The sequence below is a fragment of the Cenococcum geophilum genome (assembly GCF_001692895.1).
Source record: "Cenococcum geophilum 1.58 unplaced genomic scaffold K441scaffold_14, whole genome shotgun sequence".
In the NCBI taxonomy this organism is placed as follows: domain Eukaryota; kingdom Fungi; phylum Ascomycota; class Dothideomycetes; order Gloniales; family Gloniaceae; genus Cenococcum; species Cenococcum geophilum.
The window spans coordinates 934,863-1,073,815 of NW_027137572.1; the positions used below are offsets into that span (position 1 = coordinate 934,863).

The 138,953-nt window shown below is 41.2% G+C and overlaps 26 protein-coding genes across 26 annotated transcripts; 18 read left to right on the forward strand and 8 right to left on the reverse strand.

Moving 5' to 3' along the window:
• The first annotated feature begins 16,265 nt into the window (after nt 1-16,265).
• Nucleotides 16,266-17,001, forward strand: K441DRAFT_657484 (uncharacterized protein). Its single transcript, XM_067648184.1, has 3 exons — nt 16,266-16,610; nt 16,667-16,847; nt 16,954-17,001. Exons 1-2 carry the CDS (start codon nt 16,510-16,512, stop codon nt 16,830-16,832), a joined length of 267 nt encoding a protein of 88 aa, XP_067505645.1. The 5' UTR covers nt 16,266-16,509; the 3' UTR covers nt 16,833-16,847; nt 16,954-17,001.
• Nucleotides 17,002-53,697: 36,696 nt separating this feature from the next.
• Nucleotides 53,698-54,162, forward strand: K441DRAFT_657487 (uncharacterized protein). The gene is made up of 2 exons (XM_067648185.1): nt 53,698-53,765; nt 53,821-54,162. The coding sequence occupies exons 1-2, from the start codon at nt 53,709-53,711 to the stop codon at nt 54,151-54,153; spliced, it is 390 nt and encodes a 129-aa protein (XP_067505646.1). The 5' UTR covers nt 53,698-53,708; the 3' UTR covers nt 54,154-54,162.
• Nucleotides 54,163-54,985: 823 nt separating this feature from the next.
• Nucleotides 54,986-56,344, forward strand: K441DRAFT_633248 (60S ribosome subunit biogenesis protein NIP7). Its single transcript, XM_067646370.1, has 2 exons — nt 54,986-55,615; nt 55,665-56,344. The coding sequence occupies exons 1-2, from the start codon at nt 55,393-55,395 to the stop codon at nt 56,000-56,002; spliced, it is 561 nt and encodes a 186-aa protein (XP_067505647.1). The 5' UTR covers nt 54,986-55,392; the 3' UTR covers nt 56,003-56,344.
• A 1,238-nt stretch (nt 56,345-57,582) lies between these two features.
• Nucleotides 57,583-58,720, forward strand: K441DRAFT_657489 (uncharacterized protein). Its single transcript, XM_067648186.1, has 3 exons — nt 57,583-57,728; nt 57,798-58,466; nt 58,562-58,720. The coding sequence occupies exons 1-3, from the start codon at nt 57,604-57,606 to the stop codon at nt 58,587-58,589; spliced, it is 822 nt and encodes a 273-aa protein (XP_067505648.1). The 5' UTR covers nt 57,583-57,603; the 3' UTR covers nt 58,590-58,720.
• Nucleotides 58,721-61,375: 2,655 nt separating this feature from the next.
• On the reverse strand, nt 61,376-63,233 carry K441DRAFT_686112 (HSF-type DNA-binding domain-containing protein; the record flags this gene model as incomplete). Its single annotated transcript, XM_067651956.1, has 6 exons — nt 61,376-62,181; nt 62,232-62,301; nt 62,352-62,704; nt 62,759-62,826; nt 62,880-62,978; nt 63,031-63,233. 6 exons carry the CDS (start codon nt 63,231-63,233, stop codon nt 61,376-61,378), a joined length of 1,599 nt encoding a protein of 532 aa, XP_067505649.1.
• Nucleotides 63,234-64,532: 1,299 nt separating this feature from the next.
• On the forward strand, nt 64,533-67,233 carry K441DRAFT_657493 (uncharacterized protein). Its single transcript, XM_067648187.1, has 4 exons — nt 64,533-65,113; nt 65,224-65,894; nt 66,090-66,485; nt 66,644-67,233. Exons 1-4 carry the CDS (start codon nt 64,883-64,885, stop codon nt 66,852-66,854), a joined length of 1,509 nt encoding a protein of 502 aa, XP_067505650.1. The 5' UTR covers nt 64,533-64,882; the 3' UTR covers nt 66,855-67,233.
• A 97-nt stretch (nt 67,234-67,330) lies between these two features.
• On the forward strand, nt 67,331-68,380 carry K441DRAFT_552720 (xanthine-guanine phosphoribosyl transferase; the record flags this gene model as incomplete). The annotated part of the gene is made up of 4 exons (XM_067643162.1): nt 67,331-67,363; nt 67,653-67,759; nt 67,820-68,242; nt 68,344-68,380. The coding sequence occupies 4 exons, from the start codon at nt 67,331-67,333 to the stop codon at nt 68,378-68,380; spliced, it is 600 nt and encodes a 199-aa protein (XP_067505651.1).
• Nucleotides 68,381-68,597: 217 nt separating this feature from the next.
• On the reverse strand, nt 68,598-70,757 carry K441DRAFT_54915 (uncharacterized protein). Its single transcript, XM_067642992.1, has one exon. It carries the CDS (start codon nt 70,635-70,637, stop codon nt 68,814-68,816), a length of 1,824 nt encoding a protein of 607 aa, XP_067505652.1. The 5' UTR covers nt 70,638-70,757; the 3' UTR covers nt 68,598-68,813.
• Nucleotides 70,758-71,980: 1,223 nt separating this feature from the next.
• On the forward strand, nt 71,981-72,893 carry K441DRAFT_553595 (uncharacterized protein; the record flags this gene model as incomplete). Its single annotated transcript, XM_067643189.1, has 3 exons — nt 71,981-72,181; nt 72,235-72,444; nt 72,519-72,893. Coding segments are annotated over 3 exons (786 nt in total), but the record flags the coding sequence as incomplete, so codon positions are not given.
• Nucleotides 72,894-74,284: 1,391 nt separating this feature from the next.
• On the forward strand, nt 74,285-75,129 carry K441DRAFT_552821 (uncharacterized protein; the record flags this gene model as incomplete). Its single annotated transcript, XM_067643164.1, has 2 exons — nt 74,285-74,587; nt 74,641-75,129. 2 exons carry the CDS (start codon nt 74,285-74,287, stop codon nt 75,127-75,129), a joined length of 792 nt encoding a protein of 263 aa, XP_067505654.1.
• A 1,701-nt stretch (nt 75,130-76,830) lies between these two features.
• On the forward strand, nt 76,831-77,314 carry K441DRAFT_657496 (uncharacterized protein). Its single transcript, XM_067648188.1, has 2 exons — nt 76,831-77,020; nt 77,075-77,314. Exons 1-2 carry the CDS (start codon nt 76,847-76,849, stop codon nt 77,138-77,140), a joined length of 240 nt encoding a protein of 79 aa, XP_067505655.1. The 5' UTR covers nt 76,831-76,846; the 3' UTR covers nt 77,141-77,314.
• Nucleotides 77,315-78,227: 913 nt separating this feature from the next.
• K441DRAFT_704584 (HET-domain-containing protein) lies at nt 78,228-80,056 on the reverse strand (the record flags this gene model as incomplete). The annotated part of the gene is made up of 3 exons (XM_067653541.1): nt 78,228-78,707; nt 78,760-78,844; nt 78,995-80,056. 3 exons carry the CDS (start codon nt 80,054-80,056, stop codon nt 78,334-78,336), a joined length of 1,521 nt encoding a protein of 506 aa, XP_067505656.1. The 3' UTR covers nt 78,228-78,333.
• Nucleotides 80,057-80,977: 921 nt separating this feature from the next.
• Nucleotides 80,978-82,486, forward strand: K441DRAFT_657498 (uncharacterized protein). Its single transcript, XM_067648189.1, has 3 exons — nt 80,978-81,116; nt 81,225-81,457; nt 81,535-82,486. The coding sequence occupies exons 1-3, from the start codon at nt 81,093-81,095 to the stop codon at nt 82,463-82,465; spliced, it is 1,188 nt and encodes a 395-aa protein (XP_067505657.1). The 5' UTR covers nt 80,978-81,092; the 3' UTR covers nt 82,466-82,486.
• Nucleotides 82,487-85,315: 2,829 nt separating this feature from the next.
• Nucleotides 85,316-86,324, forward strand: K441DRAFT_657502 (uncharacterized protein). The gene has a single exon (XM_067648190.1). It carries the CDS (start codon nt 85,396-85,398, stop codon nt 86,131-86,133), a length of 738 nt encoding a protein of 245 aa, XP_067505658.1. The 5' UTR covers nt 85,316-85,395; the 3' UTR covers nt 86,134-86,324.
• A 698-nt stretch (nt 86,325-87,022) lies between these two features.
• K441DRAFT_676078 (uncharacterized protein) lies at nt 87,023-88,038 on the reverse strand (the record flags this gene model as incomplete). The annotated part of the gene is made up of 3 exons (XM_067650915.1): nt 87,023-87,223; nt 87,295-87,393; nt 87,463-88,038. 3 exons carry the CDS (start codon nt 88,036-88,038, stop codon nt 87,023-87,025), a joined length of 876 nt encoding a protein of 291 aa, XP_067505659.1.
• Nucleotides 88,039-88,583: 545 nt separating this feature from the next.
• K441DRAFT_686117 (uncharacterized protein) lies at nt 88,584-89,450 on the forward strand (the record flags this gene model as incomplete). Its single annotated transcript, XM_067651957.1, has 2 exons — nt 88,584-88,628; nt 88,719-89,450. 2 exons carry the CDS (start codon nt 88,584-88,586, stop codon nt 89,448-89,450), a joined length of 777 nt encoding a protein of 258 aa, XP_067505660.1.
• Nucleotides 89,451-89,785: 335 nt separating this feature from the next.
• Nucleotides 89,786-90,745, reverse strand: K441DRAFT_676080 (60S ribosomal protein eL13; the record flags this gene model as incomplete). Its single annotated transcript, XM_067650916.1, has 5 exons — nt 89,786-90,184; nt 90,249-90,407; nt 90,507-90,553; nt 90,609-90,642; nt 90,743-90,745. The coding sequence occupies 5 exons, from the start codon at nt 90,743-90,745 to the stop codon at nt 89,786-89,788; spliced, it is 642 nt and encodes a 213-aa protein (XP_067505661.1).
• A 158-nt stretch (nt 90,746-90,903) lies between these two features.
• On the reverse strand, nt 90,904-93,099 carry K441DRAFT_657506 (uncharacterized protein). The gene has a single exon (XM_067648191.1). It carries the CDS (start codon nt 92,748-92,750, stop codon nt 91,170-91,172), a length of 1,581 nt encoding a protein of 526 aa, XP_067505662.1. The 5' UTR covers nt 92,751-93,099; the 3' UTR covers nt 90,904-91,169.
• A 185-nt stretch (nt 93,100-93,284) lies between these two features.
• On the forward strand, nt 93,285-97,126 carry K441DRAFT_704588 (L domain-like protein). The gene is made up of 2 exons (XM_067653542.1): nt 93,285-95,208; nt 95,266-97,126. Exons 1-2 carry the CDS (start codon nt 93,412-93,414, stop codon nt 96,703-96,705), a joined length of 3,237 nt encoding a protein of 1,078 aa, XP_067505663.1. The 5' UTR covers nt 93,285-93,411; the 3' UTR covers nt 96,706-97,126.
• A 67-nt stretch (nt 97,127-97,193) lies between these two features.
• Nucleotides 97,194-99,092, forward strand: K441DRAFT_704589 (voltage-gated potassium channel subunit beta-3; the record flags this gene model as incomplete). The annotated part of the gene is made up of 8 exons (XM_067653543.1): nt 97,194-97,671; nt 97,704-97,737; nt 97,783-97,854; nt 97,963-98,201; nt 98,264-98,387; nt 98,501-98,555; nt 98,696-98,892; nt 98,952-99,092. Exons 1-8 carry the CDS (start codon nt 97,619-97,621, stop codon nt 99,090-99,092), a joined length of 915 nt encoding a protein of 304 aa, XP_067505664.1. The 5' UTR covers nt 97,194-97,618.
• A 1,471-nt stretch (nt 99,093-100,563) lies between these two features.
• K441DRAFT_55213 (kinase-like protein) lies at nt 100,564-102,799 on the reverse strand. The gene is made up of 2 exons (XM_067643129.1): nt 100,822-102,799; nt 100,564-100,717 (listed from the first exon to the last, which is right to left on the reverse strand). The coding sequence occupies exons 1-2, from the start codon at nt 102,655-102,657 to the stop codon at nt 100,685-100,687; spliced, it is 1,869 nt and encodes a 622-aa protein (XP_067505665.1). The 5' UTR covers nt 102,658-102,799; the 3' UTR covers nt 100,564-100,684.
• A 997-nt stretch (nt 102,800-103,796) lies between these two features.
• Nucleotides 103,797-103,952, forward strand: K441DRAFT_552644 (uncharacterized protein; the record flags this gene model as incomplete). Its single annotated transcript, XM_067643159.1, has 1 exon — nt 103,797-103,952. A coding segment is annotated over one exon (156 nt), but the record flags the coding sequence as incomplete, so codon positions are not given.
• Nucleotides 103,953-104,696: 744 nt separating this feature from the next.
• Nucleotides 104,697-106,146, forward strand: K441DRAFT_686122 (ERG25, C-4 methyl sterol oxidase; the record flags this gene model as incomplete). Its single annotated transcript, XM_067651958.1, has 4 exons — nt 104,697-104,701; nt 105,138-105,390; nt 105,446-105,531; nt 105,585-106,146. The coding sequence occupies 4 exons, from the start codon at nt 104,697-104,699 to the stop codon at nt 106,144-106,146; spliced, it is 906 nt and encodes a 301-aa protein (XP_067505667.1).
• A 1,226-nt stretch (nt 106,147-107,372) lies between these two features.
• Nucleotides 107,373-107,681, reverse strand: K441DRAFT_527967 (transcriptional coactivator/pterin dehydratase; the record flags this gene model as incomplete). Its single annotated transcript, XM_067642164.1, has 1 exon — nt 107,373-107,681. A coding segment is annotated over one exon (309 nt), but the record flags the coding sequence as incomplete, so codon positions are not given.
• A 2,074-nt stretch (nt 107,682-109,755) lies between these two features.
• On the forward strand, nt 109,756-110,274 carry K441DRAFT_520928 (uncharacterized protein; the record flags this gene model as incomplete). The annotated part of the gene is made up of 2 exons (XM_067642141.1): nt 109,756-109,938; nt 110,071-110,274. Coding segments are annotated over 2 exons (387 nt in total), but the record flags the coding sequence as incomplete, so codon positions are not given.
• Nucleotides 110,275-116,032: 5,758 nt separating this feature from the next.
• On the forward strand, nt 116,033-118,215 carry K441DRAFT_657515 (HET-domain-containing protein). The gene has a single exon (XM_067648192.1). The coding sequence runs from the start codon at nt 116,108-116,110 to the stop codon at nt 117,992-117,994; it is 1,887 nt and encodes a 628-aa protein (XP_067505670.1). The 5' UTR covers nt 116,033-116,107; the 3' UTR covers nt 117,995-118,215.
• The last annotated feature ends 20,738 nt before the right edge of the window (nt 118,216-138,953 follow it).

Genomic DNA, 138,953 nt, shown 5'->3' on the forward strand with positions numbered 1-138,953 from the left:
GCTACTCGTGCTAGAGGAAGCTGTTTTTTAAGGTTAGAACTGGTCCTAAACCTTAAATAGAACTCTTTTATGAATCTAAGGATCTAAAGGCCAGAACTGGTCCTAAGCCTTTCTAAGATTATGGATTCTTGCGTCTATTACGCAGAATAATACGCTTTATAAGTCTTTGCGATTTAAGGCTAGAACTAGTCCTAAGCCCTATAACTGCAAATATATATTACAAACGCATACTAAACGATAAATGCGTACTAAACGATAAATATATATCACAAACGCGTACTAAATAATAATCCCTATACTAATAACACTTCCCTCCCTCCGAAAACATAGCTACGCCTACCTTAAATAACTAGAAAGACTTCTTACTACTAGGGGTAGCTAAGCACGTAAAACTTATTAATAAAGATTGGGACAAATTCGCCTTTAATATAACAACTTATACCATAAAATAAGTTAACGGCTTTCTCCTATACTATATTATATTCTACCAAAATAAATGCTACGCTAACTTACAACTATAGGAGTATTTTAAGGAGGATTTTATGGAATGGACTACTAATACTTAGGCACTTGGCAACGTTAATATTATTTAAAACTTTTAAGACTTTCTTTGTAGGAATAGGGTATACGTTACTAAGAACAGTAACCTAATTACTAGTAATATTTAGGCCGTTATTACTAGTGTAGAAGAACTAATATAGACGGAAGCTAAGATTATATATTAACTATAGAAACCTAAAAACAACCTATATTCTTTAGAAGGCAACTTTAATTTATATTAAAACCCCTAGAACGCTAACCCCCTACCTAAAGCTACTCTCCTACCTAGAGGTACTCTCCTACTTAGAGTTGCTTCGCCTCTACCTCCTCCACTCTAGCTAACCGGTAAGCCTTTACTATAAGAAGTTACAAATTTAATAAAGGTATATTTGGACGAAGAGAAGAAGTTTAGAGGAGAACTGTATAATATACTTAGAGCAAAACTATAGGTCTTTTATAACTGTTGCAATAAAGTTGGAATTTAACGCTACTAGTACTATCACACTTTCTCTGTTATATTAAAGGGACGGGCGGCAATATTCTATTACGACTATATTGCGGGTAAAAATTATAACTTTAATACAATGCTTCAGCTTATTAGAGCCCACTTTAAGACTAATAAGAATCGCCAACTTTATATATCTAAATGGTGGGAGACTACGTTCTAAAGAGTTATTGCTTCTAACCTAATAAAGACTTATTTAGAGTGCCTTTAACTACTCTTTAATAAACTCTAGAAAATCTAATATAGCCTTACCGAAACTTACTAAAATAAGAACAGCCTAAGGGACTAGGTTATCTTAGTATGCTATAGCATTCCTAAGTGCAACTTAGCGCTATATAAACCTATAGATATATTTAAAGGAGTATATACTAAGCTACGCTCTGCTATAGGTACTATAATACGAATATAAGAATCTTAATAGTTCTATACTAAAAACCCTACCTAACTAAGTATTCCTAACCAATATAATTATAACTAGACTAATTAAATATATAGTAGCCGCGGTAGGGAATACGGAAGAGGGTATAATTAATGTTAACTATAAGGTAATTATNGAGGTCCTTATAGAGGTTCATTTNAAAGTAATCGCTAGAAGAAATACTATATTTATAAGAAGCCAAATTACTAGTTAACTAGACACTCCCTTAATAAGCGAAAAGAGGCATATAATAAGTTCTATTAAAGTATAAGAAATATTAGAAATTGTAAGGTTATTATAGCCTATTTTTAAAGCTTCCTAATTTAATATAAAGGCGTAAAAGACCTTAAGGGTAAGGTTAATGAGACTGAATAGCTCCTTATAGATATGGAAATTAAGAACTACTTACCTAACCAATACTTTACTAAGTATAGTAAGGTAAATAGCATATAAACCATCGCTATCCTTAATAACTAATCTACGCTCCATTCTATTATAAAGTTAGATATCTTTAATAAGCTAAAGGAGAGCTCCGCGTTTTCCTTTAATAATAGATACTTGGCGAACATCTTTTATAGTATTATACTGGATACTAGAGCTATAGGAGTATCTATAGTAGGAGAACCTTAAGTTTGAGCCCTTTAGCAGCTTAATAGCTCTATTTAGATTAACTATTTAACGGCAGGCTAGCATACAATTCGTTTTAATAAAGGTACTATAATCTCTCTCAGCATAATTAGGGTTTAAACCCCCTTAGGGTATATTAGTTTTTATATTATTCCTATAAACACTCCGTTTTTATTTTACATTAAAGATATAAATAAGTTAGGCGTTAGGCTTAACAATCTTAAGAATATACTTATTTAGGGAGATAATTAGGTGCCTATTATACGCAAGTAGGGTTACCCCTAATTACTCCTTTATTAATTAGAAAAGAGTATTGCTTAAAGCCACTTAACTAAGTTAGAATTACGCTAACTGCACCGTTGTTTTGGCTACCTATCTATTCATTAATTACTTAGGGTTCTTTAGCGAGTAGGCTATGAAATTAAGGTTAAGGCAATTAAGCATCTTATAAAGTATTACTATTACTGCTAAATAAACCAGAAGTCCCCTAGCCGATTTAAGTTTACCCTTAAGGATAACTACGACTTTAACTTCTATATTATTATTAACGTTATATATCTTAGCGGCAAGCTAATGCTCTAAGTTATTAACTTCTTAACCTTTTTCTAAGCCGCGCGTTTTTTAAAAGATATATTAGCTAGAAACGTATAGGAGACCCTTTAGTTATACTAGATTAATATCTATTTAGGACCCCCTAATTAAATTATCTATAATGTAGGAAAGAACTTCTTATCTATAGAGTTTTAATAATAGATAAAGGCAATAGCAATTAAAGTTAAGGAAGTCCCTATTAAGGCATATAATAGTATTAGAAAAGTAGAAAGTAGAATAATATTATACGCTATTATGCCGCGTATATAAGATTATCTCTTTAGAACTAAAGAATGCTAGCAAAAAACTTACCTTATAAATAGCTGTTAAAGCTATTAATAATTCCGCTGGCCCAGATAGACTTATACCTACGTTACTAGTCTTTAGCGCCTACCCTTAAATAACTAATAATTCTTTACTATCTCCCTCTATTATATAATAAGCCGAGGCTATTTATAAGGCAATAAAGGAGGTATAACGTCTCTACGCTATATGCTAGGTTAACAACGCACTAGGAATAAGAAATGGCCTAAATACCTTAACTATACTTAATCTACTACTCTAGTCTAAGGTACGCGTATGGCGTAAAAAGGGAAAATAGTTAGGCCCATACTAACTTATTATAATTAATAGTTAAACTTATACTATTTAGATGCCTTACAGACCTACTTAATTCTATTTAATTATTATTAAGCCTTACTATAAAGATAACAATTCTAAGCCTTTATAGGATGCCCTAGAAAATACCCTAGAAGAGAACCACAATTAATATGCTTTAGAAGGCGACTACAATCCTGATATAATTATAGTAGATATGCTATAACTATAACGCGGCAGAGGTCGCCCAAAGGGATCACAAAATCGCCAATATTTTGTTAATTTTAAAAAACAATTTATTGCTGCCATTAAGAATAGAGTTAAGTTATTAATGGCCTTTATAACAGCTAAGGAGAAGACTAACTTTAAACTCGCAAAATAGCTCTAAAAGGAAGGTTATATTATAACTCTAGGAGCTCCTTTCTAAGTATCCAATAAGTAGGAGATCGATAGTCTTATTATAAGAGGAGTCTTTAAATTTAAGAAGTATAACCCTACTAAGTTTAATAAAGTTCGTATCTTTAAGTTAAGAATGGTTAACGAGATTAAGGGCAAAGCTACTAACGCCCTATTTAAGAAATTAAGGCTTATTATCTAAGGCTATAATAATAATGGTAAGAAGGTAATTCTTATATAGTCTCCTATAATTTAACGAGCTAGTTAGCGAGTTATTATTGCGCTAGCTCCCTCCTTAATAAAGAATAAAATGGCGGTTTATTTACGAGATATTACTTAAGCCTACACCTAATTAGAGACGCACCTTTAGCGCTTAATATTAGCATACCTTTTAGAGTAAATTCGCCACTAGTATCCTAAAGATACGATTATAGTTGTGCTTAAGCCATTATATAGAATTGCAGAGGCAGGAATTTACTAGTGGGCTACCTATAGTAAGTACTATAAAGAGAAGCTTTTAATGACTACTTTTATATTTAATCCTTGCTTTCTTATTATAACCATAGGAACTCCATTTAGAATTATTGGCATATAAACTAATAATATAATTATTTTAGGGGACGACTAATTCTTAGCTCTTAAAGAAGATAAGCTAGTAAAGGCAAATCTTATAGTAAAGCTAAAAGAAAAGCTTAATTTAATAACACTATTACTCTTTAATAGATGCATCCTCTCCCTAAATAAGGATTCTATTACTTTACGCCAGAAGGGTTAAGGTAAGAAGATTAATGTTATTAACGTTAATTCCCTAAAGTAAGGATATATAGAGCAACGCGCTTACGGAGCTTATATTACTTCTATCTGTTAACCTAAGGCTTTATTTAATTTCTCTATTACTGCCTAATACTAGAAACTAACTAAAGATAATATTCTTGCCCTAAATAAACGTCTTTTCTAGCAAATAAACTATCTTAATTAGGGACTACTCTATATACCTATTAATCTTCCTACCGCTAAGCTCTTTGTATTTATTAATAGATCGTTTATAAATAATAAAGATTTTAGCTCCTAGCTAGGATATAAGATTATTATTGCAAATGAATCTACTAGAGAGAATAACTTTATAATCTACGGCAATCTTATTTATTAGAGCTTAACTAAAAGTAAGCGCGTTACTTAAAGCGTTTTAGCGTTAGAGATATATAGAATAGTTAGCGGAGTTAATATGGCAATTGCAATTAGAACTACCCTTAAGATAATTATAAACCAACTTAAACTTTCTGCTATCCCTATAATCGTGTACACTAACTTATATTCCCTTTATAAGTATTTAGTTAAGCTTAATACTATAAAGGAGAAACGCCTTATAATTAATATTATAGCACTTCGGCAGTCCTATAAGCGTTAAAAACTCTTTAAGATCTAATGGATTAATAGCTAAGATAACCTAGTAAATGCGATAACGAAGGCAAACCCAAATAAGGCACTAGAGACGTTTATTAATATAAATACTCTATATATATAAGTTAAAGGTTAGGTTAAGAGGGAAATTTAAAGAAGTTAAAATCTTATAGAACTTTAACCGCCGGTTAAAGTTATTTAATTAGTTAGATTTGTGCCAAGAGCGCTACGCCTAATTAATTCGGGTAGCGGTATGGAGTTCTACCGACACTAATTGTTAAGCTAGCTAATTAGAATTTTCCATCCCCGGGATAAAAAATCGCCATTAACTCGCTTACTACTAGCGCCTTAGCGGCCCCTATATCTTCGCGTTATCCGCCAAATCCTACCAACTGCCGTATTGTCGCATATTGTCACATATTGTTTAGTGTTGTTATATACTATCTAGTATTATTATATACTGTTGGGTATTGTTATATCCTATCTGTTTATATATATATAGATAGCAACCATAAAAAGAAGAGTTGCCAGTATCGGGAATAAGGCAAGTTACCGTCACGTGTTAACATGGCCCTAGCGCGGTAAGGAACCCTAGGTTCCTTACCCCTTTCCTTATTCCTATTAAGAATTAAGAACAATAATTATTATACTATCTATAAACCGTAGCTACGTAATATCCCCTTGTGATCTAATATATATTAAGGAATATATAAGTTAGTTAACTGCGTGTTATTTAACTTTTAAATATATAAGTTAGTTAACTGCGTGTTATTTAACTTTTAAATATATTAAGTTGGTTAATTGCAGGTTAATTATAGGTTAATTACGTGTTATTTAACTTTTAAATATATTAAGTTAGTTAACTGCATGTCATTTGACTTTTAAATGTGTTAAGTTAGTTAACTGTATATTAATTACGCGAAACGCGCTTAATAAAGTCGACTTAAAACCTAGCCTACGAATATTTTCCCGATGCGCCACCGTTTTTAAAAGCGTTACTTTAAATAGTATTATATACACGCTAACTCCTACCCTACTATTACGCACTAATATATTAATGTATATATTAACCTACCCTAGCTTATAGTCTTTAATAATAGCTTAAGTATACTTTTTATCCTTATATATTACCACATTAGGCTTAGCTACCTATAGTAGGTATATATATAGTTTAACCTCTAGCACCCCATTTACTTAGACATCCTTATATATCTCTACTATCCTTTAAAGCGGCAACCGGTACCGTCTATAGAGCCTTTATCTTTAAATTATCTAATAAGGATATAATTTGTCTAGTTTATAGATTAATACCTAAAACGCGATAGCCTAGTTACGCAGCCTTTACTTAAGAGGGAGCAAGCCTATTTTTACCTCTGCTATTAGCAGAGCAATAGTGCGGAACCCCCTAATAATAGCTTATGCTATAATCCTCTGCGCCTACTAAAGGAGCTACTTTAACTTTTATATTATAAGCGGGTACCATATTAGCGACATATAGTCTACTACTAGTAGGACTAAGCTCTTAGCTAGCTGCTTAACGCTTTTAAACTATAGTTCCTTTAATCTGCGCAACACTAGCGCTACTTTAGTAGCTTTACCTACCTTATTTATTAGGTGTGCCTTAAACCATAGCTCCTTATTAAAAATTATCTTAAGGATTTTAACTTCCTATATCGGGGGAATTCCTTTTCCTTTAAATTAAAGCGGCGTAGTAGCATCCCTACCCGCTTCTTTATATCTAGTAAGGTAAATAAATAATATTTTCTTCGCTTTAAATTAAGCTCCACTAGTCCTCTCCTATTTCTTAAGCATTAGTATAATCTCGCCCTAAATAATCCGCGTGTTTTCCTTTGCTATAGGGCTTATAACCTATACTAAGTAGTTGTTAATAAAGGCTATAAAGCTACTATTTTTAGATGCGCTTTATATAAGATCCGCGTTAAAAAATAGAAAAAGTATTAGGGCTAGTATTAATTCCTACGGGAGATCTACCTATAGGAGCGCCTATACCTCTAATATATATCTATTAACTAGGATATAGGCTTAACGGTTTATATAAAAGTCCTATACCTATTATATAATCGTTTAAGGTATTTATCGCTGCTATAATCTCCTAATTTCTAGCTCTATAGCTATATTATTATACGCGCCTTTAATATTAAATAATACTAAAGATAGCGTCTTCTTTTCTCTTTATATTCTAAATACGTCCTTATAGAGATATAATAGCGTATATATTATTAACCTTTACTTCCTAACTCTAAAGTATGTCTTAGGTAATAGGCTGTATTTCTCTACTAGGTATACTATCCTCTCTACTACTAGCGATTTAAGTGCTTTTTCTAGCGTTAGGAGGAGGGAGATTAGCCTATAGTTATTTACTACCGTATAGTCTCCCTGCTTCGGCTTTTATAGCAGTATAATCTTTATTACCTTCTATTCCTATAGTACTTTCCCTATCTTAAGTAATTTAGTAAAAAGAGTAGTAATTTTACCGCTTAGTATAGGCTATAGCTCTTACTATAACCTAGCTAGTAGGCCGTCCCTTTTTAAAGCTTTATTTAGGCTAGCCCTAAATATAGCTGCCTTAACCTTATATTTAGCGATAGACTCCTATAGTAATTAGTTATAGCTAGTTATAGCTTCCTCTTCTTATTCGCACGGTAGCGGGACCAGAAAAAATGCCTAGAGTAGTTCTCTTATAATATTATAGTTCTCCGTAATAACCTCTTCCTATTCTCTAGCCTTTTTAATTAGTGGTATTCTAGCGAATGTAGATATAGCCTATAGATTAAGGTATTTTAACGCTTTCTATATATTATTACTATTACTAAGGAATTTGTCCTAATAAAGCTTCCTATATCGCCAAATAGTCCTATAGAAAAGCTTTTTTGCTCTTACTACGATATTATATAACTTAGAGTCGTTCCTTTCTTACCTCTATATTGCACTATTCCTATTCCTCTAGTATATATATAACTTTCTTAGCGTTATAAGGTCTTCGCTCCACTATCTTTTTATATATAGCGATAGCTTAACCCTCTAGCAGTATGCTTTAAGGGCTTTATTAACCTACCTATTAAGGTAATTAACTATTTTATCTATATCTTTTATAGGGAATCCTATCTCTTTTTATTACTCTATGTCTTCTTAAATCTTGTCCTAGTTTATATTTTTAATAAATAGCCTCTTCTAGCTCTTCTGTATACCTATATTAACCTAAAAGCTAGTATAAATAGCTTTATAGTCTAACCCGTACTTATACTCCTAAATAGCGTACTTTATTAGTTTACTTACTAGGCCTAGGGTTGCAAGTATAAGGTTAATTATTAATATTCGCCCTACGTCGCTCTTAAATATAGGTACTTCTACTAGAAGTAGGCTCTAGAGTAACCGGTCCGCTATAAAGTTAATAATTAGCGCGCTTTCTTCCTACGTTAATATAGTACTAATATAACTTCCTTCCTATAGCGGATTATACCGATTAAAGTTGCCTATAATTACTACCTTAGTGTATAGGTCGCGTAATAGTTTACCCTAGATTAGCCTATTAATTATCTCTAGCCTACTAAAGAGCTTTTTTAGATTCTCCTCCTTAGTTCTCTTTAAGTATCTATCTGGAATATATACTAACATAATTATAAGTCTCCTTTAGCCGATATACGCTACTACCGCTATAATATTTGCTAAATCTACCTATAGCTATATAGCTGCCAGCTCTTTAGATGCCTAGATATATAACCTAACTAGGGGATACCGCTACTTTCTGCCTATTAGGATAAACCTTATCTACTAGGGGTTTAAGCCAGCTAGTACTACTTCCCTATCTAAAAGAAAGTAGTAAGGCTCTTATTCTAAAATAAAGTAGAAGTCTGCTAGCGTTTTATCGTTATATAGCATATACTATACTTCCCTATACTTCCTTAAATTCGCCTAGATAATCTAGAGTTCTCTATTTATAGCGCTATTATATAAGAATCCTATCTATCTCTTTTTTATATATTAGGCATTTACGGTATAAGGCTTAGTAAGGACTCTAATAGTTTATACAGTATAAATTAACCGTCTTATACTAGAAATAGCCTTTCCGCCTATATATTTTATATATATTAGGTTATATATAGTCTTTAGCCTTATATCTAAACCTTTTATATTTATAGTATGCTATAGGGGTACATTGCTTCTTAAATAGTGATATAATAATTGCGCCTCCCCTAAATAATACGTTATCTAATGTAAGCAGCTTTTTAGCATCCTCCTTTATTACTACTTTAATAATTACTAATATATGCTAGCCGCGCGGCTTTAGTTGCCTAAGCTATCTTATTATATATACCTCTATACTATTCTCTATCCTAAAGCACTTTATAGCTAACTTACTTACTTTCCCGCTATTAATATCTATTACTAAAGGTACTTTAACCTAGTCTACTTTAACCGTATACTACTTAGGTCTAATAAGCCTTACCCTAAGGATATACGGTTTAAGCTATTAAGTAGTTATCTGCCTAAATATAGCTTTTTTTATCTTTTTCCACTAAGAATCTAATAATGCTTGCGCTATTGCTTATTTACTATATACGGAAGTTTTTAAATATAGCTTCCGTAAGCCTGTTAATATCCTTTATACCTTATATAATAGTTTATTTTACTACTTTAATAGTAGCTACCTTCTCTATTACCTCTAAACCTATATAGCTAATGTTTATTACTAGCTGCCGGTTAGGTTTTTTAGAGTTCCTAACGCTCGTTATTTATAATAAAGTTATCTCTAACCCTACTATACCTCTACTTACTGTACTTTTACTAGCCGCTACTAACGCCTATAATTATATTGGAGCTAAGGGAGTATTTAGTTATGCTTATAAGGACTAGATAGCCTTTTAGAGTTTAGCATTTTACTTTTTAAGGCTTTATTATTCTAATTTAATGTCTACTAGGTTATTTCTAATACTCTTAATAATACTATTTTAGCTTATAATAATATTGCTTTACTATACTATAGTTTCTTTAAGGCTTTTAATAAGTTAATAAAATTTATTATAATTAATGCCTCCTCCTTTATATTTAGGTAAGGTAGAAACTCTTACTATAGAGAATAAAGGCAGTATATACTGCGTAGCTTATAGTCCAATTTATAGTACAGTTGTTTACTATTTAAACTATACTAATTATTAAGAGCGTGTTCTTAGCGACTGCTAGGTCTCTAGCACCTTCGCGCTTAGTTTCTTTATACGTCTTAGTGGAGCTACTAGCAGATCTAGAGGTGGTGTTACTGTTACGCGTTTAGGGGTAGAAGCAGCTATCGGGGCTTTAGGGCTTCGTTTAGTGGGCTATAGGGGCCGCCTTATAGCGGGAACTAGCTAAACAAAAGACTAGGATTTAATTAAAAGAATATCTGAGATAAATATCCTCCTCTTTTAAAAGTTCTTAGTTGTCTTGTAGACCCTTAGCTGTTTATAACATATATATATATATATGTATATTCTATTATAGCTATACACTATTTAGGGTATAGGCCGTTATAGAGCGCTAACTAAATACTTCCTGCTATTAATATGCTTGCTCTAGTTTAGAAGCTAACTATAAGAACTATATATCTATTACCTAACGCTATACTTAACTAAGGAATAAATAAAGGAAAGTAATGTGTTACTATTAATGAAAGTTAGAGTTTAGAGGCGAGCCTAAGTAAGTAGTTTTCAATGCCTTATATCTATAGGGCTATTCTAGCGTTATACGCTTTTTAATTAGTAATATACCAGTAGAGGTACGTATAGAGGAGGCTTACGGTATATTCGGTTAGATAATTAGAGGAGGAATTCTTAAGAGTCTTCGCTTATTAATATTGGCTTCTATACTCTTTATATCTTATACACTTAGGTATAAACATCCGGTCTCCTTTATAAATTTAATTATAGCTTTAACTACGCTAATATCTAGCTTCTAGTGCTTAATTAGGCCGTTAATATTCCTGCCTCCTTCTTGTCTGTATAAGTAGCCTCCTAATATATATAATAGATCCCCAAATCGATCTCTATATTACTCTCTTAGTTTAATCCTCTACTGCGCCTACCTCCTACAAAAGAAGAGGAAGTGCTATATTAACTCTATAAGCCTATAGTCGCATAACGCCGTCTCTAATATATTAATTTTATAGAGATATTCCTTTAGAAATAACTTGCTGGTCCGTAGCTGCGTAAAAATAGCAGCTTTTAAGCTAATTAGCTGCTAGTATAATCCTGCAGCCTTTCCAAGGTAGAGTACTACGTCAATCTTCCTTATAAACTTGCCCGTATTAAATCTTCCCAATAGAAGTAGTCCTATTATTATCTCAGCTTTTTTTAACGCCTGCGTTATAAGGTACTATAGGAGGCCGTCTCTTTATAGTGGCTCCTCGCTCTCTAGTCTTATTGCTACTTTAGCAAGCTTATCGGCCTTCTTATTTTCCACAAATCCTAAGTAGCCTAGAATCCAGTATAGCGTAATATTATTCAGCTAAAGCTTCTTTAAGATCTCTATAACTATTTTCTGGTAGGCTCTAGCCCTCTAGCTCTATACTAACAGCAACGCTAATTATAAGTCGGAGAATATTCTTATACTAGATGCAGGTATTAGAAAACCTACTTAGTTAATAGCCGTATACGTAGGGTCCTATGGCCAGTTAACTGCCTTGCTGATTGCTAGAAGCTCTATAAGGTAGGCGTTGGCCTAATTAGAGCTTACTACCGTTTTTGAAAGCGTTGCTTTAGATAGCGTAGTATATATACTAACTCCTACCCTACTATTACGTACTAATGCATTAACGTATATGTTAACCTGCCCTAGCTTATAGTCTTTAATAATAGCTTAAATATAATTTTCGTCCTTATATATTACCACGTTAGGCTTAGCCACCCACGGCGGGTATGTATATGGTTTGACCTCTAGTACCCTATTTACCTAGATATCCTCGCATATCTTTACTATCCTCTAAAGCGGCGATCGGTGCCGTCTATAGAGCCTCTGTCTTTAAATCATTTAATAAGGATATAATTTGCCTAGTTTATAGATTGACACCTAGAACGCAATAGCCTAGTTACGCAGCCTTTGCTTAAGAGGGAGCAAGCCAGCTTCTACTTCCGCTATTAGTAGGGCGATAGAGCGGAACCCCCTAATAATAGCTTATGCCGTAATCCTCTGCGCCTGCTAAAGGAGCTATATTAACTTTTATATCGCAAGTAGGTATTATATTAGCGACGTATAGTCTACTACTAGTAGGACCGAGCTCTTAGCTAGCTACTTAACGCTCTTAAACTATAGTCCCTTTAATCTACGCAACGCTAGCGCCACTTTAGTGGCTTTGCCTACCTTATCTGCTAGGTGCGCCTTAAACCGTAGCTCCTTATTAAGGATCACCCTAAGGATTTTAACTTCCTAAGTTAGGGGGATCCCTTTTCCTTTAAATTGGAGCGGCGTAGTAGTATCTCTGCCTGCTTCTTTATATCTAGTAAGGTAGATAAATAACGTTTTCTTTGCTTTAAATTAGGCTCCACTAGTCCTCTCCTATTTCTTAAGCATTGGTATAATCTCGCCCTAGATAATCTGCGTGTTTTCCTCCGCCGTAGGGCCTATAACCTATGCCAAGTAGTTATTAATAAAGGCCATAGAGCTGCTATTTCTAGGTGCGCTTTATATAAGATCCGTGTTAAAGAACAGAAAAAGTATTAGGGCTAGTGCTGATCCCTACGGGAGACCTACCTATGGGAGCGCCTATACCTCTAATGTATATCCGTTAATTAGGATATAGGCTTAATAGTTTATATAAAAGTCCTACACCCATTATATAATCGTCTAAGGTATCTAACGCTGCTATAATCTCCTAATTTCCGGCTCTATGGCCACATTATTATACGCACCCTTAATATTAAATAATACTAGAGACAACGTCTTCTTTCCTCTTTATGCTTTAAATACGTCCTTATAGAGATACAATAGCGCATATATTATTAACCTTTACTTCCTAGCTCTAAAGTACGTCTTAGGTAGTAGGCTGTATTCCTCTACTAGGTATGCTATCCTCTCCGCCACTAGCAATTTAAGTGCTTTTCCTAGCGTTGGGAGGAGGGAGATCGGCCTATAATTATTTACTACTATATAGTCCCCCCGCTTTAGCTTCTGTAGCGGTATAATCTTTACTACCTTCTATTCTTAGGGTACCTTTCCTATCTTAAGTGATTTAGTAAAGAGAGTGGTAATCTTACCACTTAGTACGGGCTATAGCTCTCGCTATACCCTAGCTAGTAGGCTGTCCCTTCTAGGAGCTTTATCTAGGCTAGCCCTAAACACAGCTGCCTTGACCTTATATTTAGCAATAGGCTCCTATAGCAATTGGTTATAGCTAGTTATAGCTTCCTCCTCTTATTCGCACGGCGGTGGGACCGGAAAGAATACCTAAAGTAGTTCTCTTACAATATTATAGTTCTCTATAACGACTTCTCCCTATCTTCTATCCTTTTTAATTAGTAGTATTCTAGCGAACGCGGATATAGCCTATAGATTAAGGTATTTTAACGCTTTTTATATATTATTACTGTTACTAAGGAATTCGTCCTAATAGAGCTTCCTATGTCGCCGAATAGTCCTATAGAAGAGCTTCTTTGCTCTTGCTGCGATATTATATAGCTTAAGGTTATCCCTTTCTTACCTTCATATCGCGCTATTCCTATTCCTCTAGTATATATATAACTTCCTCAGCGTTATAAGGTCTTCGTTCCACCATCTTTTTATATATAGTAATAGTTTGGCCCATTAGCAGTGTGCTTTAAGGGCTTTATTAATTTACCTATTAAGGTAGTTAACTATTTCGTCTATATCTTTTATAGGGAATCCTATCTCTTTCTATCGCTCCACGTCTTTTTATATCTTATCCTAGTTTGCATTCTTAATAAGTAGCCTCTCCTGGCTCTTTTACGTACCTATATCAACCCAGAAGCTAGTGTAGATAGCTCTATAGTCTAATCTATACTTATACTCCTAGATAGCGCACTTTACTAGTTTATTTACTAGGCCCGGGGTTATAAGCATAAGGTTAATTATTAATATTCACCCCACGTCGCTTTTAAACGTAGGTATTCCTACTAGAAGTAGGCTCTAGAGTAACTAGTCCGCTATAAAGTCAATAATTAGTGCGCTTTCTTCCTGCGTTAATGTAGTACTAATATAACTTCCTCCCTATAGCGGATTATGCCGATTAAAGTCACCTATAATTACTACCTTGGTATATAGGTCGCGTAATAGTTTACCCTAGATTAGCCTATTAATTATCTCTAGTCTACTAGAGAGCTCCTCTAGGTTCTCTTCCTTGGTTCTTCTTAAATATTTATCTAGAATATATACCGACACAATTATAAGTCTCCTTTAGCCAACGTGCGCTACCACCGCCATAATGTCTGCTAAATTTACCTGTAGCTATATAGCTGCCAGCTTTCTAGATGCCCAGATATATAACCTAACTAGGGGATACCGCTGCTGCCTACCTATTGGGACGAACTTTATCTACTAGGGATTTAAGCCAGCTAGCACTACTTCCCTATTTAAGAGAAAGTAGTAAGGCTCCTGGCCTAGAATAAAGTGGAAGTCCGCTAGCGCTTTATTATTATATAGCACATACTACGCCTCCCTATACTTCTTTATATTCGCCTAAAGGATCTAAAGTTCTTTATTTATAGCGCTATCGTATAAGAATCCTGTCCATCTCTTTCCTATATACTAGGCATTTACGGTATAAGGCTTAATAAGGACCCTAGCAGTTTACGCAGTATAGATTTACCGTCTTACACCGGAGATAGCCTTCCCACCTACACATTTCGCACATATTAGGTCGCGTGTAGTCTCTAGCCTTATGTCTAAACCTTTTGCATTTATAGTATACTATAGGGGTACGTCGCTCCTTAAATAGTGATATAATAATTGCGCCTTCCCTAAATAATACGTTGTCTAATATAAGCAGCTTCTCTATATCCTCTTTTATTGCTACTTTAATAATTACTAACGCATACTAGCTGCGCGGCCTTAGTTGTTCTAGCTATCTCATTATATATACCTCTACCCCATTCTCTACCCTAAAGCGCTCTATAGCTAACTTACTTACTTTTCTACTATTAATATCTATTGCTAAAGGTACTTTAACCTAGTCCGCCTTAACTATATACTACTTAGGTCTAATAAGCCTTGCCCTAGGGATATACGGTTTAAGCTATTAAGTAGTTATCTGCCTAAACATAGCTTCTTTATCTTTTTCCACTAAGAATCTAATAATGCTCGCGCTATCGCTTGTTCGCTATACGCGGAAGTTCTTAAGTATAGCTCCCGTAAGCCCCTTAATATCCTTTATACCTTACGCAATAGTTTACTTTACTACTTTAGTAGTAGCTACCCTCTCTATTACCTCTAAACCCGCTTAGCTAACGTCTATTACTAGCTGCTAATTAGGTTCCTTAGGGTTCCTAGCGCTTATTATTTATAGTAAGGTTATCTCTAACCCTACTATACCTCTACTAGCCGCTACTAATACCTATAATTGTGTTAAAGCTAAGGGAGTGTTTAGTTGCGCTTATAAGGACTAAATAGCCTTTTAGAGTTCGGCATTTTGCTTTTTAAGGCTTCGCTATTCTAATTTAATATCTATAAGGTTATTTCTAATACTCTTAATAATGCTATTCTGGTTTATAATAATATTGCTCTACTATACTATAGTTTCTTTAAGGCTTTTAATAAGTTAATAAAATTCGTTATAATTAATACCTCCTCCTTTATATTCGGGTAAGGTAGAGACTCTTACTATAGGGAATAGAGGCAGTATATGCTATATAGCTTATAGTCCAGTTTATAGTGCGGTTGTCTACTATTTAAACTATACTAATATTTAGGCTTGTGTCCTTAGTAACTATTAGACCTCTTACACCTTCGCGCTCGGTTTCTTTATACGTCTTAGTGGAGCTGCTAGCGGGTCTAGAGGTGGTGTTGCTGATACGCGTTTAGGGGTCAAAGCAGCTATTAGGGCTCTAGGGCTTCGTTCAGTGGGCCGCAGGGGCCGCCTTATAGCGGGAACTAGCTAAACGAAAGACTAGGATTCGATTAAAAGAATGTCCGAGATAAATATCCTCCTCTTTCAAAAGTTTCCTCGCGTGTCGTAGGGAGGGTACAAGGGGGGTAACATAGCTGTTTACAACAAGGGTATGGCCAGAGCGGGTCGGCCGCCCTCCTTGCTAGCGCGCCATGCAGAACATCTCTGCGAGGTACAAACACGTCTCCAACTGCCAACGACAACGGCGCCTCATCGCTAGCATGCCGCAGCCGCCATCCTTCTCAACCTCGAGGTATCCATCATGCACAGTACCGCTGGACCTCTCTCGACCTCCTCTACACCAAACCTTAGTCCTTTCCTAACACGATGCGACGGCTCCTCCGCTCGTTCCGATCGAATAAGCAGGCCGACCCCAAAGTTCCCCAAGGCTTGCAGGTAGTAACGGAGGGCATCGACCCGATCGTCGAGTACGTGTGCTTTCCCAATATGTCGTTTCTCTTTTCAGTAGCCAACGCGATTTAAGCATCATTGCTGTCCATGGCCTCAACGGGCACCGTGACGAAACGTGGACGGCAGGCAACGGCGTCAACTGGCTCCGCGACCTCCTCCCCCAAGACCTCCCGAATGCTCGCATAATGGCCTGGGGCTACGATGCGAACACTTATAGTCGCTCTCGCGTTAGCTGCTAGTACCTCTACAATTATGCAAGAACACTGGTTTCCGACCTGTACTTGGAAAGACTATTAACAGAGGTACGCAATAGACGAGATACATAATAGCAACGGCTAAGGGATTTAAGCAGACAAGCAGGCGCCTAATTATCTTCGTCGCGCACAGCTTGGGTGGTATTATTGTCAAGAGCGTGAGATGGTTATTCTATACTTGTCCCTATATTTAGCTAACGGACGTAGGCCCTTATCCATTCGGATGTTGCTCGATAAGGCGCCCTTAAAGAGCATTAATTAATTAAGCTATTAACGTACGGAATTGTGTTTATAGGTACACCACACTAAGGCGGTAGCGGTGTGGTGCTCGGAAAACTAATGGTTAATATCGCGTCTGTATTCGTGGCGGCCGACAACCGGCTGCTCTAACATCTTAAGCGAGACTCGGAGTGGCTCTAACAGTAGCTCGGACAATATGGGCCGATTAGCGGGGATTTTATTACTAAGTTTGCCTTTAAGGAGTACGAAACTCCGACGGTCCTAGGTCACTTAATTATAGTAAGTTACGATATTATTAGTATACGGCAGCTACTAAAACGACTAGGTTATTCCCTAGGCGTCCGCCGTGGTACTAGGAGCATTTAATGCCGAGCCGATTGTTATATACGCGGATTATATTTATATGGTTAAATTTGGGTCGAAATCGGATACTGGATATAAGATAGTATCGGGCTACGTATAACTAATAGCTGTAAGTGCGGGCAACGCTATTAGTCCGCGGTGGGATATGGAAGGTAGAGTTAATATAGGTATGTAGTCTTAGATTAACAGGTTCTGTTATTTATAGGCAAAGACGGTAGTAATAATAATAATTATTTGCAGTTCGCTCTAATGAGCCCGTTTAGTCGTTTACTATTTAGTTTAGTGTGCCAGAAGTATCGGAAGTAAAGTATTTTGTAGGCCGTGATGAGGAACTTAACAGAATCTATAAAAAACTTGGGAATGACGGTTCTTGTAAGACAGTCGTTGTGCATGGCCTTGGTGGGATAGGGAAGATATAACTTGCCTTAGCTTACGCAAAACAACATAGAGATGAGTACTTGGCGGTGTTTTGGGTGAATAGTAAGGATGTAGATACGCTGAAGTAGGGATTTGTCGCGGTCGCGAGACGCATTTTTCGCGATTATTTGTCACTAGTCCATTTAAAGACGGTTGTTGAGGGTGGCGATCTGGACGAAGCGACGGATGCGGTTAAGAGATGGCTAAGCAACGCCGGAAATAATCAGTGGTTGGTTATTTACGATAACTATAATACACCCAAGCTTCTAGGATGTAATAACGGGAGAGCTTTTAACATTAGACCCTTTCTTCCTAAGGCTTATTAAGGAGCCATAATTGTTATAATAAGGTCTTCCCAGCTAAGATTAGGCTATCTTATCCCGCTAAGGAAGCTCTAAAATACCGAGCACGGATTAGAGATTCTATTACACGCGTTAGGACGGGATAGGTTGGGTAATAGTAGGTATACTTCCCTCCATTATTGTAGTTGCTAATCCCACGTTAAGATCCCAATGCTTAAGAGTTGGCCCGTAAGTTAGATGGTCTTTCTCTTGCTCTTACAATAGCCGGAGCCTACCTTTACTAGGTATTAACTAGTTTCGCTAAGTATCTTCGGCTATATAATAAGCTATAGCTCTAGCTCTAGTAGAAGTCTCTATAGATACTATTATACGAAGACAGAGCACTGTATTCCACGTAGGAACTTTTACTAGTCTATATTAAACAGCAGAGCTCACTTATAGCGAAGCTTCTTTAGCTATAGGCTTACTTTAATAACTAGGATATCTGGCTTAAGCTTTTGCAGGAATGTTAGTAAGGCCTAAAGTAGTTGTTAGAGCTAACGCAAGACTAACTTAGCTTCAATAAAGCTATATAAGTGCTATACGATTATACATTAACTAAGGTAGATATCGCTTCTAGGATTAATAGTATAGAATTAAGAGGATACAGTATATATAGCTGTATACATTTATAGACGGTATATGTTTTAAACAATAGATGGGATTATAGGATGGCTAGACTTGCACTAAACTATATAGGCTTATATATGCTAGATAGAAAAAGGGCTAGGTACTAGATTATAGAGCAGCAGCTTCTTTAGTATGCTAAGAGATAGCTAAAGCTAATTAACTATAGTTTTACTAATTTAGATAATAAATTAATGTTTAATATAGTCCATAACTTGGGCCTTCTCTACGCGGACCTAGGAAGGCTTAATAAGGCTAAAAAGATATGCTAGCGTGCACTATAAGGATGTGAGAAGGTATGGGGTCCAGACTATACATTAACACTTAGCATAATTAATAATTTAGGTAACCTCTATAAGAACCTAGGAAGGCTTAACGAGGCTAAAAAGATATACTAGCGTATACTATAAGGATACGAGAAGGTATAGGGTTTAGACTATACATTAACACTTAACACGGTTAACAACTTAGGCCTTCTCTACGCGGACCTAGGAAGGCTTAATAAGGCTAAGAAGATATACTAGCGTATACTGTAAAAATATAAGAAGGTATAGGGTCTAGACTACATATTAACACTTAACACAGTTAATAACTTAGGCCTTCTCTACGCGGACCTAGGAAGGCTTAATAAGGCTAAGAAGATATACTAGCGTATACTATAAGGATACGAGAAGGCATGGGGTCTAGACTATATATTAACACTTAACATAATTAACAACTTAGGCAACCTCTACAATAACTAAGGAAGGCTTAATATGGCTAAAAAGATATACTAGCGTATACTGTAAGGAAAGGAGAAGGTATAGGGTCTAGACTATATATTAATACTTAACACGGTTAATAACTTAGGCACCCTCTATAAGAACCTAGGAAGGCTTAATAAGGCTAAGAAGATATACTAGCGTATACTATAAGGATACAAGAAGGTATGGGGTCTAGGCTATATATTAATACTTAGCACAGTTAATAACTTAGGCAACCTCTATAAGAACCTAGAAAGGCTTAACAAGGCTAAAAAGATATACTAGCGTGCACTTAACAAGGCTAAAAAGATATACTAGCGTGCACTATAAGGATACGAGAAGTATAGGGTCTAGACTATATATTAATACTTAGCACAGTTAATAATTTAGGCAACCTCTATAAGAACCTAGGAAGGCTTAATAAGGCTAAAAAGAATACTAGCGTGCACTTACAAGGATATAGAAGGTTACTTAGGGCCGGAAATATTTAAATCTTTTTACCGGCTCTAAAAACGATATAGGGCTTACTTTCCTCTCTAGCGTCAAGATCAAGTATGAGGATGCTAAGATTACTATATTTAACAGCTCTATTAGGGTACCAAAAAGTAGTTAGAGATTATTCACTATTCATGTTAAACTTTGTAAAACAATCTTGCTACTTTAGGTAGGGAAGGAAATAAGACTTAGCGCTATATAACTAATTAAGAGTCTATACAAACGCGCAAGCAACGCATACTATTGTAACCTAGTATAGGCCATAAACTACAAACCTCCTAAAGGTAGTATCATAAATACTAGAAAGAATCTTAGCTTTAAAGCGGACCTTTTAAGCTAACTGACTAGCCGGACAAAACGAGATTTATTACCTTTATATTACGCTGCAAGTACGATAGACCATGCATAAGCTAGCAGGCGGCCAGAAACTTAGTTATATCTTTCTCAAAATCATACAAGACAGCGCGGAGCGAAACATGTAACATATTAGTAGTGAAAATAAGTTAAGCTTAGTATCATAGGCTGATATAATAAAGCTATAGCTAAAAATCTAGCAGAGCGCATTACTATTAAACGAAGACAGAGCACAGTATTCAACGAAGGAACTTTTACTAGTCTATATAACACAGCAGAGCTCACTTATAGCGAAGCTTCTCTAAACTAGTAGGCATACTATAATAACTAGGATATTGGCGTAGAGCTTTTGCAGGATGTTAGAAGCCTAAAGTACATGTTACCTGAGCCAACGCAGAGCTACTAACTTAAGCTTAACAAGGCTAAAAAGATATACTAGCGTGCACTATAAGGATACGAGAAGGTATAGGGTCTAGACTATATATTAATACTTAGCACAGTTAATAATTTAGGCAACCTCTATAAGAACCTAGGAAGGCTTAATAAGGCTAAAAAGATATACTAGCGTGCACTACAAGGATATAAGAAGGTACTTAGGCCGGAAAATATTTAAATCTTTTTACCGGCTCTAAAAACGATATAGGGCCTTACTTTCCTCTCTAGCCGTCAAGATCAAGTAGAGGATGCTAGATTACTATATTTAACAGCTCTATTAGGGTACCAAAAAGTAGTTAGAGATTATTACCTATCATGTTAAACTTTGTAAAACAATCTTGCTACTTTAGGTAGGGAAGGAAATAAGACTAGCGCTATAACTAATTAAGAGTCTATACAAACGCGCAGCCAACCGCATACTATTGTTAACCCTAGTATAGGCCATAAACTACAAACCTCCTAAAGGTATAAAATACTAGAAAGACTTAGCTTAAAGCGGACTTAAGCTATACTAAGCCGGACAAACAGATTTATTACCTTTATATTAACCTGCAAGTAGAATATAAGCTAGCAGCGGCTAGAGACTATTATATTAAATATATAGACAGCGGAGCGAATATGTAATATATTAGTAGGAAAAGGTATATATAGGCTGATAATAGGTATTAAAAATTGCAGAGGCATTACTTAAAGTAGACTGGCTTAGTATACGAGTTATATAACACGTAGAGCAGCGTCTCTATAACTAGTAATGCTAATAAACTGGATAGCGTAGAGCGGAGGGTTAAATCCAGTCCATTTACCTGGCCTCCTCTATCTACTCTACTCCAGTAAAACTATTATAAATTACTCTTTTAAACCTAGTAATTACCTAGGCTAGGTACTAGAGTGCATAGACTTGAAAATAGCTGCTCTATCTACTCCATTTCTTAGCGCTCTAGTTTATTAGTATTACTGTCCATAATAAATAAAATATAAGTGTAAATAAATAACTTCTTAAGCATTAGCTTATATATTAAACTAAGAGGGGTATCCCTTTAGCTGGTAAATTTAGTCCTAGTATAGTTATCGATAAGAGCTAGCTAATAAAGTTAATAGGATTAAGGCTCCGTAACTATACGTATATAGTTACGGAGCCTTAATCCCATTAACTCTATTAGCTAGCTCTTATCAATAACTATAGGACTAAATTTACTAGCTAAAGGGATATACTAAGTTAGAAAGTAGGATTACGTTTATAAATAGGCTTTAGATATATTACTTAGAGGGCAGTTATAGTTCTAGTACGTATCTATAGCGAAATTAGTACTAGGGTTAGTAACGGGTTTATTACCACTAATACCTTAGCAGGTGCATTAGTAAGTGCTAAAATGTTCCCCATAGCACGCTAGTAGAGAAGGCGGCCGACCCGCTCTGGCTATACCCTTATTTTAAGGGGCAAAGACTAAGAACTTTTAAAAGAGGAGGATATTTATCTTAGATATTCTTTTAATTAAATCCTAGTCTTTTATTTAGCTAGTTCCCGCTATAAGGCGGCCCCTATAGCCTACTAAACGAAGCCCTAAAGCCCTAATAGCTGCTTCTACTCCTAAACGCGTAATAGCAACACCACCTTTAGATCTGCTAGCAGCTTTACTAAGACATATAAAGAAATTAAGCGCGAAGGTGTTAGAGACCTAGTAGTTACTAAGGACACACTTTTAATAATTAGTATAGTTTAAATAGTAGACAACCGCACTATAAATTGGACTATAAGCTACGTAGTATATACTGCCTTTATTCCCTATAGTAAGAGTCTTTACCTTACCTAAATATAAAGGAGGAGGCATTAATTGTAATAAATTTTATTAACTTATTAAAAGCCTTAAAGAAACTATAGTATAGTAGAGCAATATTATTATAAGCTAAAATAGTATTATTAAGAGCATTAGAAATAACCTAGTAGATATTAAATTAGAATAGTAAAGCTTTAAAAAGCAAAACGCTAAACTTTAAAAGGCTATTTAATCCTTATAAGTATAACTAAATACTCCTTTAGCTTTAATATAATTATAGGCATTAGTAGCGGCTAGTAAAGGCATAGTAAGTAAAGGTATAGTAGGGTTAGAAATAACTTTACTATAAATAATAAGCGCTAGAAACTCTAAGGAACCTAACTAATAGCTAGTAATAGACGTTAGCTATATAGGTTTAGAGGTAATAAAGAAGGTAGCTATTACTAAAGTAGTAAAATAAACTATTATATAAGGTATAAAGGATATTAATAGGCTTATAGGAGCTATATTTAAGGACTTCCGCGTATAGTAAATAAGTAATAGTATAAGCATTATTAGATTCTTAGTAGAAAAAGATAAAAAAGCTGCGTTTAGGTAGATAATTACTTAATAGCTTAAACCGTATATCCCTAGGTAAGGCTTATTAGACCTAAGTAGTATACGGTTAAGGCGGACTAGGTTAAAGTACCTTTAGTAATAAATATTAATAGTAGGAAAGTAAGTAAGTTAGCTATAGAGCGCTTTAGGATAGAAAATAGTATAAAGGTATATATAATAAGATAGCTTAGGCAACTAAGGCCGCGCGGCTAGCACGTATTAATAACTATTAAAGTAGTAATAAAGGAGGATACTAAAAAGCTGCTTACGTTAGATAACGTATTATTTAGGGGAAGCGCGGTTATTATATTACTATTTAAGGAACGACGCACCTCTATAGCATGCTATAAATATAAAAGGTTTAGATATAGGGCTAAAGACTATATATAACCTAATATATACGAAATATATAGGCGAGAAGGCTATCTTTAGTATAAGACGGTTAATCTACACTGCGTAAACTACTAGGGTCCTTACTAAGCTTTATACTATAAATACCTAGTATATAGGAAAGAGATAGACAGGATTTTTATATAACAGCGCTATAAATAAAGAACTTTAAATTCTTTAAGCGAATATAAAAAAGTATAGGGAAGCGTAGTATACGCTATATAATAATAAAGCGCTAGCGGACTTTTACTTTATTTTAGGCTAAGAGCCTTATTACTTTCTCTTAAATAGGGAAGTAGTGCTAGCTAGCTTAAACCCCTAGTAGATAAGGTTTGTCCTAATAAGTAGGTAGTAGCGGTATCCCCTAGTTAGGTTATATATCTAGGCATCTAGAGAGCTAGCAGCTATATAACTATAGGTAAATTTAGCAGACATTATAGTAGTAGTGGCGTATATCGGCCAAAGGAGACTTATAATTGTGTTAGTATATATTCCAGATAGATATTTAAGGAAAACTAAAAAAGAGAACCTAGAGGAGCTCTTTAGCAGGCTAGAGATAATTAATAGTCTAATCTAGGGTAAACTATTACGTAATCTATATACCAAGGTAGTAATTATAGGCGACTTTAATTGGCATAATCTGCTATAGGGAGGAAGTTATATTAGTACTATATTAACGCAGGAAGAAAGCACGCTAATTATTAACTTTATAGCGGACTAATTACTCTAGAGCCTACTTCTAGTAAAAGTACCTATGAACCCTAGCTGGGATAAGCTAGAGAAGGAAGCAGTGGTTCCTAAGGAGTTCGAACATCTAAGGAGGACAGGACGTAGCCGTAGGCCCGTAGGGCCGCTACTATGGACAAACATGGCAAACCGGGGTTTTTCATCCTACTGAGGTGGCTCATAGGGTTTTTCCTCCCCCAAACTGCAGGGTTTTCTTCCTGTAAATTACAAGTTTTCTCCCTGTGACGGAGTAGTCTGCGTGGGCCTAGATAGGATCCGTATCAGACGTTAATCAAGAATTACTACTACTAGTAAAAGTACCTATATTTAAGAGCAACGTGGGGCGAATATTAATAATTAACCTTATACTTATAACCCCGGGCCTAGTAAGTAAACTAATAAAGTGCGCTATTTAGAAGCATAAGTACGGGTTAGACTATAGAGCTATTTATACTAGCTTTTGGGTTAATATAGACGCGTAGGAGAGCTAGGAGAGGCTACTTATTAAAAATATAAACTAGGATAAGATTTAAGAAGACGTAAAGCAATAAAAAGAGATAGGATTCCCTATAGAAGATATAGACGAAATAGTTAACTGCCTTAATAGGTAGGTTAATAAAGCCTTTAAAGTATACTGCTAGCGGGCTAAGCTATTACTATATATAAAAAGATAGTGGAATAAAGACCTTATAACGCTAAGGAAGTTATATATATATTAGAGGAATAGGAATAGTACAATATAGAGGTAAGAAAGGGATAATTTTAAACTATATAATATTGTAGTAAAAGCAAAGAACCTTTTTTATAGGACTATTCGGTAATATAGGAAGCTCTATTAGAACAAATTCCTTAGTAATAGTAATAATATATAGAAAGCGTTAAAATACCTTAATTATTACGGACGCTTTAAGTACAATGTTACGACTACTAGGAGAGGAGTTAGAAGAAACTAGTTAGTTAATGCAAGCACGGTCTAGGATAGAACCCGTAGAACTATATGACGAGGAATGGTAACCGAGGTTATATAACATGCTACGTATTAAACGAGAGGAATAAGAGGAACTTACGTACCTTATATATAAGACGTACATTATATATAAGAAGGATTTTATAGGAGTACGGTTGTGTATTTAAGGACCCTTAGTCCCTACCTAGATAGTTCCTTCCTTATAGTAATTCTTAGAATATAATTAGAGTTAATCTGTTAGGCAACTACTCCACCAGTTATTATTACGTTGTTAACTTTTATTTTTATATTTCCTATACACCTAGCCCATTAATAGAACCTATTGTAGCTCTTACTACAAGATTCCGTTATACAATTACTACCTAGTTATAGTATTAAACACAGAGTTGAATAATATACTACCAAAAGCAGCTACCACAACGCTATTGACGGCGGCAACTACGTTAAGGTTAGGGGGTAATACTAGTATAGCGGACACTGACTCGCAACAACCTATAACGGTAGAATAATTATAAGAAATAGTTAACTAGTTAATAGAGAATAATACAATACTCGAAAATAGGATTAATGGGATAGGAGTAGTAAAGATTAAGCTACTATTAATTGAAAGATTCTTAGGGGAAAGATTAAAGTTTAAAGGATTCCTTATGTAAATGTATTTTAAGGTCTTATAGGAAGGAGCTAAGCTACCAACACCTATGGATTAAGTGGCGTATATAGGGTTATTCTTGTCAGGAAGGGCACTTAAATAGTTTAAGCCTTACCTTATAGAGATACAAGCAAATAGGATAACTACTACAAGCCAAGAAGTACGGTTTATGTTTTTAAGCTAAAACAGATTCGCGGAATAACTTACCTAAATGTTTAGAGACCTAGAGGCAGTAACCACGGCAGAAAGAAAACTCTAAGACATTATATAGTGAATATTAGCAATTAAGTATATAACATAGTTTCAAATATTAGCAATATAAGTTAAGTGGAATAATAGGGCGCTTATAGTATAGTATAAGTAGGGACTTAAGGCTAAAGTCTAGGATATAATTATTCTAATAGAAGATACGGACACCCTAAGGGAACTAATAGATTAAGTAATAAAGATCGATAATAGGATTTACTAAAGGGAACAGACTAAGAGAGGTTAGGATAGAGTTCTATAGTTATATAAGACGCAGAGCATATAACGACTAAAGCTAAGTTAGAAAATATAGTATAGCGTAGAGCTAATAGACCTAAGTGGTACTAAAAAAGCCTATAAGAGATAGAGCAAAAAGCTATAGAAACCTAGAGGTTAAGAATCTAGTGATTATAGGACTAAGGAGCAGAGGCTAAATTAGGGATCTTAGCAGCAGAAGACGTTTAGGCAAACTCTATAGCAAAGTTAATAGTTTAGAGACAGAGCTTATATAAATTACGGAAAACAGGGTTACTTTATAAGGGATTATAAAGATAGTTAGAGTTACTATATAATAAAGGGAACTAGACTAATAGTAGGAGACATATACATACAGAGGGATAATAGTATACTATGAGGAATAAAAGAATGTTTAATTAGAAGCTTTGCGTTTTGTTATAATAACGCATACCAAATTTATAAAGACGCCAAGTATAGTGTAAGCTATTAGCTATAAGAGCTAGAGTTAAGAGGACTTAAAGGAACTATAGAGTTAGACAAAGAATAAGATCAACTCTATAAGCTGGATTAAGATGTCATAGTAATATATAGATAATAATTAGCAATAATAACAATAGAGTTGGAGTACTTATTAATTAATAGCGATAAGGATAGTAAAGGAACTAACTAGGGGTATCTAAACCTTAATAACGTAATAGAAGCAGAGACTAAGACTGCTATAGAGTAAGGTTTAGTAACAGGTATTATAACACTATTAGAGACGGCATTTATCGCTTTATAAGACAAAAGAAGTAATATCTAGAGACAATTAAGCAAGCAGACAACTGCTAGTGCTAGCTTACCACTTAATAAAGGTAAAAGGCCAAAGGCTTAAGATTCTTAAGATAAGATAAGAGATAACTAAGATTCTTAAGACAAAATAAGGTACACCTAAAGACCTATAATGGACGAAAACCGATAAAGTAGGGCAGCAGCTTAGTTTAAAAATATATGGATAAGCTTAGGATAAGAATTCCCAATAATATAAGATTCTTAAGACGAGATAAGTAAGATTTAGGACTCTTAAGATAGGATAAGGACACTAAGCAAGCCTAGTTAAACTAAGGCTAGAGCTAAGCTTAAGATAGAAATAAGTTTAGGATTAAAGAATCTAAGGGATTAAGAATTCAGAGCGCGAATTAGAATACCTACAAATAAGAGGTAAGGAGCTTCTTTATAGATTAGAGAATTTATAGTACAAACAGCGATTAAACTAGGAGACAGATATATAGACCTAAAGGACTTACCAGGGGAGTATAGTGTTTAGCCTAAAGATTAAAAAGTTAATACCAAGATTAAGAAGTAAAGAGACTTTAAGGATCTACTTATAAGACGTGATATAAAAGAAACTATAGAGGAATTTAGAGTAAGAATTACCTTATAGCAAGAACAGAAACTAGATAAGAGGTCTAGCATATTGGGACGTATAAAGGATAGAGCGCTAGTATAAAGAATTACTAATAGGCCTAGAATAGGCATATTAAGAGCTAAATGGCTTACTAAACTGGAATAAGAAGAAAATTTAGGGATTCCTACTAGGTTTAAAGAACGATATACTAAAGGCTATTATAACGCAGTAATAAAGAGATATTTCCTCACGAATAAGCCGTATATACTTAAGCAGCTATATTAAAAGTAGTATAGGTAACGACATAATAACAAGTGGGAGGATTTCTATATATGGTTAGACAAAAAAGTTATCTAAAACCACCCAATTATAGAAAAGGCTATAACTTACATTAAGGGAGCCTTAATTATAATATTAAAGGATTTAGAGGAGCAGTTAGAGGACTAGAGAAGTAAAAGATATATCTTAATACCTATAAACAAAGTCATAACGCTTAGATTAATATAAGAGAGGTTTAAACTTAAGGACGAGGATAAGCCGAGAGTTAACCTAAGATATTAAGTATATTATATATTATCATAGATAGCATGTGTGGATAATGTGTACAATATATATAGAGCACTAAAAGACAAAAATCGGAAGTATTTAATAAGAATATATTAGATAACGGACGAGGTAAAATATTAAAATGCTAAGTATATGCATAGTTAGTACCTAGTAGAAGTTTAAAAACAAGGGGATTTAATACTTTAACTAGGAAGATTCCTTACAAAAGAATACCTAGACGGATAATAATGGTGGGAATGTTTAGAGAATACCTATCTATAGTATATTAAGGATAAGAAATAAACTAAGTATTAGCCTAAGTTAGACTAAGTATAAATAGGATCTAGTAGCTAATAGTTGGGAAAAGTGGAGGCCTATAGGACTAGAGGGAGCTAGTAGTAGAGCCTTAAACCCTTAAAGGAATTTAAGGATAATACCTAAATTTACGAGTTAAATAGCAAGATTAACAGTTTGAGGCACTAATAGATAGTGGAGCAATAAGGAACTATATCTCGCTAATAGTAGTTAAAAGAATGGGATTACTATATAGATAGAAGGAACGTCCTTACCTATTAGTGACAATTTTAGGAGATCCGATAGCCTATAGAGGAGGCATTATTAATCTCAAAATAGGACCTATTTAGTTAACTATTAAAGAGAGATAGATTGAGATGTCTTTTAATATATTACTATTAGGGAACAATAAGGTAGTATTAGGAATGCCTTAGTTATAGGAATACAATTTAAAGATTAATTAGATTACAGGTTAGGTTAATATTAAGGATACTTAATACCATAAGATATAATAATAAGCTAAGATGGTATAGTACTAAGTAGGAGTAACCTATAAAGAAACGGAAAAAGGACTAAGCTATATACTAAAGAGATACTATAAGTATGGTAAGAAACTATAGTTACCTAAGAGTAAAAAGCTGTTAGAGTATGTAGTATAGGACTATAAAATAGAATTGGAACCAGGAATAAGTTTAAGGTTCTTTCCAATCTATAAGCTTACTAAAGAAGAAGGTAAAGCATTAAAAGAGTTTATCTAAGAAAACTTATGAAAAGGATATATTAGACTATCGCAGTTATTAGCGGGTTATTTAGTACTATTTATACTAAAGAAGAATAGTAAACTAAGGCTGTGTATTAACTATAGATAGTTAAATAGTATTACTAGAAAGGATAGGTATCCTTTACCCTTAATTAGCGAAATCTAAGACAGGATAGGTAACGCGTAAATCTTTATAAAGATAGATCTAAGATAGGCGTACTATTAGATTAAAATTAAGGAAGATAATAAATAAAAGGCAGCCTTTAGGTTAAAGGAAGGACTATATAAACTATTAGTTATATAATTTAGGCTTATAAATGTACTAGCAACGTTCTAAAAGCGTATTAATAATATATTAAGAGAATACTTAGATGAATTTATTATAGTATACCTTAATAATATTATTATCTATTTAATAACTAAGGAAGAATATGGGGAACACATTAAATAGGTCTTAAAGAGACTATAGGAAGAATAGATGCTAGTAGTAATTAAAAAATACGAGTTCTTTATAAAAAAGACTGATTTTATAGGATTTATTATTAAACTAGGCTAATTTAGTATAGATCTAAAGAAGATTGAGGCTATAGTAAATTAGTAAGAACTAGAGAANNTTATATAGTTAAGATTNTTNNTAGGGTTTTATAATTACTNNAGAAGGTTTATAGCGTANTNGTTAAANGATATTAAACTATTTACGCGATTAATAAAGAAAGAAGAACTATAGGTATAGGGAGAGAAATAGTGGGAACTCTTTAAAAAAGTTAAAGAGTTGTTTACCTAGGAGCCAGTTCTTAAGATCTATTAACTAAAACTAGAGACGGTTATAGAAATAGATATATTAGACTTTATACTAGGAGTATATTTTATATAAAGGTATTTAGATAGATGGCATCTAGTAGCATATTATAGTTAAAAGATAATACTACTAGAGTTAAACTATAACATCTATAACAAGGAGTTATTAGGTATAGTTACAGTATTAAAAGAATAGAGAGTATTTTTATAAGGTATAGAGAAACTATTTATAGTTAAAACGGATTATAAGAACCTAATAGGATTTCTAATAATAAAGGAACTTAACTAAAGATAGGTTAGATGGGCAGAGATACTTGCGGAATACTATTTCAAAATTTAATATACTAAAGGTATAGAGAATACATAAGTAGATACTCTAAGTAGAAAGACTGAATTATAAAATAATAATAAGCTATTAGGGGCTTTACTATAAAAAGACATAAATAGATTAATTAGGTATAATTATCCAAAGATCGCAGTAACTTAAGAAAGTAAGCTAGAAAAAGTCTATAAGATACTAAAAAGCTTTTAGGCGTAAAGAATTCTAAAGGAATAGCTAGAAGACCTATAGTTAGATATATACGAAAATTAAAAGGCAAAGTATATCCTAAGAGGTATAGTAGAGTAGTTTATAGAGGACTTCTATAAGGGACTAACTTAAAAACATAATAGAGTTACGGGCTTAGTGTTAAGACTTTAGGAGGAGTATATTATTAATGGAATCTAGAGGATAGCTAGAAAGGTTACTAAGGAGTATCTAAATTACTAAAGGAATAAACTAATAAGGTATAAGCCGTATAGAGGGCTATAACCTATTAAAATACCAGAGAGACTATAGGAGGTTATATTATGGGACTTTATTATTAAGTTATTAAAGTTAAGAGATCCTATTACCGGATAAGATTATAACGCGATCTTAGTAATAGTAGATAAGCTTATAAAGTAGGAATACTTTATAGCATATATAGAAGAAATCTTAGCAGAAGATATCGCTAGAATCTATATTAAAGAAGTATTTGTAAGATATAGAGCACTAAATAAGATTATATTAGATAGGGATTTAAGATTTATAGTAGTATTCTAAGAGGTATTTTTAGCGGAATAAGGAGTTTAAGCAGCAACTTCTACTGCATATTATTCGCAGATAGACGGTTAAACGGAAAGATTAAACTAGATACTAAAGCAGTATCTAAGACATTATATTAATTACGTATAGAATAATTAGGTATTGCTATTACCAGTTATATAGTTTATATATAATACAACACTATAAGAAGGAATAGGTATATTACTATTTAAGGCGAATTACGGGTGTAAACTAAGAACATTATTATTACTATATTAAGTAAAGAAAACGAGTAGTATAGCTAAGTAAAGGATAGAGATATTAATAAATCTTTATACAAACCTTATGGAAACGGCTAAGGTAGTATAGTAAAGGATAAAGAAATACTATGATACTAAGAGATCTAAGGGACCAGATCTTAAGGAGGGAGATAAAGTATGGCTATTATATAGAAATTTTAAAAGTTAATAACTAAGTAAGAAGTTGGACTATATTAGACTAGGACCTTTTAAAATTATATAGAGAATTTCACTGGTTACGTTTAAGTTAAACCTACTAGCTAAAATAAAGATCTACCCTATATAGTATATTATAATGCTAAAGCTAGCATATAAAAATATTAAGCTACTAGTTTATAAAGTAGACACGTATAAAGGACAGGAAGAGAATAAATAGTAAGTTTTAAGGATTATTAGTCATAAGGATATTAATAATAAAACATGGTATAAAGTAAAGTGGATAGGCTACACTAAGACTACCTAGGAGCTACTAAAGAATTTAAAGAATGCTATAGGAAAGGTATAGGAGTATTGGAAGAAAAAGGATTAAGTAATATTAATAAAGGGAAATCGCTAAAGAATAAGTTACCTAAGGGGGATATAAGAGGAGCAACTGCTGAACTACTTGGAGTTGTTTCCTGCACTATAGAAGGAGAGTTAGTTCTCTTATTACCCAGTTCCTGAAGACCTTATTTTATAAGCTTTCACTCTTTAGAACAAACCTTCTTACGAACCTTCTTAAGGCGAAGTAATTAAGTAGACGCCGCGATGCGAGTATCTAGGGCCTTCTATTCCGTATCACGAGAACGTTTTAACTTAGTAAGGGCTTAAGACAGTTTACTATCTAGCTATGTAGTAGTAGATTAAATATAAGACCCTAAGACAAATTAATTAGGGAACTAGACGACTATTAAGAGTAATAGGTCGCGTATATTTAGCATTAGAGGTAAAGCAAACATTATAGGATAAACAAATATTCGCTTTAGTGCACTTTAAGTAAGAGGACGGCTGTTGTAAAGAAGGACTCGCCAGCGTAATACAAACTAACCCCTCTTTTGCATAACGAGAACACAGAGACGGTATAATCTTATTAAGAGATAATATCGCAGCAATAGTATGGGCACGACGTTAGGCGTATAAAGAAGAAATTGCTTTAGGTATAATAAGTAATAATATTAACCAAATTAATTAGACGGATATTACACCTTTAGTGAATAACTTAGAGATGTTTTAAATCTTTAAGGACGAAGATAAAGAGGAGGGAGATAGTGTTATGGACGCTTTAAGTACAATATTACGACTACTAAGAGAGGAGTCGGAAGAAGCTAGTTAGTTAATACAAGTACGGTCTAGGATAGAACCCGTGGAACTATATAATAAGGAATAGTAACTAAGGTCACATAATATGCTACGTATTAAACGAGAGGAATAAGAGGAATTTACGTACCTTATATATAAGACGTATATTATGTATAAAAAGGATTTTATAGGAGTACGGTTGTGTATTTAAGGACCCTTAGTCCCTACCTAGATAGTTCCTTCCTTGTAGTAATTCTCAGAATATAATTGGAGTTAATCTATTAGGCAACCACTCCACCAGTTATTATTACGTTGTTGACTTTTATCTTTGCATTTCTTATACACCTAGCCCATTGACAGAACCTATTATAGCTCTTGCTATAAGGTTCCGTTACATTAATCCGTAGGCTATATCTATGTTTACTAAAATACCACTAATTAAAAAGGCTAAAGGATAGGAAGAGGTTATTATAGAGAACTATAATATTATAAGAGAACTACTCTAGGTATTTTTTCCGGTCCTACCACCATATAAATAAGAAGAGAAAGCTATAACTAGCTATAACTAATTATTATAGGAGCCTATTGCTAAATATAAGGTTAAGGTAGCTGTATTTAGGGCTAGCCTAAATAAGGCTTTAGAAAGGGACGGCTTATTAGCTAGGGTATAGTAAGAGCTATAGCCCGTACTAAGCGGTAAGATTACTACTCTTTTTACTAAATTACTTAAGATAGGGAAAGTACTATAGGAATAAAAGGTAGTAAAGATTATACCGCTATAAAAGCTAAAGTAAGGGAACTATATGGTAGTAAACAACTATAGGCCGATCTCCCTTCTCCTAACGCTAGAAAAAGCACTTAAATTGCCAGTGGCGGAGAGGATAGTATACCTAGTAGAGGAATACAGCCTACTATATAAGATATACTTTAGAGCTAGGAAGTAAAGGTTAATAATATATACGCTATTATATCTTTATAAGGACGTATTTAGAGTATAAAGAGGAAAGAAGACGCTATCTCTAGTATCGTTTAATATTAAGGGCGCGTATAATAATATAGCTATAAAGCTAGAAATTAGGAGATTACGGCAGTAATAAATACCTTAAACGATTATATAATAGGTATAGGACTTTTATATAAACTATTAAGCCTATATCCTAGTTAATAGATATATATTAGAGGTATAGGCGCTCCTATAGGCGGGTCTCCCGTAGGGATTAGCACTAACCCTAATACTTTTTCTATTCTTTAACGCGGATCTTATATAAAGCGCACCTAAAAATAGTAGCTCTATAGCCTTTATTAACGACTACTTAGTATAGGTTATAGGCCCTACGGCGGAGGAAAACACGCAGATTATCTAGGGTAAGATTATACTAATGCTTAAGAAATAGGAGAGGACTAATAGAGCTTAATTTAAAGTAAAGAAAATATTATTTATTTACCTTACTAGATATAAAGAAGTAGGTAGGGATATTACTATACTACTCCAATTTAAAGGAAAAGGAATCCCCCTAATATAAGAAGTTAAAATCCTTAGGGTAATTCTTAATAAGGAGCTATAGTTTAAGGTATACCTAGCGGATAAAGTAGGTAAGGCTACTAAGGTAGCGCTAGCGTTACGTAGATTAAAGGGACTATAGTTTAAGAGCGTTAAGTAGCTAGCTAAGAGCTTAGTCCTACTAATAATAGACTACACGTCGCTAATATAGTACCCGCTTATAATATAAGAGTTAAAGCAGCTCTTTTAATAGGCGTAGAGGATTATAGTATAAGCTATTATTAGGGGGTTCTATACTATTACTCTGCTAATAGTAGAGGTAGAAGTAGGCTTACTCCCTCTTAAGTAAAGGCTACGTAACCAGGCTATTGCGTTTTAGGTATTAATCTATAAACTAGGTAAATTATATCCTTATTAAATAATTTAAAGATAGAGGCTCTATAGACGGCACTAGTTACCGCTTTAAAGGATAGTAAAGATATATAAAAATGTCTAGGTAAATAGGGTACTAGAGGTTAAACTGTATATATACTGTTAGCGACTCAGTTAATCGAGGCACGAGCACGGTAAGAGGAACGCGCAAGCCTATACGATTGGTAGTCTATAAACGAGGATCTAAAGCTAGAGAAAGGAAAGGAGAAGAAGAGCAGCGCCGGTTAAAGTAGGGTTCTTTTATGCGGTCCTCTAGTTACGTAACCGCGAAGTTCTGCTAAGTTCTACCAGTGCCGTAATATTACCCCCCCCCCCCNCCGCAAAAGCCTGCCCTTAGGCTTTATAGTCTATATTATACTTATAGGGCGTTTTTATCTTTATATTCTTCCGGTAGCTTATTGTCTTTACTATACTAGCATTTTATCTATTTATCTAGGTACTTTAGGGGTCCTAGTTTATTAGGGTAGCGGTTATAAAATTCTTAAAGCTTATAGGGACTACTAATAAAGTTCTATATAGGGTACTAGGTAGGATCTAGGTTATAGCCTTTCTAACTAACGCGGTACTTTAGCGTTTTCCTTACTAGTTTATAGGCTAGTACTTCTTTAATTTCCTATTTATTATTGCTATTAACTTAAATCGGTAGGGGAGGTTTGTTCTTTTATCTAGGCAATAGGTTGTTTATAGCTTTCCGTAGCTTATCCGGTAAGAAAATGGGGTAAACCTTAATTAAATCCGGGAGCTTTACTTTATATAAGTTACCTATCTTCTTAAGGACCTTATACGGTCCCGCTATTTAATAGTCTAGCTTACGGCTAGGCCGTTTTATTTTTTAGTTCTTTGTTATAACCCAGACCATATCGCCTATAGTAAAGTTAGGTTCGCGCCTATACTTATTTACCTGCTATTTTATTAATTTTTAGGCCTTTTCTAGATTTATACGGGCTACCATCTAGGCTTCCTCTAAGCGCTTAGCGTACTACTAGGCTTCCTTATAAGACAGTTTCTCGCGTACAGTCCGTAGTCCTTCTGGTCTATCCCAGTTAAAGCTTATTTAGGGTAAATACTCCATTTCTAGTTAGATAGGTGCAAATCCCGTAAAGTTATAGGGTAGGGTTGCCTGGGCGTAATCTATTAGGGGTAGCAGTTCGCCCTAGTTATTTTAAAAGTAGTTAACAAAAGGCCAGAGTCTCTAATCTAAATATTAATTCACAATCTCCGTCTAGCCGTCTATCTAGGGGTGGTATACTATAAAGAGCTTTAGCCTAATACCTAGGATCTAGGTAAACTTATTCCAAAAGGCTAATATAAATTGCGGGCTATAATCGGATATAATAGTATCTAGTAGTCCGTAAATGCGGTAGACGTAGTAGATATATAGTTAGGCCGCCTCCTTAGTATTAATATTCTTATAATAGGGAATTAAGAACGGGCGCTTGCTAAAGCGGTTAACTAGAATTATAACTATATTATATCCGTCGCGGTCTATTAGTAGCTTATAGAAGTCTATAAAGGTATACTATTAGGGGCGGTTAGGTATTAGGAGAGGTTTTAATAATCCTAGGGTCTTATATAATAGAGCCTTGTAGTAGGAACTACGGTAGACTTGTTAATGGGCTAGGTATATAGGTATTGCAAGTAAGTTAATAACATAATAATAACTAGTGGAGTGGTTGCCTAACAGATTAACTCTAATTATATTCTAAGAATTACTATAAGAAAGAAACTATCTAGGTAGGGACTAAGGGTCCTTAAATACACAACCGTACTCCTAAGAAAGTCGTTACTCTATTTACTCTGTCTACTCTATTCGCTCTATCGTAGATCTTGCAGATCTTACAGATTACACAGATTATATCACGTGACTCTACTTACTATTCCTCGTTATATGGTTCTACGGGTTCCATCCTAAACCGTGCTTATATTAACTAACTAGCTTCCTCTAACTCTTCTCTAAGTAGTTATAACATTATACTTAAAGCGTTTATAACACTATCTCCCTCCTCTCTATCTTCGTCCTTAAAGATACCTAGCATCTCTAAGTTATTTACTAGAGGTATAATATCCGTCTAATTAATTTAGTTAATATCGTTACTTATAATACCTAAAGCACCTTCTTCTTCTTCGACTCTTTATTGTATACGTATAGTCTCTTCTATACTATCACTTGGTAAAGTAATACTATCTCTATATTCTCATTATGCGAAAAAGGGGTTAGTTTATATTGCGTTAGCGAGTCCTTTATCTTAATAGCCCTCTTCTTATACGGAGTGCACTAAAGTAAACGTTTAATTGTTCTGCGATATTCGCTTAATTTCTAACGCTAAGTATACGCGTCTTATAACTCTTAATAGTCTCTAAGTTCCCTAAGTAATTTGTTATAGGGTTTTATATTTAACTTACCGCTACAAAGTTTAATGGTAAGCTATTCTCGGCGCTACTTACGGTCTAATATGCCTTAAAAGAGTCCGCATATATTCTTAAAGCTCAGCGTCTAGCTTACACCTATCTTTAGCGTTTAGAATATATCCGTAAGAAGGTTCGTTTAAAGGAGTAGAAACTTGTTTAATAAGGTTTATAGAAACTTAGTAATAAAAGAACGGATTCTCTTCTAATAGAGAAGGAAACAACTCTAAGTAATTTAGCAGTCGTCCTTCCTAGGTCCCCCTTAAGTAACTCATTCTTTAGTAATTCTTCCTTATTAATATTGCCTAACCTTTTCTCTTCTAATACTCCTGTACCTTTTCTATAGCGTTCTTTAGGTTCTCTAGTAGTTCCTAAGTAGTCTCGTTATAGCCTATCTACTTTACTTTATACTATATTTCATCGTCTACATCCTTATAACTAACGATCTTTAAAACTTACCATTTGTCTTCCTTTTATCCTCTGTATATGTCTGCTTTATAAACTAGTAGCTTAATATTCCTATATACTAGCTCTAGTATTGCGATATACTATATAGGGTAGATCTTTATCCTAGCTAGTAGGTTTAACTTAAATATAACCGATAAAATTTTCTATATAATTTTAAAAGGTCCTAGTCTGACGTAGTCTAACTTCTTACTTAGTTGTTAACTCTTGAAATTTTTGTATAGTAGCCATACTTTATCTCCCTCCTTAAGATCTAGTCCCTTAGATCTCTTAGCATTATAGTACTTTTTTATCCTTTACTATACCACCTTAGCTATTTCCGTAAGGTCTTTATAAAGATTTATTAAACTCTTTATTCTTTACTTAGCTATACTACTTATCTTCTTTACTTAACGTAGCAATAATAAGGTCCTTAGCTTATATCCGTAATTCGCCTTAAATAGTAATATGCCTATTCCTTCTTATAGTGTTGTATTATATATAAACTATATAACTAGTAATAGCGATACCTAATTATTCTATACGTGATTAATATAATGCCTTAGATACTGCTTTAGTGTCTAATTTAATCTTTCCGTTTAACTATCTGTCTATAGATAATATGCGGTAGAAGTTACTGCTTAAACTCCTTACTCTGCTAAGAATACTTCCTAAAATGCTGCTACGAATCTTAGATCTCTATCTAATATAATCTTATTTAGTGCTCTATGTCTTATAAATACTTCTTTAATATAAATTCTAGTAATATCTTCCGCTAATATTTCTTCTATATATACTATAAAGTATCCCCACTTTATAAGCTTATCTACTATTACTAAAATCGCGTTATAATCTTGTCCGGTAATAGGATCTCTTAACTTTAGTAACTTAATAATAAAGTCCTATAATATAACCTCCTATAGTCTCTCTAGTATTTTAACAGGTTATAGCCCTCTATATAGCTTATACCTTATTAGTTTATTTCTTTAGCAATCTAAATATTCCTTAGTAATTTTCCGTGCTAAACCCTAGATTCCATTAATAATATACTCCTCTTAAAGTCTTAACACTAAGCCTATAGCTCCGTTGTGTCCTTAAGTTAGTTCTTTATAAAACGATTTAATAAACTCCTTTATAATAGATCTTGGCACGTATATTACTTCTTAATTTTCGTACTACTCTAAGTCTAGATCCTCTGCCTATATATCTTAGATCTTTTATATCTAATTACTCTCTAATAAATCATAGATCTATTCTTCTTATATTACTATGATTTTCGGATAATTATATCTAATTAATCTATCTATATCTTTTCGCAATAAAGCCCCTAATGGCTTTTTATCATTTTATAGTTTAGTTTTTCTGCTTAGAGCATCTGCTTATGCATTTTCTATACCCTTAGTATACTAAATCTTAAAATGGTATTCTATAAGCATCTCCGCCCATCTAACCTATCTATAATTAAGTTTTTTTATTATTAGGAACCCCATTAGGTTTTTATAATCCGTCTTAACTATAAATAGTTTTTCTATACCTTATAAGAATAATCTCTATTCCCTTAATACTGCAATTATACCTAATAACTCCTTATTATAGATGTTATAGTTTAGTTCTAATAGTGTTATCTTTTAACTATAGTATACTACTAGGTGCTATCTATTCTTATATTTCTATAGAAAGCACGCTCCTAGTATATAGTCTAATATATCCGTTTCAACCACTGTCTCTAACTATAGTTAATAGATTTTAAGAACTGGCTCCTAAGTAAACAACTGTTTAATTTTCTTAAATAGTTCCTTTTATTTCTCTCCCTATACCCATAGTTCTTCTTTCTTTATTAATCTTATAAGTGGCTTAATATCCTTTAACTATTAAGCTATAACCCTTCTACAATAGTTGCAGAACCCTAGAAATAACCTTAACTATATTACATTTTCTAGTTCTTACCAATTCACTATAGTCTTAATCTTCTTTAGATCTATACTAAGTTGGCCTACATCAGCATTTTGTTGGGGTGCCAAGATCCTGGAGGCCTCCTGACAGGATTTTGATTTTCCTGGAGGTCCTGATTGTCCTGACAGGCTCCTGACAGGCTCCTGACAGGCTCCTGGCAGGATTTTGATTTTCCTGATCGTCCTGGACGTCCTGGACGTCCTGAACGTCCTGATGTCCTGAACGTCCTGAACGTCCTGAACGTCCTGAACGTCCTGGTTGTCCTGACAGGCTCCTGACAGGACCCTACCATCCTGATGCGCTCCTGATAGGAAACTAATATTTCCTGATCGTCCTGACAGGCTCCTGACAGGAAACTAGTATTTCCTGATCGTCCTGTCAGGTTCCTGGCAGGATACCCCCCAAAGCAACACCCTATGCACACCCCTCAAGCAACACTACTGGGGCTCTGCACGAGGCTCTACATACACGAAGCTCTGCACGAAGCTCTGCACGAAGCTCTGCACGAAGCTCTACACGAAGCTCTACACGAAACTCTACACGAAGCTCTGCACGAAGCTCTACACGAAGCTCTGCACGAAGCTCTACACGAAACTTGCACGAAGCTCTACACGAAACTTGCACGAAGCTCTACACGAAACTTGCACGAAGCTCTGCACGAAACTTGCACGAAGCTCTACACGAAACTTGCACGAAGCTCTACACGAAACTTGCACGAAGCTCTACACGAAGCTTGCACAAAGCTCTGCACGAGGCTCTGCACGAAGCTTTGCACGAGGCTCTACACGAAGCTCTACACGAAGCTCTACGTACAAAGGCTCTGCACGAGGCTCTGCACGAGGCTCTGCGCGAAGCTCTGCGTACGGAGGCTCTACACGAAGCTCCNCATNACACACATTACTATCGGGTCCCCGCTATATTCCCGATAGCCCTACACGTGCCTCTGCCAAGCTACCCCCTTTATAGCTACCTTATTTTTTACCCTTCCTTGCATCCTCCCTACCTTAGGAGGCACTAGAACGGCAGCCAGCAGAGGACCGTCGCTAGAACTAGACGTCCGTCGCCAGAACCAGATAACCGTCGCCAGAACCAGATAACCGTCGCCAGAACCAGATAACCGTCGCCAGAACCAGACGACCGTTGCCAGAACCAGACGACCGTTACCAGAACTAGACGACGACCTTTTGAACAACCAGCCAGCGAATACCACGAACGATTTAATTAATTAATTGATCGAATTAAACCAGAGCTTTAATATTGGCCCATTACCAAATCAAACCAAGGCCTCCTAGGGAGGCACCTTAGACGACCACCGTTCGAATATACAGCTAGCGAATGGCCGTAGAGAACGATCTGAATTAATTAGAGCCTTTGATTGGGCCGACCCCTCCCCCGAATTAAATTAGATACTAACATAGGCAGGTAGGCAGGCAGGCAGATAGGTAGGTAGGCAGATAGGTAAGTAGGTAGGTAGGAGAGGACCGTCGCCAGAACCATACAACCGTCGCTAGAGCTAGACGATAATCGTTTGAACAACCAGCTAGCGAACACTATAATCAATTTAATCAATCGATCGAATCGAACTAGAGCCTTAATATTACCCTATTACCGAATTAAATCAAATTAGGGCCTCTTAGAGAGGCACCCCAGACAACTATTGTTTAAACGTACAGCCAGCAAACGCCTATAGAGAACGATTTAAATTAATACAATTAATCACAATCGAATCAAGCAGAGCCTTCGATCGGGCCGACTTCTCCCCCGAATAATAGATATAGACAGGTAGGCATAGACAAGTAGGCATGACAGGTAGGCATAGACAGGTAGGCACAGACAGGTAGGCATAGACAGGTAGGACCGACAGGCAGACACAAACAGGTAGGCACAGACAGGTAGGCACGAACAGGTAGGACGGTTAGACAGGTAAGATAGGCAGGCAGGTAGGCAGGCAGGCAGGTAGGCAGGCAGGTAGGCAGGTAGGCAGGTAGGCAGGCACTAGGCCTAGTTAGGAAATTAGTACACGACTGGCGGATTATCGGGAATACCGCCAATCGACGATTTGGAGCCTCTGCAAAGGCTTCCCCCTTAATCAATCGCTTAACGCCCGAGCGATCGTCCCCTTAGAACGACGTAGGGCTTCTATAACAGACACAGACACAGACACAGGTAGTAGGCAGGAAGGATTGATTTGGACTATTTAGATTCCTTATATATAGAATAATGCCTAAAATTAAACTGGTTTTTATACTTATTAGCTGGCTATAAATACTAGAGCGTTAATATACCTTATTTTTAAAATTTAAAATTTAATTATTGTTCTGATTGTCCTAATTGTCCTAATGGTCCTAACAGTCCTGATAGTCCTAGAGGTCCTGGAGGTCCTAATGGTCCTGGAGGTCCTGGAGGTCCTAATGGTCCTGGAGGTCCTGGAGGTCCTAAAGGTCCTAGTGGTCCGGGCGGTCCAAGCGACCTCCTGACAGGAAGCCGAGTGTGAGTGTCTCCTGGAGCTCCTGACAGCCCTAACAGGAGCTGTCAGGAACCTGTCAGTACTATCAGGAGGCATAAACATTTTCCTAATGTAGTTTAATAATAAATCCGACGAAATTCGTCTTTCTAGTAAAGAACTTGTATTTTTTAATTACTACTAGCATCTATTCTTCCTATAGTCTCTTTAAGACCCATTTAACGTATTCTCTATATTCTTCCTTACTTATTAAGTAGATAATAATATTATTAAGATATACCATAATAAATTCATCCAAGTGTTCTCTTAATATATTATTAATACGCTTCTAAAACGTTACTAGTGCGTTTATAAGCCTAAATTGTATAACTAGTAGTTTATATAGTCCTTCCTTTAACCTAAAGGCTGCCTTCTATTTGTCGCCTTCCTTAATCCTAATCTAATAGTACGCCTATCTTAGATCTATCTTCGTAAAAATTTGCGCATTACTAATCCTATCTTAGGTTTTACTAATTAAGGGTAAAGGATACCTATCCTTTCTAGTAATGCTATTTAACTGTCTATAGTTAATGCATAGCCTAAGTTTTCCATTCTTCTTTAGTATAAATAGTACTAGATATCCTACTAATGACTATAATAGTCTAATATATCCTTTTTAAAGATTTTCCTAAACAAACTCCTTAAGTGCCTATAACTCTTTTTCTATTAACTTATAGGTTAGGTAAAACCTTAGACTTATTCTTGGTTCTAACTCTATCTTATAATCCTATACTATATACTCTAACAGCTTTTCACTTTCTAGTAACTATAACTTTTTACTATATTTATGGTATCTCTTTAGTATATAACTTAATCCTTAATTAGTCTCCTTATATATCGCTTTAACTTAATACTATACTAACTTAGTTTATTATTATATCTTGCGTTATTATATATCTTTAATATTGACCTAACCTATAACCTAATTAATCTTTAGATTATATTCCTATAACTAAGGTATTCCTAATACTACCTTATTATTCCCTAATAGTAATATATTAAAAAACATCTTAACTTGTCTCCCTTTAATAGTTATCTAAATTAGTTCTATTTTAAGATTAATAATACCTCCTCTGTAGGCTATTAGATCTCCTAAAATCGTTACTAATAAATAAGGGTACTCTTTTTACCTGTGTGGTAGCCCTATCCTTTTAACTGCTACTAGTAAGATATAGTTCCTTATTACTTTACTATCTACCAATGCTTTAAACTGCTAATCTTGCTATTTAACTCTTAAATTTAGATATTGTCCTTAAATTCCTTTAAGGGTCTAAGGCTTTATTACTAGCTCCCTCTAATCCTATAGGCCTCTACTTTTCCCAACTATTAGCTGCTTAATCCTATTATACTTAGCTTATTCTTTAGCTAATACCTAGTTCGCTTTTTATCTTTAATATACTATAGATAGGTATTCTCTGGATATTCCCACCATTATTATCCATCTAAGCATTCTTCTATAAGGAATCTTCCTGGTTAAAGTATTAAACTTCCTTCTCTTAAACTTCTGCTAGATGCTATCTATATATATACTTAGCATTCCTATACTATTATTATTCTATTATTTAGTATATCCTTATAGGGTATTTCTGGTTCTTTTCCTTTAGATTCTTGTGTATTTTATATATATCGTCTACGCATGCAATCTATAATAGCGTATAGTATACTAGGTGCTTTAGGTTAACTCTTAACTTATCTTTATCTTTAAGTTTAAACCTCTGTTGTACTAATCTAAACGTTATAACTTTATTTATAGGTACTAAGACGCGCCTCTTACTTCTCTAGTCCTCTAATTATTCCTCTAGATCCTTTAATATTATAATTAAAGCTCCCTTAATATAATTTATTGCTTTTTCCATAATTAGGTGGTCTTGGATAACTTTTTCGTCTAACTACATATAGAAATCTTCCCACTTATTATTGTGTCGTTGCTTATACCACTTTTAGTACAGCTGTTAGAGTGTATATAGTCTGTCTATAAGGAAGTATCTTCTTATTACTGCGTTATAACAGCCTTTTATATGTTGTTTTTTAAACCTAGTAAGAATCCCTAGGTCCTCTTCTTATTCCAGTTTAGTAAGTTACTTAGCTCTTAGTGTACCTATCTTAGGTCTATTAATAATTCTTCGTATAGGTACTCTATCCCTTATATATCCTAACGTGCTAAATCTCTTATCTAGTTTCTGTTCTTGCTATAAGGTAATTCTTACTCTAAATTCCTCTATAGTTTCTTTCTTTTTACGTCTTACGAGTAGATCCTTAAAGTCTTCTTACTTCTTAATCTTAGTATTAAACTCTTAATCTTTAGTCTAAATATCTTATTTAACTGGTAAGTCCTTTAGGTTTATATATCTGTCTCCTAATCTAACTGCTATTTGTATTATAGATTCTCTAATCTATAGTAAAGCCGCTTACTTCTTACTTATGGGTATCCTTATTCACACTCCAAACTCTTAACCCCTTAGATTCTTTAATCCTAAGCTTACCTCTTTCTTAAGCTGCGCTCCAGCCTTAGTCTAACTAGGCTTTACTAGTGTTTTTATCTCGTCTTAAGAGTCTTAAATCTCTTAAGAATCTTATGCCGTTAGGAACACTTGTCCCGAGCTTATTCGTATATTCTTAAACTAAGCTACTACTCTGCTCTATTAGTTATCGTTTATTATAGGTCCTTAAGCATACCTTATCTCTTCTTAAGAATCTTAGTCGTCTCTTATCTCGTCTTAAAAATCTTAAGCCTTTAGCCTTTTACCTTTATTAAGTGGTGAGCTAGCGCTAGCAGTCGTCTGCTTGCTTAATCGTCTCTAAATATTACTTCTTCCATCTCGTAAAGTAATGGATGTTATATCCAACGGTGTTATAATACCCGTTACTAAACCTTGCTCTATAGCGGTCTTAGTCTCTACTTCTATTGCGTTATTAAGGTTTAGATACCCCTAGTTAGTTCCTTTACTATCCTTATCGCTATTAATTAATAAGTACTCCAACTCCATTGTTATTATTGCTAATTATTATCCGTACGTTACTATAATATCTTAATTTAGCTTATAGAGTTAATCTTATTCTTTATCTAACTCTTTAATTCCTTTAAGTCCTCTTAACTCTAGCTTTTATGGCTAATAGCTTACACTATACTTAGCGTCTTTATAAATTTAGTATGCGTTATTATAATAAAACGCAAAACTTCTAATTAAACACTCTTTTATTCCTTATAGTACACTATTATCCCTCTATATATATATATATTACATACTATTAGTCTAGTTCCCTTTACTGCATAATAACTCTAACTACTTCTATAATCTCTAGTAAAATAACCCTATTTTCCACAATTTATATAAGCTCCGTCTTTAAACTATTACTTTTGCTATAAAGTCCGCTTAAACGTCTTCCGCTATTAAGATCCTTGGTTTAGCCTATACTCCTTAGTTTTATAATTACTTAATCCTTAACTTCTAGGTTTCTATAGTTACTTTCCCTATCTTTTATAGGTTTCTCTAGTACTACTTAGGTTTATTAGCTCTACGCCATACTATAGTTTCTAATTTAGCTTTAGTTATTATGTGCTCTGCGTCTTATATAACTATAGAACTCTATCCTAGCCTCTTTTAGCCTGTTCCCTTTAGAAGATCCTATTATTAATCTTAATCGCTTAATCTATTAATTCCCTTAGGGTATTCGCATCTTCTATTAGAATAATTACGTCCTAGACTTTAGCCTTAAGTCCCTATTTATACTATGCCATAAGCGCCTTATTATTTCATTCGACCTATATAGTAAGTGTTTAAAACTATATCGTGTACTTAATTACTAAAGTTCGCTATATTAGGTCCTAAAGCTTTCTCTTTACTATAGTTGTTGCTTCTAGGTCCCTAAATATCTATATTAATCGTTCCGCGAATTCTACCTAGCTAAAAAATACAAATTGTACCTCTTAATTGGTAGTAGTTATTCTATTAGTCTATATTTCTATTAAGTAGGGTTTAAACTATTTAAGTGCTTAACCTATTAGGAATAGTCCTACATAGGCTATCTAATCCATTATTATAGCTAACTTAGCCCCTTCTTATATAACTTTAAAATGCATTTACGTTAGGAATCCTTTAAGCTTAGATCTCTCTCCTAAGAATCGTTTAATTAAAGGTAGCTTAACCTTTACTACTCCAATCCCATTAAGTCTTTCTTTAAGTATTTAGTTGTTCTTATTTAACCAATTAACAATTTCCTATAACTACCCAACCGTAACTATTTATGAGTTAGTATCTTGCATATTTATATCTCCACTTAACCTTAAAGTAGTTGCTGCCGTTAACGGCGTTGTGGTAGCTGCTTTTGGTAGCATGTTATTTAACTTATTAAAACCGTAACTGTAGTAGTAATTGTATAACGGAGCCTTATAGTAGGAACTATGGTAGACTTATTAATAGGCTAGGTATATAGGTATTGCAAGTAAGTTAACAACGTAATAATAACTAGTGGAGTAGTTACCTAATAGATTAACTCTAATTATATTTTAAGAATTACTACAAGGAAGGAACTATCTAGGTAGGGATTAAGGGTCCTTAAATACACAACCGTACTCCTAAGAAAGTTGTTACTCTATCTACTCTGTCTACTCTGTTCGCTCTGTTACAGATCTCGTAGATCCCACAGATTATACAGATTATATTACGTAACTCTGCTTACTATTCCTCGTCACATAGTTCCACGGGTTCTATCCTAAACCGTGCTTATATTAACCAACTAGCTTCCTCCAACTCTTCTCCAAGTAGTCGTAACATCGTACTTAAAGCGTTCGTAATATCTTATCTTATGGAATTATAGATCTACGGTAGCTGTCGCAGTTCCGTATATAATGGTTAATATCTATAACTATTCCGGGCTAGTAGTAGCAGTTATTAATAATCTTATGGGTCTTATTTTTTCTAGGGTAGGCCGTAGAGACCTAGGTATAAGCTTTAGCAATAAGCTAGGTCTATAAGTTCTATTCCTTAGCTACTACTAACCGTTCCTAGTACTTAAGTAGTCCGTTTTTAAAGGACTATAGGCTAGTAACGTTCTTTGCCTTTTTACAGTATTCCTATAGAGAGGGGGTTATTCGGTTAGCCTATAGTAGTTTATTAATAAGGTTAAGTTCGGAGGAGTTAATAGGATATATTTTAGCGCCTAAAAAGTCCATACTTAGTTCTGCCTATATCTAGGGGTTAAGGTATTTTAGTTATAGTAGCGTCTAGGTCTATAGTAAGATCTTCACAGCCGTCTAGTTATCTAGGTCTTGCTTACGCTTTATAAGAGCGTCCGCACGGTTTATAGCGCCTAGTCTATATATAATTAAGAAGTTAAACTAAGATAGGGTATCTGCCTAGTGTGCCTACCGGGCCGTAAGGGCTTTAGTTATTATAAAGTATTCTAGGGCCTTATAATCTAAAACTACCTTAATCAGCTTAGGGGTCCCCTTTAGCTATATACGCTAGTGCTAAAAGCTAGAAATAATAGCCAGCATTTCTTTATTATGGATGTGGTAATTTAGCTCAGCATCTATTATAGTCTTTAAATAGTATATAATAGGGTGCTACTCTCCGTCCGGTTACTTCTAGGGAAAAAAACTAGCTATCGCGCCGTTTAAGGCATTAGTTTCTAGCATTAAGGGCCATTTTAGGTCAAAATAGGCAAGTAGAGGAGCCAATACTAGCCGTTTCTTAAGCTTATTAAAGGCCTGCCTATATATAGCGTTAAAGTAAAAGGGCTAGTCTTTTCTAGTAAGACGGTCAAGAGGCTAGGCAATCCTACTATAGTTCTTAATAAAGCATTAGTAGAAGTTATAAAACCCTAAAAAGAATTATACCCCCTTTACGGTCCATAGGGGTGCCTACTAGTTAATTACGGCCGTTTTCTTTAGGTTGGTTTTAATTCTGTCCGTACTAATAATAAAACCTAGGTACTTTATACGCTTAACACTAAACTTTAACTTCTTAATATTAACCTAGAGGCTAGCCTTGCGGAGCCGTTATAGGACTTTATAGACGTGCTCCTTATATTCTAGCTCGTTCTTAGAGTAGATTATAATATTATCTAAATAGGCCATACAGAAATCATTGAGGTAGTTAAAAAGTATATTATTTATGTACCGCTGGTATATAGCTAGTCCGTTAGTTAGTCTAAAAGGGAGCACTTTATATTTATATATTCCGTAATAGGTCTAAAATATAATAAGATCTTTAGACCTAGGGTCTATCCTAATTTAGTAAAAGGCCTAGCGGATATTAAGCTTTATAAAGACCTTAGCTCTACTTATTTAGGCCAGAGTCTTATTAAGTAGGGGTAGCGGATAGCGATCCTTACGGGTTATATTATTTAGCTTATAGTAGTTAATACAAAAGCGGAGTCCTCTATTTAGCTTTTTAATAAAGAGAATAGGCAAGGTAAAAGGGGCTTAGCTAGGCTTAATAAAGCCCTTATTTAGGTTATTAATAAAATACTACTTTATAGCCTATAATTTAGTAATAGACTGCTTATAGAGGGGGCTAAAGCTAAGGGTGTTTTCTTTACCCTGCTTAATCTTAATCTTATAGTTATACGGTTAGTAAGGTAGAAGTATATTAAACGCTGCTTTAGAGAATACGTCCTTGAATTTCTGGTGTTAATAGCGCAGCTTTTATTCTACTAGTTCCTTATCTATAAGCTCACTTTCTTATCTACTAAACTTATTTCCCTTTTCCTTAATTATTTAATTAATTTTATATAAGCTTATTATAAAGGTAACGGTATTAGGCTAAACTAAGTTCTAGTAGAATCCTACGGCACTAATATAGCAGATATTAACTAGTGGGAGGTCCACTAGTTTCCTTACAGCTGTTTTCCGGACTGTATTTTACGGTCTAGGGTTTATAATCTTTCTTAGCTCCTATTCTATCTTCCACAGGTTATCCCTCTAATCTATTAGTTTAGTATAACGTCTAACATCCCTTACTATTCTTCGTGGCTATATAGGGCCTAAGCTCTCTATAGGGGGCTTTTCTAGGTCACTACTAACTTCCTAGGTCTTTAATGTAGGTGGCATAATATAGGTAGTCTAGGGGCGACGTAGTATACGGATCCGTTACAAATTAAGCTGTATATCTTTCTTAAAGGCCTAGTCCCTACACATAGCATCAGCTTAGTAAATAGTATTAATTTAGGGCCATATAAGGTTTTCTATTATAATACTAATTTCTTTTATAAAGGAAGGGGTTAGGGGTAGAGTTTTAGGCTAGGTAAGCCATCTACTCTATATATTAAGCTATAAGCCTAAATAGGCTAGCCATTTTCGCCTTAAAATTATATTGTGGCTACCTAGGTCCGTAATAAGGAAGGGGGCATTATATTACCTTTATCTATTAACATGGAGGTAAATCCGTAAGATAGTTATAATAGGTAGTCCTATCCGCTTATTATACCCGTAAATAGGAATTAGTTTAGGCAGTTCTTTAATAAGTATATTTAAAAAGTTAGCTAGCTTTACGGCACACTAGGTGTCTATTAAGGTAAAAGCATTTACTTTAGAGTTAGCTAAAGCAGAGGTTAAAACTTAGTATTTATTACGGAATAAAGTATAAGGGATAGTGTAGCTTTTTTTACTAACTAGCCGACCTAGATTAACATCTAATATATTAATCCCTTTTAACCCTAAAGAGAAGTCTTCCTCTAGGGTTCCTCTTTTTCTAACTCCGCGCTATCCTTCTAGATTAATAGAACCTTATCCACTTTCGCATTTATTAGGCAATCCTTTATATAGTAACCTTTCTATCTATAAAAGAAGCAAGCTCCTTAATTACTAAGGGCCTATATACGGGGGTTACTATATATAGGCTGAGTATTCACCGAACCCATAGTAGGGCTAACCGCACGGCTAGCTGCTAAATTAGTGGTAGGCTATACGGGTAGTGCTATAGGGGTTACTAATCGTGCTAGGGCATTACGGGCCGTTCTTATATTGCTTATAGTCTAATTTAAAGGGTTTTTAGCTTTATACCGTTTGGCGCATACCTTAATTTAGCGGAGGCCTTAGTTAATAGCCAAGTACTAGTCCGTAAGTTCCTTTAGCGTCTATATAGTAGTAAAAACTAGTAGTACGGCTTGCTATAGGTCTAGGGTAAGCTTGTTAAATAGGTCTAGTATTAAATCTTCCTAGGGAATTTAAGCCTGGCCGGCTAGGTGCAAAAAGCGGGTCTAAAAGGCTAAGAAGGTCTCTGTCGTTTTTATATTTAGGCTTTTATAATTAAGTCAGGCGTTTTATACTTTAAAGGGGTCCTTATAAATAGAAGACAGGTAAACAATTATCTCTTCTTTAGAGAGGAAGGGCTCTATTAAGTCCTATACGTACCGCGGACGTAGGTGCGTCTATACGTCCCCGCCAGTACGGCCGAAGACGTAGACCATTTTAGCCTAAGTAGTAGGGAAGTGGTCCGCATTAACTTTAAGCTTATCCTGTAATTAAAGCTTCCAATTATTAAATATAGGGTTGGTTCCGTCTATAAGCAACAGGGGGTCCGTAACCTTTACGGACCGCAACAATGCTAATATTATACGTTAGGCTAGAGCCTTAAGGACTATAGCAAGTCTCTAGGTGTCTAATAATTTCTTACTAGGCGTAGGGGGTTTTTTAGCTTTAAGTAGCTCTTAAAGTTATTTAATTTTAGCATTAGCTGCTATAAGCTCTACTTAGGAGTTTAAGTTAGTTACTGTTTTACCATTAGAGGTATTTAAGGGTCCTACGGCTGCTTTACTAGCTACTATATTTCTTAGCATCGTAGTACAGTTATTAGGGTAACCTTTAGTAGGATTCTATAGGGGTTCTGGTCTGTGCGTATTCTATAGGTCTTATTATTCTTTTCTATTCTTCTAGTTCTAGTAATATTCTTTAGGTCTAATTCTGTGTTCTATTCTAGTTTATAGTCCGTAAATATATTTAAGTTCCTTCTTAGGAAGAAAGGGTAGTTAAGCTTTAGATAATATTAGCGACTTAATTAATTAAGGCACAAGTACGGCAAAAGGGACGCGTAAGCCTATATAATTGGTAGTCTATAAACAAGAATCTAAAGCTAGAGAAAGGAAAGGAGAAGAAGAGCAGCGCCGGTCAAAGTAGGGTTCTTTTATACGGTCCTCTAGTCACGTAACCGCGAAGTTCTACTAAGTTCTGCTAGTGCCGTAATATATACCCACTATAGATAGCTAAGCCTAATATAGTAATATATAAGGACGAAGAGTATACTTAAGCTATTATTAAAGACTATAAGCTAGGGTAGGTCGACATATACGTTAATACATTAGTGCGCAATAGTAGGGCAGGAATTAGTATATATACTATACTATCTAAAGCAACGCTTTTAAAAACGGTAGTAGGCTTTAAGTAGGCTAACGCCCACTTAATAGAGCTTCTAGCAATTAGTAAGGCAGCTAACTAGCTATAAAACCCTATATATATAGCTGTTAACTAAGTAGGTTTTCTAATACCTACTTTTAGTATAAGAATTTTCTCTAACTTATAATTAGTGTTGCTATTAATATAGAGCTAGAGGGCTAAAGCCTGCTAGGAAACAGTTATAGAGATTTTAAAGAAGCTTTAGCTAAATAATGTTACGCTATACTAGATTTTAGGCTATTTAGAATTTATAGGAAATAAGAAGGCTAATAAGCTTACTAAAGTAGTAATAAGACTAGAGAGCGAGGAGCTACTATAAAGAGACGGCCTCCTATAGTACCTTATAACGCAAGCCTTAAAAAAAGCTAAGATAATAATAAAACCACTTTTATTAGGAAGATCTAATATAGGTAAGTTTATAAGGAAGATTAATATAACACTCTACCTTAAAAAGGCTATAGGATTATACTAGCAGCTAATTAGCTCTAAAGCTACTATCTTTATATAGCTATAGTGTAAGGGTACTTTTAGTCCCTTACTCGGCTACATCCTGGGAGCTCTTAGGGGCTGCCAAGGCTAGCCTTCGGCTAGGCCTTGGCCACCCCTTATAAGCTCCTCGGGCTTGCAGCCTCCTTCCTCCCCCATCGGTTCGTCTCTCTCCGTACGAGGCTATTGCCTACTCTTTACCATATCGTCCTCTTCCATCGACTCTCCTTGTGACTCATGCTCGGCTTGCCTGCTCCCTACCGTACACCCTAGCAATACTGCCTTACATATAGACCGGCAAGTTATTTCTAAAGAAATATCTCTATAAAATTAATATATTAAAGACGGCGTTATATAACTATAGGCTTATAGAATTAATATAGTACTTCCTCTTTTTTTATAGGAGGTAGATATAGTAAAGGTTTAAACTAAGAGAGTAGTATAAAGATTAATTTAGGAATCTATTATATATATCAGGAGGCTACTTATATAAACAAGAAGGAGGTAGGAATATTAACGGCCTAATTAAGCGCTAGAAGCTAGATATTAGTATAGTTAAAGCTATAATTAAATTTATAAAGGAGACCGGACGTTTATACTTAAGTGTATAAAATATAGAGAGTATAAAAGCCAACATTAATAAGCAAAGACTCTTAAGAATCCCTCCTCTAATTATTTAACCAAATATACCGCGAGCCTCCTCTATACATGCCTCTACTAGTGCGTTCCCGATTAAGAAGCGCATAATGCTGGAATAGCCCTATAGATATAAGGCGTTAAAAACTACTTACTTAGGCTCGCCTTTAAACTCTAACTTTCTTCTAATAGTAATACATTACTTTCCTTTATTTTTTCCTTAGTTAAGTATAGTGTTAGGTAATAGATATATAGTTCTTATAGTTAGCCTCTAAACTAGAGCAAGCATATTAATGGCAGGAAGTATTTAGTTAGCGCTCTATAACGGCCTATACCCTAGATAGTGCATGGCCATAATAGAATATACATACATACATACATACGTTTTGAGGGGCGTTTAATTTTTAAACACGAATGAAGAGAGAAGTTGGCGTTCAAACGCTTTCGCCATAGGATGGCATGTAGAGGTGAAGGTTGGTAGGTGGATGCCAATGGAGAACCCAGCTGCCTCCGAATTAGTGCACAAGCGAAGCCTAACAACGCGAATACCACCGAGACCTCCTTTATGTACCAGATACCTACCCACAGCCAATACCCACATCCAAAACGCCCTTCTGAACACGAACGAAATCAAAGGCGTACAGGTTGTGGGAGTTGGAACACCAAGACTCTGCCGCAGTCCACAGAGGCGTCTGTCCGAATTAGAGGTTTATGACATTGGCCTTGTAGCTGTACGTAACAACACGCGCAGTGGGGACATATGTTAAACTGCAATGTCTAGGTCACAGACATGGTCGTTGCCCCCGAGAGTTCGGCAATATTTTGGGGCAATCTAAAAGTACGAGTGCAGCTACCACCAGATCGGATCACAGGAGGGAGGGATCCAGAACCAGGCGTTCGGATCGGGGTTCCACAGCGGGAACCAAAGCGGCACCTGTGGCTAGCCAGGCACAACGATCACTTTTTGGATATTCCTTCCAGATTCGAATGCTAGTGTGCAAGTTGTTATTAGCCTGGACATTAAATACGGCAAGAAGGGGTCGCGCAAGGCAACGTTGTCGGTATGGCGAACTTATATGGTTAATACTGCTAATGGGAATAAGTCAAGAGTGGTTCAAGAAATTGCGGATGATGTATGCCCTGTTCTAAAACACTACTCTTTCTTCTTTACTCTGACATTCTTCATAGGCATTCCGCGACGACCAAGGAAACCCTACCGATCATCTAGGCCTACGACTTCGGCTGAGAGACTTTGCTTATAAAGAACTTGCACATAATGAGATTGGAGATAAAGATCGAGAACTGGTTGTCTCTACTCAACAACTCTTCAAATACCGTGATGCGGCGGAGACCATGGTAGAACAGCTGGAATCACTTAGCGAGCATTCAATTACTCCTGGGCTTAAGAAGCGCAAAAGATCGGAGACACCTCCAGACCAGATTGCTTCTGGTGATGAAGCGAGGTATGTTAGGCAGGAGAGAGCAGCGAAGCGTATGGCAGACGATGACCCGGAATTATGAGAGTACATCAATAAGAACCTCTTCGTTAGACTAAAAGACAAATTTCACTCGCAATTCGTAACCATCTTATTAGACATTTTAGCATTAGAATAGGCACTTTGGCACCGATTCCCGCTTTCAATTCGATCTCCTTAGCGACCCTATTGGCAACCGAAATTCAGCGGTGTATCCTTAGCCGAAGGCAAGCAGGAATTGACCGAAACCTTGCTAAATTATGACTAGGCAAGCCGATTTCCGGGTTCCCGTACTCAAGGAATTACGTAGGTCTAGTTTAAGCCCCGCGCGCATTCTATAAGATATCCCTTAACCCGCTGATTCGGGCGCCATGTTATCGATAAGGCTCGGCCAATAGGAGGCTCTTGTTTAAGTCTCCATGATGAGAACTACACGGCGTTCCTGCACGACCCTGAAACTGGCCCAAGCGTTGCACCTCAGCGGGTTAAGGGATAACTCATTCCTAGATACATCCTACTTGGACTCCACTCTTTAATTTAGGCCGCGTTGTTTCGAGGCTTCACTAGGTTAATTTTGCCAAGTTCCTTGGGCAGTTACGTGTTGCACCCAATTCTCCGAGCCCATTCCTCATGGAGGGCAACGGAGGGTAGCAAAAGCACCGTAGACCTTAAGAGGCTATGTAGATATCCGAACGTAATAGAAATCACTCCATGTCTGCATTTCTTCTGTCAAAGCCACCTAAACGAAGGCAGGTTAATACCATTAGAATCAACTTTTTGACAAAAAAGGTTAGCGATATCCGCTTGCGGATATACGTATGTCCGCTAATTAATTCTATGGTCTGAGCTTGCTGAGGTAACTTTCCGCAAGCGATTCTAGTTGACTTTGACTCCAAGCTCGTTCAATGCTATCTTCAAAATATTCAACCACACGGAACACAGTTTTCTCATCCCGTAGCTAGGTGACGAACTCAACTTGGACACCACTATTGTCGCGTTTGCAAGTATTGCGCGCATCTCTTAACCCAATCCCTACCACTTCAGAAGTACCGCACCAACCCCAACCACATCAACAACGACCTACGACCGACAACAAGCGGATGCACTAGACCCAAGTCACCCGGTAAAAGCGTAGAACATCGCCTGAGTCGGCACCTGGCGCTTCTGCGATTAGTACGACGACGGACTACAGCTGCACAGGCGCAAACATCTTGCAGTGCGATTTGCCATCCCTTGTGCATAAGAAGGAATCATACTCAGTCTGCCACAAAGAAACCGGTAAAACATGCGCAACCTTACCGAAAAAGAGATGCATGCCGTCTTCAAAAAGCTGGCGGAATATACAGGAGCGTCACTGAAGGATATCATCGTCGCTAGCAATTCTCCTAAAGCTGACCGCAACGTTTTCCGCATCTCTCAGCAGCGTGTCTTCCTCGTACGCGATTCAATAGCAAAGTTTGCTACGTCGATCAGCCGTGATAAGCTTTTGTCTCTTGGCACCTGTCTGGGTAAGCTTTACCTCCTCAAGCGCAGCACTGTCGGCTAATCTTCTTCTAGGGAGACTCACAAAGAGTGGCCGCTTCAGACTGCATATTTCGGCATTGTCTCTTCTTGCTGAATATGCACGACATAAAATCTACATTCGGCCGAACGGAGAAATGACCTTCTTGTATGGCAGTCACGTCCAAATGGCGCACGTCGGTCGTTGGTCCCAGGACTGCCCCGCGCATCAGGGAGTGGTCATCTGCGGAATGGATGACACTCCGCTCGGGTTTGGAATCACAGCAAATTCAACTTCAGACGCGAAGCGATTGGGGCCCACAGGAATCGCATGTTTCCGACAAGCAGACTGCGGGGAGTACTTGCGGGACGAAGACAATTTGTTTGCTTCCTGAATCATTCAGAATTCATGGGATGGACTGGCCGAAACGTGATGGGGGGTACGGATTGTTCAGCTGTGCGGTGTTGGAGAGCTCAGATGCCCACGGCCAATATTACAAAGTACTCAAATTCTGCTGTAGACGAAGCGATGAGGGGCTGAACTTGGAGACCTTGAGAGAGTGCGTGATGAAGTCCACAGATAAAGCGCTATATATTGTGGCCCGTGCGCAGGGTTAAGAATATCAACTTTTTTGGTGTCTAAATGTAAATAAGTAACTTCCTTAATCGAATACCACTATGTAAGAAGGGCCTCTATCGGCAGGAGCATATAGATCAACTTGACTCTAAAGAATGAGGCCCTATATACAATATACATCCAAAATTCGATATATTTGTGGCTTTAAGATCTTTAGTGATATGGCAAAACAACTTACCGCCCGTATATGCACCTCATTGATTGGTGCGCATGGGCCACATTTTACAGAGCGTGTTTATCTGTGCAAGGGATAGCTACGACGTCGTTATTTAATATAATAGATAGAGAAGATAAAGAGTTTCCGCCTCGTAGTATTTTTACAGTATCTAGACGTTATAGAAGGGTCGAGATGCGGCAGTGGGAAGGGCGATTTTTGGTGTATTTTAACGCTCCACCAAAGCTGCGACCATAAGCTCTCAGACCGGTGGAAAATTCGTTGGGTGATAAGGAGCAGCATGCCCGCACGTGCGCGTAGTGCACGTACCAACGATCCACCGGGGGCCTATGAGATAACTCGCTAGCAATATTATAATTCACGCTAGGCATTCTCCAACGCATAAGACTATAACATTTATAAATTACATCATTTATTTCTTGTTTGCAATAACAAAAGCGGCTTCACAGCGCTCAGCTCTGAATTCCCACTCAAGAGTTTATGACTCACATCGACCTAAAGCCGGTCAGCTGAATAGCATCGGTACAACAGGTCTCCAAGTGAGGTGGTAGCAGGTGGTGTTGGAGTGAAGAAGTTGCAGAACTTTTCTTATACATGTATTGTTCCCTCTTTGTTGTTTCGAACGTTTCGTCTCACCCCCTGCTCCTCTGCAAAACGTCAACCTGTATTGTTGGGCTGGCCAGTCGGCGAGGCTTGTCAGATGCGCCACTTCGTTTTCAATGCATGGACGATGATTCCAACTGCTTCCACTTCTCGCATGTCTCTACGAATCACATGCGTTTGACGCGTCCAGCCTTGTTGCCTTGTTATCTTTCCTTCCAGTCATAGTGCATGCAGCATCCATTGACGAATGGCAGCGGTGGTGGACACAGCCTTGGTGCACGGTCCGCTCGCAGCCTACCCGGGGCTGTGACTTGGCAGGGCGGTCGTGGGCGGGTATTTAAAGAGGCCAGCCCTCCCCCGCCAAATCTCCACGCCCACGACAAGTCAGAGCCGGCCGAACACAGAGCCAGAGTCTCGCTTCCCCAAGTGCAGATTCTAGCAAAGACTTTAGAACAAACTTTTCCTAGGAAAGGTAGTTCTGAGGGCTTCCGGAGCTCCTCCCATGCAAAACGCGTCAAATTAACCTTCACTCTTTTTTCACAGCCCTCCGTCGCTCGTTACGATCCCTCTCTTCGTCCAAAATGTTCAAACGCTCTTTTGTTTCAAAGGATCGAGCGGGCAAGATAACTAAACAGCCGAAGAGATCGTTTCGCGATAATACCAAGCAGAAGATTCTCGAGAAGATGGACAGTCCACCAATGGAGAGGTACGATGGCCTTGTCCACTCACAAGGCTGCACAGAAGCATCCACCGTTAACACTCATCCTCGCTCCAGTGTTTCCCCAAACCTCACCAGCGCAATAGTCACACTCGTGATTGGCCCAGACCAGCGACTGTTCGCCGCACACGAAGACGTACTGTGCCACTCGCCGTTCTTTGCAGCGGCTCTGCGGGGCCAGTTCTTCGAGTCTAACTCTCGACGTATTAACCTGCCCGACGAAGAGGCCGAAATATTCTCCTGTATCCTCGAGTATCTCTACAAGGGGGATTACTATCCCCGTCTAATGCATGACAAGAAACGTAACACCTGGATGCTCGAGGGTGCAGCCGACGAAGATCCCAACTCTAAACTAGGTGGTCGCGGGAGTGTTGAGCCGACAATATTCCACTCCGGCGTAGGTGACATTATTCTTCGTGACACTGCCGTGTACTGCGCGGCGGAACGGTACGGCCTTGAGGAGCTCAAGCGGCTCTCCCTGCGCAAGCAGGGCCTGCAGAGCGGAATCGAGGTTGGCACCATCCTCCGTAGTGCTCGGTACGCGTACGAGAATACACCAGACAATGACTCGCGCCTCCGCGCTCATTACCTTGCTCTGATTATCCGCAGCCGGCGGACGTTCAAGCGCAGCGGCACGATGCAGATGGAAATGGAGAATGGCGGCAAATTGTTCTTTGATCTGTTCGTGGCCATGTGCAACCACATTGATGATATTGTGGATGTGACGCAAGTGCCCTAGATCTCCTCTCCCCTGTTATTCATCTCAAACCGCTGCCTGATCCTGTACAAGTGAATGGTTTACTAAACTTAGGTGCCTACAGTAACAGTCGCTCTCCCAAGAGCATCTAAATCGGTTCGCACATACCCCCAACGTAGCAGCATCAATCACAAAGCTCAGAGTACAGAATGAGGATCCCCATCGCAGACCTTGCAACCAGAACGAAACCCATACCCCGCAAGCGGAAACTCTCGAGCCCGGATCGACTCCCCTCCTTTCCTTTCCCTTGAAGTAAACGGCCGACTTTATGGTTGCAATCATTTTCCCTTGTATCCCCACTCTGTCCGTGTCCTGGGCGTTAACTTTGCTTCCCACCACACCCCGTCCTACCTCCCCCACCCAATTTCCCCCCTGTAATTCCTACCCAAGCTTTCCCCCAGGCCCTTGATGGGTTTCTGGATGTGGCGACGGGTCGGACCTTATCAGTGGCGGGAGAAGGGCGGGGAGGGTTGAGACAGAACGTCTGCGACGTCTTCGCATGTTGCTTTCCTTTGTTAATTTGAAATCAACCGGTTCCTGCGGAATTTGATTAAAGGGGCGCGGCGTGTGTAAACCCTTTTCTCCCGCTGTCCGTTTGTTTTCGTGTCGCGCTTGCAATACTTGCCGCTGATGGAGATTTGCGAGAAGCTAGATCTTGGTAGCGGTTGAAGTTGGATGGTGAGATTGTAGATACCGCTTGTGTCGTCCGTGGGCCCAAGCTGGGTCGTCAGAGCTAGTAAATGAGAGATTCGGCCACCTTTATAACTCGTGCCTTTCGCTTGTGTTTGCTTGATTATGATGATGCAAGTGGAGTATTTGCTTTGCATTACTGCCGTCTTTAATGCTTTCTTCCATGCCTGGGGCATGCAGCCGCTTAGGGTAGTCTCTAGGTGCTTAATAAGCTATGCCATTCCCATATCCCTGGTTACCTCAGAAGCTCAGACCAAGAAATCGATCGATTTCTTGGTCTGAGGGACTTTGGCGAGATTTGTATGGAAGCATAAGCTTTTTTTGTAAGGAAAACTTATAAACCCAACAAAATTGATTGATCTCTCCACAACATATTATAAGGTAAAAATTATATCAAATTACTCAGGAGATCTAGCTCTATAGATTATGAGATTTTAGGCTTTTTATACCTTATGTGGGCCCGTATATAAGGGTACGTAAAGGTGCTTACGCTTTTAACAACGGGAATTTTAACTTTAACGAAATTAATCTTAGATTTAGGAGGGGATAATGTAATTCTAAAGCTGTTAGTATATAAAGTAGCCCTCTAAGATATATCTATTAACTTTTAAAGACTTTATTTTATTACGTCGTAGAGGAAATCCCTTTATAAAATCACTAAAACTAAGATTTTTGCTTACGTTTTTAACAAATCTCGCCAAAGGCTCTCAGACGTGATTTTGCAATTCGGAAGGCGGCGTAGGTTATTCCGACGCTAGCTAAAAAAAATCACGTCTGAGCTCGCTGAGGTAATATCCCTGGCCAGGGCCTGGAGTTTTCTTTAGCGAAATCGAGTCAGTGAAGTACTAGGTGGTGCATCATTCTCGCTTCCAAAAGCACATCCATTCTAGCTTCTAGGTACCCATTGCCATTCTTAGCGCCCGTTATCCAAATACACCTTGTCCTAGCACTTCCAAATCCCCCATTCTCGCGTTTACTAGTCCTATCCTGAAACCCGCATCATCACAGCAACCGATCCCAGACACGTCCAAGATACCTATATTTTCCAGCTAATTTCCTCTCTCTTGGCGTGCCCTCCTACGCCATCGCGCACCCGAACCAACCATTATACCCCACCCCTGTCATACTAGGTATGCCCGGGTACCGAAGCTCCACGTACCCCTGTCCCGCCTGGCCCCCTTTCCGCGGGGAAGCACAGTAGCACCAAGCATCAAAGCTCAGTAGCACTAAGCATCAAAGCTCAAGCTCAAGCTCACGTCACTCAGCAGCCGGTGCCAGAAAAAAGTCGACGATGCGTCGGTTGCATTTTCGGGAAAAAAAGCTTTGTGCAACACTGCCCCTCCTCGCGCCATTCAGAAAAAAAAGAGAGGGCCCAGATCCACACCACCGATTCCCTCCCCTATTTCCATCCATCCCTTATTCCCTCCCTGGTCCACCGATCTCCCACAAAAACTAAAAAAAGATTTCCCAAAAAGGAGCCCTTTACATCGATCGAGCCCACCCAATCGCGAGCGCCCCGAACAAAAACCAAAATAATAAAAAGGGAGGAGCCCATTATCCAATCCAGCCATGACTACCAACCGAAAACAAAAAACCAGGAGAGAGAAGAAAAAAAGACACAACCACTAGGCACTACGATTTTAAAAACCAAAACACTAAGCAACGCGAGAGTCGTACCCCGGCGTGCAATAGCTACAGAAAAAAAAAAAGAATACCCTTCTTTCTCTTTGCCTCCCGTATAAATAGAATACCTGAAAATATTCCCTCTGAATGCAAGAACATTCCAAAGATTAGAAACACACAAAAAGATATTAAAATAGATGTGGAAAAACTGCTAAACAAAATGCGGTACCGCTCCCTTTCACCCCTTTCTCCTCCAAGGTCTCTTTTAAGGCAGCAAGACGGAAAGAGCAAAGAAAAGCCCACGATGTTTCTTTAACGATGAACGGGCGGCCCAACCCGACAAGGGCGCGGCGCGGCGAAAGATAGGGCCGAGTAAACACCAGCGTGATGCGGAGAGAGCAGGCGGATATAACGAGGCGTGCAAAACGGGACATCGAGCGCCAAACAAACGATGAGAACAGGCGTGTACAAGTACAGAGTCGCGGCGCGAGGGTCCTAGAGGGGATGGTGGCTATAGTGCCCCCTTATTCAGGGGCCGAGAGGGCGGAGGGCAGGGGTTTTTTGGTCACTGCGTGCGCTTCCTCTTGCGCGCCTCGGGATCCTGCTCGTCCTCGTCGGCGCGCTCGGCCGTCTCGGCCGGGTTCAGCAGTGAGTGCACGTTGGACGCCATGCTAGAGCGGCGCGTGGGCGGACCGGGTGTGTCGATGCCCTTGAACGGGTACCGCGCCCCAGGAAGCGACCAGCCGCTGTCGGCGCTAAGCGTCGACGGAGTCGTATCGCTGGTCAGCGGAGGTGTCGCTTGCCGCGAGCCTTGCTGTCGCGGGTTGCGGGGTATCTCGTACTGCGCCAGTGCGTCGCGCAGCTGCTGGTCGCCGCCGCCGATCGGCGTCCGGTGCGGCGAGGATGGCCACTGTGTCGAGTTCTGGCCTGAGGCGTAGGGTGAGTGGGCCGCTGGTGGTGCTTGCCAGCCGTGCAGTCGGATATCCGCAGACGTATGCCGTCTGTACAGGTTGTAGGGAGGAGAACTAGCGGATGCGACTGGTTGCTGGATCGAAGGAGGCGGCGGTGGAGGTGGTTGGTGAACGGGCGTCCGGGCAGAGGAAGGCGAGTAATTTCCAGTCCCTATAGATCCGTATCGGCGGGGAGATATTGCTAGATGTGCCGGGACTGGTGGTCTGAAAGATGATTGCCGGGAGTTGTTTGCGAGTGAGCCTCTGCGTTGATCATCCTGCGGCATCTGACGGGGGGAGAGTGGAGGTGCATTGTCAATCTGCATGAAATAAGACTGGCGCGCTGACAGAGGTTCTTGAGGGTCTTCTAGTGCTCGAAGCATCTCGTTTTGTCTTGAAATATCCCTTTGCATTGAGGCCACTAGCCCTTGTTACTAAGATGCCAAGATATTCACGTGGAGAGGCGCATACCGTCTTTGTGCACTTGATTCTCTGGATCTGGGACCAAAGCCATTATGCAGTTCGTGAGTTCATGATTCCACTGCATAACAAATTAGTAAACATCCTAAGCGATCGCTGCAAGGAACTGACTTGATGGCATCTCATAAGTCCCTCCATAAGCATTTGGCATTTTTGATTCAGGTAGGCATAACTATCTTCAGATCGTGACATTCGTGTGTGCATGTCGTAGAAATTGTGCTCGAGAATATTAAGCCGAGACTCTATGGGATCAGGCATGGGTTCCACGGGAGCTCCGGCTGGAGGAGGACCAGTCGGAACTTTAGGACCAGCAGAAAACGAGTCTCGATGAATGAGTGCGTGTCGGGAAGCGCGACGTTTGATTTCCCTTAGGCCAACCAAATCGCCCCTTTTAAAGCTTCCATTTCCGTGTTTGAACTCCCAGAGAGGGGAGTCGGGGGAGCTGGTGTGGAAAACGTCGCTTACTTGATTGGCGCATTAGTATTCATTGCGAAATTACTCAAATCTTAGCCGTCTACCTTTGTGAAAACCATACATGTTCAGCTGGCGAACAAATGAAGAAATGTTCGTGTGTTTAAAGTAGGATCTGCAAATCCAGATTAGATTATCAGTTGTCAAAGCGTCTATTGATCAACATACGATAACACTTTTGAAAACTCGCTGGAAGGAGACATGACAAAACTTTCGTTAGTATTAGACCACGATATTAAATGTTGGATACTCTGATCTTCTAGCATACTGCCATCGAGTCAGCAAGGGTCATCGCGGAATTATGCCGCTATCTACCTACTTGTATAGTTTATGGATGAATGCTGTTTGCACAACTTTCGGTTGCTGCGCAGCAGCAGCAGCTCCTATGGCTGGTACAGAGTTGCCATTTGTCGCGGAATCGGATTCTCCACCTGATGTTTGATTAACACCGTTGCGGTCGCCGACCGGACTGCTGAGTACCGGGGGGCCCATTAACGGGATTGTTGATGGGGTTATGTCCATTGGATCTCGCGGTGGGGTCAAGGATGAACCGGAAGACGAAGGTAGTATTGGGATGGACTTGTGCATGNCCGAGCCGTGGGGGTCTGCCGAGAAGGGGCTCCGCCGAATGGAATCAGCGGTGGATGCCATTTGTTCTGTTGACCGATGGGAATAAATGCTTGGTCGATACAAAATCGCTGCGTGTAGAAATGCTGAGGGCAGCTATTCATCAAGAACACTTCAGCACTCTTATCCCAGCTCTATCCAATACCGCGTAACAAAGCGAAGAGCGTGCCGATGTGCCAGTATGCGTCCCTCCCAAACTCCCGAGGATGTGAAAGTATTACTCCCAAAGCTGCCTGTCGCGGGTTATACCATGGTAGAGAGGAGCTGTCCGTACGGTGGAGAGCAGTCCCGTAGGGCGATTGATTTGCTCATTCGGCGTCTCGAGCTGGGCGGTGGAAGACGGAAAAATGCCAAGTCGGAAAGCTAGAGTGGAAGGATGAAGTGTAATCTAGCTTGGAGTTCGTTGGGGCTTTAAGAGGCTGCTGGGGGGGTTTTTGATCGAATGGGACGATAGGAGATGATCTGCTCGGCTTGAAGGAGAACACGGGTGCGAAAGAGCAGTGGTGCAGCAAAACCAAAAGCAGCAAGCCAAAGCCTTTCGCGGCGATGTGGAAGATGAAGAGGAGGAGCAAGAGGAAGAGGAAGAGAAAGAGAAGACGCGGTGTGAGCTTGGCGAAAGAGGAGTTTAGGGATTTGGAGGAGATGCGAACCACGGCGGCGGAAGTGTCGCAAGCAGTGGCCCAGGCACGGCCAGAGTGTGTATGGTTAGAGCAATTGGAATTGACAAACGCCTCGTATTGCGCAATGCAACTACGGGTCGATCATCACGAAGCAAAGGAAAAAAAAAAAGGCCCGGCGCACCTGAGGGAAAGGGTGCAGAAGGTTGACGGTGGAGTGGCTGAATGGTCGAATGGAGACGGTCTGGGCTGGCAGATCTGGCCGAGGTGAGCTGCTGCTGTGCGGAGTGCTGCTTCTTCTGAAGGGTGTGATCTTGGGCGCCGCGATTCGCCCAATCGCCCCCTTAGACGAGCCTATGGGAGCAATGGGCTGCCGTAGAACGCCTGATGAAACACCTCCATTATTATCCCCATTACACCCCCTCCCCCCACAGCAACGGATGCCTCCACATGGTTAATGCCCACCTGAGGAGACAAGCAAGGACGACCTAGCACCGCCCTGCACAGTACACCCCCACAGCACATCCCGGCACACACGGTTCTCCCATGCTCATCCGGCACCTGCGCGCCTGCACATGTCAACTTCAAACACCTAGCGCCACGAGACTCGTCTCTACGCTGTGCCACTTGCTGTTGCCGCTGCGTAACTCGCGTCTCCCTCGCATTGCATCCCAACGTGAGCTCTCGCCTTCTGGCTTGCTTTAAGTTGCGGTGTGTGCTGCCCGAGCAGCAGCAGTGACTTCACCCAGTTCCGACGGCCAGGAACTTTGCTTTATGCAATCCTAATTTCCATTGACTACAGAGATATTGCGCGGATCGCCGTCTGTGACGAAACCGCCGAAGGCTTCCAGAATTGGCTGTCAGGAGAAGGATCTCTATGCTTACACACCAGGTCCCTAGCGCCAAGACAATCTTACAGCCGGGATCATGGCTGCCTCAGACATTGTAGAGGCGTTCAAACGGATATCATCAAACAGCTCGCGAGCAGCTGCTCTCGACGGCATTATCGCTGCACTTAGTCCCTACGAATGGAGAGAGGCTCTTAACAAACTCCAGGAAAGGGCATTCTTCCTAGATATTGTGGCGTCTGTGCCGTCAGAAATCGTCATACACGTCTTCAGCTATCTCGATATCTTGACACCGTTTCGACTCCAGCGAGTAAGGAGACCTTATCATATAAGTCTAGTCCAGGGTCTAATCACAATCATGTCTCTTTCGGCTCGCTAGCCTTTGTAGATAAGTCTAAATCATTGATAATTTTGTTCTAGGTATCCCGACGCTGGCAGGTAATTCTGACCTCCCCTGAAATCCTGCAGGCATTGCTCAACACCTGGTACTCCAAACGTGATCGGCCGCTTGAGGGCGAATCTACGCTGAAGGGCCAAGAGTACGCCATTTGTAAATTGAAGGCCGACCATCTACACCGGTTCCAGTCAGGGTATTTCTACAGTGATATTCATATCTCTGTCTCAGACCAGCGACCAAGGAGGACTGGCCATACAGCCGCCGGTGAGCATCCGGGCGTAGACTTCTGTGATGATACCGTTGCCTGGATTGACAAGGTTTCCGGGACGGATATGGTTAAAGTCTGCAACCTGCGCACAGGAAAATGTATAGCCGTCGCAGGTGACGGTCGGGAGTCTATTCAATCCATTACTTTGACCGATGAGCTGGTTGCTATTTCGACCTACTCAGGTCCCTGTTATGCCTGCGATCTCGCCACTGGGGAAAAGCGATCGTTCCGGCTTCCATCGGCTAACGACATGCAATGGTCCTGCCGTGGTAGGTCTATTGGAGGTGTTCTTAGAGATCGCAGAAATAACAGTCTCGAAACCACTGCCTTTGTTTGGGAATATCATAGCCGTAGGTGCAAGACCTTCCAAATTCAGAATCCCAGAGCCATTTCCGAGAAGAAATCATTCGGAAGCCTCTCAGACGAGTACGTCGATATCTTCTCTTTATTCATTTGATCCATTGCCCATAGATTATAATGAAGGTGTTCTGTGCACGAGATGCGTAACGTGCTTAGACACCTTACACATAATCTATATTCCTGTCGCCTTCCAAGTTCTTTAATAAGCCTCCTGAAGGACTCTATATCAATTTGAAATCATGTAGCTAAGTCTCCTTCCAGATATCTTCCTGCCAGAGCCGTGCTGATAAATCCGTCATCTCAGACGATACTTGTCTGCTGGAGTGCCAATACTGAGACACTGACGATCATCCATTTCTGTCGATATACCTACACCGGCGAGAAGATCGGAAAGGACAGCACATATTCTCTAGAATGTTGTGCTTTTCCCCTGCAATTTTCAGCGGTTGATAGATGTGGCGGCTTCAGACTCTGTTTACGTACAGTCAACGAGGATTGGCAGGGAATGTCTTCTCTTGCTTTTACAGAACAGTCTAACAAATTCGAAGATCGTGAAGGGGACTCTATGCTTAATCTGAGAGAGACATCGTGGAAAGACACCACCTACAGGATTTATAAAAAACCTGGCGGGTTGCAAGTTCTCTGCTGTGGCACGAGGTGTGTAGCTTTATGGACGCATTTCTTTCGCTTCCATGCAGACATTCCTCCACCAAGTCAAATAAACTATCCCCCACGCGCAGCTCCATATCCACCATTCCCTCATTTTTTGCCGGCTATGAATAGATCTGAGCAACTGATTAGTGCGATTGCCATAGGGAGACTCCTCTGAGGTCGCCGTTAGCTTTCTTTAAGTCACGAGTCGGTTGGCCACAACAGGAACTAGGGGCCTTTCTCCTCCTCAACGATATCTTTGTCGTGCTCTTTGGGCCTGACTATCTCCATATTTGGTGCTTCGATAAAGACATCAATTTGCCCAAAGATGAGCTGAAGGCACTTCACAAGCAGAATAGAGTGAGTATAGCTTGATTGTGTGACTGGTAGAGCTGCTGGAATGCGCAAGCTCTGGCCACTTGCATCAATTCTGTATGCCTTTGTGGTGATGTTGCTCCCTAGGCTGCAACCAGACATTGCTCCGAAACGGAGTTGATAGAGTCCTTTTGGAAAAGCTTTTACAGAAAATGGGGCCGCAGGGCAATCGTGTTATGGTGTCCATTCATTGGAGTATTGATCTTTCACATGATGATACTATCGGCCTAGTGTCGCAGATAGAGAAGAATTAGTGACCCTATTCTAGCGAACCCCGGCCAGGAATGAGGTTGATGGCGGAGCAAAGATTACGATTTCCCGGCAGGGAATCTAGACCATATTCATCGTAGCGCCGCGGGGCTACAACCCAAAGTGACAGTCGGGCGCGATTCGCCCACCTCTCGATGACTCTCAAAAGCAAAATTCGAGAGCTTCCACAGCCCGCCTGAACTCACAAGAGAAGGACTTCACCCACTATGGTTCACAAGGTCTATATCACCTATAATCAGGTATGCCAAAATCCATCTGCCATTTAATCGCCCACCATATCCCGCCACAAAATATCCTATCTGCCCACGATTATGCTACACGCGACTGCGTGATGCTCTTCCTTAAGGCTTCAAAACGCATGAGCTGGCGGTACTACTCCTTTATCGAATGTGGCTGCATCATGTTGAGATTTCCAGATAAGAATTCTGGGAAGAACCAACTAAATCTCAATCCCTCGTGCCCCACCAAAGCCCTCGTCAATATGCATTTCGACCTTTTCTGTCCGTTTGCTAATAGAACACGCTTTAGGTCCACAAGCTCTGCCAGCAATCAGCCGAGCGGATTCTCAATGAGTTCCACCCGAATCTCATGATCGCCATTGGCGGCGGAGGCTACGTTCCCGCGCGCATCCTGCGGTATTCCTTCTTATTCAGGCTGCCTGCTGGAGCACACGACACTGACTTGACCGCGCGCAGATCCTTCCTCAAGAAGCCGGGAAGCCCTAACATCCCCATTCAAGCTATTGGGCTCTCGCTGTACGAGAGCCTTGGGTCTAACCCGGTCGAAGAGCCCGGCACCAAAGTCACGCGCACGCAATGGCTGGATCTCAGCAGTCTTGAGATGGCCAACCTGATTGGCAAGAGCGTGCTGATTGTCGATGAGGTGGACGATACGCGGACAACGCTGGAGTACGCCGTGCGCGAGTTGCAGAAGGATGTTGAAGAGGCAAAGAAGAGGCTTGGGCGGGAGAGCGAAACGACCACTTTCACGATTTTCGTCCTGCACAACAAGGACAAGGATAAGAAAGGTGAGCTGCCGAAAGAGATCATTGGTGAGGGCAAGTATCTGGCGGCGGAGACGGTCGGGGATGTTTGGATTTGCTATCCCTGGGAGTCGACGTACGTATCAATTTTCTTTTGCGGGCTGGTCTATTGGAGGAGCCTGCTAATTTCAGTAGTCCCTGCTTTGACGAGAAAACTGATCGCTAACGGTTTGATAGGGACATCGATGAGCATGACCGCTTGGCTCTCACCTAGCAATAGATTAGACTATTCTCATCATGGCATTAGACGGAATATGTCCTCTTAATTGAGGCAGCTATTGTTATCACATTGCATGTTATTAAGCAATTAAGACAATGGTAAAACGTATCCCTGTTCCGTGTATTCCTGACTTATGAACATCTTATTATTAAGATACAGAAGTAACATCATTACAAAGCGAACAGCAAGGAATGCCCCTAATTTATATCCTTTGAAAAGCCTTCTCCGACAACCCAATACAGTTGTAGTGAAATAAAGGAAAAGACAAACGCAAAATCTCAAATCCTGCATTCGATAAACCCCTGGAACTTGTCCACACACCTCCCAGAAACTAAACCCCTGGATCCAACCCCCCCGAAAGAAAATCTCCAAGGAAAACCACACAGCTCCTAACCCACCAACCCACCAACCCCTCCACAGTCCAATCTCAATCACTCCCTCCCGCGCCCAAACACCCGCCGCGTCGCCTCCACCCCCCGCCCTTCCGCCCCACATCCCTCGGACTCCTCTCCCACTCCCGCTTCCGCCCCCGCCGCGACCCCGCCGCCCACCGCACCTCATTAAACACCGTCCCGCCGCCCCGCCACCTCCGCGCCCTCTGGCCCCGTACCAGCCACCCGCTCACAGCGCGTGCCGCCGCGTCCTCCCGCCACCGCTGCTGCTTCTGCTGGCACGCGTGCGCGTGCGCCACTACGTTCTGCTTCCCGCCCCAGACGGCCCAGGGGTCCGGTGCTAGGTCTGCGGTAGAGGAAGATGGGGAGGGGGTAGGGTACGGGTACGGGTACTTGCAGGGGATGCTCTTCAGGGGGTCGAAGTATTGGGGGTGCGCGAACGGGGTTGGGGGTTGGGTTGCGGTTGCGGTTGCGGTTGCGGTTGCGGTTGCGGTTGCGGCTGGATCGCGTGAAGGCAGGCCGCCGCGGAAATGGGGGTAGCGCTGCCGGGCTGGCTTGACGCGGCGGGGTTGGAGACCGCCTTGGCCGAGGCTATGGCCTTGTCGCTGTGAGGGTGAGTGCGATTGGCCTAGCAGAGGCCACTGCTCTGCGTACGGTGGCTGTCCTTGGCTTGGGCCAGAAGGCAGTCCGTAACCTGGAGCAGAAGGGAGCTGGCCTGGCTGCGAACCGGATGGTGGTAGTTTTAGTCTTGAGGCGTACGGCAGTGCTTGGACTGGGACAGCTTGTTGGAATTTGCTCGCGGCAGATGGCTGCTCTTGAGTTGGTAGTCGCCGTTTTTCTTGGGTGAAAGGTGTCTGCCCTTGCTTTGGGGCAGGTGGTTGTTTTCGGTCAAGGTCACGTCGTTGTGCTTGAACTGAAGCAGGAAGCTGTTCTTGACTTAAAGCACGAGATTGTTTCTGCTCTAAAGTGCGCGCGTGTTCTTGGTTTGGGGCAAGCTGTTGCTCTTGACCTAGAGCGGGCAGTCGTTCTCGACCTGGAGCAGCCGATTGTGCTTGGCTCGGCACAGACGCCTGTTCCCATAAAGAACGCACTTTGTGGAACTTCCAAAAAGGGTGCAGCCTTCCCCACGGATTTGTGGGGTCTCTCTGCTGTGGGGAAGGCCGTTGTGCTTGCCTTACCATTTTCTCCCATCCCCATGCGCCATACTTTTCTTGCGAAACTGGTGGTGGCATGAATGGAAAAGTGAGCGGCGAGAACTCCTGAATAGGATATGAGCTCCTCGGTTGTTGCCTAAACGTAGTGTCATCCACGCCGCCAAGCGTCGATGTCTGGGTCACATACGGCTCCTGGAGCTGCTGTGGGGTTTTTATTAGGTTTGCATTTTGGTGAGTGATGTGTTGGATCCAAGGATACGGCGGAGAGACGAAGGGAGCCGCGAGCGGTCCCTTGAACGGCTTAGCGGCAGGCGGTTTGGAATCTAGGGCTACCTCCCTGATACTGCGGTACGACAGCTTGACCTCATCAGCTGTTTTGTTCTTTGGTGAGCTGCCACGGGAGCTGTATATCGAGTCGACCCTGTGAGGCCGTGGCGTTTTAGCACCATCTTCTCCTTCTGTTCGGGTAGCTGTGGCCTCACCCACTGGGGCTGCGTCGTCGGGCGACTTCTCACTCGATGCCGTCGATACCCGCACACCCAAGCACTTGCAACCGACCACGCGGCAGAAGTCAAACTTCTTTTTGAGAATGTACTGCGGTTCACTGTTGCACATTACACTTTGCGCTTCGTCCCCGGTCATGCAGTATTCGGTCACTCGGTGCTCATGGCCGCAGGGGCGGGTCTGGGTAATGTACCGGCACATGGGTGGCTAGAGGTACTATCGAAAGAAGATGGAGAGGTGCTGCGTAGAGGCGTAGGCCCCGTAGGTAAACGATGTTGTGGATAATGCTACGAGGTAATAGCTTTGCAAAGAAAAACGAAAGGAAAAAAAAGGTATTTGAAAGAAGCGAGTGTGCGAGATAATTTGTTAGGAGAGATACGTGGACATACTTCGTGGTTAAGGCATCAAACTTCACGCCTCTCCGAAGCCAAAAAGGAAAATCAGGACAGGGAGACGCGGTTGGGCCTGCCATCGGCAACCCAAGGGCAGGAAGGAACTTTTGCTTGCCCATATCCGTGTACATTGTAGAAAGGGAAGAGAGGAACTGCTAACGTGATGACCCAGCTCTTGGAGCCTGGACCGCTCTTGCAAAAGGTCTCCATGTCGGAGCACCCCCATACGGAAAGCCAGCGGTCAAGTTTGAGACGGTTTCCCTGAGGAGAAAACTCAATAGAAGCGACAGGTAACTTGTCCTTGGTCGTTGGTGAATTTTGATGATAGTTTGGCCAAACTTTGATTCTCGTATTCAGCAATACAATAATTACGCCAAGCTGGAATCCGCACACTCGATTGATGTCGGCTTCCATGAAATGTACATCGTCGTGCAGGCGCTCGTTTTGCCTTCTGGACATGGTAATTATTTAGTGACGGCGTCATGACAAAGCTCTTGCCTGTATGTTCTCCTACACGCCGACCTAGACATGGCAATAACATAACCCGAGGGTCGATTACGATTATGTTATAAGTGATTATATAAGCTATGGGCATCCTAAGTAAATATTACATTTTAGATAAAGGGTTCAAGTAATTTTAAGTAATTTTATCTTTTTAACTAAACTATAGCTACCTAAAGCTAATGTTATTGCGAGGCCGTTATTTTTTAGATTTTTTTTCTCTTGGCGCTCTTGGCGCCTTCAATTCCGGTGGTTAGCGCAGCCACGTCTGCACGGCCTTTCTTTCTCTTAAACAGCAAAAATACCAAAACTTCCCCTACAAAAAGGCCGTGCAGACGTGGCTGTGCTAACCACCGGAATTGACGAGATGAAAATATCGGAAACTCGCGCAGAGCACATCGCGCCCCACCAAAATTCGCATACTGCGCAATTCTTTCGATTTTTACTACCACCAACGCGCCCAAAGGCTTAAAATGAGGCCATTGTTCTTGCCTAATTAGATAATATATATACAGCGATTGGTGTTGCTTTTAATACTGTAGTTTTCTTATCTTCTGCAAACTCGCTTGATAAGAGCCGCACACATCACCATATCCTGACACTATAATGGAAGCCTCAGTTCCACGCTGTAGGCCTGACCCAACAGCTCTTATGCAGCTGGAGATCCCTCGACCTAGCGCAGTCGCAACAAACCAACGACAGAATGAGGCTGAGAACTGCCAATCTAAGATGCAAGACTGGTGGGATCAGTCAATCAGTAAGAATATGGGTTTACCGGATAGATACCAACATGTTTCCGTCCTGTTGATTAAATGGCACGACAAAATAGACCAGCTAGAAGTAGCACAGGAAGTAATTACGTCAAAACCGATGCCATTAGAGACAATGACTAACATAGTTGGCAGGTTAGAGATTTAGAGAAATTATTTAAGGAGACATTCAATTACCAAACGACGGTGGTAGAGCTGGACGCCGTAAAGCCTCAACTCCGGCTTGAATGCGAAATCACTCGCTTTGCCTCTGAGAACGACGCAAAACACAACCTCTTGATTCTGTATTATGCTGGGCATGGGATATATAATCACAAGGAAGATATCTTGTACCTAGCCGCGTACGTTAACCCAGACCATAGCGTTCCGATAGGGCCTCAGCTGACGCTTTAAGATCTAGTTCCGACGAGTTCGAGGAGTCCGGAAGTGAGTTGCCAAGAGTGTCTTGGAATGAAGCAGCTAGGACATTAGTAAAGAACGTAGAAGGCGATATCTTTGCTTTAATGGACTGCTGTTTTGCCAGTAACCTTTATGCTAGAAGCATCCTAGATTTTCCTAGGATATTCGAGATAATGGCTGCGAGTGGGGTCGACCAAGTGACTCCCAGACCTGGGAAGCATTCCTTCACGAGAGCATTAATAGAGTCTTTGGAAGCTCTTGCGGCGCAATTTAAGGATAGTTTCTTCAGCACGCGAGATTTGCATGAAAAGGTTATTGTCAAGCGGCCAAATACTCCTCCGGCCCTCTGGCGTGCAATGCCAAACAGCCGACATATCAGGCTAAGCCCTATAAAAGATGGACGGCAAAACCGAGTTGCAGGTCCAATAAAAGAAATACCAAGAGGTCTACTATCACCTCTAGACAACAATCCTACTAAAAGACGAAGGTCTTCGCTATTGGGACCACCCAAAGTCGCAGCCTCGGTGGTAGCCCAATCAAACCAAGAGCTCCTCAACTCGCTCTCCCCTGTGGAATCATCAGAAAGGCGTCTTGATATCCGCCCTACAGAGACATTCCCCGTAGACTGGAGTGACAGCGACGACGTTTCCAATCCCGGATCTGTCTTCTCGATTGGCCAAAGCTCGGTCACTTCACAAACATCGATCGTGTCTGACGGTATATCGACAACAGCCGTGGACCAGTTCGTCTCTCTCCTACTCGGCCACGAACGCTTAAACACACTGTGTGTAGAAGCTATCAGAAGCAACGCGATTGGACCTGAAAGATTTGAGAGAAACTTCCGGCGTCTTCTGAAGATCTACGCTTCTGATTTGAGACAAGAAGCCACCAAAACTAAGGCAGAGCAGCGTGCTGCGGCGGAGCTCGTCCTTCGGCGAGCTCGCTATACTGCAGCGAAAGTTCGACAGTCCTGTGACGACCAGTTCAAAGCATATAGTCTGAAAATACCGAATGAGCCTGAGGATACTGCTTTGCAAATTGAGGAGTATCTTAAGGGACTAGATATGGCGGAAAAGGCAGCTGACGAGCTGCTTGACGCCATCTCTAGTGGTAGTTCAGACGGCGAACAGTCCTCAGATAGTGAAGAGCATGAAAGACTAGCCTACTTTACTTCGGTTAAGTCATTCATGACTGAAGGCAAAGCCTTCGACACCTTCTGCATAAACCTAGCAAACTTTGTTCATCCTTCATGGGAGACTAAATTAAAGGACTTCGTTATTAGTGTATCCAAGAGAAGAAACGAGTATGGAATGACTGAGAGGGACTCTGAGCGGTTCAAGAGGGTTGTAGCGGATATTACTGGGGTTAAAGCTTGTTCTGTAGCCATTCATGAACACTATGAGCAGTCATGGGTGGAACGGGCCCAGTGTTATATGGAGAAGCAGACAAGTTCTGGCTGGGACTGGTGGCCATTAAAACAACCACGCTATAAGCTCGAGAGCAGACATCGCTACATTAATTGGACATGCGTAAGTGCTGAGAGTTAGTAGAATATTTTTATGGCTGACGGTCTGATTAGAATTGTGGTGAGGATCGCTGGGAGCAGATCCCTATGTCTATCATCCCGAGACTTACACGATTGCTTAAGAAGGAGCAGTTACCTACAACCAGTACCATCAGCACTAATATAAACCAGTGGACGGTGGTGGCCGGCGTCGTCAGTACTGCTCCAATCCGGGAAACTTCTATGACTGGGGGAAATACACTTAGGGCGAGTTCGACTAGTATGCAGGCCCCTCCGCTTACGGCACAAGCGACCTATACGGGAGCTTCACCAGCTGCGGGAAAGCCACCTGTCGCTCTTGGGTCCAGTAATACTAATTTAAACAGTGGGGCCACTCTAAACGACTCTCGGCTCGTATTTCTTACTGTTAATATTAACGATAACCACCGCCTAGCGCAGATTAAAGCAAACGGTGTCCATGATGACAATTTCTTCCATACACTAAAGCATGAGTATATAGCCAAGCGTGGATATATGCGGTCTCTCTTTAGTATCTGGAGATACTCAGGTTGCGACTTTGTTAAGGTCAGTAAATGCACTCCATATATTAACGAATCGAGCTTACCAATCCCCCTTAGTTTGAGAAGATTGAAGAGCGTGAGCACGTGCCGAGAGGCGAAGGGATGCCCGAAATTACGAACTCTGAATACGAGTATAACCCTAAACCGGCTGATCCAATGCCTCCAGTCAGCAGACACGAATTTAAACGTAGGTTTTACGGATGTTACAAGGGCGGTAAGAAACACCAGCATTATTTCCGAGGATGTAGAAGACAATGCCGTAAGAAAGCGGACGCTCTAGAGAGAATACCTAAAAGAGACCGAGAAGTCGTTGAAGAAGGAGACGAGCGAGAGATCTTCTGGGGCCTGCTTGCGGTAGAGGAAATTCAAGCTCTTAGAGTGATAATCTACAATGTTTTACTCTTAGTAGGGCCAATAGTTTTTTGGATACTGTGGCTGAAGATGGGTCATCCGGGAGATCTCCAGAACGCTTCTGTGCCAATAATGATTGCGCTTAGTTCGCTTGCGGTTTTGTCATCGTTCTGGGTGTTACTAAGAAATAGATAAACAAACTACTCTGAACAATTAAATTGCTACTTCACACGTCATTATCTTAAGGCAGAGAACATTAAGTTGTCTTAAATGTCCTAAGAATTGATAAAAGACTTTGCTTAATTTGGGACGGAAGCCTATCTCAGTGTTCGCAATGATAATTTTATTCATTGCTTCTTAACGATATATTCATTCATAAGGAGTGATAACGATTGGATAATCTGAAAGTCCTTATGAATGAATATCCATAATATTATGAATATATAGAAAGACTTGAAGCTCTTGTAATGTAGTAAGATGTAAACATGAGACCAGTTTTACGTCGTATGTTCTTATATATACGCAAGAGTCAAATGCTTCCGAATATTTTCCGGAGCGCGAAGGACAATCACCTAGTAACGCATGAGGCTTAGACCAGCGAATATTAAGCGATCGGAGTGCTTGAAGTCATGGGTAAGGGGAGGAGTTGTAAGAGGTTAGAGGAAAGAGCTACTGGTGAATGTTAAGGGGGGGGGTAGAGGCCTCTGTGGAGACTTTAACTGCTACGATTTAGTACAACACCATGCCAAGACTGGTGATCTACAATATCGCAATTATTCATTCATATCGCGATAAATCAGCTCTCTTATGAATACGATGCGATAAGTGGTCAATTTATTCATTCATTCATTACTGCGAACACTGGCCTATCTCGTCCAGACCACTTATTGAGACGCTAACCGCTTTTGATCAAGATCACTGTAAGTGATCTAGTATACACATACTCCTAACAATGACCTTATTCATTTATCACAATATATTTACTATTATAAAGTAATATAGATATAATATTAAGGATTATAAATATAAATTTATAATTTAAAGTATATTAATAGTAGTTAGTGGAGGTGTAGAAGATTAGCATAATACTTAAAGGATTATAAATATACCAATTTTTTTTAAAATATATAAATACAATTTTATTAAGGACAGAGGTAGAGGGACACTCTACTAGAGGAAAAAAGAAGCAGCTATAGGAAAGGAGACTAGTTCTAGTTACAGACCAAAAGGGCCAGTCTCTAGATATCTTCTCTCTACGAAATTAAGTTAATCAACTATTTACATCTAGGTTGCAAATAGAGAGGCCAGTAATAGCCAGGGTTGTAAATCAATCAACGAGACTTCAATATTGAGTTGAGTTGGGTGCCAAGACTCAATCAATTCAACCAACTGGGAGTTCACTGGCTTGGCAATTCAATCAATTTGGAGGCCCCGATTGAGTTGAGTTGATTGAAGAATATTGAAGCTTCAATGGTGCTAGGGTCATGGGATAGGGAAGGCGTTATCAACATGGTAGATGGGTAGTTAAAGCGGCCGGCAAAGGAAGAGACAATATTGACGGGCGGGAACAGACTTGCTATTAAGCAAGCCAGCAAGCCGAAGGGCCTGATTTGGGCAAGCCAGCAAGCCAAAAGAGGGCCTGCTTGCTTGCTTGCTTGCCCGCTTGATAGGAAATATATATATATAATTTTGGTAGAGATCTGAAGTTCATGATAGATTTTTGGTGTTGTAGATGACCGATTTTGGATATTTCTGAGTATGCAAATAGAGCAAACAGGACTATTTAGGTAACACACCAGCCGCGTGGCTCAAAGCTCTATCGACGCGTCTGACGAATACGAAGCTTAGAAGACTCTNCCGCCACTACCAGACGATCACCCATTGGCGAACTACTCAGCCGAAGCTCGCATGGATGGCTCTTGATATATTAACTATACTGGCTACAAGCGACGACTGCGAACGGGCGTTCGGTGAAGCTGGTGATCTACCAGAACCGCGTCTCTTGAAGCTTCACCCTAATATTGTTGCTGCTTTGCAGTATAATCGCAGCTATTTAAGAATAGGCTTCAAGGATCTAGTAGATAAGGTAATAAGTTCGCCGGGATTAGTATAATTAGTAGCTAACCGTTGGAGTTAACAGCAGGATCTTCCTACCAAAGCCTTCCTACCGAAACCTTCCTCACCACCATGCCAAGCCTTGCGATAGACATCCTTAGCCGCGCGAACTTCCTCATTACGTTATCTCTATGCTATCTTATATTTTAATGACTATAAATCAGGGCTGCAGAGGAGCTTTTTGGCCAAATCGGTGGCTGGGGGGCTTNATTTTGTATATTACTCCAAAATATCTATAAAATTAAGCAAGCCTTCAAGCAAGCCAAGCAAGCCAGCTTCAGGTGCGAAAAGTTTCAAGCCAGCAAGCTAAGGCTTTCCGGCTTGGCTTGCTTGCTTAATAGCAAGTCTGGGCGGGGAGGTGAGTCAACACCATGCCAAGACTCACGATAGACCTATATTGAGAGCCAGGCGACAGGAAGGATAGTAGGAAATGATTTAGGCGTCGCTAGGTAGGTCGTCCTGCATCAACTCTATGCCAAGAACTCGTAATAGTTGCTGACTACTACACCAGTTGAACTCAGTTGAACTAGTTGCCAAGACTTCACTATTGATTCAATCAATTCAATTAACTGAGCTCTCTGCTTACAAAGCTTTCAATTCAATCAATTTAAAGCCTCAGTTGAGTTAAGTTGATTGATTTACAACCCTAGGAATAGCTACTATAGCTAGAACTAGAGAAAAGTAGAACATTCTCCTTATAACTATAGAAGAATATAATGCAGAGTTCCTAGTTAAACATAAGGAAATCTGGTCTAACTGCTTCTCTTTTAAAAGGGAACAAAAGCTAGAGCCCTAGGCTTAGGTAGTAGCTTACGGCGTCCCTATTTCCCCTTTTCTAGGGTTTAGAGGCTTTAAGCTTCTAAAAAAAGAAATAGAGACCTTTAATTTTATTAAAATATAGGGACTACCTAGATGGATCTTATCTAGGGAAAAGAGATACGATCCATAAACTAGGTTTGGCTCTATAGTTTTTACTATAGAAAACAAGGAGAAAGGACAGGAAATCCTTTAGCAAAAGGAAATCCTAATAAAAATCTCTCCTACTATACAGTGTACAAGTTGCCAAAATTTTGGCCATATGGGGGATAGATATCCTCCCTGCCAGTGTACCCGCTGTCTGCGCCACTAGCCACAGTACTGTTTTGTTGGTGGACGGCGAGGGCTTTACGTAGATGCTAGTGTCACGCCACTACGTTGAGTATCTACTGATTTAAAGAAGTTTGATCTAAACCAATTCTCCAGTCTTTAGCCAAGATCGATAGTGGACTCCGCCAACTCTATAAACTACCAAATCATAAACACCTCCTCAGCTCCAAGCTCGATCCTTTTGTCTCTAAACTTACACCGGACATATTCCTCAAACTCCTCAGGCTCAGTAACATCAAGTAGCATTCCCGGCATATAGCATTCCCCACAGATCAAAGTCCAGCCTCCATTGGATCGAGCACGGAGAATGCAAGGCTGAATTGCACTAACCAGAACACCCACAACATCTCCAATTTCGGCTTCAAGAGGGGCTATACCTAAGTGATTGTTGTCGTCAAGAAAGAGTCGACATCCATGCATCACACCTTCAAAAAACGGCGAGATGTCCGCTGACGAATTTACCGCTGTACACCCGCAACTAAAAAGGTCTCGAATGTCCTCAGCGTTATAATCTTCCAAACCCTATCAGCAAAAACTTTGCCAGTACTATCGCAGATTACTTACAATCTGGCATGAATGCCGGAGGGAGATATGGATTGCTTTTACAACATCCCTCTGCGTTAATTACCTGTTTGACCCCGTCAAAACACTGCTTCGGCGAATTTTTAAAGTCGAAGACCGCACCCAGCGATCTAATCCGGCTCACTTGAAATCCCCTTGCGGGTAATATAGGATGATACAGATGATCCGACTTAGGATGATTTAGCTAGCAACATTCGAAAGTACAGAACTCTAGAACAAAATTTAGATTGTCGAAATGCGAATCGTCTTGCGGAATATCAAGCCAGAAAGGGTCATTTTCATCAGTGCGACTCCAATCAGGGATCCAGGAAGCGAGATTTGGAAATTTGCTATGTGGATGCCGAATCGCCTGCAACATAACAAGCTTGTCCTTTCGCAGGAGATAAAGGCCAATTTCTGTGTATATTATCGTGGTACTTTGATCGTAAGTGGCGGCACTGGCGAGCCTGCAAATGGTATCCTCATTACGAACTAACGAAAGGACACCAAAAAATTTATCCCTAGGGTCTGTTGCATCTGATGGTCGCGTACGGCACAGTATCTCCAGGAGACTGCCTTTTTCATCGCCGGCTCCAATGCAAAGAACATAAGGCATACCATAGGTGTATGGCGAGTAATCCTCCGCGTTGGACCGACAAAGCTCTGTACAACAACCTGCGAAATCAGGCCAGGCGGCTTTATCGGCGCCGCAAACCACTAAGACGTCGGATGGACTGCTGAGCACTTCCTGGATGATCCAGACACGATCGAACCATGGGCGCTTAAGCAATACTCTTGCTGACTCGAAAATCATCGCAGGGCAACTGCTGATGAACTTTTGCATGTCTGTCACGCTATTATAGTCGTTTCTGATATGCCTTAGTAATAGCCTGCTAGCTTCATCTGCTTCTCCAAGATACACTACAACTCGACGCGCTTGAGAATAAATCTTTCCCATGATCCGGACTTGCTTGATTCTCTCGTCGCCATCTTTCTGATTAATACAAAGGGCATCTATCCAAACCAGTCGCGTTTTCTTTTCATACCTCAGCCGCCGCAGCGCATCGAAGCAGTTAGAGGTAACCGAGAAATCGGATAATTCTTGACCAATCTTGATACTCTTGACATTGGATGCACTTCCCCAGGTATAAGAAAGCGCTTCATATTTGAGCATCTTGCTTGATTTACGGCGGTGGACGATTTCGCAATGAATAGTCTGCTCGGAAAGTGGCCCAGGCTTAATCCGCACAAGGCGAATCTCGTCTTTAAATCGAAATGATCGATATTGGTAGGAAGCCATGGTCAAGTCTTTGGCAAGCCGATTTTACAGAAAGTAGAATAATAATAAATGGGTGCACGATAAGTTGACTTTTACTTCGTAGGGCATAAGGCTAGCGATTACCTAGTATGCTCTTCTGTTAGAAGGAAGCAGTGCTTACAACTTCAAGTGTATGACGTGGCGAGGCTTCGCACAGCCGCGCTGCGCTACTGTAATGTACAAAGGGTAACATGAACGGGTCAGACGCCCCCCCTGTAGAACCCCTGAATTAGGCCCTATTTGGCGTTCGCCAAAAGCAAAGGGCGATTAGCTTGTTAGTAAAATAGATACTAGGAACCAAAGGCAACGACTAAACAATGAGTTTTCAGAGTGTACTAACCCGTTCAATCTCAAGCAAGCACCGGAATCGGGGAAAGGGGGAGACCAAATTTGATGGAGAATAAATCTTGGAAAAGCACATTCAAGAACACCCGAATAAACATATCCTGTCTGCCTGGCCACCAAGCTAGTTAGGCATATCGGGTTTCTTGCTGCTCGATAGTGCTATTTTCTAGGCAAAAATTACTGTGTTAAAGTCTACCGGACTCGATGCCTACGGGCACTTGTATCGGCGTTCTGAAATAATTCCGTTCAGATGATTTCGGAACCGGTTGACCGCAATTTTGAAGTCTGTTTGATCTTTCCACTCATTGGAGCGTGTTCATAGCTTTGTTGCCAGCGCACTTGAACACCTGCTCGAGTGGCCGGGGAGGAAATCGTGATCCAAATTTCCGTTCGGATGGCAGAACTCAAGAGCCTTTTTAAAACTATGCAAGTGACTTCGGGTGAAGAAATTAGTTATAATTACTGAGATGAGAAAAGCGAAATGGATGGCATGTGGGCTTCTCCGTACAGGGCTTCAGCACGGGGCCCCAGCGGTGATTATCTAGCTCCGTTCCTAAACCTTGACGTCGTTTGCTGCGTGCCGTTATTTGGAACTTTCATAATGTTCTCCTGGCCACAAATAAACCTCCTTAGCACCCTCTAAGGGCTGCCTCTGCAGTTCTTCATCAGCTTCATGGTTTCCTTTTGGCCCTGGAAGGTATGTTTTCATTTGGTTCTTGTTTTGCTGATGCCTGCCCGCGTGCCTATATAACTTTCAACCCCTTCGAGATACTCGTGAAGATGCTAATACCGCGGCTATCTACAGGGCGACACCTCCGCCGCCTCCTTCGAGAAGACCCTCTCTACTCTCGCTACTAAGATTTCCAAAACTGCCGCGAAAAATGACAGCCTGCGCCAAAGTTCTAGGCGCATACGCCTTATGTGGTCTCTTTATGCTGGCTTCGCATACATTCTTACTGTCCTTATATTGGTCTTAGTGACTGGATGGAGAAGTTGGGGGACAGTTGAATATTCGGTTGTAGCCGGAGCACCGCTGCTGTAAGCTCCAAAAGTATCAAGAAATTTATTTAGAGATGCCAAAGTTAAAGCTAATAAGCAACTTGAAAATGTTATAGGATATACTCAATCCGTAGATCCCTAACCGCGTACTACGACTACCGTATCTCTAATACTCAGCGTTACCTCGAAAGCCTATACAAAGAGCGGGACACCACAATCCAACGGCTAAAAGAAGCAACAAAATACGACTCGACACAGCAGCTGCTCGAGAAATATGGCTCCCAGCCAGGAACCCCAAAGCCTTCCTCTCCCTCTGCGAACCGGCGCAAATCCCAAGGACCTCAAAAGGCCGGCGGCGAGCAGCAAACTCGCACAAACATACCTCCACCTCCCACAGCCAACATCCCGCGCAACCAAGGTCCGCAACCAAGCACACCGCAACGTGCGCCCTCCACATCGTCTCCTCGTCCTGCCAGCCCACCGCAACGTCTCATTGAATCATCTTCGGAACCCCTTCCCGGTGCCGAATTCGCGCCGAACGCCTTCGCGCCCTCTGATCAGCCGCGCCAGTACTCCACTACCTCCGCTGCGACCTACACTCAGCATAACTGGTACGATCGCATACTAGATGTTCTGTTAGGCGAAGATGAGACGCAGCCAAAGAACCGGCTCGCGCTGATCTGTGACTCGTGTGGGCTGGTAAATGGGCAAGCGCCGCCAGGGACACGTTCGCTAGAAGATGTAGGCCGCTGGAGATGCGGAGGCTGCGGGGCGTGGAATGGGAAAGATACAGTACCGGATGCTAGGGGCTTGGTAAAAGGTTGGGAGGCCGAGAGGCGCGCGAGGGAGGAAGATGGCCATCCGAGCAGCGAGCATGGTGAAGAGAGCACTAGGGGACGGACGGGGACAGGTGGAGTAAGCGAGGAAGAGGGGCTGCACATGGATGAAGGGTCGGCCGACGGTATTGTGGATGAATTGGTGACGAACCCACCGCCGGCTCGGTCGACCAGGAGTAAATCGAAAGGGCAAGGCAAAAAGAAGTCTTAGGAAGGGAGTTGTGGAATGAGGCATGGTAGTCTTAATCCTGAAATCTCAAGAGCTTTGTGCTGATGAAACATGAAAGCAGGTTGTTGCTAGTACACCCAGTCCACTATAAAATATCTATTTTTTTTCTTTTGTTTTGTATTCATTTGTTTTAATCCCAAAATAGGAAATTCGCATAATCCTACACCATTGACCGTGTGAATGTTCTACACCAAGGTGTTCACTCGTAAAGACTATCACCAGAACGCTAACCAACACCGAAGACGTTGAAACCCAGCTCTCCGCGCCGGTCCGAGCCTGTCCAATAATGGAAAGTAGAAACACTTGGAAAACAATGATAAATAAACAGGCTTCACATGGGGGACTGGATACTCTTAGAAACAGCTTAGAACAAAAATGAAAGAGAGAAATCATAAATGGAACGGCCTTGTTACCCGTTATCAAGGTGCCATTCATTGTAAAGCAGCCTCACAACTGATGAATCCTTTATATCCGAAACATTACGTCGGGACACGTAGCCTTCCAGAGAAGCGACTATGATGCTGGTGGACAACAGAGTGATACGAGTTCAATGGTCGGGAGCTGCAAAGCCATCAAACAAAAGATGGCCTGAGAGATGGATAGGCATCCTGGAGTCTTAACAACCGCAGATCCCTGAGGATAAATGATAGTGGAAGCGTTGCGAATGCCGTAAAAATCACTCGTAAAGTGTCCGATAATTCAGCACGTGTAAGAATAGAAATTTCACATGGTGCAAAACGGATGATGGCTGACTAGACCTTCCGGAAGTAGGTATGTGTGATCCAGTCCTGCAGCCAGCCGTGGTGAAGGGAACAAGACGACTAGTCCGCTTATTCCAGATAAGTGTTCAATCAATTTCATCATCCGCTGCAGCTACAAGCATGCTCGCTGACATGGCGCCTTCTTGGCTGGATGACGAGGTGGGCGTGCCGTACGGACTCGCTTCCACTGCTGGCTGATGCGGAGGTGCCGGAGTGAAGACCGGTGCGGAGAGAAGTGGCTTGGCACCCCTGAAGACATCTAGTAGGTCTCCGTCTTCATCATATTCGTTATCCTCCATCAGACCCGGAACATTGCGTGCTGGGGTATAATGCGTGTATTTGACTGCATGTTGTCCAACGAAGATACTCCGACTCCCTTCAGGGTCCGACATCTTGCAATTTCTCCCCTTTAGGGCTCGCGGCACAGTCAGATCAATCAGATCTCTGCTTTGAATGCCCAAGCCATCCTCGCTATCGTCATCGCTGTCAGTGTAATCGAACGGCTGTCCGGCATGGCGCTCCCTATATATGCGTGACGACGGCTTGCCAAACTTGCGCTCCTTACCTCGTGCCGTTCGCGACCTACCACGCCGCTCCCCATCAACCAAGCTGGCACCGCGGCTTTCTAGCATTGCGGCGCGCGCGTGCTCTTGGTGAGGCAATCGGTTTTCATCCGCGAGCACCATTGCGATAGCTGACTCGTCAGGGTGTGGCGGCGTTTTTTTCCTTCGGTTCGCAAACATGTCTTTTTTCTTTTCCAGACCTTCTTCTCCCCAGACGCGTTTCCCCAAATCCTCTAGTCCTTTCTCTACCGCTGGGACTCCAATCTTTCCAACAGCAGGCCCAACAACTTCCGCGGCTTTGCTTGCTGCTCTCGCTCCCGTGACTAGCGCGGCGCGTGCGACGGCGGTGCCCGCTTGGCGGATTCCGGAGTCGGCAATAGCATGTGCGAAGCTAGATGTTGCTGAAACGATATTCTGGGTCGCGTGCTTGGTGGAGGTATACGCATCGGTCCAGGTACCGGGGAAGTTGTAAAGGGGAATCGGCGGGGAGGCCTGGAGACTGGAAGTAAACGTCATTGCACCTAAAGGGGTTTTGGTAGATGGGTGGCATTGATATCTTTAGGAAATGAGGATAACGTACCGAAATTAGGTTTCCTTCCCTAATTTCCTCAACCATATCGTATTCGTCGCTGGTGCGAGATGACGGTGGTTCCGGTGGTTGATTTTCTGTTGTCGATGTTGATCTTCTCCTATGTTTAGCAATAGCTTTGTCTGCCGCAGCAAGACCTCGTTTGATACGGTTCTCTAGGTCGTTGTTCTCCATCCTGATAAAGCTTGTATGGGTCGAAGATGACTATCGAGAACAGGTTGTAGTGGTAGAAAGAAGCGATCTTCGGCCTGGTAGGCCTTTCCTAGTTGTGATGAAGAGGAGTAGGAAGAGTTGGGTTGTTCGAGTTGTTGAAAGTATGATGTTTTGATTGCAAGCCACGAAGACGGAGGCACAGAAACATACGTCAAGCTCCTGATTCACCCTTTGCAAACGCAGAGGCAAAGCTAAGGTTTGAATGAAAATGGGTCGCGTGGCTATCTTACGGGCAACAGATAAATTGTGAGAGGTGTGGTGCAAATGGGAGGAGGAAAAACGACCGGAAGAATAGTAGGAATGCCCCCGCTAACATAGCGCAACATGTGATTACTACTTAGCCTTACGTTAATTACCTTGTCAGTCAGCATGGTTTGTGTGCTGTGGTGGGGTGTTTTGAGCATATATACTTCGACGGTTGGGAAGAGTCATGCCAAACTTTAAAGGTCATATCAGGGGCATATACCCTCTTACACTTGCCTTTTAAGATTCACCACTATTTTAATTCCGAAGAAAATTTTCAATAGCCCTACGGCAATGCTGTGAATGAGTTTGAAGCTTGGCGGCCACCTAAATATTCGTCTTTTCCCCCTCTATCCTCCCCTCCTCAATTCTTTCAACAACCATCTGCACTGACACCACCCGAAACCACCAATCTTATCCATAGCGTTCGGCAGTCTCAAGCCCGACATTCACGAAGTGTTACCCGTCGAAGTCACTTCGGCTGCCACCACAGCGCAGAAGTTACCAACCATTTTCGGTGATAAATCTCAGAATCCGGCAAATATGACTCCTCGCTCCTATCCATGCATCACCAATATAATCAGGGACCTTGTCAACAGCATAGAGGACCGCTCGGGTATCGATCTGCCCTCCCCCGGATTCGATCCCGCAGAGAGGTTCGCAATCGAAAGTTTCCTAATCGGTGTCCTCGATCGTTATGGTAAAGTTAAGTGCAACAGCGGTGCATCCAATCAGTCGAACAGTAATGATGTCGACTTGCTATCGCCCAACACACCCCCCTCTACGCCGGTATCTATTCTATTCAAGTTATCTCCAAAGGAGTCTCGATCTACTACGATAGATTTAGATACTGCTCAGACATCACCAGCCTCTGGTGCGAATAGCACGCCAGCGGCTTCCAGAGGTAGCGGTGCGAAGTCAAAGCGTGCTCGCGCTGAGGCTTCGAGGTCTTCATCGCCGGCTAAGGGGGCTCACTGCAAAGCCGCTTCTGGTTTACGACGTCCGTCCCCACGGGCCAAGTCCCCTTCACTTTACGACTCGGACGCTTCCGAACAGTCCCAATCGTATGTGCCAGCTAGCTCTCCACCAAATGGGAAAAAGCGTAGGTATGCGACGTATGCTTCAAACGATTCTGCCGATGAGGCTGAAAATCCTGATTCTCCGCAAACTCACAAGCGTGTACACACGCAAGAATCATTCATTAGCAGTAGTTTTACCCAATTTTCGACTGGCGAAGCCTCACAGCAAACCCGAGAAACAACCCCTCCTACACCAAACTAGCCATTGATCGTTGATCGGGTAGTCGCTCATGTCTTTGTGCCCAAAGAGACCATCGAGAAGCGCCTCGAAGCCATCTAGGACGATCACTACAAGGTCCTCGGCAGACCCTTCTACTTCCAATGCCAACCTCTGTAAAATCTGGCGTGCTCTCTTCTGAAGCACCACCCGGATAAGAGCTTGGATGACTCGACCGCCACTACTCGTTTCCAGATCATGCAAAATTCCATCTCTGTTTTCCAGGACGCTGACAAGAGGGCAGTCTATGATTTTGAATATGGATACAACGGGCTTGGGAATCGTGCGCATGAGGCTGACGGGTATGCATTTCCCACGTATGGATCTCACATGTATGGGCCTGACATGCGAGATACCACCGAGGATTTTGTCAGAAGGACTTGGTGACAAGCGAGGTAGAGAAGATCCGGTGTCTGGGATACGGCGAGGACGAGAGGGAGAGGCCACAAAAAGATGCGTAGAGGAAAAGAAAGGCGCATAGAGGAAAAGAAAGGAAGAGCAGAGGAAGAGACAAAAGATGTAAGGGACGTGAGTCCAGGGATAGCAGAAAGATATTTCGTTTTATGGAGGATATTGAAATTGGGTTCGCGCATAGATTTGGGACTTCTATACCATAACTCTTGTTAAAGTGCGTTGATTTATGGAGAATAGTAGTGCTGGGTTTGCGCGTAGATTTGGGGCTTCTGTACTTTAGCTTCTTTCAATCCAAAGGTTTAGAACAAGAGGAATTCTTACAGTGCTCTGGAGGGTCTTGTAACTGCATTACTATAGGAATCGCGACAACTCTATTCTCCTTCTACCACGCCCTACACAGTTAGATCTACAATGGTGTACATCGGGTTATCTAGCCCTCAAAATATAATATCTTAAATCATCAGACCTGCTCAATATCTCCACGCAGCAGCTCCAATCGACATTTGCGCAGTCTTTGCCTCAGCGTCTCCAACCGCCTATCATACACAAACATCATGATACTAGTCACACCCCCGGGATAATGCCTGAACACCACGTTTGGCTGAGCGGCACACAGATGTCTAAATGGAATATGGAACGAATGACGCCCGGAGCGACAGATCTGGAAGTATGTTAGCCAAAGCTACACTTTGACGAAGCACTCAACTCCGTGAGTTGGAGTGCTCCACACACCTTCCCCATAAGCTCTGCCTTAACCGGCTGCATCCCCGTCGCGCGATCAGAGATGAACGCTCGGAAGCACGAGCGGCGGAGATATTTGCGGTCTGCAAACTTTGCGGAGTTCAGGTTAGTGTTACTGAAGTTTGAGAAGTAGGGGTTAGACGGTGGTAGCTAGCCTACTTTTCCGAGTACGTCGTTGAAGCCGCGCGGGATCATATTAAAGTAGGCACTTAGCAGCTTTTTTGCATTGAGTGAAGTTGCGGGTAGCGGTTTAGTCGTTTGCTTATTGTAGGTGTAGATGCAATGGTTCCATTGCTCGGTTGCTGGGGGCGAGTATCTTGAGGCTTCTAGAGGTGGGGAGAAAGGGAGGTGAGAAATACTGCGTTTGATAGCGATTGGGTGAGTTGGTCTAGTATGGAAGTACTGCCTGGCTACTTGTGGGATACTAGGTGCTTGGTTACTTTGCTGGATATAGTGGAATGGTTCCTTCGAATTGGGATTCTCAATGCTTCTCTTGTTTTTAGAAGGGATGCTGACACTACATGGATTCCGTCTCTTTCGAGTTAATGGTGGTAGAAACATTGCCCATTCTGAATCATACAAACTTCGTAAGGGAGGCGATCCGCTCCGACGTGTTTTGTATGCCGTAGGACAGATGGATCTGATAGCAGAGCGTAGGATGCGATACGCAGGCGTACGGAATCCTCGAAGCCTCCTTTCAAGCCGTTTTTGCAAGGATAGTGTTGGGTGAAACATTAAGTCCAGTCTAGAAATCTACATCTCTTATCTCCATCGATGGTCATAATGGAAAGTGGGAAGTGGTGTTGATGAGTTGAGCTCTGCCCCGCTTGAAACGAGTCGCTTGACCATGCCGACGTCAATCTACTCTCGACGTCAAATCTCACGACTATCTCTAGTGGCATTCGACTAACTATACGGAACTATTCAGTCAATTGATTCATTAGGCGCAAATCCTTTCGGAAAACAGTGAAGTTTGTAGCAGTTCAGGCACTCTGGAAGCGGCAAACCGCAAAGGCAGCTCGAGCAAAGGTATTCATAAAGCCACTATTTCTATTTATTTCTAATTCTTCCAATCTTTCTCGATTCATATCTAGCTCTACTCTAGACAAGCATGATACAGTCATTACAAATAACATATGCCCTGTCACATAACCTGCTTCTAATAACATTTATCTTGCCTTCATTATTTTTTCCATCTCCGGCATAGTATTTCATTTTCTCATTTAGTCCCAACCAGGTCTTCACCAACAACCTACAATCCAATCTGCCTAAGCCTTAAGATGCCAAGAGAACCAAATATATCCATCCGCGACTACATCTACTGGGTACTTCCCTCCTTTGCTACTTCTCCCCTCCCTCTCCCTCTCCCTCTCCCTCTTCCTCTTCCTCTGTCAACCTATCTAACCCCTACCCAGAAAGGCTCCTACGCTACCGAACCTACCTCTACCCTCGTCCTCACCTCCCCCGGCTCCAAATACCTCGACATCCGGATCCTCAAACCTCCCACCGCCTCCGACCCCACCCTCCCAAACGAAGGCGGCCCAATATCGCGCCTCGAATGGGCCTTCGCAGGGACGACGCGCTCGTCCACGGTCCCGACCTCCGACTACGGTCCGCAGCCCACGCACGTCACGCACAGCATCTGGGAGCACTGGGTGGACTCGCGGGTGGCATGGGGCGCGGCGCCGGTCGCCGACGAGGGCGACATGTATCCGCAGGCGGACGGGCGCACGCTGGAGCTGGGCACTATGGTGAATCCGGCGACGGGGGTGCTGACGGCGTATGAGGAGATGTGGCGGGATGTGGCGGCGGTTGCGACGGGGGCCGATAAGGTCAAGTATTGCGTTGTTATCACGATGGATGATCCGGTGCACAGCGCGCGTGGCATGGTGGCGAGGATTGGGCAGTGGTGTCAGGGATTGTTGAAGATTGGGGATGAGACTACGGTGGAGCGGTGGGAGTATGTCGCGGGGGGGACGAAGGAGGGGGAGGTGGCGGAGGGGGATTGGACGAGGTGTGTAAGGCTTGGGCAGAGGTTCTTGCCGTGTGCAGTTGCGTTCAAGGCGGAGGAGCTGGCGCCGGGAAGTGTGGTTAAACATGGGGAGATGGTGTGGGTTGTGCAAGAGAAGTATGAATGGACGGAATGATCTTCTTACGAGAAAGAAAAGTGAGAGGTTCGCTGTTCGTTACTGCGTTGGATACCCACGATCAAATTACTTAATTAGATAGACTGACTGTATGAGATGACTTTACTCGGCTATCGATCTTGCCGTGCTTGAAGAGAATCACGATGTAATAATGATGCATTGGTATCAGAGGTGTTTAGACGAACCCTCAATTAGCCATTCGTGATTGTTTGGAAGAAATTTGTTTAATGACGCCTAGAATGCAACACATAGAGCAAAAGCACACACACAGCTTTTGCCGTTCCTGATTTGAGGTATCAAAGCTACATAGCGCCAGTCCTAACCACTGCAGTCGTCTATTTCTTCGCCGCAGCAGACTCCTCAGCCGCGGCCTTAGCCCTCTTCTCCCGCACACCGACGAGACGAGCCTCGGAGCGTGCCTCACGGAGCTTCCTGTATGCGTTTTCCTCACCCTTGAAGTTACCAATGGGTCCTTCAGTGAATTCGACGACGTTCTTGATTGGTAGAACCTCGCCGACTGACGAGACGGCATTCTTCTTGACGGCCTTGACGTCTTCGACAGAAGCATCACCCTTAGCTACCTTGCCGTTGCGGCGCGGGAAGAGGATGAGGCGCTTCCTGTACTCTTGGAGACGCTCGACGTTGGCCTTGAGAGATTCTTCGGAAAGGTTCTGGCGGCGAGGGTCGACTGAGATACCAATCGTGGGCGCAAGCTTGCGGGGAATGCCAGCAGCCTAAAAATTGAAGGATTAGTCTTCATGATGCTCTGGTTCTCCCACAGTGCTAGAAATGCCCTACCTTCAACTCAGCCAGAGAGAAGCCACGGCCGGCCCTCACTCGACGGTTGTACTTGATGGTTGAGCATCGGACGACAGGCCGAAACTTGTCGACAGGACGGGGAGCTACAGCAGCAGCTTTTGCGATACGTGCATTTCTGCGGCGGAGTTTGCGTCCGGGCTATTTCGTTCGACAATTAGAACCATTGTTTCGATGCGCGAGGCAGGTCGCTGGTCTTTGCAGGCGCCACTGCTCTCAAGAAGTTGAGAGGGGAATTACCTGATCGAAGTGCACGCGCACACGACGCTGCCAGTCCTTGTGGAAGTCTGTAGCAGGAATGATCAGTCATGGTATATTTTCAGCTTGTGGATGTGGGCTTACGGTTCTTCTGGATCTGCTGGTTGTGTTTGATGGCCTGTGAAAGCAGTAAGTTAGTAGTTGGTCCACAGTAACCGTTGACAAGACGCTGAGAAGATATTGCATAGCTGCATTATCCTCTGAGCAGTTTTACGTACCATTGTGGTGGTTGGCGATCAATTCGGTCGTTAGTCGCTGGTGATCTCGAAATCAAAATGAAGCGAGTTTGTGTGGGACGGATTTCGGCTCTCGCTTAATGATTTTCCGAAGAGCATTTGGCCAGGACTTCTATTTATATCATCTCTCTCCACAACGTACTAGACACTCCAACTTCAAATTGTAATTCGTTCGCAACTAAATATCTAGGCCGAATCTACCTAACCATTCCTCTAGTATCTCTTCACATTCCTCATGAGTACCAGTAACACCTCGTAATCGTAACCTATCCAAATCTGACCCAAAACAAACCTGGTCAAGACCCAAGATGCTTATTAAAGATTCCAGCATTTGAAATACCCCCTTCCAAAACTCCATAAGCGCCAACCAATCATCAGTCATGCATCCATCAAATACCCAATGCATTCATCAGTGCCGAATCAACCCACCAATCCCTAGCCCAACCGCGTCGTTCAGCCTGCCTCTCTTCGTCGGGCTGCCCTGATTGTCATTCACACTTAGTCTCCTCTTCTCATGCTCCCCGGGTCTGCTAACTCCCGCTTTTCTTACATGCCCGAAAATCTTGGTTTGAATCAGCCCACTGGGTACTCGATCATGAAGTGACGAAGCAGGCATTTTGGGCTTCTGCTGCGTGGTTCTGCGAAGCATGCTTGTGGCCATTTGGCTAGCCTGTGATTCTGGAATCTCGTCTCTATCGGAAAATGCGTCCTCTCCGTCTACGCTCGATGCCGTTATTGTGGAGTTGCTACTCTCTCGACGCACATGTTTGAGAGGGAACTGTGCTGGAGGAGCTGACTGAGGAATAGCATTGATTGCAGAGAATGTTGGAGGGGTACGGAGAAGAGTAGGATTCCCATGAATGGGCCTCGAACGGTTTGGTGTTTGAGGTAAAGATGACATGGAATGGGTCCCTCGGGTATGCCCAAAACGTTGCTTTGGTGGCTGGGACTTTGTTGGGGTAGAGGGTGCTGTGGAAGTTTCTTGACTCAGCATCTTGTCTGCAAGAAGTAGTGCTTCGAAGGGTTGTTCCCTACGATTGTTGGAATCGACTACAGGAGGGGGGACCCGCCCATGACCGCGATTTCGTGGAGTTGCATGATGTGGAGTTCCTAGACTCGAGCGTGGAGGGCTTTGGTCATTCATCTGCTCTAGGAGTGGCAAGAACGGAGCAATATGATCTCGATTCTTTCGAATACGTCCCCTGAGGCGCTCATTCTCCTCGAGTAGCCCCGCAATTTCTCCTTCCTTATGCTCTGTGAGCCTCTTTTGTTGATCGAGCATATCACGAAGCTCATCGTTCTCATTTTGAAGGATTTGGCAATGTCGATTCATTTCATTCATAAGAATTGCATTGGCGGGGTTAACGGTTGTCTCGTGCAAGCTTTGGGCTGGAGATACCATGCTGCTGCGACGTCTCTCTTCTGCTTGTTGTAAAACATCAACTTCACGTTGTGCCATTGCGAGTTCTACTGCCATGCGATTTGACGTTTCCCTGCTGTCTATGCAAAGCATGTTGTACTGCAGTTTATAATGAGCGGCTGACATTCGAACGTCTCTCAAGGCAACCGTAAGCTCATTCACCATCGATCGTAGTTCGTCTGCAGGGGCATTGCTGATTTGTTCCGGCGTGAAAAGGGTTGCTGAGGAATCTCCCAGGTTTCCAAGCTGGTTTTGATTCTTGAGTGTTGGAGGCGGTGAGGAAAGCTGCGGTGTTGGAGGGGTCGGGGTGCGTATAACAGCGCGGGTTGTAGGTATTTGGGAGGATGGCGGAGGTGTCATTGAAGATGCCGTTGGGGGGGCTGGTGAGGAGAATTTAGCCCGCTCGGGTTGAGTTGGCGTTAGAGCCAAAGGCATTTTTGAAGGGCTCGGAGAACTTGAGGGTTCTGATATTGAAGCACGACGATTTTGGGGTGTAGTAGGCTGCGACGGGTCACTCGCGGGTACAAGAGAGGCCTGAGAGGCCTGCGACAAAGATGCCTGAGAGTCCATTTGGGCAAAGTCGTGTTTAGTGGCCCAAGCCTCCAGGGACACGTCAGATACGCAGCTGCTGCAGGAGCAAGTCGCGCCGCAAGGAATCCTTTGTTTTTCTACCTCACAGTTGGAGTCGGAATAGCGGGTGCCAGTGAATCCCTTGAGTGGCCCGACGCGAGAATGCAGGAATAGTTCGAGGATGCGTCGCAGACGAGAGCTGAGCGATCACGGCGGAGCGGGGTGTCGCGTCGATGCGCGCTTTTCGGAGGATGATCGCGCGGTATATGCGACCAATTCAACCACGTCCGCAGAAGGAGGAGCGAATGGTCAGAAGTGGCTCAATAACGATGAAGACGGTTTATGGAGCTGTGGGGGTTGGAGTTCTTGCGGGCCATCAGATGGTCAGGCAAGTGTCGCAAACACGAAACTGGGCTAGTGCGACCGAGAGCCGTCGGTTAGCGTGGTTGGCGTGGTTAGCTAGTAAACACCAGGGGGGCCGGGCAACCAGGCACATGTGAAACTTCGCTCCAAAGCGAGCTCGACAGCCTTTCCCAAACTCGAAACTGCCCACGGCCCGGCCTGCAGCAAACATTCCACAGAGCGTGCCTGGCTGGACATGGGGCAGCATCTCCCTTCTGCGACAGGCCCAAAATTATTTTGTTGATTTGCAATTCTCCAGATGGAGTCCTCATCATCTTCCTCCATCCCCGTCAGAGCCTCCGGCCTCCCTCGGCCTTCCAGATTACCCGTGCTTAGGTCTTCTACGAGTCAATCACAGCTCCGCCCTGTGTCATCATCCGAACAGCTGCGAAGGAAAGCCTCTACCTCCTCTCTTGCTAAATCAACGCGATTGGTAGCGTCTTCCGAGGAACCCCTGCGAAAGAAAGCCTCCAATACCTCTCTATCCAAAACAGTCTCGCACGCACCAACCAATGGCAGAGTATCCGTGTCGCAAGCTACAAAAAGAAGCCCTCCCATCGCCCCACCAAAGAAACCCACCGAAAATGATAAGGTAGTCTTTAAGAAACCAATTGGAAGACCTTCGTCCCGCCAATCAAAGATACCGCACAACGTGGGAGACTTGGGTAGTTTCTCGCGGCAAGAGGATGGACTTGGAGCATTAGAAGGATTTCGTGCCTCCTCGAGGCAAGGATTTCGAGAGCCTGATCCCGAAGATGACCCTCAATACACGGAAGAGAATGGGAAGTACGCTTTGCCAAAACCAAGGAAGTCCCGTCCTTCATTATCGGACAGGACGGTCGAAAGCCTTGCACAAATTCCTTCCTCTCCGGGGGGAATTGGGAGACGAAAATCCAGCTTCTTCACTTCAGAAGTCTCGATGGCGCCTCCCGCGCGACCAGCATCTGCAATGGGAAATGGTAAGCGTCCTGGAACTAGCGATGGAAATTTTGGAGGCGATTCGCACCTCCCGCCAGCTACGCCTGCGAGACGTGGTCCTGGACACTCGTATCGTGGCTCAATGACAGTCCCAGGTAAGAGAAGCGTCAGTGCTGCCTTGTCATTCAATGCGTCGACACCAAGCAAGACGAATGCCAGTCCAAAACCAACATCTCAGACGACATATCAGCCACTTGCACCGTTGCAGAATATACGTGCAACTCCAAAGTCGAAACTGATCCTTCCTGGGAGTAAGACGATGGCTGCAAGGACTCCAAAATCACGTCCCTCTTTGAATGGTTTATTTGGACAACCTAGCTCGCCACCTGGCACATCCGCACCTGTTGCGTCTTCCTTACGTGGAGAAGATGCAGGGGTAGAGCACCCCCATGAACCTACATGCAGAGCCTCTAACTCTTCTGCGGCACTTCGAGAGCAAATCGCAAAAGCAAAAGCGGCACGGCGCTCTACTGTAACGAAAACAACTGAACCACTACGCAAAGCCTCAAGTTCTTCGGGCGCTCTTCGAGAGCAGATCGCGAAGGCCAAAGAAGCAGCACGTCGTAATGTCGCTGCCAAACAAAACCAGGATGAAATACTCGACTTCAGCGCTGGTGATTCAACCGAAGAACAGGTCGCGGTAGTTTCAGACCCTGCCGAAATGGCTGCATTTGACTTTGGCCTTAACGAAGATCCTTTCAACCTACGCCCGAAAGGAAATGCCTCTCTGCTTCGAAAACGTATTGACACAGCGAGGTTGGATGGTCGGCTTAACATCGCTGCCATGGGCTTAAACGAATTTCCCGAGGATGTCTTGCAAATGTACGATTTCGACTCAAGCGGTTCTACAATCCCTTGGGGTGAGGTCGTTGACCTTACAGCACTTATCGCAGCCGATAACGATCTTGAGGTCATTCCTGATAAACTTTTCCCGGATGTGGATGTTGACGCCTGTCTTGACAATGATGCGCAAGGACCACAGTTTGGAGGATTACAGGTGCTTGATCTACATGGAAATATTCTTAGAGAGATTCCTTCCGGTCTTCGAAGACTGCAACAAATAACCAAGCTAAATCTTGTATGTACTTGGCTTGCCGTAATATCAAGGTCCTAAAACTAAACTTTCCGTTTCTAGTCCCGAAACAAGCTCACAAAGGGCGCTCTTGAAATTATCGCGCAAATGGGCTCCCTTCGAGACCTCAAACTTGCAGAGAATGCGTTAGAGGGCGTTCTGCCAGGGTGTATTGGAAGTCTCAGCCAACTAGAAATTTTGGAGCTTCAGGGGAACAAGTTGTCGAGTCTACCAGATCAACTTCAAGAGCTTATTCATCTCCGCACCCTGAACATAACTGGCAATCATTTCAGGACTCTGCCGATGACCGTTTTAACAGCTATTCCTCTAATCGAGCTTTTAGCCTCAAAGAACGCATTGAACGGCTCACTTTTCCGAGACTCTGTGGATCAAGCACTACACTTACAAATTCTCGACGTGTCATCCAATGCACTTACATCAATCTGTGAAGCGGATACTATGTTGATGCCTGCACTCAAAACGCTCAATATTTCTAACAACCGGTTCGCGAGTCTACCTGACATCTCAAGCTGGTCAGAGTTGATCACCCTACTGGTGGGAGAGAACAAAATATCAACGCTACCGGATGGGTTCACTATGCTACAAAATCTTCGAAGTGCCGATTTTACTGGCAATGATCTCACCAAACTTGATGAACGGATCGCGCTCATGGAGGGTTTGGAAATCTTCACGGTGACAGCGAACCCTCTCCGAGATCGCAAGTTCCTTACTATGAACGCTGAAGATATCAAGAGGGACCTGTATTCGAGGCTGGAACCTGTTGTTGTCAAAGATACTCCTGGGGAAACAGTTGAAGCTAAAGATCAAGAATTGTGTGATTTGCCAGCTCCTGATGACTGGGTTTTGAAAGCGTCTGGCACCCTTGATCTATCTTCCAGGGATCTCTCTGAGCTTGATGGAGACAAGCTGACTACCTTTACCAAGATGCATGAAGTCCGGCAGCTTTATCTCTACCAGAACAGCTTCGATACCATGCCAGCGTTTCTATCCATCGTCAGTCATCTCACAGTCCTAGATCTATCAAAAAACAACATTGTAAAAGCCATCACAGAACCCCTGAGACTTCCACACCTCCGCGAGCTCCGACTTGCCAACAACAAGTTGCAATCGATGGATCCATTAATGGCGTGCCTCATCGCGCCCTGCTTGCAGCACCTCGACGTCACTAACAATCGTATCTTCGGCTCTCTTCCCGTTTTACGTGAAGTCTTTCCCGACCTCCTGCTCTTGATGGCTTCGGATAACGTCATCACGGACATCCCAGCCGAGGCGCTTAGAGGCCTCAAGGTAGCCAATCTCAGCAACAACGAGATTGCACGCCTGCCTCCGGAAATCGGCTTATTGGGTGGCACGCTGACCAGCTTTGAGGTTGAGGGCAACACGTTCAGAGTGCCCAGTTATGCTATCTTGAAGAAGGGGACGGAGGCAGTGTTGACGTGGCTAAGGGACAAGATTCCCAATCCAGATCAGGAGGCGTTTTGAACGGCGTGGCTGAATGCCATATAATATACCAAGGCTGTAACTATGGGGACTGGGAAGGAATTGGGAGAGATTGGAGTGTGAATTGGCGGGTATCTTTATCGGTGTAAACTAAGGACAGGTAATTAACTTTCGGTCATTTGCCCTATTCTTGGTTAGACCGTAAAAGTCGCCTAAGAGCTATTTAATGGCCTCTCAACTTATGCTTAATTATTGTCCGAGGATCAGTTCCGGGAACTTCTCGCTAGTGCATCTACTGTGGTCTAGGGTCTCGCTAGTCGAAGTGCAATCCAAACCTCAACCATACATTCGAATTGCTAATTCTAGCATTCCCTTGGACTTCTTGGCAATTTTCATCCCGCCGGAGACACTTGGAATTGATATCGTGATCAGTGGCGGGCTGGTGTCGCGTTGACTGCGTGAGCATTACTGGGCCAGGACCAATTTCGCGCTTCGGGCTCAGGCTTTATTTAGTTCCGTACAGCCCTTCCAGCCATAGATGAACTTGCCTAAACATCACGGCCACAGCTTTTCAACTGCATTGTTAGTGCGGTCATGCACACTTCCGCACAATTTCGTCCGCGGTCATCCCAAAATGGTCTTTTTCGATTCTCTAAACTAGCGGCATCTCGATCGCAATTGAATCCCTAATATTGCCCCTATTGAGGCAAATTGCTTATATTAGGACAAAAGAGTGTCGAGTATATCGTGGATGTATATAACAAAGCTTCTTCACCATCACTCCTACTCATTCAAGCAAGCATTGAACTCTACCTCACTACTTGTCTCCCTAACTATCTCCCAGGTGCACTTCCTGCCCACAAGATTATTAGGACCGCCCCCTAGCTTTGCCGACCCGTAACCGAAGCTATCTCCCAACCCACAATAGCCAATGTAGTTGAGCCAAAAATCCAATATGTTAAGTTCGCACTTTCCCAATTGCCCTAACCTTCACCGTTTACTCCAACCGTAGAATAAATATTGATATATAGCCCACCCAGCCTCGGAAAATCTGGCCTCAAGATCTCAAAAGTGGTCTTCGGCGCCATGTCCTACGGCTCCAGCGCATTTGAGCCATAGATCCTGAACGAAGATGAAGCGCCGCCGCTGCTCGAGTACGCCTTCAAGCGCGGCATCAATGTCTGGGACACGGTACACTCCCCCGTCCCCCACCTTCTGCCCATGTACCCATACCCAATCCCAACCCCAAGCCTCTTGCAATTCTTCCCCGCATCCAAGCGGACAGTAAGGTGCTCCAAGACGGATCTATACAGTATGGGTAAGAGCGAGGACATCGTTGGTAAAGCGATCAAAAAGTTCAACATCTCACGCTCGCAGCTCGTGATCATTGACGAAGTGCTTCTTCGGCATGAGCCAGTGGTCTTGGCCAGCGGGAACGTTAATTTGCAGATGCTCATGACTAATGACGGGCCCATGGTGAACCGGGTGGGGCTATCGCGGAAGCATATCTTTGATGCTGTGGACGCGGGTGTTGAAAGGTAAGCCCCCGTGATGAGTACTAGTTTCGGAGATTTGATGAGCTGATTTTTGATGATGGTAGGCCTAGCACGAATATCGACGTGCTGCAGATTCATCGGCTGGATCGGAGCGTGCCGGTGGAGGAGACTATGAAGGCGCTGAATGACGTGGAGAGTGGGAAGGTGAGGTATATTGGAGTGATCTCGGTAAGTGGCTATAAAGCTCAAAGTAATACGATGAACAATACATTTCAGGCATATATCCGAGGACTTACTAATCACGGCGAGGTAGATGGCGGCATGGGTTCCAGATGTTGTAGAATATCGCAGAGAAGCATGATTGGCATAAGTTCATCAGCATGCAAACTATCATAGGTGAGCAAAACCGTCCTTCAAATCTCTGGATGGTGGATTTTCAGGGCAGGAAATTTACCTCGAAGCCTCAATAAGCGGAGGTCAGGAACAAAAACGACCTCAGAGCTAACTAAACTCTAACAGTCTGCTTTATCGCGAAGAGGAGCGCGAAATGATACCATACTACCAATATGCAGGAGTTGGCCTCATCCCGTGGAGCCCTCTTGCCCGCGGAGTCCTCACCCGCCCTTGGTCCGGTCGTTCAACAAGGCGGGCGGAGACCGACGTATTCTTACACCATCTCGTTAGATTTGGTGAAAACGAGACTGACAAAGAGATCATAGATCACTTAGAAGAGGTAGCAAAGAAGCTCGGAAAGAGTAAGCAGCTGTGGCCGTCGCCTGGAGCTTGAAAAAGGGTGTGAATCCGATTCTGGGCCTTGCAAGCAAAGAGAGGATTGATGAGACGATGGAGATGATAGGATTTGAGTTGGCGAAGGAGGATCTGAAGTACCTCGAGGAATCCTACCAGCCGAAGCACGTTGCTTTCGTTGGATAAGAGAGAAACCTGTCTCTGGACAGCGATAGCGGTTTAATGACTTTGGACGGTGCATATCAAAAATCTATGCACAAAAGTATGATAAATGAAGCTGTAATGCACAGCTAATATATCTCCACTCCAAACAGTCATAATTTTAGCGGATTCTGTGGAAAATTTGCATCTCGTAAACGTCTCCAAAAGCACATTCTACACGCACGGTTTCATAATGTAGCGTACTATAAAACCTCACAATTTGGGCGCTGGTTATGACTCGTTAAAGGCGAGATTTAAACCTTTGTGGTTGGTCTATAGCAGAAACCATCCGCTTTCCAGGCGTAGGATTGGGTTTCTCTAAATGGCTTGCCCCAGCAAGAATACATTTCTCAGGATTACTTGACCCCGAAGGTTTTACTATGTTTGAAGGGGACCGCACCACAGTGATAGGTGATGGAGGCAATTTAGGAGTTGGACATATAGAAGCTATATTTTCGCGGGTAGAAGCTGACGTTACCGGAGGCGGAAGGGGCGGCGGTGGTGGAGGGAGAATATCAAAAGGTTGGGGATTATAGGAAAGAGGGAGAGGAGGCACTAGTAGCGGAGGTGGTGGCGGTGGCAGTGGAGGTCGAAATAGAGCAGAGTCGGGATATCCTAACTGGGATGGATGTGTTAACGGCGGTGCAGGCGGAGGCGGAGGAGGCGGAGGCGAAGGAGGAGGAGGCGGAGGAGGAGGTGGTGGTGGTGGTGGTGGTGAGTTGCGATTACGCGAAGTATAATATTTTAGGGGGTATTGAGGCGGTGGCGGCGGCGGAGGAGGTGGAGGAGGCGGAGGCGGAGGAGGAAGTGGAGGAGGCGGAGGCGGAGGCGGAGGCGGAGGAGGTGGTGGTAGTGAGTTACGATTACGCGAAGTAGAATATTTTAGGGGGTATTTAGGAGGAGGTGGTGGTCGTAGGTTACGATTATGTGAAGTAGGACATTTTGGGGGATATTGAGGAGGCGGTGGTGGCGGAGGTGGTGGTAGTAATGGGGGGTGCCCTAGGGGAGCTGGCTGTGGCTGAAGTGTCTTTGAAGGTACCTTGGAAAAGCACATGGTGGAATGGATATTACTACCTGGGCTGATGAGCATGGACGTTGTAGTTGGTGGAACGAGCATAGCCTGAGTCCCTGAGGTTGAATTAGCAGCTTCTGTTGGTTGATCCTCAGACTTTAAAGCTGATATCGCTTCAGCGTGAGAAGTTGAACTGCAAGGTGAGTCAATTGAGTTTGCAGAGGAGGCCATTGAGGAAGACGGATTCTGAGCAGATCCAAGAGATACAATGTGACGGGATATTGAGAGCGGAGATATTAGATGATTCTGTGTCTCTGTAACATCGCCAGTTAGAGTGATAGGCTGGTCAGATGAATACCATAGGGTTTCATCTTTCTGATGCATTTTCGAGATTGGAATTTTTATACCATAAATCGCGAGTGATGGAACTGGCCGATAGTGATAAAAGGGCCAGCTATCAGCTCGCGGTTCCGGAAGGTGAGTTGCAAAGACCCCTGGATGTTTGGGAATACTACTGTTAACCTCGTTTCGTGGTGGGAGGGAGCGTAAGATAGATTCCGGGAGACTACATGCTGCAGGTTGCGGGTACGAAAAGTAGCTGTTCCTCTTTTCCCGCGAAGATTCGTTAGCAATTCTGGCGACGATTTGAAAACCCATCATTTTCCGATTGGGATGGAGGGCTAAATCATGTGTTTTACTCACAGCGTTTCCTAATAAATTCCCCCACATGATACCCAACTTTCCACTCAAGGTTTCATTAGCACCACTTTCCTCCGTAATACTATGGTCTTTAGGCTTGTAACTGATCTCTTCTTCTACCTCTATCATATCTTGCGATTTTGCTTGCATGCTAGAACTCATTTCCTCTACTAGTTTGGTAGGGAGAATGCAGACATTTTCATTTAACGGTAATTTATTCTGATCGGATAGAGAAGAGCTCTTCATTGGAAATTTCCCCATCACTGGCGTAGCACATTCGTGCACGTGATTCCCAATGCCACTTTCTTGAGATTGTGCGAGGCATGCAGACCACCCAACCACAGCTCTGGGTTCGCTGGCCTCCGGACCTTTTTCTCTCCTCCGTTTTGGGTCGGCAAGCAAAAGGCAATTTGAGCAAAAGAATTCGCGTTGAATTGCTTCGCGGCTACCAGTCGTACCTGGCGTAATGATAGTTTTCATCTTGGGCCTCTCCTTTGCATCCTCCCGAAGCATGCCGCTACAGATGCGAAGCCAGAACAAGTCGCCCTCACTGCTATAACTTCTTTGCTTGTCCTCCATCCAGTCCATGACAGCAGTAATGTTTTGAGAGAATGGAGACAGTGAGCTAAAACTTCTGTTCTCATCTTTATCGCATCCATAGCCATTCAAAACGCTCCAAATTTCCATCAATACGCAGCCCAGTGAAAACACATCAGCAGCACGACCTCGAGGCTTCCATAATTCGACCTCAGGGGCACTATACTTTGGTGTTCCTCGATATCTTCCATCGGTGACTGAATCAGCGAGCCCGGACACGTCTTTTGATAGGCCAAAGTCGGTGTAGAGAAATCTTCCATTATGAAGCAGTATATTTCGCGGCTTAATGTCTTGATGGCGTATTTTACACCGGTGGATGTGAGTGAGTCCCATACACAAACAACCTAAAGCCTTTCTGAGGTCGTTGTCCGCGATAAGTGTTCTCCGCTGCAGCTCTGGTTCTTTCAATAGACTCCACAAATCTCGGTCTGCAACGGGTAGCATGAGAATACCTAGCTCTCGGCCGCGGGTGTAGGTAGCGAAGACTTCAACGACGTGGTGTTGATCTGGATTTAACCTTTTGAGCAAGCTGGTTTCTATGAAAAATTGATCTCGGATCTCTTTCGTGACACCTTTCCAGGTTTTCCGTGCACAAGTAGATGACCCTATGAGCTCGACTTTATCGACAACGCCTTGAGAGCCAGAACCCAAATCCCCTAGAATCTTTAGCGGCAATGGAGCTCCGATTTCGAAGTTAATATGACAACCCTTACTCCACCACGAGGGTAAAATTCGGAATTGCTCTACAAGGAAAGTTTGCATGGTAAACTCAACTCCAGCTTGTCCAATGATCTCAATAAGCTCCTTTTGGGATAATGGCAGGCTAGAATCAAGCGTCCTAGCCGAAACAAAGTATTTCGCGAGGTCTCTTCGTTCGCAAATATTGAGCGTGAGATAGATTTTCGCCATGCCCTCGAGATTGATAGATTCGTTGCTGATACCGTCGAGGAGTGGCTTCGAAAACATTTGGGCATTCCTTATTGCAAGATCCACAGTATGGAGGATGGCCTCTGTGATTCGAATATTCTTTTTGGAGACATATGGACCTACATCAGGACCCCCGGGGGGGTGGTCGGGGTTGGGAAATAGGTCCCAGGGCAAGAAGGAAGAGTCCGTAATATGTTGGTGCTGTAACTTTCGCGCGAGCTCGGCGACGAAAGTTTCTGTGCGTGCCTTTACATCTCTGAGAGCACTTTCAACATTCACCCCCAGTTCCCGATCTACCTCTGCGTGAGGATGCATCTCGCGATAGCCACCGCCCTTATGTTATTGTCGAACAAAGTCGCCGAAGGTGAGGGCCGCGGTAGATTACGAATATTGTTCTAAGGACTAGGTTGAATAACGAAGTGTACTTGGAGAGACCCTCAGAAATTTTAAACTAGTCAGATTTCACCGCCTCATTCTCTGCAGCAAGGCTAAGAATCACGACCCAATGGATAAACGAGGCGGCTGACATGGATATTACGCACGAATTAGGCGAGATCGTGCCCATGTCGGCCACCACACTTGCGATTGTGATGGTACATAGCTTTGATCTCATATTATTAGAGGGCTCCCAAAAGTCTCTTAATACTTTTCGCCATTCCGCACTTGTATCTTTCAAGAAGGTCGAGAGCCACGGCGGTTCCCCTTGTGGGGGCAATATTTCGCCCCAGAAAAGGGGCAGTCCACATCCCCAATTCCAAGGGGTCTTTGGAGGTACAGGGTCGGGTTGTATTGAGAGGTTCCGAACCAGCCGGCATATTGATCCATCCACTTCAACTACACTACGTGCAAAAGTCTTGATGTGGTGATTGGCTAAAACCACGTTCGCCCAAAGGACAGAATAACCCAGCTGCTTCCACTGGTGGCAGACCGTAAAAGTGCTTGTAAAATCATTGTTTGTTGATATATCACGAAGATATTCTAAAATGTATAGTAAGATTTCTAAAGGAATCGCCTCAATTGTTGCCGTGACCACGCTGTTCGCAGGCGATTTTGGCCGGGCGGAATGATTCGGGGAATTTATTGGCTTCCAAAAATGATTTAGAATCAAGTGTGTTTTAAGAATGGAGGTTGTTCCTAAGTGATGACCCGAAGATCTCCGTCTACTGGGTTAGGAATCGCTTGGCCGAGGACGAGCCAGGATCTTCCGGAACAGCAGCTGGGTAATTCAAGCTATGCTGCGCTGGATATTTGCAACGAAGATTGGTCTGTTACACAACTTCTACTTTGTAATGGAAATGTATTGAACTCTGTCATGAAAAGAGAATTATTTATCCGCCTGTGTGACAGGTCTGCTAAAGAATGATTATATTCGAATTTCTGTCAGCTTGTACACTCTAGGTTATCAAGGGTGACCTCCAAGGTGAAGACGCCTCTCCTCCACCATCCAAGGGTAAAACGTTGTGGTGTCAATCCTTGGCCCCGAGAGCTTTAAGACTTCTCCTGATACCTATACAAACGCATATAAATGTATTTTCAAATTCATGCAACAGCACAGTGTCAAGCAAATCTTAGCAATGGGCACATTTAGCATCACGGATACCAAGGACTAGTCTTCCCTGATTGCTTACTTGATGGTATCAATAATATGAATGTTTGGTCGTTCAACATGGCAACAAGTTGTCAACATCGGGAAAACATTCAATGAAGATGCGAAGGACTTATATTGGACTTAATATCGACTCGGACTTGTTGCTGATGGTGGAGATGGCCTAGTTCAGACCACACATGTCGGCGGTAAAACCTGGAAACATCAATAACCAGAAAACAGTTGGCTGGATGGTTGGTGGATCAGAGGGAGAAAGCTCAAGCGGAGCACGTGCATAAGAAGCCGCTTCTTTGTACGAAGTGATGACCGTTTTGATACCCAGCAAAGGAGTTCAGCCTGGATCTTGAACAATATCACGGATGATATTAGCTTTGGTTGTTTCGGTAATGGTCAATATCCTTATTATTGTGTAGCCTAGTATGGCTCAGGAATGATTTCTGGGAGATTTTAGACACAGCAATGGAAAACTGTGTGCGCTCCTTAATCCAATCATTTGATCCGGTGGCGTAAAACTGGCTTCGTTTTGCAGGCTCAATTGCTTGAGTACCATAATTCATAGCCAGAGCTTCTGACGTTTCTAGCTCCAATCATAATAGCAGCACATTCCGTGAATGATTGGCACATCCCCCTACCGTCATATTAGCATAGCCCGCAGACACGACGCGCGTACGCAAGGCGAATGTTACCCAAAACCGTGCCAGCGCGGTTGTTCGACACCCGTGATGATCTGATACAAACGTGATGTAGTATGGAGTGCGCAACCATTTTCCCACGATTCGCGGGTTTTCGAAACCCGGGGGGCAACAATCGAACGACGATGTTTAATGAGCGGAAGGTGGTAGGTAAAAGTTTGGCTGGCGTGAAGATGTAATTGGTGGGGATAAAGCCCTTGAACGAGATGGTTCATCACGTGATGGCCACTAGCGCTCTCGGGAAGACCTGTTCCTGCGTCCCTGAAAGTGGTGTGGTCGTCGCAGCTCTCAAAAACCCTTGATAAACCCATATTCTCTTAACTTCTACCTTCCACTGGCCTTCCATTGATTTACAGCTCCCCTCCCCTGGAGACGTTTGGGTCTGATCGGAATTGGGATTTCGCGCCACTGCTGAAATCGGGGATTTACGATGTGCGGACTTTTTTCCCCAGCTTCTCCTATCACAGCTTTAGACATTTAAGCTAACCGCACAACAGGAACTCTACTTCATACCTCGTCCCTGTGGCGACGGATACCTACTGGGGGTCGTTTGAGGAGATCTCGAAGTACAATGTTCAGCTCAACTATTTCGAGCGCCTCTGGCTGGCGTGGTATACTTTCATGCAGAACGATGTCCTTGCCACAGGGATCATGTCCTTTGTTATGCATGAGACTGTATACTTTGGGCGCTCTCTGCCATGGATAATCATCGCCCGCATACCGTATTTTAGGAAGTACAAGATCCAGCAGGTATGTTTGGCTTGCTGTCGTGTGCTAGGGTGCATACAATTAACCTTGGTGCTAGCAAAAAGTTCCCACGGCGTATGAACAATGGCAATGTGCTTTACTCGTGCTGCTCAGTCATTTCACCGTCGAGCTGCCCCAGATTTGGTGTGTGCGAGTGCATGTTAAATTTAACCCTATCATGTTTAACATTATTTCAGGCTGTTCCACCCCATAACCCAATATTTTGGCCTTGATACTGGAGTACCCTTCCCCTCTATCTACAAGATGGCCTATCAAATTGCAATCTTCTTCGTTTTGGAGGATACCTGGCACTACTGGACACATCGCGCGATGCACTGGGGACCTCTATATAAGAACGTCCATAAGATCCATCATCAATACTCCGCTCCCTTTGGCCTTGCCGCTGAATACGCGTCGCCAATTGAAGTCATGGTCTTGGGTTTGGGCACAGTCGGCTCACCAATTCTTTGGTGTGCCATCACCAAGGATCTCCATATCCTGACCATGTATATCTGGATTATCCTCCGTCTGTTCCAAGCCATCGACGCGCATAGCGGTTATGAGTTCCCATGGAGCCTGCACCACTTCCTCCCGTTCTGGGCCGGCGCTGACCACCATGACGTACATCACGAACGGTTCATTGGCAACTACTCGAGCAGTTTCAGGTGGTGGGACTACTTCCTCGACACCGAGTCTGGCCCCGAGGCCTCCAGGCGTCGTCGGGAGCGCAAGCTCGCGAAAGTGAATAAGGCGCAGTAAAGTTACTCCGCTTCTGTGAGAACTTCGGGGCGTGCTGCGAATTGCAAGGGGCGAACCATCCGCGGAGCAATCTTCCGGTCTCCACAAAAAATCGGAAACCGAAACTGCATTTCGATTCACCAGTTGCCGCAATTCTCCACCCAATTACCTACTCTAGTGCCTCTTCGCGAAATGATATCATTCACCCCACTGTTAGATCGGGTCCCTGTGCATGGAATTGGCGTTCAGAGCGAGCCGTTGCCGCACACGTTAGTGCCGCCGTTGTTACATCCGAGCGAACCGTCTTAGAACAGTGATGACAGTTTAATTTTTGCATTTTGGGAATATTAATTGGCGTTATGCGGCACAGGAAAGGGGAGGCGAATGTAAATGGCACTCTTAGATAATGCTGAAGCATTGTCGCTTATAGCTCACTATCCTAATACAACGTTTTGGATTACTTATACTTTTAGCCTTATTCTTGCTTGATGAATAATACCATGAATAATCTCCCACGATTGCTGCTGCGACCCGAGCTCCCGCACATTCGCCAGATGCCACCCGATTCGGATGCGACACCGATATTCCGAATCGTGCCGTCCTTTTATGCCTCTGATCTTTTTGAAGCATCCTAGCGACGAAGAATTACACATATCGTTACTTTGTAGCCTGTTTAAGTAATACTGGAGCAACCCAGGATCGACAAAAGCGGGCTGGCGTCAGCAGGCTATCAGATGTAATCAAAAATAACTGCTCCGAAGCAGCAACATCAGCCAAGAACAGGTTCGCGGCAACCGCTCGGGCCTGCAATGAGTAATCCTCTAGCTCCAGCCTGTGACGCCGGCAAGCAGCGCTCGCAGCGCTCCAATCGGGGTTTGTTGTCCACCCAGATGGAATTGATGCAAACACGAAAGCTGCACGCAGGACCGGCGTGCAGCACTGCTTGCCACCCCGGCGCCCACCAGCCAGTCTCGGCCGCGATTTGCGATGCTCGCCGCTTCTATTCAGGGCCTGGACCGCTCGAAGCGTCGTCGCAGCTTGGCCGCTATTGCGTGCGTGGGGATGTGCAGAGCACGCTTTTGCTGCACGACTCGGTCGCTGCGAGTGTCGGTTGCTGAACCTGCTCCTGCTCCTGCTCTTGCTTCTGCTCCTGCTCCTGATCCAACTCCAACACTCATCCCAGCGGCGCCCTTGCTGCTATTTGTAGTGTCATCTGTACTGCTACTGATGTTCTCCTGCCTTGGCATTACTCCAACCTCTCCAGCGACTCGGTCACAGAACTCGGCCATCAGCACGTCCTTCTCCGACAGTCCGCGTGGGCGGTGCGTTGTCCACTCAATGCTCACTTCGCTATACAGGTTGTGCCACGATGGGTGGTGTCGCTGCTTCTGGCATTCAGCAGCCACGAGATTCATGAAGCTCCAAGCAGCTTTAAAAGTCTTGAAGCGGTAGGTACGGCCGATGCCGATGCGGGATGCGGTCAAGGTCCAGGGGGTGGAGTGGAGGAGGGAGGAGGTGCGGTCGGGCAGATCATTTGGAGAGTTAGCGGAAAAGATAGGACTCGGCGTTGGAGGATTGTCGGTATGAGTGGAGCTATCATTGGAATTGGAAGTGCTGCTGGACGTCGAGCTGGTGTTGCGGTAGGATTGGTGAGACGTGAGGCGGAAGGGGGTTAGTGGAATCTGGAGAGCTTGATGCACGATAGATGGAATGCCTGAACGATAGATGGATTGGTATTTGCTGGTGGAGCGGTTAGACAAGGTTCTGGCTTGACATTTTAGAGGTTGTAGATCAGGGAATAAAGCCTGCAATGATCGACGCAGCACAGAAGGGCATAAGATAGGAGGTAATACCAGAGTGCGTGCAAGAGTCGCAGGTGGCGCATAGTCATCTTGCCGTTCTTGATATTCCTGGCGTTTGATTCTGCGCTCATATGCTCAAAGGAAACGATTGGATCATGGATCTCATGTAAGGCTCGGTGTTGAGGTTGGAAATTCGTATGTTTTCGTCATACCACCTGGATGATGCTTGTGAGTTCGGTTAAGACAGCAAGGCGGAAATTGGCAATCAGGCCTGCACCATCAAAACACAACTAAAATTAATTAAGAAAAGTCGTGAATATAACAGCAGAGACCCTGATCTAGCCCTTTGAATAGAGATTATAATAAAAATGTCTTTGTTGTGGACATATCAATGGCAATTTAGATTTGCTGAGCCCGCGTGATACGGAGCAATTCGATGACCGACTCGGCCTTGGCATAGAGACATCAGAGTTCAGGAAATCACCGTAGCCTTCCAGGTTGCTTCAACAAAAATTACAGTATCAAGGCGAGCATCATGTGGTGTGTTGCCCGACTCAGCGCGCCTCTATTAGGGGAGGGCATTGACCTCAATATGCTAGGTACTCTATATGGTGGTGGTTTTCGGATTGCTCGGATGACCCGTTCTGATATTAACGCCGAAGCTGACTACAAGACCTGCCGGATGGGTAACGCTGATAAGTCAGGACTCTTGGGACGAACCGCTATCCCCCCTTCCCCATCCATCGTCAACCCACCCCCAATGCTGGCGCTGGGCTCACGGGAGAGTCGGAAGGTTACAGCAATTAGTCTTTCGCAACAGAGTGCCAAGCACATATTGGTAAGCACGTCAGCTGGCTCATACAAGTGGAGGCACTGGAGGTTGGGCCTGCAGTATCGTGATTTGTTGTACCTAATGGACCCCTCCCTTTGCCGAACAGGGTAAATGGACAATATAAGCGCAGGTCATCGTTCGCTGCTGTCGTAATTATTCATTCATCAGTAATGCGCACGTCGAGGAGCACAGCGCCCTAAGGTACGAGCCCTGAGTGCGGTGATACGGTGCCTTCGGACCCGCTACCAGAGGCAATCATCCGACAGCCGAACCTTCTTGCGGGCTTGGGCGCTCACCTACGCTTTAAAGCCCACGACTCCTCAAAACCAGAAAAAACCTGCCTGACTCAGCCCTTACGAGAGCACATACATCCACCAACCAAACCAGCCATCACTAAACGGTAAGCAAACCAGCGCGTCTAACCCTTTCACCAAAGAAGTCCGCGGCTGTGGAAAATCCTCCGCAATGGCCCGTCTCTCCAAGCTTGCCATGCCATGGCATTGTCTGCTAGAATGCGACGAGATACTAATCACTTTCGCTCCGCCCCAGCTTCCTGCATTCTTTGCGACAAAACCATCCACACTTCGGACGCCTCAAACAGCTCAATAATCAAGCGCCACACCCATCTTTGCGTGACGATACCGACGTAATTTTGCAAGCCTATTACTCACGTCGACGCGACGGTCGCTGTTGCACCGAATCTTCAATTTGATGCCGCACGGATTGCCTTCGCAGTACCCCTACGCCATGCAACAACCTGCTCAGGTAAGCTGATAGAATCCGATGCTTACTCCTCATCTGGAGCGCGGACGCCTGCTGACAGACCCAGGAACAGCAGCCCACAATAGAAATGAGTTAGATTCCCACCTATACTCTAGACTTGTTATGTATAGCATGCGACAAATCACTAACTTACCTTGCGGTAAAGGCTTAAGAGAACACCTCCTCGCTGCCGGAGCTGGTCAACCACAAGTACCAGTGCCAGTCACTCCGTCGTCGCAAATACACCAAACGCATTCCGCCAGTCCGCACAGTCACGCTATAGATCCTGCCATTGCTGGCCCTGGATACACAATGAGTGCCGGCGACAGCGGCGGCGACGGCCACTTGAGCGAGGGCAGGAAAGGTCGAAGAGAGCTATCGACATCGAAGCGGGCGGCGCAGAACCGTGCCGCACAGGTATGTCGCGTTAATTATCGGAGGGTAGCCGGAGTTGGGTGGTTCAGGATGGGAACCTGCCTCGCTTCGACGACCGTCTATCCCCAGACATGGCTTCATAAGAGCTGACTAACATCTACCTTGTCATTATAGCGCGCCTTCCGTCAACGCAAGGAAGAATATATCAAACAGCTCAAGGATCAGGTGAAAGAATTCGAGCAGCTATGCGAGATGTACAAGAACCTCCAGACGGAGAACTACCAACTGCGCGACTACATCATCAACCTCCAGTCGCGTCTACTCGAAACACAAGGCGAAATCCCTCCGGCACCCGCCAATATCGACCTATCGCGGCCACATGGAGAGCCTTCTAGCCAGCAGCAAGGCGAGCAGCAGCAAAGCTCGTCGGCTGGATTATCAGAAAGAGAGATTGGCGAACTGCGAATGGCAGCAGCTCAAGCCGCTGCTGCTGCACGCCAGCAAGAGCATCATGGATCAGACATGAATAATGGCGGCAAGCACCACCATGAAGAGGCAGCGTATCTACCCTCCGAATATCCTGAGAAGAGGCAAAAGGTCGATGACACTCCAGTGTCTTCAGGTAATGACATTTGTGTTCTTACTCTTGCTGTTGACAAAGCCCGCTTGAAGTCCACCTCACTGGTCTATCCTTATGCGCTTTCCTTTCAACGGAATGTTGCTTCAAGTATAAAGCTAGCTGCTTACACTCCATTTCACACAGGATCTCAAGCCCCATCGACTGGCGACATCGGCGCAAGTCCTCAAAACGGGGTCTAGTCCTTCGTTAATATGATGCTGCGATACCCACGATTGTCTGTGCCTCTACCTCTATGGTTGAAGCGCACATCAAAGGTACATCATGGCACTCTTAGCTTGTAAAAGCTTTCTTTCAATAGATTTTGCCCACTTCAACACCTTTTTTTATTCAGTTTCTTGCTGAGCACGAAGTTACGTATGGGGGGGTGTCTCAAATTTGCTGTTTTCAAACAGGAACTAGGCGTTGACGGAGCTATCATTGATATAGTATCATTTACTATTCAGATCAGATTTCCCTCCTTTTTTTTTGGTCGTGGCTGGGTTCCTCGCGGACCTGGCTTCGGCTTTGTTTTATGGCTGGAGAGGTGTTTTGTCACATGATTGCGACATCACTGGCTCGCTTGTATGCGGGATGAGAGATGATGTGAGTTTTCGGGTTCTGTGTACTTCTAAGTCAGTTGCTGTATGGTTTGTTATCTGCTGCTAAGATTTTTAGTGGGAGATAAATGCAAAATGGCGAGAGAGTTTTAAAGAATTTAGTGCTTAAGACGAGATGTGGGAAAATGTTTCTACGACTTCCCAGACGTCCTCGAATTGTCGATTTTGATCGACTATTTTCGAATGCAGTGAATAGGCAAGCAATCTCGCAAACAGGCGTGTATTCCGAGGTGACAAAATAGATTTTGAAATACAGGCCATCGACCGGAAATTTTGGGCCCGGCCTTAATAGCGAATTCAACTCTTCAATGTGGCCCGACGAATCTATCTTCAGCCTTATCCCTTGCACAGATAAGAACATCGACTTTTTGGTGTCCAAATGTAAGCAAATAACTTCCTTAATCGAATACCACTATGTAAGAAGGGCCCCTGTTGGCAGGAGCACGTAAATTGACTCAACTCTAAAGAATGGGGCCCTATATACAATATACACCCAAAATTCGATATATTTGTAGCTTCATTTAAGACAATCCTAGAAATCACTCAACCTTAACTCTTTATATTAAGTAGCTGCCAACGAAAATACGAAAACCTCCAGAGGAAGTTCGAAATAAGGGTGCTTACCCTTGAATATGGCAAAAAGAGGCGCCCGCCCCTTACCAGCATGATAGAGGCTTTTACAAGAAGGTGCAGCGGGAAGTCGTGGTCAGCGGGAAAGAGCTATGATTGAGCATATCACCACACCTCAGTCGGAGAATTTTATTAGGCGAAACACACAGATATGTTTAGTTCGATCCGCCACGAATACCAGGATTTAGCAGCAATATAAGTGAGCTTCGGGATCCTCTATCTATACGTGAGCCTGGATACATACCCCAAGGCCCCTGAAACCGGAGCCAGGGCCGTGACCCGGTCAATAATCCGACCAATAACCCGGTCAGCCATCTGACCTAGTAGAGGCGGCCTCAGGCACATAGTCAGGAGCCTGCCGTGGTCATCTCAACAGTCTCCGACAAGCTCGAGCTCAGGTGCCTCTTCCACCTCCTCCACCTCCCCACCCGTTCTCCAGAGTCCGCTGAACGCAATCACTAAGCGACGAGCAAAAACCTTTTATCATACCTCATACCACTACGGGAGCGTAAAAATAAAGAATAATACAGTACGATCATGGTTGGTACACTCTCAGACTTCTGTAGAGCACATAGCTAACATGCGGGAGGTCCGAAGGGGTTTGAAATTTATTGATAATCTAAGAACCACTATAGCCTCAAAGACTGCAGTAGGATATTTTTCAGCCTACATTACGGCATCGTAATTCTGCCTGCCTCTTTCTCAAACTATATTTGTATCTTTCACTTCGGGCTCTGTAACACGACGCCGTTGATTCGGCGCGCCACAACACTATTGCTCACCGACGCGCTGACGCTTGAAATGGCATAGTTTGTCGCACTATTGTAATTCTCTGGCGCCTTAGTACACCAGCTAGTATCTGTTCCTAAGGCCGTCTGGCACCACTTAGCCCTTACTCCATCATTCGGGGCACAATACTGCTTGGTGCAGAAGTTTGATGTGACTTACGATGACCACGTTACTGAACGTCAGCGATCCAGAATTCCAAGAAACCCCATCCAGCTCTATCGCAAATATTGCCTGGTTGAAGGATTTGCTGGCTGCTCCCCATTAGATTTACCCTATAACCCCTCCGCCCCATCTCCCCGGCTAAAGCCACTTACAGTAATAAGGTCCTTTACCTTCTTCTTTTTAAAGCCCTATCTTTTACCAAAACCTAACTATAGCTACTCTAAAAAGAGGTTACTAAAAGACTATTGCTAGTTCCGTAAATACTCTATAATAAATAGAACTTTCTCTTCCCTTATTACCAGGCGCGATATCCACTTAGCGGATACTCCAGTTAGCGTTTAGATAGGCGTCCGCTAGTTAACTAGTATTATATTTATAATAGGGGTGGGCGATTTAATTACTAACATATTACCTATTCGGCGGCGCTTTTTACTTAATATCGCGGGAGCTAATAGGGTAGATATATTAATCGATTATAGAGCTGCTTCTACGGATTAATTTAACGGTATTTTTAAGATAGTAGCTGTTATAGAGGTATAAATTAATTTCGTTAAACAAGGTAACTGCTTTATATATAAAATAAGTTAGATTGCCTAAGAAACCTTATAAAAGTCTCTCAGACTATAGAATTAACTTTTTAACAATAGACGCAGTCTTACTACTCCTAAATAATATCCAATCTAAAAATAGTAGGAAAAAAGCTAGACAAAGGATAGCTACTACGTTATTCCTAGACGTAAAAGGGGCTTTTGACTATGTCTCTGCAAACCAGCTTCTATCTATCTATAAGGAACTAGGACTACCTATAGCGTTTACATAATGGGTAGCTACCTTTCTTAGCAATAGAAAGCTACAGCTCTCCTTTAATGGGCAAATATAAGAAAAAGTAGAACTAGAAACAGGGATACCACAGGGTTCGCCTATCTCCCCTATTTTATTTCTACTATACCTACGCAACATCTGTAGGCTAGAGACAGAAGGAGCCTATTCTCTTAGCTACATGGACGATTTTGCAATTGCGGTTACTTCAAACTCAGCTAAATCTAATTGCAAAAAGCTAGAGAGGATTGCGCGAGAGCTAATATCTAGAGCTAAAGAAGCTGTTAGCTTTAATATTGGCAAAACAGAGCTTATACACTTCTATAATAAGCGTACCACTATAGAAGAAGGGCTAAAGCTAGGAGACGTAGAAATATCCCCTAAACCCCTAGTTAGGTAGTTAGGAGTATTCCTAGACTCTAAGCTTACTTTTAAACAACATATAGAAATAAAAATCTCAAAAGCAAAAGCAGCCTTCTATTTAATTAGAAGACTAGGAAATATATAAAGAGGTCTATCTCTATAAGCCCTACGGCAGCTCTATATAGTTTATATTACTACTATAGTAGACTATAGAATATAATGCTAGTGGAAAAGTAAATCTAGAGACTACCTACTAGCTAGGTACCAATCTTTATAAAATAAGGCCCTAAAACTAGTTTTAGGAGCGTTTAGAGGATCTCCTAGCTAAGCTATAGAGATTAAAGCCTCTATTCCTCCTCCTAGAATTAGATTTAAAAGGCTTTACAATAGCTACGTATTAAAAATCCTAAAATTTAAGGAAAACTATATAATTAAAAAAGCCTATATAGAAGAGAACGATAAAGATAAGGACGAACTAGCAACTAGCTCCTATTCTAGTTCTAAAAACTCTACTATAAGGCACTTACTATAGCTAAAAACATAGCTACTATCCCTAGTATCTAGGGCTTAGCAGCTAGTTTAGAACTAGAAAATAGAGAAAATCTCTTTAAAGTGGCAAAAACTATAGTCTCCTCCTATATCTGCATCCTTCTCTATCTCTAAGAGTAATAAGGAAGAAGCTGTATAAGAACATCTAAGACTAGTAGAAAATCTACAAGAATCCCTAGAGTGGGACTTAGTAGATATATACTATATAGATGGCTCTAAAGATAGTAAATTAAATATAGTAGCTGTATGTAAAATAGGAGAGAGAAATAGGATTAAATATGCAATAAACTGGAATCTAGGGCCCTATATAGAAATTATAGACGTAGAACTTTACGCAGTTTATAGGGCCCTAGAATACCTAAAATAATAAAGACTAAAAGAGAAACAGGTTTATATCTTTATAGATAGCTAAGCGGCTATTAAGAGATTACAGCTTAATTTTCTTATAGGGGGACAAGAACTAGTCTTTAAAATTACGCAAAGCTGTTCCTACTTAGCTAGTAAGGGGATCTCTATTAACTTTTATTGGGTTCCTAGCTATCTAGGAATCTATAGAAACGAAATAGCAGATAAGCTAGCTAAAAAGGGCCTTTTTAGAAGAAAACTATAATCTTTTTATACTTCTTTAGCCTACCTAGGGAGACGAGTAAGAGAAAAGATACTAGAATAGTAGAAAGATAATTAGTAACAGAATAAAAGCAAAGGAAAACACTATATTAAAATCTATAAAGGAAACTACCCTTTTTTTTTAAAGCCCCTAAGGATAAATATCCTAAAAGGCTATAATCAGCTTTCTTTTAACTAAAACTAGGAAAAGGCTTCTTTAAATCCTTCTCTAAAACAATAGGGAAGGATAAATAAGGTAGATGCTTTAGGGACTATACCGCGGTATAAACCCCTACGCATCTCCTACTAGAATGCAGACTATATTGGGAAGATAGAAAGGAAATACAAAGACAAATAGCTTTTTGCATAAAGAAAGGAAGAGGGGCGCTTTTTCTATTCTTAAGTAGGACAAAAATAGCTACTAGAAAGTGGCTAAGAGCAGCAGGATCTTTAGAAGGAGGTAACTCCTACTAAAGTCTTAGTAGGTAGACCATAGAAAGCAAAAGGGTAGAAATAAACTACAAATAGGATAGGGGCAGGCGTTAGGTTTACTTATTTCGATTTTTTCTACTATTTTCCTACCGTTTTCTCACTACCTAATAGTTGCTAGCAACCTAGTACTTACTAGAAAGCTATAAATCCCTAGCCTAAGGATTTATAAACTAATAGGATATAGCTACTAGTATATATTAAGCTGCCTAGAAAGGATTTATGTATATAGAACTATAGCGCCATAGCCTAGAGGCTGCATGCGCAGTATTGTACGTAGTATAATACAATGGATATAAAAAAAAAAAAAAAAAAAAACTTTTTAACAAAAAAGGTTAGCGATATCCGCTTGCGGATATACGTATATCCGCTAACTAGTTCTATGGTCTAAGCTTGCTAAGGTAAGGCATCATTGCAGACCATCATCTCACGTGACACTTAGAAGCGATAGCCTTGTGCGGGCGACAGACAGCCTTGCATGTCAATCGCTTCATCGAAGTTACCCTCATAGTCTTTCTGTACAAAACAATAAGCCTGGAAGTCGCTCCCCTGCTTACTACGGACAGAGATGCCGACTTTCAATGGATACCAGTACGAACCTCTGTGCGCGGAAGATGAAGCTCGGTTCATCGTCCTCGAGCCCGTGAAAGACAGCAGAGATCCCCCTAGTTGCTCAATTGTCCAGTGCCGGCGGGCCAAGAGCTTGGAGTACTCTGCTGTTTCATATGTATGGGGCGAACCCAAGTTCTCGCAGAACTTGGAAATAAAATGCAATGGCGACACTTCGTATCTGAGGATCACACCCAATGTCAACGATTTATTGCGGCGCCTCAGGGCTTGCAACGTGCAAAAGTATCTGTGGATCGATGCCATATGCCTCAATCAAGCCGATAAGGATGAGAAAGCGCAACAGATCCCGGTAATGGGACGTATTTATGAAGAGGCGAGGGTAGTCCATATCTGGCTGGGGCACAGTGACCCCATGACTGGGAAGGTATTTAAATTCATCCGAAAAGCTAGCCGGCTCCCCCAGGTTGAGAAAATGGAAATGGCGTCCCAAATGGCGAAGCTTATGAAAAAGGTTTTCGGCGGCGGCGATGGCATACGTGCGGTACGCTATTTTAGTGATTTTGCTAACAGACCTTGGTTCTCACGACGTTGGATTATTCAGGAGGCCTGTCTTGCTCAGCAAGCTACTGTCTATTGTGGGAGTTATTCTATCCCTTTGCCGTCGCTTGTTCTGGCAGCAACGCGGTTTCAAACTCTGGACATGTCAGATTACCCAATCAAGGTAATGGCAAACCTGCGTCGACCGATGACCAAGCTCACAATCTTGGAGCTCTTGTGGAATTTCCACGAAGCTCGCTGCCTTGATCCTAAAGACCAAATTTGTGCTCTGTTCGGCCTCATATCAAAGGAACATCGGTTCCATCTGGATTACACTGCTCATTGGACTGAGCTCTATAAACATGTTGTTTCAGGTATTTTAAGGAATGGCAACAACGACATCAGACTTCAAGTCCTGTTCCATTTGTTTGAATTTGGGGCCATTTCTCTTCCGGAAGACATCGTCTATCCCTCATGGGTCCCTGACTGGACACAATCTCGGCGACGGGTTCTTCCTTATTATTCCTGGATCAGAAACACGGACACCTATGAAGCTTATCCCACCTCCCCAGGACACTCTGCAAAGGCCACTGTGATCTTCCAAGATGACGCTCTCCAAATCCACTGGGCTGCGTCAATTAGCAGACTACGAGCCCGGCAAGTCATTTATGCGACAAGGTTTGACTCAGCTCCAGAAAATGGATGTAAAAGTGCGGAGGGCGTCCTGGGCATTTTAAACGAGCTCTTCCCATGTACTTCCTGTTCCACTCTACAGCTCTTCGCACTATCTTATTTGATAGAGAAAATTGTGGAATTTCGTCATTCAGGTCGGGATCAGAGATTGAATTGCTCGTCTTTTGATGCATATATCGGAAGCGTTAGTCAGGGGCTGCCAAAGGCATCAAATAAGGCAATGTTTGACTCCCTGAGGAAACTAGCTTCTCTGCTGCAGGAGTTCTGCCTGTTCAAACTGGAGTCAATAGGGCCGAGGTCTGGAGCTAACGAGGCTTACGGCATTGGTACTCAGCAAATACAAGTTGGAGACGTTATGATACCGCTCTGGAGTCCAGAATTAGGATCTGATCGGCACAGCGGTCTTCTAAGGCAAGAGGAAATAGCCATACACATGAGCACCATGCTCGCAGTGAGGCGTATCAGGGAGCAACCTCCGCAGCACTCGACCGGCACACCAAATGATAGAGAGCAGGCTGAAACGGGCAGAATCATAGGTTCGGCGGTGTGTGTTCTTGTAGAGCGTGAATGGAACCATGATCGTGGCCTGTCTGTCGATACGAATTTGGAGGACTGCACGAACAGAGAGCAGCAATGTTCGATGCGGTTGATTTAGCAGTTGACGTCTGCGCCCCCGTCTATCTGTTCGTACTCCCCAACAAAGACCCCCGCCCGGGAATCTCTTTGATGGACCGCGCTCGTGAGATGTGACGATGGTTCTGGAAGAGTCCTCCACTTGCGTCTACAACGCGTTTCCTGCTTACATAAGCAGAGACCCTTCTTATTCGGTCTCCGCAGCAACTACTTCGGTATCCGTAGATATAGGCCTATATTAGGGCATATATTCCTTATAGTTAGATTCTATAGATTTATTTATTTATTCCAATATTATTCAGTTTATTAGGTTATAAGCACTCGTTGCTACTAAGCTACGATATTAGAAGATTAACGCCTTACTATAGGTTGCATTAAGGATTACCACACCCGTGCTGGGTTATTTCTTACTACTCTGTATTATTTCTTATTATTAAATCTACGCGTTAAATTCGTTTGTTTACGTGTTAAATCCTTTTTATTTACGCGTTGCTATGGGTAAAAACTATCTAGGTATTTAACGCCTTAAGAAAGAAGGTTTAAATTAGCGCTAATATTAGACGCAGCTTAGCACGTACCTACGTAGTAAGGGCCTTCTATATATTATTTAGGAAGATATAGGGCTACCTCCCTGCCTGAGGCTCTAGGAAGAAAAACCTACAATATCTATTAATTAAATACTAAAGGACGCTAATAAGGAGGAGCGAGACGAGATCCTTAAGAGGTCTTAAATTATTACAAATACTAATAATTTAATTTGTTTAACTAATAAGGCACTCTCTAATAAGTATAATAAGGAGCTTAAATAGTACAGTAAGGAAGACGGCAAAGTCCGCTTAATTATTCTTAGTATAATTAATAATAAGATCCTTACTGCCTTGAAGCACAAGCAGACGGTAAAGGACTATATTAATTACCTTAAGCAAATATTTAGGAGACTTTTGTTAAGCTCTGCTATTAATCAGACTAAGTAATTATTACTTTCTTAAGCCGTTACCAAGAAGCGGTTTAAGGAGTTAAGTAGGTAAAGCTTGCCCTAGATAGCAAGATTATTAACTATTAATTTATTAACGCCGTTAACGAACACTTCCCTATATAGGCTTAAATCCAACGTAATAAGATTCGCGACGGCCATATAATTTTACTACTTTAATTAATTGCTAACTTTATTAACGAGGCCTGGCGGAAGGACTTACCTAAGAGCTTTGCTTTAGTTAATAAGCCACTAAGTAACTCCGGTTAAGGACGCGATAACAGCTGTAGTTACGGTAATAGTCAAGGCAGAGGTAGTAGGGGAGCTGGCTATAGTGCCTTATTAGGCAATTAAGGCCCTACTAAAGATACTTTAAATAAGTGTAAATGGTATAAATAAGGTTATCTAGGTGGTAGGGAAGGCTACTAGATAAAGCACGCCTATCTAAGACCTAAATGGTAGAGACTAGGAAAAAAGCGGCCTTCGCGCTTAGGTAATAAAAGTAGCCTTAAATATAAATAAGGCCTCTAAGGGGATATCCAATTACCCTTTTTAGGCTACTAATTCGGCAACCAAATCAATCTTTACTACGTAGGTTATTGGGCCAGTAGCTATAGCTTTGGGAACAAATATTAAGGACTCCTAGATAGCCGATAGTTACTTAAATATTTATATAGGCAACGATATTAGGAAGTTTATCTAATATAAGGAAATTAAACCTCTTTAAATCTAGAAGGGGGGAGACCTAATAAAGGCCATTAGCGTTAGATTAGTTAAGCCTATTGTTACCTAAACTAATTACTTAGCCTATATAATTACATTTTTAAAAGTATATTATTATCCTAACTTCTTTATAAATATTGTCTTGCTTAATATTCTGCAAAAAAAGTAAGTCTTTTTAAACGGTCTCTATAACACAATTAACTTCGTTAAAGATTGGGCAGAAATAGCCTATATTCTATATATTAACGGACTTAATTTGTTTATACTAATAGACAACCCTATAAAGGTTCCTTTTGCAATAGCTTTGGCTACCGCACAATTACGCCTCTATAAGAAAGGCGTGCTTACTAAAGCTACTATAGAGACTTAGAATAAGAGACTATAACACCTTCCTTTTAATTAAATATGTTAACTAGATAAAAGTATAAAAGGGATTATAGTTACTAAGGATAAGCTATTTTACTACGAAGACTATTACCTTAAAAAGGCTAAGAAGTAAATATTAAGACGTCCTTAACAACGCAGCAATCGTATATTTAAAAAGGTGCATCTTAATATAGTTAGGCCATTAAAACATAAAGGTCTCCACGGTAAGAAGTACTAGGTGCTATTTACTAATAACTAGATACGCTTTAGATGGATCTACTATATATTAAATAGAGGCTCTATAGCCTCCACCTTAAAGTAGTTTATCCGTATAATTAAGACTTAGGTAGGGATAACGATTACCTACTTCTAATTAGATAGAGCTGCTAAGTAGTTTAATAAGGACTTAACCGATTTCTTTAAGAACGAAGGTATACTTACTAAGGTCTTTACCCTATATACTATATATTAGAATAGAATAGTAAAGAAGGCCAACTACCTAGTTAAAGAAAGGGTTAGGGTAATGTTAATTAAGACTTAATTGCTACTAAAGCTCTAGCCTAAAGTCGCTAAGGCAGCTGTACATGGGCTTAATATATTGCCTATATTAGTTAATAAGGATAAAGCTTCGCCCGCTTAAGCAATAGCTCTTACCCTAGGTAATATTAATCCTATAATTATATACGCCAATTAAAAGATCTATAGCTGTCCTACCTACATCCTTATTAATAAGACCCTTAGCAATAATAGGGTAATAAGTTTATTACAAGAGCTTAAAAAGGAGGATTAATTGGCTGTTGGTTACATAAGGTGATATCACGTAGCTATAGTTCGTAGATAGTATGATAATTGTTCTTATATATCTCTCCGTTTAGAATAAGGAAGGGTAAGAAACCTAAGGTTCCTCACCACGCTAGTGCCACGGCGGCACGTGACGGCAGATTACCTTACATGACGGCAACTTACCTCGCGTGGCAGCAATTTACCTCATTCCTAATACTAGCAACCCTTCTTTTTATAGTTACTATCTAGATATAAATAACGACGGGCCTATATAAATGCTACTATATAATAATACTAAGCTAAGGGAAAGAAGAAGAGCGTTAGGGGTTAATACAAAGATAGGTAGGCCGCTAAGGCGCTAGTAATAAGCGAGCTAATAGCAATTTTCTATGCCGGGCATAGAAAATCCTAATTAGCTACTCTTAAATTGCTTTATTTCCTACTTCCTCTTAACCTAACCTTTAACTTATATATATAGAGTATTTATATTAATAAAGGTCTCTAGTGCCTTATTTAGGTTTGCCTTTATTATTATATCTACTAGGTTATCTTAGCTATTAATCTATTAAATTTTAAAGAGTTTTTAACGCTTATAGGATTGCTAAAGTACTATAATATTAATTATAAGACGCTTCTCCTTTATAGTACTAAGCTTAACTAAACACTTATAAAGGGAATATAAGTCGGTGTATATAATTATAGAAATAGCGGGAAGTTTAAGCCAATCTATAATTATCTTAAGGGTAGTTATAACTGCAATTACTATATTAACCCCGCTAACCATTCTATATATCTCTAACGCTAAAACGCTTTAAGTAACGCGCTTGCTTTTAGTTAAGCTTTAATAGATAAGATTACTATAGATTATAAAGTTATTCTCTTTAGTAGATTTATTTGTAATAATAATCTTATATTCTAGCTAGGAACTAAAATCTTTATTATTTATAAATAATCTATTAATAAATATAAAGAGCTTAGCGGTAGGAAGGTTAATAGGCATATAGAGTAGTCCCCAATTAAGATAGTTTATTTATTAGGAAAGGCGCTTATTTAAGGCAAGGACGTCCTCCTTAGTTAGTTTCTAGTATTAAGCGGCAATAAAGAGATTAAAGGAAGCCTTAGGTTAATAGATAGAAGTAATATAAGCTTTATAAGCGCGTTACTCTATATACCCTTACTTTAGAGAATTAATATTAATAACATTAATTTTCTTGCCTTAACCCTTTTAGTGTAAAGCAATAGAATCCTTATTTAGGGAGAGGATATATCTATTAAAGAGTAGTAGCGTTATTAAATTAAGTCTTTCTTTTAGCTTTGCTATAAGATTTACCTTTACTAGCTTATCTTCTTTAAGGGCTAAGAATTAGTCGTCTCCTAAGATAATTATATTATTAGTTTATATGCTAACGATTCTAAATGGAGTTCCTATAGTTATAATAAGGAAGTAGGGATTAAATATAGAAGTAGTTATTAAAAGCTTCTCTTTATGGTGCTTACTATAAGTAGCTTACTAATAAGTTCCTGCCTCTACAATTCCATATAATGGCTTAAAAACAACTATAATTATATCTTTAGGATATTAGTAGCGAATTTACTCTAGAAGATATGCTAGTATTAAGTACTAAAGGCGCGTCTCTAATTGGGTATAGGCCTAAGTAATATCTCGCAAATAAACCACTATTCTATTTTTTATTAGGGAGGGAGCTAGCGTAATAATAACTCGCTAATTAGCTTATTAAATTATAGGGGATTACGTAAGAATTACTTCCTTACCATTGTCGTTATAACCTTAAATAACTAGCCTTAATTTCTTAAATGGGGCGTTAGTAGCTTTACCCTTAATCTTATTAACTATTCTTAACTTAAAGATGCGGACTCTATTAAGCTTAGTAGGGTTATACTTCTTAAATTTAAAGACTCCTCTTACAATAAGACCGTTAATCTCCTATTTATTAAATGCTTAGAAAGAAGCTCCTAGAGTTATAATACAGCCTTTCTTTTAAAGCTATTTTGCAAGCTTAAAGTTAGCCTTCTCTTTAGCTGTTATAAAGGCCATTAATAACTTATCTTTATTCTTAATAGCGGTAATAAATTGCTCTTTAAAATTAATAAGATGTTAGCGATTTTATAATCCCTTTAGGCGACCTCTACCGCGTTATAGTTACGGCATATCTACTATAATTATATTAGAATTATAGTTGCTTTCTAGAGCACATTAATTATAATTCTTTTTTAGGGTATCCTCTAGGGCATCCTATAAAGGTTTAGAACTATTATTCCTATAATAGGGCTTAATAATAGTTAAGCGGAATTAAGTAGGTTTATAGGGCATCTAAAGAGTATAAGTTTAACTATTAGTTATAATAAGCTTATATAGGCCTAACTATCCTCCCTTCTTATACTATACCCGTACTTTAGATTAGAGTAGTAGATTAAGCATAGTTAAGGTATTTAGGCTATTTTTTATTCCTAGTATGTTGTTAACCTAGCGCGTAGCGTAAAGACGTTATACCTCTTTTATTGCCTTATAAATAGCCTTAGCTTATTATATAATAGAGGGAGATAGTAGAGAATTATTAGTTATTTAAGGGTAAGCGCTAAAGACTAGTAACGTAGGTATAAGCCTATCTAGGCTAGCGGAATCGTTAATAGCCTTAATAGCTATCTATAAGATAAGCTCTTTACTAGCATCCTCTAATTCTAAAGAAATAATCTTATATACTTAGCGTAATAGTATATAATATCATTCTACTTTTTTAACGCTATTATATACCTTAATAGGGACTTTCTTAACCTTAATTGCTATTGCCTTTGCCTATTATCGGAACTCTATAAATAAGAAGTTCCTTTCTACATTATAAATAACTTAATTAGGGGGTCCTAGGTAGACATTAATTTAGCATAATTAGAGAGTCTCCTATATATTCCTAGCTAATATATCCTTTAAAAAGCATGCGGCTTAAAAGGAGGTTAAGAAGTTAATAACTTAGAGTACTAGCTTGCCGCTAAGATATATAATATTAATAATAATATAAAAGTTAAAGTCGTAGTTATCTTTAAGGGTAAACTTAAATTGGCTAGGGGACTTCTAGCTTATTTAGTAGTAATAGTAGTACTTTATAAGATGCTTAATTACCTTAACCTTAACTTTATAACCTACTCGCTAAAGAACCCTAAGCAGTTAGTAAACGGATAGGTGGCTAAAACGATAGTATAGTTAACGTAGCTCTAACTTAGTTAAGTGGCTTTAAGCAACGCTCCTTTCTAGCTATTAAAGGAGCAACTAAGGGTAACCCTATTTACGTATAACGGGCACCTAATTATCTCCCTAAATAAGCGTATTCTTAAGGTTATTAAGCTTAACGCCTAATTTATTTATATCTTAGATATAGAATAGAAATAGGGTATTTATAGGAATAATATAGAAAGTAATATATCCTAATAGGGTTTAGACCTTAATTATGCTGAGAGAGATTATAGTACCCTTACCGAAGCGAATTATATATTAACCTACTATTAATTAGTTAATCTAAATAGAGCTATTTAGCTGCTAAAGAGCTTAAACTTAAGGTTCTCCTGCTATAGATACTCCTGCGGCTCTAGTATCTAGCATAATACCATAAAAGACGTTTACTAAGTATCTGTTGTTAAAGGAGAACGCAGAACTTCCCTTTAGCTTATTAAAGATATTTAATTTTATAATAGAATGGAGCGTAGATTAGTTATTAAGAATAGCGACTATTTATATACTATTTACCTCGCCATACTTAGTAAAGTATTAGTTAGGAAAATAGTCCTTAATTTCTATATCTATAAGGAGCTATTCGGCCTCGTTAACCTTATCCTTAAGGTCTTTTACGCCTTTATATTAAACTAGAAAGCTTTAAAAGTAGGCTATAGTGACCTTATAATTTCTAACGTTTTTTATACTTTATTAAAACTTATTATATACCTCCTTTTACTTATTAAAAGAGTGCCTAGTTAACTAGTAATTTAGCTTTTTATAAACGTAGCACTTCTTCTAACAATCGCTTTAAAATAAACCTCTACGATTGCCTTATAGGCGACATTAATTATACCCTCTACTATATCCCCTACCATAGCCACTATATATTTAATCGGTCTAGTTATAATTATATTAGTCTAAAATCCTAGTTTAAATAGGGTTTTTAGTATAAAATTGTTGGGATTCTTATATTTATATTATAGTACCTATAGCAAAGCGTAGTTCGGTATATACTCCTTTAAATATATCTATAGGTTTATATAGCGCTAAGTTATACTTAGGGACGCTATAGTAGGCTAAGATAACCTAGTCCCTTAAACTATTCTTATTTTAGTAGGTTTTAGTAAAGCTATATTAAATTTTCTAAAGTTTATTAAAGAGCAGTTAAAGATACTCTAGATAAATCTTTATTAGGTTAGAAGTAATAACTCTCTAAAATATAATCTTCCGCCATTTAGATATATAGAGTTAGCAATTCTTATTAGTCTTAAAGTGGGCTCTAATAAGCTAAAGTATTATATTAAAGCTATAGTTTCTACCTATAATTTAGTCGTAATAGAACGTTGCTATTTATCCCTTTAATATAATAGAGAAAGCGTAATAGAACCAATGGCGTTAAATTTTAACCTTATTACAACAGTTATAAAAGACCTATAGTTTTACTCCAAGTATATTATATAGTTCTCCTTTAAACTTCTTCTCTTTGTCTAAATATACCTTTATTAAATTTATAACTTCCTAAAATAAAGGCTTACTAGTTAGCTAGAATAAAGGGGTTAGAGGTAGTAAAGAAAGAGCAACTTTAGATAGGAGAGCATCTTTAGGTAAGAGAGTACCTTTAGGTAGAAGATTAGCGTTCTAGGGGTTTTAATATAAATTAAAGTTGCCTTTTAAAGAATATAAGTTGGTTCTAGGTTTCTGTAGTTAACGTATAATCTTAGCTTCTATTTATACTAGTTCTTCTATACTAGTAATAACGGCCTAGATATTACTAGTAATTAGGTTACTATTCTTAGTAACGTATACCCTATTCCTATAGAGGAAGTCTTAAAAATTCTAAATAATATTAATATTACTAAGTGCCTAGGTGTTGGCGGTTTATCCTATAAAATCCTCCCTAAAATATTCCTACAGCTATAAATCGGCGTAGTGTTTATTTTAGTAAAATAAAATATAGTATAGGAGAAAGCTATTAACTTATTTTATAGTATAAGTTATTATATTAAAGGCAAATTTATCCTAATTTTTATTAATAAGTTTCGCGTGTATGGCTACCCCTAGTAGTAAAGAGTCTCTCTAGTCGTTTAGAATAGGTGTAGCTATATTTTTGGAGGAAGGGAAGTATTATTAGTGGTATCGTGGTAGCTATATTATGTATTTATCGTTTAGTACGCGTTTATAATATATATTTGCGATTATAGGGCTTAGGACTAGTTTTAGCCTTAAATTATAAAGACTTATAACGCGTATTATTCTGCGTAATAGACGTAAGAATCTATAATCTAGGGAAGGCTTAGGACTAGTTTTAGCCTTTAAATCCTTAGATTCGTGGAAGAGTTCTATTTAAGGTTTAGGACTAGTTTTAACCTTAAAAGATAGCTTCCTCTAGTATAAGTAGCACTAGTATAGTGGCTTATCTTTTTTTGGTGAAAGACCTAGCTGTTCTATAGTATAACAGTAAAGTTAACTACTAATTAGTATTAGTTATATAAGGTAATATCACGTAGCTATAGTTCGTAGATAGTATAATAATTATTCTTATATATCTCTCCATCTAGAATAAGGAAGGGTAAGAAACCTAAGGTTCCTTACCACGCTAGTGCCGCGGCGGCACGTGACGGCAGATTGCCTCACGTGACGGCAACTTACCTCGCGTAATGGCAATTTGCCTCATTCCCAATAGGCTATAAAGGCTTATATATATATCGCATCTATCTACCTTATAAGAATAGGGTTGTTTAATTAAGCAGCGTTACCTTTAATAAGTTAGGAACCCTTCTTACTACACCAATTAGTGAAGAAGAAGGTAGCGATAATAATATCTGCTAGGTACTACTTAAGGAACTTCCTACTAAAGATACTATACTAAAGGTCTCTTAGTTACTATAAAGAGGAAGCAAGGCTTCTTAGTTACTATAGGAAGAAAGTAAGGCTCTTTAGTTACTGCAGGAGGCAGACTAAAACTCTTAGGCCTTATAGTTAGGGGGTAACTCTTAGTTAGGGGGTGCCTCTGGCGATTATAATATCGTACTATAGCCTAATTAACCTCCTCTTACTAATAATAAATAGGTAGGCCTTAACTAGCAAGAGCTTCCTAATCTAGGAGGATACCTTTATTAGGAAGGGACTTCCCTAAGGGATACCTACTAGGAGGATCTAAAATAAATTCTAACTAAGTACTTAAAAGAGGATAATAAACCTATAACAAATACTTACATACGGTTAAAGCTACGCCTTAACTATAGCGTACTCTATAGAACTAAAAGAAAGGAGCTGGCTATAAAAGCCACCTACCTTACCCTATCCTTCGCCTATACGTTTATAAGTGCTCTATTACAGCCTTAGTAGATAAGGATAACTAAAGGACTACCCCCGAAGCCTCGTAACTAAAAGGAAGCTATAAATTTAATATTTAAGAAGAAGTGGAAGGCTGTAGTAAATAAGGAATAAGAGTCTTAAATAGTTAATGTCTTATTTAAAATCGTCGAACTTCTACTAGAGCTAAAGCTCTACCTATTAAATGGGTCTTTGTATATAAATTCAATAAGAATAATGTCTTATTTAGATAGAAAGCATAGCTAGTATTATGTGGTAATAAGCAGTGCCTAGGAATTAACTATGGCGATATATTTGCAGGCATTATTTAACTAAGTATATTTAAGCTACTAATGGCCCTAGTTACCGCATATAATCTAGAGTATAAGAACTTAGATATAATTACGGCCTTCCTTAATAGGAAGCTTAACCGTAAGAATATCTACATTTAGCTACTAGAAAGATATTACCAGTATTTAAAGGACAGCGTTGCCCTGGTGGGTTTACTACTTAAGGCTCTTTATAGTCTTAAGTAGGCGCCACACCTTTAGTATAAGGAACTTAAGAGCTTCCTTATTACCCTTAAATATATATTAATTCTAGCTAACCTATATATCTTTATTAGCTAGTAAAGCGGCCAAATTATTATAATCTATATTAATAATCTTATCTTAATTAAACGAGATATATAGATAATTAAACTTTTTAAAGAGGCACTTAGAAATAAGTATAAAGTAAGAGACTTAGGCCTAATTGCGTACTACCTAGGTATTTAAATTATAAGGAACCGCTAGGCGCGATTAATTCAATTAGTATAGGTATAAGGTAAGGATATAGATAGGGAGTCTAATAATAGAACAATAGGGTATATTATATATATAGACAAATCCTTAGGGAAAAAAAGGAGGAGCCTGTATATAAGGTAGGAAGGGTTTTCCCTAGGTATATGTAGCGCATATACCTTACGGGCGAGTTACCCCTAGGTCGCTCTAGGGTCGCCTATACCTTACACCTATATAACTATCTACTTAAGTTTTACCTAACAATGCCCCCCCCTTTAAAAAGGGTTGTCCCTAATCCTTTATATACTTAAGCCTTAATAAAACCCTATAAAAAACCTTAATAAGGAAAAAATTTAAAGGGGAAAAAGCGTTTTAATTTTGCGTATAGAGAGATAGATAGTATATATACGCGGCGCGAAAATATTAAGAAACTTTAACCGCCGGTTAAAGTTATCTAATTAGTTAGATTAGCTTGCTAAGACTTCCCTATATTTAACTAAACTAATAGTAATTTTTTATACCTAGTATAAAAAATCCTAGTTAGTCTATTTAACGGGTAGAGCTAGTAGAGCTTATTACTATTACCTAAATTTAGTAGACTAGAAATATTCTAAAGCTTACTTATATAGGTAGGTCGCTAGTACCTCGCGGGTAGGTTATAGGTTATTTATATACAGCTAGATTTATAGACAGTAAGGCTATATGCCTATTAAATCCGCTACTAACCCTACTTTAGCCTTACGCTATACCAGTATAGCGCTATATATACTTTGCGGGTAGGTTATAGGTTACTTATATATAGCTAGATTTAGAATAGTAAGGCTATATACCTATTAAATCCGCCACTAACCTATGCTTTAGCCTTACGCGTTATCTGTATAGTATATACATAGAATAGTATATAAGTTATTAGTATAGGTTACTACTAGTAGGTTACTAGTAGGTTATAAACCCTAGTTAAATAGACCCTAGTTATAAACGGGCCTATTCTTTAATATATAAATAGTTTACTAAGCTAGTATAGAGTAACGGACTAGGTTTAGGAAGGGTGCTTTTTAAATTAAGCTTTATTGCTAGTATACGCTATAGCCCCACCTATAAGTTGCCTATAAGTCGCTTATAAGTTATCTATAAGTCACTAGTATAGCTAGGTTACGTTAGAATGTGGCTTATATAGGATATTAATAAATTAGGCTTCACCCTATATATATACCACAGTTCTTACTATAAGCATTAGCTTATTCTTTAATCCCTTAGGATATCCTCTACTTTACTTTAGCATAGGCTATATCTTAGCAGTAGTGCTAGCTTTTCGCCTACGTTTTAGATGCAAGGCTAGGGTATTTTACTTACAGTACTTATCTAGCAGTTATTAACAATTTTTAAGTTCTATCTTATATTTCCATTTATTATACTTATTTAGCTATCTTAGCTATTTAATAAGGTACTATAGTTACCTAGCACAACCCTAGTAGGTAATAATTACTTCTACTTCCTAACTGCCTTTCTTAAGCTCTTTTACTACTAGGGGTTAAAACCTAGGGCATGACCTATAAGGCTTTAGTAGGGAGACATAAAAGACTAGGTAGAGCTACACTATAGTAGGTAAAAGCTCTAGCTTATATACTTACTACCCTACGCGCTCTAGGATCTAAAACGGTCCTATAAACTTATAGTTAAGCTTCTTATAGGGACATTTCATACGAATATTTTTAGAGGAGAGTAGGACTTATTTACTAACGGTAAAGTGCTTGGCTAGATGGTAACGGTTATAGTATTTTACCTAAAGCTTTTAGGCGTATATTATTAACGCCGCCGCTACCTTATATATAAGGCGCAGGCATTATAGATACGTCTTTACGAGTTAGATATTCGTTAACTTAGACCACTCCCTACTTTACTAGGCGTCTTAAACGCTATCTAGGACTCTATTTAGGACATTTAGTAGCTAGATATAGGCGAGCTTAATAGGGGAACGCTTTATTATAGTATAGACCTTAGAGTTATAGGTAAAGGCTACTTCTTTAAGTAGGGAGACCTAATTAGACTGTTCCCAGTTCGTAAATATATGTAGGTATATATTAAGCTCCTAATTCTAACGCTCTGTCTAACTATCTATCTATAGGTAAAATATAATACTAAGTTTACATTAAACATGGAGATAGTAGTATATTATTACGGAGTTAACAAAGCAGTTTATAAATAAGCTTAATTGCTAGCTATTAACTATGCTAAGTATATTAACGCGTAATGGTTTAAGACGTTTAATATAAAACAAAAACAGGTTAGAAAACGTAGTTAAAGATATAGTGGTTGCAATAGTACGTATATAGGTGTTATAGGACAAACGTATATAGGTAACTCCCGTAATAGTACCCCGCCCGCGAAGCCCTACTGCACGCGTCCACGTCGCCGCGGGTGGAAACATCATCAGGAATCAATTCCTTACGATGGCCAAGTGCAGAGGCGATGGTAGAGAGCCGCCGCAGCGCGTGCAGCGCGCTGGCGTTGCGGCTCTGTGGTGTTGAGCCTGCGACGCGTCCGCGTCGTCCTTAACAACATTGGGAGCCCTACTGCCTCCGCTTGGGGCTCTCGCTCTACCATCTAGGGAGGCCTATTAAGGGAAACTGGGATACGAAAACCACCCGATGTACGACTACCCGGCTCGTAGCCAGGCCCGAAACTGGCCTTATTACAGCCAGTCGACGTGGACGCGTCCTAGGCGTACAACAGGATACCCTTGGGCTTGCACTAGCTCTGAGATCGCAAAGGGACGCGGCGAGGGCGTAGGGAACCTCTTTTTATAAGAACTTGTTAAGGTTAACGCGTTGCAGAATCGTACGAAACTTGTTAAGGCCCTAAGGCCACCGCGAAGAACTTGTTAAGGCCCTGCCTAGAGAACTCGTTAAGGCCCCTCTACGAGGGCCTATCTGGTATCCGTACACCCAGGTAACTTAGAAGAGGGTCTTAATAGGCGTGGTGCGCGCGACCTGGATAGAGACGCGATAGCGACGCGACAGCGATGTGATGGCGACGCGACGGCGACCAGATGGCCCAACGAGGTGGAAACACGGGCAAAGCTCTAGGCAGTGGAAACACAGGCCAGCTTCGACGGCCCCATGGCGCTCGACCTACGGTCGACCTATAGGTGACTTATAGGAGGGTCTTAATCAGCGTGGTCGATTAAGCGGCCAGTCCGTAGTCTAACTGACGCCCGATTGATCGCCCTATTTTTAGCTGCCCAATCCAGTCAGTCCATGAGGTTATTCGTCTTAATCCAGATTGCATCCGATTGAGGCCGGATATTAGGTGTAGAAGTAAGTATTAGTGGCAGTATTAGAAGTAGCTGATGACGGTATAGGCCTAGGAGGAAATGAGCTTTAGGATGGATCTAAGAGTTAGTTCGTAAGCCCTAAATTAACTTAATTTAATGGTGATACACGCTGTTAGAAGCCACTGTATTGGAGGCGCGGACAGGAGGCCTTCCGGTAGAGCTATTATAGTAAGATGGCCTCATGTGGTTATTTACCCTAAAGTTAGTTTAGTGATAGGCTTAGGGGAGGTATAAAATCGGGCCTAGGACCAGCCAAAAGTTGCCCAATTTACGTCTTATACACGCTATTTAAAAGCCTAAGCGTAATAGGATTAATATTACTGCATTAGGTGGTAATTAAGGGGTAGGGGATTAGGTGGTAGTAATTAAGGAGGCACATTACGGGGTGTTATAAGATTTAAGTTATGGGGGAGGCCCGTACATATAACCTTAATCCTATTAATCTAATTGGCTAGATTAAGGTTTAAACCATACGCAGAAAACAACTTTAACTTGCCCGCATCGTTAACTCCTTTCTCTTACCAACACTACACTATCGCTATATCTAATTTTACTATTCTAAGGCGTAGAAACTACTTTAATATAGTTATAATGGCTGCCAGAAAATTTGTTACGCGTTTAGAGCACGCGCTATTATACGCGTGTTGTGACAAGAACGCGAACGCGATGCGATTAAAATCACAACATAAAAGGTTAATAACCCTTAAAGAGAACTCTCTACCAAGTCGTTTCTATATCGTTAAACTACCTCTTTTACTTCCTCTATCTGTCAATTATCATAGATCGCTTTGTTACTCGAGTTCCGACTGCCTCCTACTGCTCTATAGGCTCTTCTTATAGCCACGCGTTGTCTTCTAATAGCTCTAGCAGCTTACTAAGCTGCCTTCGCAGCAGCCCTCCTAAGAGCACTTACTCTCCTACAGGCTCTACTGTTTAAGAGACCGCTGATTATATTATTGTAGACTCTCCTCCCAATAATTCCGAAGCAGAAGACTCCGATATTTATTAAGAAAGCAATGAGAAGCAATTTATAAAGAACGGCCGTTAAGTAATAACCCGGAAGGACCTTCTATTTAGTTATAAGCCTTCCTTTCTACGCCGCTGGCGCGCCCGGAAGTCATATATATAGGCTTATAGCTATCCAGTTAAGAACCGATCTGGGCGTAATTACTAGGCCTACGAGTAGTATACGTTAAGCTTTAGATACTTTATTTATAATACTAATAATCTAATAGCGAGTAATAGGCGTCTTCTAAAAAGCTTAGTATAACTTTATATTTGCTATAAGTAGAACTTCTTATATTATTAAATACCTCCAGAGGCACCACCGTATTAGTTATAATGGTGCTAATCTTACTACTAAGAATCCTTCTGCCTCTCCTGCCTCTCCTACCTCCAGAACCGCGCCTATAATATCCTATAACCTAGTTACCCTAGTTAATTTAGATAAGGCGCGGAAGCTATTCACTAAGTTCATTATTATAGAAGGAATTACTAGGCGCTAAAGCATAAGCCCTTAGCTGTAGCGCCTTATTAAGCTCTTAAATCCTACCGCAGATAGTATCTGCCCTAACTCTTATGGTATTAGCCGTAAGTAGATTAAGGTACGATATATTAAAGCCTGTAAAGCTGTTGCTAAGCTTATACGGAATATAATTGGCAGGATATATATAAGCTTTAACGCTTAGAGTTTACGTAGTAACCTCTATATTCTATTAGTGGTGGCCTACTTTGCTAACCAGCTTGGCCATCTATGGGCTCTTCCAATTGGCTTACCTGAAATCTATAGCTCTAAGACTAGTAAGAATATAGCAGCTCTTCTCTCTAGCATATTCGAACGCTATGATATTACCTATAAGCTTAGCTTCCTTATTGCCGATAATGTAACCACGAATAATAGAGTCATCAATCTTCTATCTACCCGGTGTGGATGGGACGCTAAGCAACGCCGTATTAGGTGTTCTGGCTATATCCTTAACCTTATAGTAAAGGTAATTGTATTTAGTAACGGTATAAGCCTTTTTAAGAGGAGGCTTGTAAGCATAAGCGAGGAAGATTAGTATACTAAGTGGAGGAAGAAGAGCTTAATTGGTAAGGTGCATAATATTGTTTAGTGGCTGTGAGGCTCGCCTAAACATATATAGGCCTTTAAGGAGCTCCAGAAGTTCTGCCCCTCTCTTAAGTTAAAGCTAGATAAGTTATTTAAGGCGTATTCACTACCAAGCGATAGGGGAGTTAGGTGGAACTTAACGTTCTTATAGGTAGATACTGGTAAGCAAAGCTTTTATATTGTAACTCTAGAAAAAATCGTTAGCAATATTAGCCTTCCGCCCGCCTCAATAACCTTCCTAATTCTTATTTTTTTTATTCTCCTGTTTTAGAGCATTAAAAGAGGCCTTATATTATACAGCTCCGCTATTTAGAACCTTCTTATATGGTGGTGTTGATACTTAAATAAAGACTGGCGATTTAGCTTTTATATTGCGGATTTCCTTACAATACTCTCCTTATTAAATCGTCTATTTTCTTTCCTTAATAAATGCGCAGCCATCTTAAAAATATTACTAAGCACCGTATCTTATATGGTTTTGGTGTAAACTATAGCCAAATTATATATATATAAGTATCGTATATCTATTTATCAAATGGCTTCTAATTTTTTCCTATAGTACTACTACTTTGTAATGTAATTGACATCACCTATTCGCGCCACGCAGCTCTATCGCGAGACCGCCTTACAGGCGACAACTAGGCTGAATTAGAACAGTTTCATTCACTACTTTTACCTCTATAGGAAATGACAAAGCAAATTAAGGGTAACGCCAGCGACGGCTCTCATAGAGCTTTATGGGAGGTGCTCCCTATAATAGATTATATTTTGGAGCACCTAGAATCTACTACAAAGGAGCTCTAATATAAGCCAGATAGCTATTTCAAAACTAATACGAATTTTACTAGTCTATTAAAGCTCAATTGCTAACCCCTCTATGTAAAATAGCTGTGGATTTTGGCCACCTTAAGATGCGAAGCTACTACTTACGCACCGATCTTACACCTGCTTATTAAGCAGCTATTGTCCTACATCCTACCCTTAAGTTTAAATACTTTAAGGAGAAGTAGGCAGAGAATAAGGCCTAGATTAAGGACTATAAAACTACAGTAAAGGCCTACTGGGTTAACTATATACAGCAACGTCGAATTATAGTTGTAGCTAAGGAGCAAGCTACTGCATCTAAATTAACACCTTAACCGACTACACCTAAAGATCCTAAAGAAGAGAAGCTTTTACCATTTGGGCGCTTTTTATAGCTTACAGGTGTTAAAGAGCGAAAGCTTAAAGATAAGTTAGAGAGATATTGCGCCTTAAAGCCTAATGTAGAAGTTCGCAACCCCATTAAGTGGTAGCTTAATCATCGCAAGGAGTATCCTAACCTTTATGTACTGGCTCTAGAGCTTCATTCTTGCCCCAGAATAAGCTCCGAATGCAAACGGATCTTTAGCAACACTAGTAGGATAGTGACACCCGATCATAATCGCTTTTCGGCTGCATCATTAAAAGAGGAAGAGTGCTTAAGGAAGTGGTTAAGAATGGGTATTCCTGGTGCTTGATTAGGTATCAGATTTGCTACATTTTATTATTTATTCTACTTAGTAATATGGTAATATTTGGCTTCTTATTTTCTGCTATTATTAGTTTTAAAATTAAGATCTATTATAACACCATACCAAGGATCACGATTGAGATTTGGGCTCTAGATCTAAGCGATCGATATTCTGACGCCGAGCCTTAACTTAAGCCTCACCACCATGCCAAGGATCGCGAGTTCCATTCAAATCGTCCAATTGCGGGCGTTTGCAATCGGGCCTTATTAATCTGGCCAATCCAACGGCTCTAATTAAGAGGCCAATCCGTCCGTCTAATCCTTAACGATCCAGACGCCGGGTAACTAACCACGCTGGTCTTAATAGGCGTGGTGTACGCAACCTGCGTATATATATAGGGGAGGCTCTAAGGAAATATAGGCCAGTTGTATAAGGACTCGATAGTTAGAGACACAGGCCAGCTTATAAAAAGGGGGGACACAAGCTTAGTTAGTAGGAGAGGGTAGAGTAGGTTGCCTGGCGCGGGACTAAGTATCTACAACCCCTCCTATAAGACACGGTTGGCCTGTTATAAGGAGACTCTTATAGGCAACGCGAAACGGGAACCTTCCGCGGGGCGTAGTGTGTAGTAGCCACTGCTGGCTCTAGGGACCTTACCCCTTAGCTAGGCTCTAACCCCTAGTGCACCTAGTAGGCAGGCAGGATTATGTCCTAGCTGGAGAGACTACTACGTAGCTTAAGAGAACGGATATGCGTGTTGGTGTACTAACAGACGGGACTGCTTACTTGCTAGGGTAGTATGCTAGTGAGGTACGCTTAAGGAGCAAATAGGAGTTACTTAGGCGGAAGAGGTTTTGGCTAGGCCTTAACCATAGAAGGTATACCTAGCTACATTACAGGATGCAGCTACGACGCCCTTATAGGACTACGCTAGTAGGCGCGTAAGATGGGAGTTGCGACCCCTGCAAATGGTAGCTTATACCCGCGCTGGCGGAAACAATAAAGAGAAGTGTAAAACTAGAGGCTATAGAAGGCTCCTAAGCCGTGTAAAAGCGTACCAACTTTAGGAGGAAACTCTTATATAGACCGCGGGGGGGCGGGCTAGTACTTAGGCTAATCCCGTTATAAGATATCTGAAAGAACTGGTGAGAATCCCTATATTAGGTGGTGGCAGCTAACTACTTATAGACTAGGACTAAAGTACTAGAAAACTGGGGTAGAGGCCTAGATAAGTAGGCATATTGAACTCTACTATATTATTAGCTAATATATAACTACCTGCCGCAACCTGTCTACAGCCATTAGGCTACAGACGACCTCCGTAACCTGTCTACAGCTATCAGGCTGCAGACGACCTCCACTATAACCTGTCTACAACCATCGAGCTGCAGACGACCTCTACCATAACCGCAACCACTACTACTACCACTACCGCTACAATATACTATACAATACCGCACTATAGGCGTACCGCAGATGCGCAGATAGGGTAGCTACAGCAGGGGGGAGAGGGGGGGGGGCCGGCCCGTGTTACTTTAGTATGTAAAATATAAGGTGTATAGGCAAATTGGTATTTATACCCTATACAAGACAACCTCGTGAAAAATTTCCTATGGGAGTGGGTTTATGTAACGAGGTTCGCCCTTATAAAATACCATTAATGGCCTACTTTTGGGGGGAGTAGCTATTAATTACTAATTCCCTACCTATTTCTTTAGTAAGAAGGGGAAAATAGGTACAGAATAAAAAGTCGCTTAGGGGTAATTGGTAGCTACTTTCAAGCTAGTAAGCTATGTTATTTCTCTTATTCTTATGTGCAAAACTATAGAGAAAAAAAATCTATCTTTTAGAGCGCTTTTTCTACTCTAGGAACGGCAGAATACGGCAGAAATAGATAAAAGAGCCAGGATTTCTTTAGTGCGATTTTGGTATAAACTAGACAGTAGTGAGTAAAATACCAGGACAAGACACCAATAGGCTAGGAGCTCCCCCTAGTATTTAAAACGGGCTAGAGTGTCTACTTAGCTACTAGTATATGTTAAGCTGCCTAGAAAGGATTTATGTATATAGAACTATAGCGCCATAGCCTAGAGGCTGCATGCGCAGTATTGTACGTAGTATAATACAATCGGATATAAAAAAAAAAATAAAAAAAAAGTAATAGTACCCCCCTTTTAAACTTAAGCTTTTACAAGACGGGTATATATATAGAAAGAAAAGACAGAAAAGGAAAGGGGTAGGTAGGTAGGTAAAAGCTAAAGCTATATTAGCCTTACTCTAACGCCTCTATATCCTCCGCCTACATAGCTTTACTAGTTTAGGCCTCTTTACTTAATTATTAAGCCACTAGCTTGTTTAGCCCAAAGTATAGCCCTAGCGTTATTACTAGCTTCGTTATAGTCCTCGCTACTAAAAAAACGCTATATACTAGAGCTTATACAGTCCCCTTACTTACTCTTAGCAGCCTTATAGCTTCCTATTATCTATACTAGGTCCCCTAAAAAATTATTTTAAAAAATTATTATTTTTAGTTTAAAATACGGTCTAAAACGGGCGTTCTTAGCGGTATTTATTAACTTATATAGCAGTAAGGTACTAGCTTAGGGTCGTTTCTATAGGTAGATTAGTATAAAGCTTATTAGTTTGGGTAGCAGTATAATATAAGTAATGGGTTAAAGGGTTTAGGGAGCTAGGCTCTGCCTAGTTATATTTAGCTTGTAGGTATATCAGTATAAGGTCTTGTTAATAGGTTTAGGTAGTAGTACAGTGCTAGTAACGGGTTATCTTATAGGCATATCAGCATAAGGCTTATTAGTTTAGGTAGGTAGTAATATAAGACTAGTAATAGGGTTGTGCGGCTTAGGACAATCTAGGTATTAGATACGGATAGCTTTAGCGGTAGTAGTACAATACTAGCAATAGGTTTAGGCGGCTTAGAATAATCTAGATATTAAATATAGAGAGCTTTAGCAGTAGGTTTAGATAGTAGTAGTATGGTACTAGTAATAGGTTATCTTATAGGCGTATTAACATAAGGCTTATTAGTTTATACGGTAGCAGTATAATGCTAGCAATAGGTTTAGGTAGTAGTATAATATAAGCGACGGGTTTAAGGGTCTAGGGAGTAAGGCTCTACCTAGTTATATTTAGCTCGTAGGCGTATTAGCACGAGGCTTATTAATAGGGTCGTTTTATAGGTATAGCGGCGTAAGGTCTTATTAGTTATAGGGTAGTAATAGTATAAGTTAGTAGTGTAGTGGTGTAATTTGGCCCCCTAGATTTAATATCTAGATTAGGCGTAGCTTTAGAAGAGCCTAGGCCTTCTACAGTTATATAAGTCGGTCTAAAGCCCTTAAAGTCTTTAATAACTCGGGCGACACTAACAGATATACAATTTTCCTTTAATACACTCTTTTCTTTCTCTTCTTACTACTTAATTCTAACTAATTATAACTAACTAACAGACCGACAGACTGACAGCCTAACAGCACTATTAACTTTCCATCTAAAAGACACCGTACTCTCCCATAGTAGAACAGTAGTAAGGTGCCAGCTTCTATATTTATGTTTGTGTTTATTATATAATAGAATATAAGCCATTAGGTTAAACTAAAGGGCAGGAATATACTAGTAGATAATAGTACTAATATTACTTCTAGCCTTACAGCTAGTGGTAGTCTTCCTACCTGCTATATAGTTATTATAATACGGCCGTAGCACTGCGGCCTATAACTAGTTTAGTAACATAATACTAGTAGGTAGGGGATTAAATATAGTATTATAGAGTTGATAAAGCAGTTTATAAATAAGCTTAATTACTAGCTATTAACTATACTAAGTATATTAACGCGTAATAGTTTAAGACGTTTAATATAG

Bases quoted from the DNA above. Each gene is read 5' to 3' on its own strand.
- K441DRAFT_657484 (XM_067648184.1), top strand. From the start codon at position 16,510: ATGCGACGGCTCCTCCGCTCGTTCCGATCGAATAAGCAGGCCGACCCC. The intron at 16,611-16,666 runs GTACGTGTGCTT...ACGCGATTTAAG, and splicing joins GGCATCGACCCGATCGTCGA to CATCATTGCTGTCCATGGCC.
- K441DRAFT_657487 (XM_067648185.1), top strand. From the start codon at position 53,709: ATGGTTAATACTGCTAATGGGAATAAGTCAAGAGTGGTTCAAGAAATT. The intron at 53,766-53,820 runs GTATGCCCTGTT...CATTCTTCATAG, and splicing joins TTCAAGAAATTGCGGATGAT to GCATTCCGCGACGACCAAGG.
- K441DRAFT_633248 (XM_067646370.1), top strand. From the start codon at position 55,393: ATGCGCAACCTTACCGAAAAAGAGATGCATGCCGTCTTCAAAAAGCTG. The intron at 55,616-55,664 runs GTAAGCTTTACC...ATCTTCTTCTAG, and splicing joins GTCTCTTGGCACCTGTCTGG to GGAGACTCACAAAGAGTGGC.
- K441DRAFT_657489 (XM_067648186.1), top strand. From the start codon at position 57,604: ATGTTCAAACGCTCTTTTGTTTCAAAGGATCGAGCGGGCAAGATAACT. The intron at 57,729-57,797 runs GTACGATGGCCT...TCCTCGCTCCAG, and splicing joins GACAGTCCACCAATGGAGAG to TGTTTCCCCAAACCTCACCA. The intron at 58,467-58,561 runs GCAAGTGCCCTA...AGGTGCCTACAG, and splicing joins GATGATATTGTGGATGTGAC to TAACAGTCGCTCTCCCAAGA.
- K441DRAFT_657493 (XM_067648187.1), top strand. From the start codon at position 64,883: ATGGCTGCCTCAGACATTGTAGAGGCGTTCAAACGGATATCATCAAAC. The intron at 65,114-65,223 runs GTAAGGAGACCT...ATTTTGTTCTAG, and splicing joins CACCGTTTCGACTCCAGCGA to GTATCCCGACGCTGGCAGGT. The intron at 65,895-66,089 runs GTACGTCGATAT...GTCTCCTTCCAG, and splicing joins TTCGGAAGCCTCTCAGACGA to ATATCTTCCTGCCAGAGCCG.
- K441DRAFT_54915 (XM_067642992.1), bottom strand. From the start codon at position 70,637: ATGTGCCGGTACATTACCCAGACCCGCCCCTGCGGCCATGAGCACCGA.
- K441DRAFT_657496 (XM_067648188.1), top strand. From the start codon at position 76,847: ATGGCTCTTGATATATTAACTATACTGGCTACAAGCGACGACTGCGAA. The intron at 77,021-77,074 runs GTAATAAGTTCG...TGGAGTTAACAG, and splicing joins TCAAGGATCTAGTAGATAAG to CAGGATCTTCCTACCAAAGC.
- K441DRAFT_657498 (XM_067648189.1), top strand. From the start codon at position 81,093: ATGGTTTCCTTTTGGCCCTGGAAG. The intron at 81,117-81,224 runs GTATGTTTTCAT...GGCTATCTACAG, and splicing joins TTTCCTTTTGGCCCTGGAAG to GGCGACACCTCCGCCGCCTC. The intron at 81,458-81,534 runs GTAAGCTCCAAA...AAAATGTTATAG, and splicing joins GTAGCCGGAGCACCGCTGCT to GATATACTCAATCCGTAGAT.
- K441DRAFT_657502 (XM_067648190.1), top strand. From the start codon at position 85,396: ATGACTCCTCGCTCCTATCCATGCATCACCAATATAATCAGGGACCTT.
- K441DRAFT_657506 (XM_067648191.1), bottom strand. From the start codon at position 92,750: ATGGACTCTCAGGCATCTTTGTCGCAGGCCTCTCAGGCCTCTCTTGTA.
- K441DRAFT_704588 (XM_067653542.1), top strand. From the start codon at position 93,412: ATGGAGTCCTCATCATCTTCCTCCATCCCCGTCAGAGCCTCCGGCCTC. The intron at 95,209-95,265 runs GTATGTACTTGG...TTCCGTTTCTAG, and splicing joins AAATAACCAAGCTAAATCTT to TCCCGAAACAAGCTCACAAA.
- K441DRAFT_55213 (XM_067643129.1), bottom strand. From the start codon at position 102,657: ATGCATCCTCACGCAGAGGTAGATCGGGAACTGGGGGTGAATGTTGAA. The intron at 100,718-100,821 runs GTGAGTAAAACA...AAAGAGGAACAG, and splicing joins GGAATTTATTAGGAAACGCT to CTACTTTTCGTACCCGCAAC.
- K441DRAFT_657515 (XM_067648192.1), top strand. From the start codon at position 116,108: ATGCCGACTTTCAATGGATACCAGTACGAACCTCTGTGCGCGGAAGAT.